Source organism: Miniopterus natalensis, chromosome 9, assembly GCF_054644295.1.
Source record: "Miniopterus natalensis isolate mMinNat1 chromosome 9, mMinNat1.hap1, whole genome shotgun sequence".
NCBI classification, from domain to species: domain Eukaryota; kingdom Metazoa; phylum Chordata; class Mammalia; order Chiroptera; family Miniopteridae; genus Miniopterus; species Miniopterus natalensis.
This window is the reverse complement of record NC_142089.1, coordinates 60,006,282-60,150,460: the sequence shown is the minus strand read 5'-3', so window position 1 is coordinate 60,150,460 and position 144,179 is coordinate 60,006,282. Positions and strand designations below refer to the sequence as shown.

Genomic DNA, 144,179 nt, shown 5'->3' with positions numbered 1-144,179 from the left:
GCCATGGACTTGGGTTCAAAGGGGTCCAAAGCCTCCTTGTCAGTTGAGGTCATCTTGAGAAGCAAAGCATAGTTAGTATCAGTTGAAAGACTTTAAACTGCAAGTAACAGCATAGTGAGAAGTGATAGAGTAGTGGTTAGGTCTGTGGGTTCTGAGCCAGATCTGGGTTCAAATCCTCACTTTGCCACTTAACTAGCTTTATGACCTGAGCAAGATATTTAAGCTCTCTGTATCATAGTTTCCTTATCTTCCAAATGAAGGGAATAATAAACCTACAGGTTTGTTATAAGCCTTAACTACATGACTCATTTAAGGTACAGAAGAGGGCTCAGAACTTAGCTGGGTATATGGCAACAAGGAATAGAATCCCCTATGCAAACAAACTTAAACATTTAAGAAATGTATTATGTTTCATAACAGGACAGTGGGAGTTACAGTTGGCTGACTGAGCAGCACAACATTGTCATCACCTCTGTTCTGCAATCCTGAATAGTGGCTTCATTTTCAGGCTGGTAGAGAATGGCTGCAGAAGCTCCAGACATCACATCTGGAAATAGGATGTGTTTCGTTCTCTGGCCTTCTTTTAAGAGACAAGGATACCATTCCAGAGAAGTTCCTCCTCAGACTTCTTTTAAAGCATTGTCCAGAATTGATCTATTGGCAAAGGGAATGAATGGGTTACTTTTAAACCAATCAATTTCATCTCTGAAGCTGGGGGTGAGGTCAGCTTCCCCTGGCTGCTTGGAAGTAAGTGAATATCCAAATGGTGTTCGGGTTTCATCAGGAACTCATCCTGAAGCGGTTGAGGGAATAGTAGAGAATGCATACTGGATAGCCACCTGTCAGTGATCACTACAGTAGGGTGAGCAAAAGCAAAAACCGGCTGCAGGGGTGAGACAGGATGGCAGGAGAGAGTGCAAGAGGCAGAGTCTGGAGAGGTTCAGCTGAGGTAATTTTACCTTCTGGGAGATGACTGTTTAAAGAGCGTGGCCAAGCCTGCAAATGGGGAGAAAACTGTGAAGGACACCAAATTTCACCTTAGGCCTTGTTAGTACTTCTTTCATGGGTGAAGAGGCACCAGATTAGCCTAAGCTCACTTGGAAAGCTTTGACCCATTAAAAGCATTATAAATAAGATGTGTTGATACCAAGAACTGTGAAGTTCTGACATTTGCCCTACTTGCAAGCCAAGGCATTAATCTGCCAAAAACTTGTGGAGGTTGGCGGAAGATTTGAGACTCCTCGGTCAAAGGCAAAGAACTTTATTACTCACAGCAATAGCAGTAGCCAAAGTGTGAACATTTGTCCTGGTTTCCCAAGCCCTGGATCCCAAAGTATGATGCAATAAGGGCTAGGTGACACCTTATGGACATATTAATGAGTCCCATCACAGAAGAGAAATCTTGAGCTTAAGGAACCCAAATACTTTATAATGGAAAGTAAGCCTGCCTGCTCTTTGCTGCAAAAGTAAACTCTAACTTTATTTTACTAAACAATAAGCATGTCTAGCTACACTAACCTGGATTCTGAAAATTTTTCCCGTGAATATACCATTCCATTGGCCACTCTGATGAATCTGACCGATAGAGAGACCAAATCTGTTCAGTGGGTCTCACACAGCATTTAATTAAGCTATTATCAATAGAAACCTAATCAACAGGATGAAGTAAACCTGCAGTATTGACCTCAACCGTACCTCCTAGGGTGCTGGACCCAGGCAGCTGAACAAATCCCATATATCATCAGGTGCTACCTTAGAATGTTGGGGGATTTTGCTCAAGTTTCTGTATTGATCTTTCCACTTGGAGACATTCTGTACTGATTTTTCTACTTTAATGGAGACATTAAATCTAGGTACAGCAGGATGTATCAGTGATCGCACAGGCTCTGTGTTGGGCCTCAAAGAGAAAGTCTAGGGCAATTCTCTCAAATATAACAACCCTGACCAGTGAGCTGTGGCAACTAAAGTCAGGGGCTAATTTTAAACCACCTGTTCTAATTGGATGACGTCCAGAATAGAAATAACTGCCCAGAGGTGTACATAAATAACAAGTCAGTTATCTCTCTAGGAATATTCCCCAAGTAACAAAGAGTAGCTTCTTTTTGGAGAGATCTTTGCAGTTCTGAGGCCTACGTTATCTACTTGTGGTACTTCTCTGAACACTTGAAGATTTCTTATGATCACTGCTAAAGTTGAGAGTCATTGTATTTTCAGAAGGCAGGAAAGTTAATGCCTGGGTTCCACAAAAGCAGTATGGTCCCAAGGGTTTGCATTATGCCCATGGAGAAGAACGTGCTGTTTATAACTGTTGGGAGTCCCTAGGTAAGACATATATTATTTAGGGGAGATGCTGACAGTGCCTCTAACATGACCTCCTGGCTAGGTAAGCCTTAAAATTCCCAGCTCAGTTTAAGTAGTTAAGTTTAGTCTTTGTTTTTAGAAGGGCTATGTGAGGGCAGTCAGTCCAACCTGTCTTGTTTGTCCACTTCGGCAGCTGGGTGGCATTTATTCACCCAAGGAAAGTGACTTGCTGATACTTATCAGAATGGGGGTGGGGAAGATTGTGGGATGGGCAGGAGCTGGAGCCATCACCTGCTGTTTCTGATTGACTTTTCAGTAAAGTTAGGGAAACTGGTGGCCAAATTATAGTTAGTGCCAACTGGCAGAAGATCAGCAGCCAGTTAGATCTAGGATGCTTGCAATGGTTTGGGAAAACCTCACCAGGGTTTTTCCTTCATAAGGAAGCGTCCAGGGGTGATTCTGAAAAACAAGGATCATTCAAACCCCCTGAAGTGCTCCCATTCAAGGTGTTGTTGTCTGCCCTCCATTGCTTGAAAATTGGTGCATCCAATTTCAGTATCTATAATTTCACCTTTTGCAGTCATCCCCTAAGCACACTCAGACATTTTATTCAGAAAAAGGGTACAAGAGGGACTTGGACATTTTTGCAAAAGTCATAGAGACACATCATGACGCCCACATTGGCCTGCGTGGGCTAATTGCAGGGGGATTTTGTAACCATGTGCTCAACCAAGTGTCAATTATTCTTATTATCTAGGACCATGCCAATCCAACTAAAGAATCCAGACAGCAGAACCAGAATTAAGTTTGAATCTCCCAGGCCTCGTTTTGGCTGGGCTGCCATCTGGAAGGTGTACCAACCAGGCTGGCTTGGGGTTGCTATTAGGGGAGAGAGAAACACCACCCACCCTTTTGTCCTGATCATTACCCAGAAAGAAACCAAAGAAAAACGATCATTTTTCTGGACACAGCTGCATTCAGTGACTAAATGACCTTACTAAAGAGCTTGGATGAGGAGAAGCTGAGGGAAGTAGAGTTAGAAACTTGCTGAGTCAATTTTTAAGGAGGCCATTCCAATGCCAGGTGCCTGTAGACAGTAGGGAGCATGGAAGGTCTAATCAATGTCTGTACTATTCAGCTGAGGTAAGGGTACAGAGGGGAGGAAGGATTCAGGGGGCACAGAGGGCAAGAACCCTTCCAGGCCAGTCTCCCCTAGAATAAGAGCTTGTCTTTTGCGAGGAAACATAGTGGTCTGGCGCTGAAGTCTGAGCTAATTGCAGTCTCGCCATTCTTTGCTATGTTCTCTGTGAATATATTTCCTGCCTGGTATCTTAAGAGAAAAGATTGGCATCTAAAACAGAATTAAGATAATCTTGTACTCCAGCAGGTCCTAGCTAAATCCCTGTCTCACCATGTCACCCCCTTCAAATATGTGAGACGTCTGTCTTGAAGACATCTATCATGGCCCTCCCTTCTAAGTCTTCTCTCCTTGAGGCTAAACACTCCCTATTTCTTATTATTTTTCTTCAAATGAGGTAGGTTTTATATTATTTATCATTTAGCTCACTCTCTAAAGTAGTCGTGTGATGTTCCATAAATACTTGATGAGTGAATGAATTCATTAAATAATAAATATGCTCATTTATCGATGTCCCTCTTAAAACATCACCAGAACATGGTAGCATTTTAAGGTCAGTGTATCAGTTAGGATGCGTTAGGCTGCACAAAAAAAGAAAAACTGACCTCAAGCTAAGTTATAGCTTATGGTCAGACCTCAAGCTGACTTAATCATGGAATTCATCAGTTCACAAAACAAAGACTTCAGAAGTTGTAAAGATCCAGCAGGCTTAGAAGGAGAGGTTCACAGTGTGGTAGGGGCTCTGGCTCTCTGCTTGTCCATGGTGCTCTCTGCTCAGCTTCAGACTTGGTCCTCAGGCTAGGGTTTCTCTCGCTAGCAAAGTACCTGCAGCCCTTCCACTCTTACCAGGACCAGTCCCACCCACCAGAGAACAGAGAGCATCCCTTTGCCTAACCACCGATCCAAGGGGCTTAGCTGGGTCACACCAACCTGGGCCACCTTTCCAGCTCTGAACCAACCACTGCCTGGACTGTTTGACTTGGGCTCGGGGAGGTACCCACCTCTGAACCAAGAGGATGAGGCTTCCAGGGCAGTCAAACCCTCCCTTTCCCACTCCACCCCAGCACCGACTGGTGGGAAACTCTTACCCAAATCCCACAGCGGGAAAATATAGATCCTGCTAGGCCAGTGAGGTAAGAGAACTTGACTCTTGTATTATGTATTCAGCTGGTGTTTACTAAGTACCATGTGCGGGACACTCTTCTAGACCTGGGGAGTACAGCAGAAGACAAACCGTGCGAAGTCCTTACTGTCATGGAGGAGAGACAGAAAGTAAATAAGCAGAAACAAATAAACAAAATTAAAATAAATAGGCATAAATAAGCCAAAGAGGGTAAGAACTCCCAGGAGCACTGAGAGTTGGGGGCTGCTATTCTATAGAGGGTTGCTAGGGAAGCTCTCAGGGAAGGTGGCACTTGAGAAGCGACTTAGAGGAAAGAAGGGAGGGGTCCATGAAGTAGAGAGAGTGAAGAATGCACTATGTAAGCACAGAGGGCCTGAAGTGGGAGGATGTTTGTTGAGCATGAGAGACAACAAGGACTGAGGGCTGAGAACGTGGGGCCTGCTAGGCGGTGGCAAGGACTGTGAGAATGGGAGCCAGGGAAGAATCAGCCAGATCTTCTAGGGGCAGGGGCCTGATTTTTAGGCTGTGATGGAAATATGGTCAGTTGTTATTTCACTGCCCTTTCCACTCATTCCTTACCTCAGGACTCATCTCCCATAAAAGGCCATGAATACCTGACGTTTACTTTCCCTGCCTGTCCTGCGGCTGGGGCATGAGCAAGTAATCCAAAGTCCCAACTATGTTTCCCTAAGTTGTAGCTTATGGTCAGACAGATTGGAGAGGGGAGAGACTTCAAGTCACAAACCAGTCAGGAGACCTTTGCCAAATTCTAGAACAGAGGTAAGTTGGTCATAGGACAACAGATGAGGGGTGGATAAGGCTGAGGTGACAGGTTCTGGCAACTGGATGTGAGCAGAAAGGGAGAGAGGTCAGATGAGAAAGTGGTAAGTGAGAGAGTGGCAGAGCCTAGAGCAAGAGCAGTAGTGTAGTTAGAGAAAATGACCCCAGTGACTTGGTGGCTGTCCATTTGACATGGAGCAAGCACATCCACATGCAGGGGAAGGAAACAGACTCCCATCTTTGGGGAAGAGTATCTAGAAGGCAAGAATAGAAACTAGTCAGACTCATTCACAGATCTAGTCTTTGCAACATGCGATTCATTCTGCCTGGGGTGCTCTTTGTCTGGCCAACTCCTATCCATCCTTCTATTAATTGTCACCTCCTCTGGGAAGCCCTCTTGGACTACCTTGAGGCAGAATTCGTTTTTTCATTGACACCTGCATTCCATCACTTGCTACAGGCAATGCGTTGTAATTTCTCTGTTCTAGGCTCCAAGTGGGCTCCTCAGGGGTTAGCTTAATGCTTTTTGTCTCTGGCATTTAATACTGTGTATGGAATATAATAGGTAATTATCAAATGAGTGATGAATGAATGAATGAAATATCGATAACGAGGGGAAAAGCAAAGTTTAAAAGCGGTAGCAGAAAAGGGTGACGTTTTGAAGTACTTAAGTTAGGATATTAAGACATTCGTAGAGAATGGTGGAAGAAATGAAGTTATCTTTGGAAACTCTTAGGAGATTCTATATGTGGCAGGAGGAGGCTGAATCTCTAAGCTAATCCCAAATCCGAAGGGAAATTACAAAAGGTATCTGAGAATTAGCTCAAGAAGGGGGCAGAGGCAACATGAAATGTCAAGCGAGGTTGAAAGCCAGAGCCTGTGGAGAGCCTGCAGGTCAGGAAGTCATGAGAGTCAGGCTTGTCCAGAGTTTTGGGGAAACGTAACAACATTTTATGATGCACTTATATGCTGCAATCATGAAAATCTTACATATTTGAGATTCATGTTTCTATAAGACTTGGTGTAAGAGGGTGGTGGCTTCTCAGGCAGCGGGTATAAACATGTCAGCTTTGTGGCATTTTTCTGGCAGCTGACCTTGCAGCCAGGCCAATGACATTTCCCTATTGTTTCTGCTCTTCTCCACCTGCCTCAGAACGAGTGGGAAAATTAAAGTTATGCTGGCTATAATGCTGCTTTTAGTTTCTCTTAACGGTTTCTACTGTGAGCTCTGTTTCTGTGGTCCTCAACCCAGGGGATTTTGAGCATCCCCACTGTCCACTTCCTTTGTCAAAGTGATGGTTGCAATTTCCATTTCTGAGGTTAAAATGAGAACTTATTGGTATTTTTTACTTTGCACTTCAAATTTACACAAATAGATTAATAAGTTGCTACCCTGTGATTCTTCAGGGAATCCCTAAGAATGATGACAGCAGGAGAACGAATGTCTGTGGAATTCCTGAGACCGAGGGCTTTCTCCCATAGCTGTTTGCCCCAGTTCCATGATGTGCCACAAGAGGGTGCCAGGAGACTCCTTCAGAAAACTTAAGTGGGATGCTTTTGGTTTTGCTGAAATTGTACCAAAAAGAGTCACAAGATGGTGCCAAAAGATCCCTTTTGAAAACCCAAGTGCCCAATTCTTCTTTTGGTGTTTCAGTTGTAATAAAAATAACATATGGTTGTCATATTTAATTGGAACAATACAACACATGAGGTCAAGTGCAAACATTTCAATGAAACATAGTCCAAATCTTTTTCTCTGTTCTAGATCCTAGTCATAAGGAAACTCCTAGAGAAAGATTTTCTTTTTCTATTAATCTATCAGTTTCAGTAAAAAAAAAAAAAAAAAGGAAAGAAAGAAATTAAATCACATTTCACTGGTGGTAATTTAGCAGCCCGGTCACATAGGAAGGATGGGGTTCTGGGACCTGCTATAAATAGCCCCGGTTTTCTGTTTTGATGGATTCCTGTGATCAATGATTCCTGCTTTGGTGACTCCTGGTTTCTTTTCCATGACAAGTTTCCACCTGAGCAAATGTGAGATGACTCTGGCAGCACAGCAGCAGGGCTTTCTGGAGTCCTGGGCTTTGTTCAAAGATAAAGCTCAAAGTGTGATGTTAGACAGACATACAGGGCGGTGGGCTACCAAAGCCTCATGTCCCTGTCCCTGTCTCCTTCCGGGGTCTAATCCCCGGCAGCCTGGGCAGAGCCTGCAGAGCCGCATGTACCAGCAAGCAGCACATGTTCCCACGGACGGGTCAGCCCCCACCCCTGACCCCCCAGGCAACCCCCACCAGGTGGGGAGGAACCCAGCTGAGGGACACGGGTTCAAAATAGCACGTGTGTATCATTTTTGAGAGTATGATTTAACAACCACGGAAAAGGGACTTGGGGCCTTTCAGATGTCCCAACAGAGATCATTCCTTGGAAATTGTTTTCTCAACTTATTTCGCTTTCTGTCTTTCATATTTATGTAAAGGATGGTTGAAGCATAATAATGAAGAGAGAGCCCTGAAGTCTGGAACCAAAGAATCCCAATTTTGTCACGTCAAAATTGCTGGGAAGAGCAGAGTAGAGAGGGAGGAGTGTGAGCAAAGAAGGCAAGAGCAAGGAGGAGGTGATGGGCTCCTTGCTGGCAGTCTCAACGCCCACCCAACGCTAACTCATTTAATTCTCCAAAGCACTCAGCCGCTTCGGTGTTTTCACCTTCGTTTGACAGATGGGCAAACCGAGAATCTGAGAAGTTATTTTCTTCAGGGGCACGCAGCTGGCAAGGGGTGGAACCAGGAGTCAAACCAGATCCCTTAGAAATGCCGAGTGTGTGGAATTTTAATAAAGGCTGACAGCTAACCATGCGTAACCTTTATTATTTACTCTGTGGCTGTTGTCCGAGGGACATATGGAAAGCAGGTTATTTGCTCTTTTGCTTTGACTGAAGGGACAGTGACCGCAGAAGATGAGGGTGTTATTTAGGCTCTGCCCAGGGAAGGGGACTTACAGCCTCTTTAAGGAGGTCCCAGGATGCTGGGTGGTCTCCAGTTTAGAGCAGAAACTACCTCCATGCTCATGGCCATGGCCTACCCGGTCACAGCTCCCTGGCTTGCTCCAAGGTGGTAGCTTCCCTCTACTGTTTATTGATATGTTATGAAAAGAAAGCGCTTGTAAACAGCTAGAGTGCATGAACAATCTAATTAAAATAATTAAAGTAATAGCTTGTGAAAAAAGCAGTAAAACTAATTATTATAGAGTAGCCATGTGGGAAGATGAAACCTGCAGACATTCTTTAGGTCTAAGCTGCTCCATCTGGCACGGAAAAACACAGACAGTTCTCCCAGCCTCTTCTGAGGAGGTGGTGCCTCCCTCCCAGCCCAGATTCAAACTCTCCTGCTTTTCATCTCAATGTTTAGCTTCGTTTTGGCAGGAGCCATATGTGAGAGACCCTCCAATGCTTCTCACTCCACATTGTTCCGTGTAGTCAAGCCCCTGAGCTTTTTCTTTTTAACTCAAAGAATAATGAAAGTTCTGAACCTGAGAACCTCAGCATGGATAGGGCCTGTCGACCCCCAGTAAAATGACCCATAGGGTGTAAGTCGCCATTGGCAAACAGCCCCACTTGCTGGCTAGCCAGCCTTCGCTTGAGCACCTTCTAGGGATAAGAAAGTGATAGCTGTGGCTGTGCTGACTGCTGTCAAATACCTTTTTGTTTTTGTTTTAAGCTGCACTCTGTCCCTTTAATGTCCCACTATTGCTCATGTTATCTTTTGGGGCCATAGAGAATAGGAAAAACTCCTCTTCTAAATATTTGAGGGCATATGTTTGTCAGCTCATGCCTTCCCAGTTGCAGCACCAAACCTACAAGGTGTCCCACCCCCAGGAGTGAAGCCCCAATAGAAAGGCCCCAGGGGAGGTGCTCACCTGAAATGGCTAAATGCAGCCCTGCAGAGGGGAAGGTGAGAGTCTGCGGGTGAGAGTCTGCGGGAAGGAGCAAAAGTCGTATCAGAAGGGAAATGGGTTGAACATCAAGTTCAAAGATAGAACAGGGAACAGAAGAAGGATATCAAAGAGTAAATTTGTTAGCTCAGAAGGTCAGGAGTAGATGAGAAGCAGTAAGAGGAATAGGTCCAGGAAGGCAATTCAGGACTAAGACCATAAACAGTAAATTTTTATAGGAGCTCCCCTTTTGCATAGTGATTCTTACATATCCTGTGGCCATGCAGGGCCAGATACCCTCAGTGAAACAACGGTACTTCTTCAATTCTTCATCATATGGCAGGCTATTGAAACTGCCGTTACGATCCATTCCAGAATCTTGTTGAACATTTCATTAAATAACTGTCATTAGTTGGTAGAATCTGCCTGGCCCTTGAGCATGGCTGGAGACCAAGGGGAAGGAGCAGTGGAGGGGTTACTGCTGCTGGGAGAGAGGGATGAGCTCATTGATGAAACATCATCCGCAAAAGCCTTGAGGAAACTGCTGAATCCATAGTGCAAGAGAGAGGTTATCTTTGGAAAGAGGGGGGACTCTGTCTTTGGAAACAGGAGGGGAGGAGGGAAGGTTATGTGGAGGAGAAATGGAATAAGTGTTCAGTGGAAAAAAGGGAAATTGAGGGTGAAGTAGGCCTTCCCACCAACTCTTAGAGAGAGCCAGCCTAGCCGGGCTGTGGTCTTCAGAGTATAGCCCTTTGGAGGCAATCGAGTGTCAGCCAGAGATGATGCTGAGGAAGTAAGGAAAGTGCATGTTCTCATCCGCAGACTGACTACAAGTTATTTGTCGCCATAGCTACTGTTAGTTTTCACATATTATCTCACTTAACTTTTAGAACAATCCTTAAGGTAGGTTCTCTGAGAATCCCACTTTTGAAATGAGACAATCAAAGCACAGAGAGGTTTCCAACTATGGAGCTGCACTTCAAACCCAGATTGCCTTACTCTAGGGTCCCCTTCTAGAACACCTAACCTTTCCCATCACTCCTTACCAAACTTATGCTCTTACCAAGCCCCGCTCTGGGTTCCTCAGTCTGTTTCCCACTCCTGGCTCTGGGCCTTCTTCCTATGTCCAAAATACTCTGCCTTGCCTTCCCTGTCTGCCAAGAAAAGCATTGTTCCATCACCTCTCTGCAAGGATTTCTTCATGTGCACCTTTTCTGTGAGGTCTCTCTCTCTCTCTCTCTCAAAAAATATTTTTATTGATTTTAGAGAGAAAGAAAAGGAGAGGGAGAGAGAGAGAGAAACAACGATCAGCTGCCTCTTGCTTGCAACCTGGCCATGTGCCCTGGCCAGGAATGGAACCGGCGAGAGTCTTTGGTGCATGGGACAGCGCTCAACCAACTGAACCACACTGGCCAGGGTGAGGTTTTCTCCTTTTAGATGAATCTGAGACTGAGCTTCTCTTGCTCATGTATACACTGTACAATGTATGTGCTTTTCTATCATTGGATGCCCAAACTTATGGGAACCTTTGTGTCTACAGCCAAGTCAGCTCCTTAAGACTGTTAGTCTGGAAGCAGGGAGGGGTTGTTTAATCTGCTCTTAATCCTTCCTGACTGGTCTCTATTCTATGATGTTAGTTAACAAGCAATATTTGAAGAATATGTTGATGATGCCAATAAATGTTCACTTACAGGACTTCTCTATAAATATAAATGACCAAAATCCACTGCAAGAATTTTAATGGAGATAAGTAACTTTTCTTAAAATTAGATTGTTTTACTTCTGAACTCATACATATCTAGGCATTTGGTAATTTCACCCTGATGCTTCTAGCAATTTTGTTTCTTCCCTGATCCATTTCTAGAAATGTGCTAGATTTACTTGGCTCTGATTTCCCCTAGTATCTCTGTCTTTCCAAGGAGCCATCCAAATACTGCATTAAGGCAGCGTTAATCTCTGCAATATTTTCTTCCCACTCAGGAGTGTCTCTTCTTGATTCATCTTAATTTATTGGAGGGAAATTCCTAATTGCTCTTCATTTATCACTCTTCTGACACCGTTTCCATTTCTGATACATTTTATTGGCTGCAGGAATGCAAGATAAAAAAAAAAAATTAAAACAAAGTGAAGTAAAATAAAACCTAGTTCAATTTTTCAAGCTCCTGAATGTTCCCTCTCCCCCACGGTCACTTTAAGGTATTTAAAGAATTTTATTGTTGTGGCTTTTCCTAAGGCCAGCCTTCCATCACTGGCTACTTTAGATTTTCTCAGTTCACTTTACACCCTCCTCATATTGTTTCAAAGTCCCCCTCCCCCTTTAAAGAAATCTTTTAAGCATGCTGTCTGTATAACTCAAGAGTCTTGTTTCTTCCCCTGGTAACTTTTGGTCAGCCTTGTTCGTTTATTAGTTTGTCTGAGCACTTAATTCATTTCCTGGACACAGAGGATCTCTAAGAATCCTTAATTTGCCTTATCCACTTAGCCCCCTCAGTCAGTCCTTTGTAACAGTATCTGGTTCTTCTAATCCTGTTTAGCATCTTCATCTCCTTTGTAATCATCTCTCCTCCTTTTCAATAACACTAGCGGCCCTGGTTCACCCCTCTGCTTGCTTTCTCCCACGATTTTAACATCTTGGCTGGTTCAAGTTGAGCTTCCTCTTAGCCTTCTTGCCCATCGATTTTTATGAATGAGTCAACAGCAATTTTATTTGGGGCTCACGGTAAATCTTTTTCTCATCCCGATAATCATGTGTGATAAACACACTGATTGGAAATTCTTATTTTCATAAAACAACTGTCCTTCTTTCTATTACCTCCTACTACTTACAGAACTTACTTATTCCCCCCTTATACATCATTTTGATAGTCATAGACATTTCTTTTAAGCACCATTATTGGTTTTCTTTAAAGTATATATATTTCAGTCCTTGCCCCGTAGTTCAGTTGGTTAGAGCATCGTCCGGATATGCCAAGGTTGCGGGTTCGATCCCTGGTCGGGGCACATACAAGAATCAACCAACGAACGCATAAATAAGTGGAACAACAAATTGATGTTTCTCTCTTTCCTTCCCTCTCTCCCTCTAAAATGAATTTAAAAATAAATAAATAAAAAGGATTTTATTTTCATGAATACTTTTTTCTTAAACTATCTGCACTTGCTAGTTAATACTTGTGCTGTAGATGTTTCTTGTGATTTTTGATGGAACTGTTTTGCTTACGGATCCAAGTTTAAACTTTAGCCCCTTTGGGAGGTGGGGGCCAGGTTTTTCTAATGGAATCACGAAGTCGTCCTTATCTGGAATTCATACTATTTGTGTAGCAATCTCAAAGAGCTGCATGAATAAAGAGAGCTGCCTTGGAGTTTGACATTCTGAGGTATGAAAGAGTTAAATTATGAGCCGCAGCATACAAACAATGCGGCCCCGACAGAACCAAAAGAAAGCCAGCATTCCTAAGTCACTTCTCTGGACTCTTCTCAGGCCCCACCCGCCAGTCCTCTTCTGTCGCTGGCTCGTTTCCTCTGATTGTAATTCATTCTGTATTCCTTCCTGCTCCTCTGTCTTGGCTAATTGTTCTTTTCCCACACTGCTGGGTTTTCATTTCCTCTAGTTAGGGCCTTATCACCAAGTCTACACTTCCTCCACTCTTTCTGACCCGTCCCCAGCTCACTGCTGACTTGCAGTGACTCTGGCAGGACTGCTTCGTTTCCACTGAGACTTAGTTTGCCGATCGCTGAAATGGGAGCGTGATCTCTCCCCTTCCCTCCCAGGCAGCTGCATCAACACCCAGGCATTCCCGGACAGTCCTACCAACAAGGGGTGGTGGACACGCTGAGTTCTGTCATTATTTTAATGGATATTCCAATTAGTTTCACTAGCAAAGCCGGAAGCTGGAAAGATATGTCATCCTTTTTGGTTGTTTCCCCTGGTTTTTAATTTGGTGAGAGAATCCAGCAACATAAATAAATTCTCATTTTTCCGTGCGGCACATTCACCCACAGGAGCAATTTTCTCTGTGCTCTGAACGTTTGGGTAGCATTTTAAGCAAATATACTCTCTTTAAGGAATACATTTTCTTTCTATTCTGTATCTTCACAACATGGTGTTGCCCAGCATGGTGTAACTCCATCCTAATGCAGACTCACAAACCAAGTTTGTGTAAGGTTAAGAGGGGAATCTTCATTTTTTAAAATGACGATCCATGTTTTCTAAAAACCTATTGCCATTGTTACATTGAAAGAGGGGGAAATCCAATGTTAAATGTAGAGGGATTGATCGCTGGTATGAAGAGGGGGAGACACCGCTCATGCTGCTATTGCTGTTTCGTTTGCTTTTATTTTGCTCCTGCAGACTCGCTCCTTCTCGTTGCTCACAGAGCCTGAGGGTTGGGGGAGTGAACTGTCCTCTGACTGAGGAGGTGGAGTGGAGCCTTTGTTTTAAGACCGAGGTTCTGATTACACCTGACAGGGCTGAAATTTGATTCCCACAGAGCTTACTCGCACCTTATCTCCTTCCACCAGTGATGATTACGCCAGGAATGCAGCAAAGTCGACGCTGTGATTCAGTTTGTATACTGCTGGGTATGATAACAAAAATCAAAGTTCATTTTTCCTCTTGAAATCAGCTCCAGGGGGAGTTCTCCCTTCCATCTTTTTTTTTTTTTTTTTTTTTATTGCTCAACACAGCAAGTTTTCTTTTCAAGGCTAAATCTTCAAGTTCCTGGCTGAGATTCTCATAGTTCAAGAATAATCACATTTAATAAAAAAGTCTGCCTGAGAAAAAGACCCACATAACCTGAGCTGGAGCAATGATTTTGTGGTATTTGGATTCATGTCTGTAAAAATATTTGGACACCAGATGGTGGATTGTTAGGAGCATTTATCCCAAACTAAAAGTTAAAAAAAAAAAAATTCACACACACGAAACATGGCCAGGGGGAAAAATCATCATTAGGTTTTTTTCCAGTCATGTTGCGTGAGTAATGGTAAAAGCAACAGCTAAAACAATAAGATTACTGTGTTGAATTCTTAATGTGTTGTCAGGAATAAAGACTTCAAGTAGTGCTGAAAATATTTTCTCCCTCTGAATAATGCATACCTTAGGTACAACTCACTCCGAGCTTACCAAATGTACATATTTTCTAATAAACAAAATCATCCTGCTGGCAGAGGAAGCTATATGGGGTGACCTATACCCTGCCTACATCGACTGGTTTGGGAAGGAGCCAAATTAAACACCGAGCCAACAGCCTAGGGCCCAGTCTTTAATCCAAAATAACTTTTACTCTGCAGGTTGGTTTTGTTTTTAACAGTCAATTCTCAACTATCTGCTCTAATGGGTGGGGAGGCACAGGGTGAACAAACCAAAGCAGGATAATAGAAAACTAAATTTATATTTAACTGTGGAATGTATGAGATGTTTGTGGGAGGGTTGTTATTTATGTCACACGGTGGTCACGCTCCATGGGGCCCTGGCTGTCCATTTGTTGTTTGTGCTAGAGCCAAAGGGAACTGTGTTCTGAAGGAAACCTGGCTCTTGCCCATGGGTACGCCTTAGTCTGCCTCTCTGCAGACGTAGGTCTGTGCAGGCACCTGACCTGGTTAGGAACCTTAGTCTTCACAGGCAGATGCCAAGCTCTTAGGTGTAGATCTGCATCTAATCAGAAATATGGAGTTTCAACAATTTATCCTCGATATCTCTGCTGCTTGAAACTTATCAGAGGTTGATTGGAGAAAATACGATTTATGGACGAATGCAGTCCATTGTTTCTTTTAGATATCTTCAACTTAATTCCTGAATCAAATCATATCATTTGAACTACATTATTTGTTCCCTTGGAGAACTGAGTTTTTGAGGCTGTCAGTTTGCTGTCAGGCCCTAAATTAAGGCTCAGCGAGTGACACTATAAGAAACAGCTATTGGAAACTCACTTGCTTTAAATGTTATTCATGACATCAGTGCCTCTTTTGAGGATGCATGGGAGAAATGTCTTTCAGGTCTTGTATCTCCTGAGCCCCTGGAATGTATCTTACAAAACATCATGAATACTATGACTGGCCGGTTCCCTCACTGCTTAGAGCTGTGTCTGTGGTCCTTCTTTAGTAATTGCTTGAATCCCAGGGGTGGAATTGCTGTGCAGTGGCTTTATTTCTTGCATTACTTTGTTATGGGTGGGGAGTTCTCCTTGTTCCCACCAGTTGCTGGTGGGAGTGGGCTTTTTGCTATATTTCGAGAAAAAGAATTTTCTGAGACTCACACGGGAGGATGAGGTATTATAGAAAGCTTTATTTCTGTGGAATTACACCCCAGAGTTTCCAAGATTCCATTTCCCTTTGTCCTGTCATAGAAGTGTAGCTGTGGCTTCAGCGGAGCTGGGATTAAGGCCGTTGCCCAGAGTTTCCATTCCAAGTCTGCAAATTCTAATCCAGTATCAGGCTAGCTTAGCTTGTGTTCCCCACTGCAGTCCATCAGTTTCATTGTGTGTGGGGTCAGTAGGGCCACATGGCTATGGAGGGAACATGGGCAAATGCAAGGAAGCAGAGGAACCAGAGAGCCAAAGCCAAGGGTGCCAAGTGAGCGAGCTCCTTAGTCTAGGGGATCATGAATTCCCAAATTCTAGTGGGTTTGCATTGCCCGGCTCCTTCTGGCCAATGATATCTGTTCCCAGTTTGACTGACAGGCATCTTCCCTACGTCACCCTGATTTTACTGTGCATGTGTCTCCCTCCTCTTTGTTGGATCTCTTCCTGCAGTGATCTTTGGAGAATGGGCCGGTGGTTCCCTGGGGAGTGTAAAACTGCAGCTTCCTGGTGAAGCTGCCCAAATGGCCATGCTAATTACAACGGTATCAACTTTACTACCACTTCCTCTTTTCTGTGATTTATCTCTTTCGTTTCAATTAGATTGCATAAGTTCTGTAAGTCACTGAAAATACATTTGGAAATGAGGCAGGGATTAAATTGATACACGTATCATTCTTGTGGTATTTCTGAAGAAACGTTAACAAGAAAATACTCCTGGAAATATCCCCCAAAGTGTGAATGTTTATGGAGGAAAATTCAAGAATGTTTTAATCAGCCCAAGTAATTGAAAATTTGATATACAATGACAACTATTGTAAATTAATCGGAGGCACAGAGGAAACTGAAGGATATGTTGATCTTAGACTTGAAGAAGAGGAAGCAACACTCTCTGCTGGGTAGGAGTCTCCTTCTGAGAAAACCAGAACTCACAAGAAGTTAGGAAGGTACCATCCAACCCCTTTGGTGGGAGAGGTCATCCTAAAAGGGCGCATCCAGGCCAAGGGCTGAACTCAAGGCCTGCTTCATCTGGAGGGCAGGGTTACTCTGCTGAACCGGTGAAGCAGGGAGGGAGTTTATTCCTTATAACACAATTTAATGCTTCACTCTTCTCTCTTTATCTTGTTTATTTATTTATTATTATTAAACATAAGTGGACCATAACTTGATCCTTATTTCTACTGAAATAGTGATACATGATACTCAAATCTACATGAGAATGAAGCTTATTTTTGAAGAGAAAGTCCATCAGATACATTCAACAGTGCACCTTGCACTGAGGATAAGTGAACAAGCTAGAACCCCTGTTCTCAAAAAGCTCACCCCTTCCCAGCCAGTGTCGTTTGTTTACTTATTCACACAGTACCTACTGAGTATGGGAAGGGGGGGGGATTATAAGAATTATTGTGGGAGGGCCCTTGAGTTACAAGGGTTTGGTGGACAATGCAAGCCCACCAAGGAGGTAGCATTTAGATTGAGACCTGAAGATGAGGAGTTGGTCCGGGGATCAGGGGTGGGAAAGTAGAATGCTGAGCTGAAGGAACAGTGTATGCAAAGCTCTGAGGTGGGAAAGGGATGGCCAGGGTGGCTAGAAAGCAGTGAGGGAGGATCAGTGTGCATGGGATACAGGGACAAGATGCGGGGTGAGGTCATCCTGTAGAAGGCATTTCCTCCTCTCCCAGAAGACACCCCAGGAAGACACACATGGCCCTTAACCTCCTCCAAGTCGTTGCTCCAGCCACCTTCTCAAATGGACCTACCCTGACATTTCTGTCTAAATTGTAACAGCCCTCTTGCTGCAAATAATTTCCTTTGCGTCTATCACCTCCTAACATAGTATAATACATTATTTACTTATTATGGTTCTTGTTTGTCCCACACACACCCTCCTATGAGCTTCAGGAAGTCAAGAATTTGTGTCTGTTTTGTTTGGTGATATATCCCCAACATCTAGAGCAGGGCCTGGCAGGTGGCAGATAAGCAATCACTGTTGAATAGAATGAAATTGAAAGGCAATAAATATTTTAAGCATAAGGTGAACTTATTTTTATTTTGAAAGATAATGCTGAATGCTGAGTGAAAAGAATCTGAAAGACACTTTTCTGAGTTGTTCTCAGCTCTTGAATCTAAAACCAAGACTTGGTCAGGAAGATGTTAAGCTTCTTTCCTTTCTTTTTTAAATCACTCATGTAGAGAAAGAAATAACATGGAGGCTTTAGACATATGGGCATATGGGCAAAAGCCACAGAAGGAAAGCCACCTGCCCTATCAAGTCAGGTCAAGCCAGAAGCATACACCGCCAGCATGCCTACCAACAAAGCCCAAAATAACTGGGATCAATTAAATGACAGGTTACAAAAGGTGTGTTTGTGTGGTGATTCTCTTTGCTGAGGCTTGCTACTGCCTTGAGGAAGAAACTGTTTACTTTTCATATCGGATTTTTTCCCTCCAGGTTTCACTCAAAAGCAAAGCAATTTGTACAGGTTAACTCTTTTCAAAGAAGTCTATTGAAAGAAATTGCCTCAGGATGGGGTGTTCATACCCCACTAAGAGGAGATTTATTGGTTACACAAGTTTAGAAAGGCTACTCTAGGCTGATTCATTCATTCAACAAATATTTATTGAACATTTTCTAGGCTTTGCCAGGGCCTTGCCATGGCCTTCCCAGGGAGTTAAAGGTGCAGTTCTTCTACAGGTTCCTTATAAAGCTTGCCTGCTAGTTGAGGAACTGACATGTGTGCACAGGAAGATAAATACAGTCAACACAAAACATGGCCCAAGGCAGTTTGTAAGAGTTACGCAAGTGGTGGAGGAGGCCAGAGGTGCTACAGAATCTCTCCCCCAAGCCAGTCTGAGTAGTTTTCATTACCTCCGTCACACAGTGAAGGAAAGTGTAGTGAGATTTTCCAAAGCTGAGCGTACTGTATTGAAAAAGAGCTGACCATTATTCTGAGGTTATGCCTTTTATGTTTTTTGAGTTATAACAGTTCTCCTTTAAAAAGATAATTTTTATGATACTTTTAAAAAGTCTTTATTTTGGCAGAATTAAAATGGCAATCCTATATTGGACTTTATTAATATTTTGAAAAGTCTTTCTGGCCCATTAAAACTAGAAACTGCTATCAGGGCAAGCAGGATTGCAGCAAGCAGGATGGACAGGAGGGGTTCACTGGCCCAGCAGCATAAACTGGGTAGGAAGAAACCAGATGGGATACAGATGGGTCAGATGGGATACAGATGGACATCCTGTATTAATTCTCAGTGCATCTTTGCTCAGTTTGAGTAAGCCATTCTTTCTGTGGAGATGATATAAACAAAGCTTCCAGGTGACAATGGGGACAACCTACTTGGAGTCTCCTTCTGTGTGTATCGGTGGTTACTGGGGAATAAACTTGAAGAGTAAAATTGAGGCAGATGATGGAGAGCCTCAAATGTCCAAGTAAGGAGATAAGCTTTAGAAAAGTGGGCAGCATTTTAATGGTCAGGTTTGTGTGTGTGTGTGTGCTTGTGTTTTTTATATGTTTTTATTGATTTCAGAGAGAGGAAGGGAGAGGGAGAGAGAGATAGAAACATCAATAATGAGAGAGTCATTGATCGGCTGCCTCCTGCATGCCCCTTGCTAGGGATGGAGCCTGCAACCCAGGCATGTGCTCTGACCAGGAATCGAACCCCGATCAACTGCAGCCTAGGTCGACGCTCAACCACTGAGCCACACCTGGCCGGGCTGGACATTTTTAAAGTGGAAAAGTAATATGAAGGAATATCATTTTAAAAAGATTAATCTTAATGTAAACTCTGGACATCAGATGGTAATGTTGGGTCACTGTAGGTTCATGAATTGCAACAAATGCACAACTCTAGTATGGGGTCTCTGTAGTGGAGAAGGTTGTGCCTATGTAGGGGAAAGGGATATATGGGAACTCTCTGAAATTTCCACTCAACTTTTCTGTAAACCTAAAATACTCTTAGAAGTAAAGTCTATGAAAAAATCATAAAGATTAATCTGGCAGCTGAATGTAAACTGGACAGAGTGGGGGAAGCTCCTGTTTAGAGAGTTCTGAAGCTTACGTGGTTTGTGGAGTCCTCTTTAAGGGAAGGAATATAAAGTCACAAATACGAAATTAGGTGCAAGCAGTTGAAAGGGGTCTGTCTATGCAAGCAAGGTGTCTTGGAGTTTAGGATTGATCACAAAATGGTAAACCCACCTCTGGAAGAGAATGACTCCAAAGGCAGAGAACTCAGTCAGGAAGCAATTCTAATATCCCAGACCCAAGAAGGGCTGTGAAAATGGAAAACATTGGCAAAGAAAATAGAAACAGGGAATGAGTTTAGGTATTAACAGGAAAGAAAGTGTATGGTGTTTGATGGTTACAGTTGCCCCTTGAACAATGTCGGGGGTTGGGGTGCCGACTCCCTATGTGGTTGAAAATCTGTGTATAACTTTTGAATCCCCCGAAACTTAACTACTGATAGCCTACTGTTGACTGTAAGCCTTACCAATAACATAAATAGTTGGTTAGCAAATATTTTGTATATATATATATTACATACTGTCTCCTTACAATAAAGTAAGCTAGAAAAAAGAAAATATTATTAAGAAAATCGTAAGGAAGGGAAAATGCATTTACAGTATTTATTGAAAGAAATCCATGTGTAAGTGGATCCACGCAGTTGAAACCCAAGTTGTTCAAGGGTCAACTGTATTTGGGATCAGAGGGGAGGGATCAGCAGAGGTGACTATATTTGGCTGGCTGGGTAATAAGTGCACTGTAGTCAGAAATAGGAGAAGCAGGATAGAAAATTTTGGGGGGGCACAGAAAAACGGGGGTTGTTTCCTCTGGGTTGGTGGCAGCATGTCTCTGAGGAGTCATTTGGCAACATTTCCTAAGCGCCAGGCTCAGTATCTCACCGGAAGCCAGGGACATGAATGAGATTTCTAAGGCAGAGAATCTGAGTCTGGCAGAGCAGGGCCCTCAATAGAAGGTGAATTTCAATCCTGTGACATTTCCAATTCTGTTCTGGGCCCCAAGAAATCTTAGAGGAATAGAAAATTGTATTATTTGCTCCAAGAATCTGAATAAAGACAGGAAGCAGGGGTTGCTGGTTACCTTTTCCGGGAGTGGCCCAGAGGATGTTTACAGGAAAGATTCCTTTCTGCCCTCTGACTCCTAGAGCTTTTGGACTAGAAATAGAGCCCCCAGAGCAGAAGTCTTGGGGTCAGAGCAGATACAAATAGTAGAGAACCAAAACAGAACTTCCTCAGATACCAAGCACCCATGCACATCTCTCAGAAAGAAAGGAAAAAGGCTGGGGAGGGGTGCGGGGAATCTCTGTTACATGGGGTTACATCTCTCTCTCCCTTTCGCACCCCTCTTCAGCCTCACCCTCTTCTTTTCCCCCTCTTTCCTAAATTTCCTTCCATCAACTAAAAAAGAATATTTGATGGAGGTAGGGATAGGAAAATCCTGTATAATAAATATTTTTCCCCCTATCATGAGTTATTTTGAAAGACCAGCCATCATCATTGTCATTATTATAGTTACTTCAGGTGAGATTAGTTTTACCAAACACTCACCTAAATTAATAAGAAATAGAGCCATATCTGGCTTCCCCTTAGTGCTCAGTAGAGTTGGCCTCAAATGCCAGGGAATGAGTCCTTGCATCTCAGGGTAACTGTGATGAAGTTCTCTAGTATCTTCATCTGAGCAGTGGCCGTAACAATAGCACCTACCTCATAGGGTTGTTGTGAGGATTACAAGAGGTAGCCTTGAAAGGATATCAGCAGAGTCCTTAGAAGGGCAGTAAGTGCAGCAGTGGATCCAAATCTGGGCGGGGGGGGGAAGGGTGGGTGAAGATTATATAATTTTGGGGCCCTCTTTAATAAAAAAAAAGACAATCTTACCTTTGCAAGTTTTATATGAACATATGACTGTGAATACATTGCTCAGATCTCTTTCGGGGTCTGCAGAGGGTGTGTTAAAGTGAGAGGTATTGAAGCCTAAGCTTTTATCAGCTTCAAGGTAAACCCATGTCTGAATAAATAGATGTTTGCCTTTGCTATTATTTATTTATTTGAAAAATGTTTATGGAGCACTTACTATGTGCCAGGCCGTGAGCTCCCACTAGTATTGGGTGTGTTGTACATCTGGAAATTCTATGCCATGGCTAAAGAGAAGGTCATTAAGTATCAAAGCAAACCGAACTTCTTATCTAAAGAATGTGCTTTGATTTGACAAAACATCTCAAAGCTAATAAATGACTGCAAAACACTTTGCAGACCTCCCTAACAGAAATGCTTCATCAATGGAATAGACTATTTGTGGTCATTATATTTACTTATTTTTTTTATTTAAAAATATTGTGGTAAAATACGTATAACTTAAAATTTACTATCTTGGCCACTTTACGTGTACAGTTCATATTGTTTTACAACCATCACCACCAGAATCCCTGGAAATCACCATTCTATTTTCTCTCTCTATGATTTTGACTACTTAGAGTCATCAAATACCTTAAGAGTATTTGTATCTTAGATCTATAAGTATCCCCTTTAGAGTACCTCATATAAGTGGAATCATACAGTATTTGTCTTTTTGTGAATGGCTTTACTTAGCATAATGCCCTCAAGGTTCATCCATGTTGTAGCACATGTTAGAATTTCTTTCCTATTTAAGGCTGAATAATATTTCATTGTATGTATATGCCACATTTTGCTCATCCGTTCACCTGTCAATGGACATTTGGGTCACTTCTATGTTTTAACAATTGTGAATAATGTTGCTATAAACATGGATATAGAAATGGGGTTATTATTTTAATGTTGCTGTAGAACATTTGCATCCCTGTGATCACTTATTAGAATGTACTTGGATTATTACTCTCTTTTGCTCACATGTGAATTAAATAAAGCAGTCAAATGCCCATGAGCCAGTAATCAAAATTAAATTCTTCAACATGGTTGATCCCATCTCTCACTGCATGGGCAAGTACAGTGGGTCAGTGGAGCACTGATCTAGGACTTAGAAGTCCTGGGTCCTGGGTCCAGCAAGACAATGAGTGTTGGCTACTTTGTGATATCAAGGCAAATCCTTTCATCTTGCTGGGCCGCAGTTTCTGCACCTGTCTTGTGAGTGATTTGGGCTAGGATTTCCTCTCCTGGATGATCAGCTCATCCTGTATCTTGGGAAATTCCTTATTCCCAGGCAAACTGGGAGGGTGGGTCATCCTCCCTTCAGCTAATTTAAAAAATTTCCCAGATTTTAAAAATGTTCTAGATTAAATAACATAAGGTTATTTAATCTCTTCCCCATCCCCCCAGGAAATAAAAAAAGGGAGGTCAGCAGCTGAGTAAGGCTGGGACAAAATTCCAAATGTGTAATTTTTAACAGGCCTTTTGGGAAAGGGTTGATTTCAGATTCTGTTAAGAAGTCATCCTTCACCAATGTTCTGGTGAGGAAGGTTTGTATGTTAACAATTAGACAAGAGCTATTAAAATCTCAGCTGAGCAGCTTAAAATATTTCCTACTTTATTTTGTTTAATTTCAATTGAAGTTAATTTATGCTCAGATATTTTTCTACCTTAGTCCTTAAAATATTGGCCACAATCCTAAACTCCAAAAGAAAAACAAATAAACCCCAAACAGACAAGACATATTAGTATCCAGAAAATTTTATTAACACTATTTTTTCTTTGGAGGTAAATCAGAATAGATGTAGAAACTCTATTTATATATGGTCACCAAATATTTCTCATTTTTAATAAATAGCTTGGCTTCTGATGAGCCAACTGTAAAGCAGGTAGGATTTTATTCATCTCAAAGTGCACCCTTCTACATCATGGGGCAAAACAAAAACAAAAAATCAACAAACAAACAAAATCAAACTAAGGTGTGCTCTTTGTCTGATCTGCAACTGAAAGGAAAGCTCAGCCTGGACTATGCTGAAACTCCCCCTCTCGCATATAGGAATGTGCTGACGTGCCTGCCTGAAACCCCAAAGGAGCCCACTTTACTCTGGGGATGATTCAACCAGATTCCAAGGACCATCAGTAAACAGGCAGGGCTGGTGTGAATGAAATCAGTGAAGAGTAGAGGATTGTTAACTTCTACCAGTGAAATGGAGTCCTTGTTGATTTGGGCAAAAGAATCATTTCAGCTCAATTCTGTCAGTTTTATATTTTTAGATTATTTGAAAATTTACTCTTAGGTCCATGGGCAATTACAGTTCATTATTGATTTGATTGGGTCTTGGTATAGGGCCCAAAAGGCAATCTTGGACCTGCCAATACAGCCTTCTCCCTACAAGAACACAGAAGTGAAAAGACAATTCCCCATACCAATTATTACTTCTTATAAACAATGATTTAGTGACCCCCTTTTATGGTCTGTCATGATAGAATCTATGTTTGTAGATCAAGTTATATTTTACAAAGCCTTTCCATTCAAACCTCTTACATAAAGATAATATACGTAAGATATTATTATCTCTATTTTATTGATATAGAACCAGAAACCCAGAGAAGTTAGGAGTCTTGCCCACAGGCATTAAACTGGTAAGTGGCAGAGCTGAGCTCGAAGCTGAATCATCTGAATCAAAATCAGGACTCTTCATTAAAATGCAAAGCAAAATGAGTTTTGCTGTTTAAAATATTCCTTCTAGCATTGTTGCCAATCTTTGTCACACTACTGATATCATCTAAAGATAATGATTAACAGGAGTTTAGAGAGAGTGCTAAAAAAGTAGGTCAAAAACAGAGTTGGGTAACATCTACATTTCAGGGACCAGCAGGAGGGAGAGGAGTCAGCAGAGGGGTTCACATGGTGGTCAGAGAAGGGGTGGAGGACCCAGCCAGCGCAGAGCTGTCTCCAAAGAGAGGGAGGAGAGGGGAAACTTCATCCATAAAAATAATAATTGACAACAACCCCTGGTTTTGGTGTTTAGGGAGCTACTGATGACCCCAGGGAGCACAGCTCCATAGAATCATTGTCTTGGGTTCAGTTAAGCTAAATATCCACCCTTACCCATGACGAACTCCACGCATGCTTGCTGCTTGCTCGTCCCAGTGACAATTGGTGAGTGGCTCTCTGAGGCAGCCATTCACTCTGCTTTTGAATAACTCTGATTCCCTTAAATAGACTGCCTACTACATACAAAACACTATTTTAAGTGCTAAGGGATGAGAGTAGTAAACAAAACTCTCTGTCCCCATAAACTTACCCTCTAGTGAGGAGACGTACTTTAAACAAGAAGCAGGTGGTAAGGAGGGTTATGAAGAAAAATGAATCATGGGGTGATTGTGGGAGGAGGGGGAGGGCCTTATATCTCATATTAGATAGTTAGGGGAGTTATCTCTGATGTGATGCTGTTTAGAAAGAGGCAAGCCATGTGGATGGATAACCAGGGGGAAGAGCACTTCAGGCAGAGCACAAAGGCCCTAGGGAAAGAATACAGGAGGAGAAGAGTAGGAGAGGAGATCAGGGAGGGGTGAGAGGATGGGGGAATATGGGTGCATGGCGTGAGGCCTCAGAAACCAAGGTAAGCTTGCCCGGTCAGTGTGGCTCAGTGGTTGAGTGTCGAGCCATGAACCAGGAGGTCATGGTTCAATTCCCAGTCAGGGCACATGCCCAGGTTATGGGGTTGGTCCCTAGTAGGGGGCATGCAGGAGGCAGCCAATCAATGACTCTCATCATTCATGTTTCTATCTCTCTCTCCCTCCTTCTGAAATCAGTAAAAAAATATTAAAAACAAACAAACACAACAAAACAAGGTAAGCTCTTTGTCACCAAAGTTTTTGTCTAGAGCTACTAGAAAAAAAAATGTTAACACTTCCTGTGATGAGAAAGTCTGGGGAGGTGCAGGTTTAGGGACAAAAACCCAGAACCCAGGTTTTGACATGTTAGGTTTTACGTGCTCCTTAGACATCCGAGAGGATATCTTGAGAGGCAGCCGAAGCCTTCAGGAGGAGGCCCAGGCTATCAGCACATAGACGGTGTAAGGCCACAGGCCAAATGGGGAAGGGTGGGTAGGTGGGTGAAGTCTGAGGACTGAGCCCAGGTATTCTCCCTTTTAAAATTCAGGAAGCTGGCATCGGGCAAGGCTGAAAAGGAGGAATAGCCAGCGGGGCTGAAACACCTAGAGAGAATGATGCCTTAGAAAATAATGAACCTGTGTAAAGGAGGGGGGAAGGTTCAGACCTGTATGGTGCATTAATACGTCCAGCAAAATATGGGCCAAGAACTGGACATTGGGTTCAGCAATGTGGAGTTTATTGTTTATCCTGAGCGGGAAGTGGCATAATGGCACTTGAATGACTGGAGTACATTCAAGAGAAAATGAGAGAAGAGAAGGTGGAGACAGCAAGTGTGACAACTTTTTCAAGTAATTTTGTCATAATGAGAATCAGAGAAATGAGGTAGTAGCTGGGAAATGAAATGGAGTAAGAGATAGGTGTTTGTTTGTTAAAGATGAGAGATATTACAACGTGTTTGCATATTTTATCTGAATAAACCGGAAGCAAAAAAAGAAATTAATGATGCCAGAGAAGGGCAATTACAAGAGCAAGGTCCTTGCGTGGGGAAGGGGAAGATGGGGGCTGGCCTTGGAGAGGGACAGAGACAGGAGAAGGAGCCTTGCAGCAGGAGAGTAGGAGGACACGACCCAGACGTTTCAGAGGCTTAGTGATACTTTGGTGGAAGCTCTCTTGTTGTACTCTTATTTTTCACAGTAAAATAAGATGTAGGCCCAGCAGCTGAAAGTGAGGAGGCTTTAGGAGAGAGGAGGGTCAGAGGCATCCTCTCTCTAGGAGAAGGGGAGAGTGAGCTGACTGGGGAGACCGGCAGGATTGCCAGGCAGCACCAGGGGTTTGAAGTCACTTAAGATTCGATGTTATTTTGGGGTTGCTAAGATTAAACCATGAAACTCCTGGCCTCCTTTTGACCCCTCCCCTCATGTGGTCTCCTTTAAAACATATGACACCTATTATTTTATTTGATCTACAAACAGTGATGTCACATTTAACTAAGTCCCAGGAGCATCGGTGCAGCCAAGGGCACATTCTCTTCAGGGTCAGGCTTAGAGGTGGTCAGGGGGGAGAGAGAGAGAGAAGGAAAGGCTGACTCCACTAGGGCCCTTAGCTCCCCCTCCCCCCCATAAACAAATGGAAATCAATATTTTTTTGAAGGCAGCAAGCTCCCTTCAAGAAGGAGGAAGCAAGCAACTGGAGGACAGGGCTTTGATTTGAGAAAATGAGCTTTAATACACTGAAATCCAGAATTAGACAGGCCTACCTACTTAAGCCCAAGCTTCAGTGGGCCATCACAGACCTCCCCATGGGGCCCTGTCTGAAACATACTGCGTGGCAGAGAAAGGACAGAAATGAGTGACACTTGTAGGTAGCTCACCACCGAGAAGAGAGAGGCAAGGAAGGTGTCCCCAGCTGGTGCAAGTCCAGTTTCTCCTTCCAGTCACCGATCAGGTACATCACTCCATCTGGTAGGAGGAGTGAGGGAGGGGGAACAGCCGAGTATCTGCTCATATCCCTCACGCAGAAGAAGGCAGGGGCATGGGGAAGGAAGGTTCCCTCCTAACAGCCATGAATTGAAAGGTCTTGGATCTCAAGAGGCGGCCTTGCCCAGTGCTGGGCCTTGGGCTCCCCTTCAGCCCTGAAGCAAGCACTGGATAGGTGACAGGAAATGAGAAATTTGAGGGTATAAACAAAAATTTGATTACTCTGTTGGCCTATGAAATTGGAGCTAACCAACAAGGGAAGCGAGGTAATGAAAAGGAGATAGGTTCAATCAACTAATGGCCCAAGTGAGTCAAGAAATGGCTTGCTCTGAGGTTTTAGAGCAGCGATTTTCAACCTTTTTCATCTCATGGCACACATAAGCTAATTACCAAAATTCTGCAGTACACCAAAAAATATATTTTTGGCCCATCTGACAAAAAAAGAAAAAAAAGGTATAATTTTGATTCATTCTTACCTGACGGCTATTGTGTTGGCTGCTGTCATTTTTTTATTTGACCATCTAAGAGAAAAGCATTGAGTGCGCCTGACCAAATAGTCAGGTGTTGAATTTAAAATATATATATATATATATATGTTTTGATTGATTTTTTTTTTAGAGAGAGAGGAAGGGAGAGGGATAGAGAGACAGAAACATCAATGAGAGAGAAACACCATCAATTGACTGCCTCCTGCGTGCCTCCTACTGGAAATCAAGCCCGAAATCCAGGCATGTGCCCTGACTGGGAATCAAACCATGACCTCTTGGTTCCTAGATCGATGCTCAGTCACTGAGCAACAATGGCGGGGCAGGTATTGCATGGTTTAAAAATTCTTGCAGAACACTGGGTGAAAATTGCTATTTCATTGGGAATGTGCTGGAAAGATCATAGCCTTTCCCTTATCTGAAAATTGCTATTATATTCTCCTATTTTTTTGCTAGGCTTAAACATACCCAATTCTTTCACTGGTCCTCACTTGAGAATGTTTCAAGTATAGTTATAAACAGCCTGGTTGCTTTCTACTGAGCACTCTCAGCTTGTTTCTTTGAAAGCGTGGCACTTGAAAATCCTTACAAGATTCCAACTAGCAGGAGTAGGAAGGGACCATCCTCCCTGGTCAGGGACACCCTCCCTCAGCTGGAACAGGAAGCTGTGGGCCTGTTTCTCTCTCCCTGCTCAGTTACTTTGAGCTCTCTGGCTATTACAAACCCCCATCTTTTTTGCAAGTACTGTTGCCAGGGGATGGCTCCACCACCCCATACCTTGGCAATTGGGTTTTTTAATCTCATTTATATATTTACCCCCATTAAATAGCAAGTGTTGGAGGAGTGATTTGTTGGTCATTTCAGTTCTTATTAAATTATTATTTAATGACATTTTTATCCATGTCTTGATCATTTAGTACTAGTCCCAGAAGTTTTTGGTAGGGAAGGAAAGTAAGTGTATAATTTATTTATATGTATTTATTCAGTTACCACAGATATTTATTGAGAAACTTCTAAAAGGTCAGTGCTGGGATATTGCAGTAGACAAAGGGGACCTGGCCCTGTCTCCATGGAGTAGGCAGTGTAGGATCAGAAAAAGATTCTTTTGATTTATACTTTTGGGTAAGGAAGAGCTCAGCTTACCTAGAGACCTGAACTGATCTATCGGAGTTTCGTTTTCTTCCCTTTAGCTGTAGCACAGAAACTAACTTTTATCCCTTTTAAAAATCAGTCTCTACTTCCACTTTGGGACTCATCCCCTCTTGCCTGCTCTCTCTCTCTCCTGCATCATCCACCTCTCTCTCTAGGTAGTTCCCTTGAGCACATGCATCTGCTCAAATATCTCCCACCTTCAAAAATATCTCCCTTTCCTCGACCCAGGTCCTCCTCTCCAGCTACTGCTCTATTCCTTTGTATCCCTTCACAACAAAACTTGGTAAAAAGCTCTCTAGGCCTGGTACATCTGAGGTTGGAAAGAGTGTGGACGTGTTTGGAACAGCTGTGAGTGACACGGTAGAGAGATGACAAGTGAGAAAGAGCACTTCCCAGAGTGGTAGGCACTGAGATCAAAGCCTCTGCAAATATTTTGATAGGAGGCAGCTGTGTTATAGGAAAGCAGGCACTGATCTCCCCCTCAGAAGTCCTTTTCTGAGTCCTGGTTCTACCATTCTCTAGATGATGTGACCTTGATCAACTTAATTTCCTTGATCCTCAGTTTCCTCATCTACCAAAAGGAAGTAGTGATGTCTCTTTCATAAATTTGTTATGACAATGAAATAAGATTCCTGGAAGTGAAACAAATGTTAGGAAGTATTATTGTACAGTAATATTTTTTAAAATGGGGCTTACCCCGGTCTGAGTCTGGGTTCCTCCAAAGTCAGAGCCTGAGCCAAAGGCTGGCTTGCCTGATCCCCGTGTTGGCCACTGCGAATGTGATCCTGGGGAGCAGGACTGGGGAAGAGGAGGAATGAAAGAGGAAGGGAGGGAGGAAGGGAAGGAGGAAAGGCCAGCATAGGTTGCTCAAGGCCAGTACTTAGTACATGTGTTACTAAGTTGCTCAAAACTGCTGGTGACTGGTCCTCGATCCCACGTGACCTTCCGAGGAGACATGAAATGCATCTCAGAACCTTCCCTCAGGGGACTAAATGGGGACGCATTTATCCCCAAATTCCCATCTCTATTGATCAAAAGTAACCCGCTGGGAGTTTACCGCCCCTCTCTTTAGAGTTGCACACACCTGAGTGACAAGTAGACCCCAGGGAGTGAATGAAAGGGAGACGGTGCTGACTGCAGACAGGCCCTGTGAGGTTCTATCTCTGAAACTTACTCAGGATGGGCTCCTGTAGCACAGGCTGCAGTGAGGCAGGATCAGGAGGATTTTAAATGGTGCAGTGTGAACGTGCTTAACACTACTGAGCTGTACACTTAAAAATGGGCATAATGGGCCTGGCCGGCATGGCTCAGCGGTTGAGCATCAACCTAGGATCCAGGAGATCATGGTTCGATTCCCGGTCAGGGCACATGCCCAGGTTGCAGGCTCCATCCCCAGTGGGGAGGCAATAGATCAATGACTCTGTCATCACTGATGTTTCTATCTCTCTCTCCTTCTCCCTTCCTCTCTCTGAAATCTATAAAGATATATATTTTTTAATGGGTATAATGGTAAATTTTATATTTTGTATATGTTACCGCAATAAAGCACTGGTGTAAGGATTAAATGAGACAACAGGAATAAACATGAACATTATTATTCTCATAATAACCCTTAGAATGGGGTGTTATTTCTATTATTATTGTTGATTGAATGGAGACTTGGAGGTTGAGTAACTGTCCCAAAGCCAACCATCTAGAAAGTGGCAGAGCCAGGCTCAAACTCAATACTTGACCCTTGATCCCCTGCTGTTCTCCATTATTCTAGGTTCTTTCCAGCACAGTGCCAGCTAGCTACTATTGCCTCATTCGTATTTTTCAATGAGTTATGTCAAGCTCCTTCTTAACAAAACTTTAAGACTCCTGGTCTAAAGTCCAAATACCTTCTCTAAGCGCAATTCTGTTTGCGGCCTGATTTGCTTGGGCCCTGACCGGTGTGGCTCAGTGGTTGGGCGTCTTCCCAGGCTGTCAGTTTGATTCCCCATCAGGGCACATGCACAGGTTGCAGGCTTGATCTCCAGTAGGGGGTACACAGGAGGCAGCTGATCCTGTCCTTTTTTTCCCCTTCCTCTCTCTCTAAAAAAATCAGTTTAAAAATTCTTTAAAAAAAATGAAAGAATGATTTGGTTGGGGTCACTCTGGGATTGGGTGTGGCTAAGACAAGTATAACAGAGAGACAGAGGGGAAAAGAAATGAAGACATTTTTATATCTTTGCCTTCCTTTAAGTAAAGGTAGATTAGAAAATTGTGTTTCCTATTCACCAAATAAGAATATTTGTGAATAGAAGTTCAACTTTTCTGGTTTGTTGCTGTTTTAAACATCTTAATAAAATAAAAATGTTAAGTTGTAGGCAAGAAAGCTAAATTATGACTGATATTTGTATTACATAAATAATTATATTGTGTGTGTATATATATATATATATATATATATATATATATATACATATATAAAATTGTTATACTAGAAATACTTTACTTGCAACAGAGGAACACTTCTAGTGTAAACTCCTATTTTTTGAATGTGTATATATTTCCCTAACATTTTCTTTGGTACTAAGCATTCTCAAATGTGTCCCCAGGGGGATCTGGAAATGTTGGTACATATCCATTTGGCAGTTTAGGGATTTGTTGGAGTGTGGGAAAATTCTGAGGTTATTTTCAGGTTACGACATCTGAATGCTTCTTTGCAGGTCCAAAGAACAGTTTATTCTTAAAAACAGTAAGGATGCCATAGCTTTGGTCCTCATTGCGAAGAGAAATTGCTGCTATCTTTGAAGAAATAACATTCAAAATAAAATCCTTAGTTAGAAAATTGAAGGACCTAAATCAGGATGAATGTAAAGGTTTCAAATTGCTTATTGGTTTATTACATTTTTCTTTACTTAGACAAGCAAAGTTAAAGCACTATTAAAGAAAGTGGTCCTAAGGGATATCACTATGGATGTGACCATGGGTACAATGAACATAACATGGATATCACAGACCAAACTTTTCTCCATTTTCCTCTCTGTGAACTCAGGCTTCAGCAGGGTGAGTCTCTGTTCCATCCAGGGGAAATAACTCAGAGTCTCTCTTCTGAGGCTTCCTAGACTCTTGGGGTGCTCTCCATTCCCATCACAGCTCTCCCAGCCTGACTGCCTTGTAGATGGGAAAAGGCTGGAAGAAGCTATAGTGATCCCAGTGATACCGAGGGCTCACCTACTGCAAAAAAGGACATGATGCCCTGTGGGTTAGTAAACGGCCTTGTTCCAAGGCATCTGGCTGCTGTTCTGATAGATCCCATCCACCCTTGGAGCATTCTCCATATTTCCTTCAGTCATGGCAAGCTGGACTCATGCAATTTTAAATCACTTGTTGTTCCAGTCTAGACTCTTGCTGAACCAACATGTGGTCAAATGGGGTGACCACATTTTTCAAGAATTGCCAGCAACTTCACATTCAGCTGCTCTGCTCATGCATCTTATGTGTGATCAACCACAATTTATTCCCTAAACTTTGAAGGGAGACAGTGAAAATAAACATGAAACATCAATGTGTTCTTGGCACTTACCACCTATTAGAAAATTCACATTTCAGAACCTGACTTCTCTTGACACCCACTAGCTCCATCCAATCATAAATCCAGTCAGTTTTGCCTTAAAATATATTTCTTACATCCATCTCTTCCTATCCATTGACACTGCCAAGTTTTTGGTTCAAGTCTCCCTTATTGCTTACCTGGTCCATTATAAAAGCCAGTTAACTAGTTTCTCTCATCTTTTGAAAACATACATCTACTCATAATACTTCTTTCTTTAAGTTTTCTATGGCTTATTTGCCCAAATGGCTGACAAGAATTCCATCAAATTCTGGTCATTATCCATGTTTCCTGCCTCATCTTCTGTCATTCTCTTTGGAGCTCTGTGCTCTTACCACATAGAACTGCCTGCACTTCCAGTGCTGTTCTCTTTGCCCGGTGGTGAAATTAAAAATATTTAAAGAACACCAATCAGAATGAACCCCATGACCACTCAGAACTATTGCATCAGGACATTTTGCTGAATATCAGCTCTTGCTACAGTTTCCAGCACCTTGGCCTTGATTATATTCTTGGGTAACTTCTGCAGATCCTTTACAAGGTCCACAAAAGACCAGCCTTTAAGCAGGGGCTGGAGGTAAGGGACAGTGTCCTTTAAAAAGGTTTATAGACCTTGATTACACCATGATTAACATTTCCAGGACCTAGGTAGAGACTGAAGTATTTGCACAGTAGTCACTATTTGTAGAACCTCAAGTGACCTTTTATATTTTTGAGATGTGCTCAAAAAAACCACTGCCTCGTCTCTGGTTGCTTCATAAATAGTTTTGCCTACTTCTGTTTCTCAGAATTTAATCAGCAAGAGACATCTACCTCTCACACATGCCCATCTGCAGATGAATTTTTTAACCAGGCTCAATCTTTTTATTTCTATGCTGACTAGGAAACATTATGTCCTGAACTGACCTAAAATTACAAGGAAAAGTTCCAATATCTTCTCTAACAAGAAAAAAAATAATACATGCTTTTCCTCAGTCCAAGTAAGGGTTGTGTAAACTAGTCAGTATTAATTCTATTTCCTGCATCAACATCATTAAGACATTGTTATCAAGTTGCTGCTCTATGCAAAACATTAAACTGGCACTAAGAGGAATTTAAGGAAGTAACTGACACAATCCCTGCTCTCTTTGAGTTAATAGTCTGCTGTTAAGATAAGATTTAAACAACTGAAGTAATAACTTTTACCAAAGTGGTTCATTATGCATTACTATCAAATAATAAACACCGTGGCCTTAAGGGGAAGAAGGGACTGTGTGCCGTTCTTTCAGTTAGGTGAGGCTTTCTGGAGGAGTTGGCTCTTAAGCTGAATGAAAGGTGAGTAGAGTTTCAACATTGTCCCAGCTGGAGAACCAGTATATGATATGGACATAGAAAACACAGGGCAGGATAAAGCAGGGCCTTGACCTTGAGATGAGGCCAGGAAAGTAACTGGGCTCAGACCACAAACAGAATCGTGCTGAGAGAAGGCATTTGGGCTTTAGACCAGGAGTCTTAAAGTTTTGTTAAGCAGGAACTTGACATAACTCATTGGAAAATATGAATGAGGCAATAGTAGCTAGCTGGCAGTGTGCTGGAAAGAACCTAGAATAATGGAGAACAGCAGGGGATCAAGGGTCAAGTATTGAGTTTGAGCCTGGCTCTGCCACTTTCTAGATGGTTGGCTTTGGGCCAGTTACTCAACCTCCAAGTCTTCATTTAATCAACAATAAAAATAGAAATAACTCCCCATTCTAAGGGTTATTATGAGAATAATAATGTTCATGTTTATTCCTGTTGTCTCATTTAATCCTTACACCAGTGCTTTATTGCGGTAAAATATACAAAATATAAAATTTACCATTATACCCATTTAAAAAATATATATCTTTACAGATTTCAGAGAGAGGAAGGCAGAAGGAGAGAGAGATAGAAACATCAGTGATGACAGAGTCATTGATCTACTGCCTCCCCACTGGGGATGGAGCCTGCAACCTGGGCATGTGCCCTGACCGAGAATTGAACCATGATCTCCTGGATCCTAGGTTGAGGCTCAACCACTGATCTATGCCGGCCAGGCCCATTATACCCATTTTTAAGTGTACAGTTCAGTAGTGTTACGTACATTCACATTGCTGTGCAACCATCACCACCACCCATCTTCAGAACGATTTTCCATCTTTCCAAAGTTAAACTCCATATCCATTAAAAAATAACTCTCCATTCCTACTCCCCAGTCCTTGGCAACTACCCTTCTATTTTTGTCTCTATGAATTTGACTAGTCTAGGTACTTCATACAAGTGGAATCATACAATATAGGTCATTTTGTGTCTAGTTTATTTCACGTAGCACTATGTGTTCAAGGTTCATCCATGTTGCAGCATGTTCCAAAGTTTCCTACCCTTTTAAATCTGAATAATATTTCATTAAATGTCTTATGTCACTGTTTCATCACAAGAAAATTAGACTTGGAGAAGTTAACTTGTTTAAAATAACAGCTAGGAAAATGAAGAGTTGGGATTTGTGGAACCAAAGCAATCTGATTCCATAGAGCATTCTTATTTGCCCCATATATCCTGCCTCATGTAGGTAGAGGGCCTACCACTGCACCTGGTGCAGCTGGCTATTTTAGCAAGACCTTCTATTATTACTGATTATCTAGCACCACTCCCTAAACTCATCTTGGTAACACAATTTCTCTCTTCCTTGAGAACTTTTACTGTGATTGTACACCCCCCCCCCATATAAGGGCCACAAGGGTAAGCATGTCACCCAAGCCAGGCCAGGCCAGGCCAGGCCATTCAGAGCCTTGTACTCTTCCTCCCAACAGGGACTGATTCAGGAGGTCACATGGGTGCAATGAGAGTCTTCTCTGGGGCTATGAGGAGCTGTGAGTCTGGGGTCATAGCTGTTGTCCATTTGAAGATTAGCAGGAAGATGGCGAGAGAGGTGGTTTCCTGAGCAATCATGAGACCCCTGGATTTAGACATGTCTAAAGCTAACTGCCTCCATCAACTTCCCAGATACATGATCCAACACATTCCTGGCTTTTGCTTTTAAGCTAATTAAAGTTGTATTTCTGTGACTTGCAAGAGAAAGAAACTTGACTAATACACTGGATCAGATGGCCCTCCCGGGAATGGAACGGAAGAAGCTAACACGAAGCATTGTGAAGCTCTGTGGTTTGAGGAAAAGGAAAAGTCAAGAGTTCTTCCGAGTTTTGCATACCTGATGACCAAGAATAATTCTTACTGAAAAAGTGGAAGAAGTTGCTATTTGGGGTATAGAAGAGAGAATTACTGGGATTCCCAGGGGCCTCAAGTGCTATTTAGCCTCCAAAGTAAAATGCACATGACTTATGATTGTTAACCACTTCCTCCTTTTACAGGATCTCAAACTCACGAAGCGTCCAAGGGATTTTTAAACTCTGACGTTTATTTCCATCCCCACCCAGTAGACTTGTATGAAATCTCTTCCCAAATATAATTTATCCACTAATTTGCTCATTCATTCATGTAACACTTACTTGCAGAGTGCTTACTATATGTCAGGCACTATGCTGGGTCCTGAAGCTACAGCGATGAGCAAATAAACACTGTCCCTTCTCTTTACGGAGCATGCGATCCAGTGGAGGGAACAGACGTAGGATGGACTATCACCCACATGAACACAATTAGAAATTGTATTAAGTGCTATGAAGAAAATGGAGTTCCATAAGAGATACAATGGGGGGATCTAATTTAGATGGAGGACAGTGAGTGCATTAAAGGATAGCTTTCTGGAGAAATAAATAAGCTAAGGCCAGGTCAGAGTGAGACATCAACACTGAAATGGAAAGGAAAGGTGGAAAGCAGAGGAGTTTGTCTCACCCACCCAAAAGAAACTAGTGATTCACTCCTCAGGAATGTGAGGCAGGGAGGGTCGAAACGGGTTTATTTGAAGTGGAGCTAAGCAGGGCCCTTAGAGCAGGGACTGGCAAATAAATGGGGTTTATAGGTCCCCTACCACCTGTTGCCTAGTCACCTCTTAGTGACTCTGCTCATTCATTTATTTATTGACTCATTCAAGAAATACTTATGGAATACCCAGAGGTAGGGGCATTATGCTAAATGATAAGGATTCTGGAAGAGAAAGACAATCCGAAGTGCAGCTCTCAGCAGGAGAGAAGAGGCACAGGTGAGCCCTTCTTCCAGGCTCCAAGAGATACCTAGACCCTTCCCTTGGGGAGTCCATTAGACGCAGACATAGGGGTGAGTGCCTAGCAGACATGTACATTTTTTCTTTCTTTTGCCATCGGAGATTTAAATCTAATCCTTCTAGCAGCAGCAAAGCTCCTTTATCCACATAAAGCTAAGAAAGAGATCACATGGTGAAACATGGCAGACTGACACCAAACACAGAGTGGCTGCCCAGTCCCTCCAGATAAACACAAGGAAAGGTCATCCAAACACAGGAAGACAGCCGTCCCCTTCCCTTTTCCTTTACCCCCTCCCCTTCCTCCCTCTGGCTCCCTTATCCCCAGAGGGTGGACCCAACCTTTCCCAAAGTTTATTCTGAGAGCCCCAGGCTCCCACAGTGGAACGTGCTGTGGACATGGGAATACAACAGCCTAGCCAACAGGGAAAACCAAAAATATAAACGGAGAGAGTTAACAGATTCCTCTCTCTCTCTTCTCTCTCTCTCTCTCTCCCCCAAAGTGGTGGCAGAAATGTCTGCTATAACTGCGCTTACTGCTTTTTATATGTCAGCCCCTTCTTGGGAGGAGGCCTTCTGAAGTTTGTTGCATTTGTCAATAAACACTTGGCACAGAAAAATGTTAAGCCGTTTCTTAGAATCCCGTGCCCCCGACTTGATCCACTACAGAAATGCAATAATATGTTAGGAAACAAAGCCCAGGAAGCCGTACATCTCAAACACTGGCAATGAGTTTAACAAGAGTAAAAATAACACTAAAACTGCAGGAAAAATTTCAAACGCTAAATTTCCTTTAAATTCACTATTGGAATTTTATTTTAAAAAAAACACCAGAAACCCCAAGCCCATAAATAGGAAGTCATTTTATCTTTTACTGACATATTTTGATGAAAACAGTGGTGAGAACATAAGCTTTGGTTTTTATTCTACACTTAGGAGAGAAAAGGTTAATATTATGGCATTGTGTGAGTCAATGATTATAAACCAGCATTTGTAATGAAATGCTGAGCACTAGCTTCAAAACAGACAGTGTTTGAAAGCAAAGCATAATGGTGACCTTTCTCATTAGCTGTTGCTCAAACAAAGATATGTTCCAGCAATATCCGATGCTTCCTTCCTGCCAGGGCCTCCGCCCAATGCGATTTAAAACACTTGTGTTGCATCCAAACCAGAGCACAGGCTGTGGTGGTGCTGCATTTCAGTCACACTGTGTTTACGATTTATTATTACTTTCTAAGTTTTTTAATGTTTTGTTTTGCTTTCATAAATTTATTGTCATCAATTATCACGTAAATGAACCCATTATATACTTATTTACTCTTCTACTCCTCCATCTCTCTATTTTCATGGCAAATGGAATCATAGGTTCTTGATTATAAGGACAGAGACTTATCCCACTTGGTAAATGCTTTTATGAATATCTTATAGGGGAAAAAAAGTGATTTTTAAGGATTATGCTTAACTTGTTTTGTGTAAAATGCTATAAACACAAATCTAAAGAGAAAATGTGAGAAAGAAACAAGAAGAGAGAGAAACTGAGAGACTGCTTTCATACAAGTAATCCTTGTTTTCATAGTGACTGATGCTCCTAAATTAGGTAATTAATATAAGTTGAAAATCTCAGAGTCAAGGTGATTTTATTCATGGAACAATAAATAATGAATAAGGTCTTGTGATCAAAGACCCAAATGCTCAATATTAATAGAAATGACCATAAACACTTAGTCCAACTATAAATTATAGAAACCATTTGGACATAATTTTATAATAGAAAAATTGAGTATGTGTAATGTTAAACTAATTTTACTTATCTTTATGTAGTAAAAGCTTTCTAAAGTATATGTACATGAGTTTAAAAAACTACACTCTAATAAATCACATGAAAGACCAGGAAGTGGGTCGCTCTGATTAACTTAAGCCAGTTAGGGTCTATGCTTGCATTTGAGAGTGGAATCTGTCACTCTTTACAATTTTGCTAAGAATGGGGAGCCCCTGTTTTCCCAGAGAAAATCTGGGCACCGCTAAGAAAGGGGGAAGGGAATGGACAGTAGAGAGACAATCACTGACCATCCACTTTGGTACTTCACAGGAGTTGTCATGAAGATTAAACAATATTGTGGATATAAGACAGCTGGCATACTTCCTGGTGCACCTAAGTGCCTAAAGGAAGAGCTGAGACTCAATGGAAAGGTCAGTCTTAGTCCTTCCAGAAAATTTGGTCTATGGACACTGGACTCTCTTCCTAAAGGACCATGAGATATGCCAGTAAGTGAGCTCAGAAATGCCAGTAGCCATTTTTCCATATGAAGCCATGTGGAGAAAGTCTGTCTGTTGCAAGAGACAATAAGGAATAGAAACCCCTAAGAAACCTCTAGAAAATGAAGAAAGACAGCCCTGATCATGTCTTTCAAACCACAAATCCAGTTATACCTGAAGTCATCTCTTCCCTTGGACCTCCCAGTTATATGAGCCAATAAATGCCTTTTATTTTAAGCTAGCTTGAGTTTAGTTTCTATTACTTATATGTGAAAAGGTGCAGACTAATACAACCTTTAAAACACAAGTTCAAGTGTTCTGCTCTTTCCCATAACTTGTCATCTTTCTAGCTGGTTTGTTCAAGTATACCTTATCAGGGCACCCAGTCCTCTATCAACTCCTCCACTTTTCCCATATGCGTTAGTTCCCTCCTGCCTTCACTTTCCTCCCTTTGCAATTTAGATTTATGGTTTGTCATTTCAAAAACTCCCTTGCCTCCATGTGGCAAAAATTCAATCCATGGAGCTTAAGTTCCTGCTTTTGCCATACCGGAACATGAGTAATTAAACAACACTAGAGCCCTGCCGGGCGTGGCTCAGCGGTTGAACATCGACCTAGGATCCAGGCGATCGGGGTTCAATTCCTGGTCAGGGCACATGCCCGGGTTGTGGGCTTGATCAATGACTCTCTCATCATTGATGTTTCTATCTCTCTCTCTCCCTCTCCTTTCCTCTCTCTGAAATCAATATATATATATAAAAATTAAACAACACTAGAGAAAAATCACACAAGGGCAGATTGATTTCACCCTAAGTTCATGATCATGCCTCAGATGGGTCCACAGTGTGGTCTACCACTCCTGCTACAATTCTCTTGTTAGCTTTCTCTTACCTTCGCTAATGACAACACCAAACCTTCATTACTCTCATCGTTCCTTGTACTCCCCCTCAACTGATGATCTGCTTCCTAGACAAAATGGAAACCATGAAACACTTTGCTAATATAACCCATCCTCTATTGTCCTCTTTTCTCATAATAAAGGGGTTATGTTTCCTATTTAAGTACCATTCATCTATGTGAGACTTGGATCTCATCCCCTCCCATCTTGTCAGAAATCTGTACGATCAATTTGCGCTCGTCTAGCCTGGGTCTCTAATTTCTACTGGATAGCTCCGTTTGCCTCGCAGAGCAGCTTTTTACCCTCTGCCTTGCTTGTGCTGGGGAGGCTGGAGCCTGTATGAACTGTTTGGCCAATGGGGAGCTCCAGCAGGAGATCTGGGAAAGGGGGGAGTATGAGACAGGATTATTTATTTCTCTGACTTCTTCCCTTCAAAGTCTTCTTGGGATGGCTGTTTCTTTTGACCAAAGTCATTGTCCTCTCAAAACAGTCCTCTCCTTCCTGGTTCTGCTAATTGCTTCTGGTAATTGCTTCCTTCCCTCATTCCTTTAAATCTGAAGTGATTGTTCCACTGTTTCTTGCCCCAGGATACTCTACAATCTCTTGTCAATTCCCTATATTATAACTACACCATGGTAAATAGTCCCTCCTTCAAATTATCTTAATCTGAGTATTTCATCTGTTTCCTACTGACTAACACTTTTTGCCTCTCTAATGGGTTCTTCTTAACGTATAAACATGCTTAAGTATCCTAGCCTCACAGATCCTTAATCGTTACCTGTCATCTACTTTTTCTATCCCATACTCTTGATCGCATCCCAGATCTTGTCATTAATTTTTCCATCTCTGAAATCTTAAATTCCAAACTCTGAGCACAATCTTATAATCTTATCAATGCCCATTTTTTAATCGCATCAAAAGTACTAAGCCCCTTGATTCCTCCATCCCATCTCCAATTTCTCAGTCTCATCTTGTTCTCATTTCCTTCTCTAGGAAGTTGAAAATCAAAGATACATCTTTTCAATTGCTCCCTTGCTTAATACCCTCAACTCCATTTCTCTTCATTCTTTTACATGTCTGCCTGGAAAAATCCCAATCCTGGATCAGTCCAACTATCCATCTTCTTGATCCTATCCCTAACAATGATGGAGAGAAACATATATTTGTACATATTGGTGTCACTCTTTTTTTAAGATTTCCAACCTCATCTCCAGACCTTCTAGGTGTCTCTAATAAACATCTCTCTTTCCCCTCAACAATATAATTTCAAACTGAAAGGAGAAATCTGCATTTGCCATTTTACCTTGCTCACCTTACTCTGTTGTCAATTTTCTTCTTAAAATTCTCTCCTCTCTTGCATTCTAGGATATTATCTTCAGCCTTCATTTTATCTCTGTAATGTTGATATTTCCTCAGGATTCCATTCTTCCCCCTTTTCCCATGTAAAGCTTTTTTCACCTCTCTAAATATTCTTATACACTGCCAATGGTCACTGGCATGAACAACCTATACACTGATGGTTTCTAAGTCTAAAGGTCAAATTGTACTCCTGTATTCTAAATCAGCATATCTAATTGCTGAGACTTTTGACTGTATGTCTAATCAGTACTCAGAACTCATCTGTTACAAATTAAATTATTAATATTTCTCTTCGCATTACAATCTGCCCAAGTTCTCTTCTGTTATTGAATGACATCGTTTTCCATCTTCCCAATCCCTGGAACTCAGCTTTTTGCAGACAGCTCTGACCACTGACACACCAATTCTTATTCATTTGATCACCGAGCCCTTGTTGATTCTATTTCTTTCTCAATAGTTCTGAAATTGATTCATTTTATTTCTTCTGACTTCATTATTTTTTTGCTTAGAATATGACAAGAACCTTCTAGCCAATCTCTATAATTCTAATCTACCCATATCTCATACCATTAAAAGAATGATCATTCCAAAACAAGTCTTATCATATTACCTTCCTTCTTGGAACTCTTTAGTGACTCTCTACTGTCTGGATGGCAAAACCCAGACACACTAGCCTGATATAATAAGCTCTAATAGTGGAAATCCCTTTGATTGCAAGAAACAAAAAACCAGATCTAACTCAAGAAAAAAAGGGAGGGATTGTTTATTGGAAAATATTGGAGAAGCTTATGGAATGGAGGAACTAAACAACCAAATGCCAGGAAGAACCTGAACCAGAGCAGCTCTGAGGATGCCAGAAGCAGAAATTAAAAAACCTTAACCAGGGCTACCACTCATAATTGTGCTGATTGTTCACTGTTGGTGGTGGCCCTTCTCTCTATGAGGTTTCATTAATGTGACTCAACTTAAAGATTCTCAGGCTCTGTGTCCCTCTCTTCTAGTTTCAAAACTCCCAGAAATAATATTCTGAGTGGCCAAACTTGGATAAATCAGTTAATCTCTAGACTCCTGGGAGTAGCACATGACATGGGTGTAACCACTGGGGACTCCTACCTGTGTATAGGGCATTCTTGGAGAACTGGAAATCACTGTGAGGTGAGAGTATATCTAAGGGATGCATGCTGAAACTTGTACTTCTTACTTCTCAATCTTTCTCCACTATTCCTCAAATTGTATATTATTTTCTTGCCATGGGGTATGTTATGGACTGAATATTTGTGTCCCCTCAAAATTAATATGTTAAAGCCCTGTCCCCCAATGTGACTGTGAGAAAATAAAATTACCGTTGTTTAAGTCACCTAGCCTATGCTATTTGTTATGGCAGCTTGAACTGACGAAGACAGTGTGCTACTTGCTGTCTCCTGAAACAGATTGCACTCTTTCAGACTACCTTACATTTGTGACTGGCCTGTTTTTTTGACCCACTGTTCATTGGGGCTTCAATTAACTTCTCCTCTTCACTTGTACATCCTGTTCCCTTCTTTATCTTGCAAACGCTCACTCATCAGTTAGGAATCAACTTAAAGATCACTTCCTCCAGATACCCTTCCTTCATTCTTCCAGGCTGAGTTCATATTTCTCCTCCATACTTCCGTAGCTTCCTGAGTTTAACTTTATCACAGCTCTTATTATAATTCCATATTAATAAAGCTGTCTCTCCTACTAGCTTGTAATATCTTTGAGATCAGGGACAGGTATTTTTTTTTAATCTGTATCAGCAGAAGGAAACATAGCATCAAATTCATTGCTGATACACAACAAATATTTGTAGTATGAATGACTAAAACTCATGGCCGCCCATTTCCATACTCAGTCTGCATACAGTAACACACTATCTCTAACCCTCTGTGCATTGCTTTGTGACACAGCTGGTTGTGAATGTGTGACTCTCACTCATACAATTATGAAGAGCTAAAAGAAGAATTTTTTACCTTTTATTTTTGTGTCACCCATGACCACATCTCACTTTGTATTTCGTACATGTTAGGTAGACAATACATTTTTGTTGAAGAAATAAGTATGGTTGACAAAAAAGAAAAAAGCTAATGAACTGTAAACTTCATTAACAGATATTCAGTGTAAAAAGAGTGTTTCTACGCCTAATGATTCTTATGTGGATCAGATCCCATCTGAAGTATTGTGTTCTGTTCTGGAAAACAACTATGCATTCCTTCCTTCAACAAATATTTATGGAGTGCTTACTTTGTGCCAAGCATATTTCTTTTATGCCCATGGCTTGGATATTAAATAGACTTAGGTTTGAATCCTAGTTTTGGCACTTACTATGAAATTGGTCAGGAGAGGCTAGTTTTTGCTGCAGAAACAAGTAATCCCAAAATATCAGAGGCTCACCACATCCCATTTTGTTTGTTATTCATGTTACATGTGCATCATGGACTGACTGTGGCTCTACTCCACATGGTCTTCACTCCAGGACCCAGGCTGCCTCCATCTGTAACATTGCTAGTTTCATGGCAGAGAGAGAAAACATAGTGAACCAAGCACTGACTCTTAAAGCTTCTACCAGAAGTAACACACATGATTTCTGCTCATATTTTATCGGCTGAAGCAAGTCATATGACTACATCTGGATTGACACAGAGAGGGGTAAATAGGGTGAACAGTAATATAGGCTACCATACTATGGGTCCTGACCTGTTCAAGTCCCTGTTTTGTCATTTGTAAAATATAATAATAATCTCTGCATTGAAGACAGAGGTGAGGATGCAAAATAATGTATGTAAAATGTTTATACATTGAGTTTGTCAGGAAATGGTAGTTATTTCTGTTTAAAAGTTTAAAATCCTGATATTCAGTTTAAAAAATTATTGTAAGTAAGGCCCTCTAAACATTTCAGAATAAAATAGATTAGTTCTCTCTTACTTTGAATTTTTTCTTTGAAGTCCCCACTTAAACTGTCTGAACTGTGTTTCTAACACTGGCTTGATGTTTTATCCATCAAGATGATTTTTGCCAGAATCAGGGTGATCTGTGAAGAAATAGGTTGGATAAAAATTCTATGATTTATTATTTATGTTTCATGTCCAAGGTCTGTTTTCTAAGCAGGATTATCAGCAACTGAGACAAGGCCATATCTCATACCTTTTGCACTAAAAACTAGCATAATTCCCTACCCAAGGGAATTCCCAAGGGGATTTCTTGGTGCTGATAAAGCTGTTTGGAAATGGAATTGGGACTTTATGTTGTTATTTCTCAGTATCCACAGATTTTCTAAGTTTATAGTTACATTTTGGAGATATTTATTTTTAAAAGCATCCTAATTTATCAAATTGACACATCATTTTCTACCAAATAATGTCAGAGCAAAGAGCAAGGTTGTATGACTTGGCATATAGGTAGGGTTATATGAATGTAGGTTAGATTTCTTCTGGGTTCACCCATTGAATAATAATTAGTAGAATAATAATTTACCACTATTAAGTTACTTTTCCACTAAGTAGAATAATAATTTACCACTATTAAGTTACTTTTCCTAGAATGACTAAAAGAAGTTCTATATATGTAGAGAGTTAAAAACTCTTTCTATGAAATCATTAATTCTAGTACTTTTAAATATTTGGTAGCCATGTGATCTATCAAATGTGATTTTAAAATAATTAGGCATTTGGGAGCATTCCAAAGTAAGATTTTGAGATACGCTACGTATCTTCCAATTTAACCTCTCAAGAGGTATGGGCTCCAGCCCAAATCTTCTGAATCAGACCCTCTCAGTACTAAGGCCCAGAAATCTGTGTTTTTTAAGAGTAAGAGTTCCTTGCTGATTTTGATGATCTGCCAGCTTTGGGAATTATTGAGAGGATTGCTAGACTGTGCTTGCTCCTTTGGTCCCTTGGGAAAGAGCTAATCCTGGGGTTTGGGTAATATTGGCAATTAGAGAGATCTGGTCTGAACCATAGCCCTCCCCACCACCCCTCTGCACTGCCCCCTCCCACACATACACCATGTTGTCATATATGTCGAAGAGCACAAACCTATGGACCAGAGAATATTCCATGCAGGAGCCTCTGTGACTGCATCTCCATCAACATGGGAATCCTAAGTCATCACATCCTCAGGGGAAATGAATTGCCCAGCAGTACTGCCAAGCTGCACTTATTGCTCATAATTGATTTTTACCCACTTTAGCTGTGTCCAGTCTCACTGCTTATACTGTATAGCATTCGTCCAACTGGTCCCCAGTTGATTTTATCCAGAACCCCCTTTCCCTTGAGTGCCTGTAAGCAGTACCTGACAGAGGAACTCTTTTAAAAGGAGAAGCTTGTGTGCACATAGTTCAAATTCTAGTTTTCAGTGATAACGTTATTATGTATGATTGCAATTCTCTAAATTCTTCCAGCTTATTTCCCCCCACCAGAGTGACGAATGCTTTAATACGTTCCTGAATCTCTGTGATGCGCTGCCATGAAGTCCTGTAACATGTCTCACTGATGGTGTTGATCTCAGGGTTAGCTCTAACTGCTGGGCTGCTTCCAGAAAGAGCTGCCTCTATCACACCTCCTGCCTGGTGCTTGCCCAGTGAGATATGATAGCATGAGGGCCCCAATTCCTTCCCTATCATGTGTTTGGCAAACATAAGGATTTAGTGAAACTTTAGAAAATTACAGATCCTTGTTTTAGAAAGTGAGTTTAAATGTGTATGCATATATATCTATATGAATATTTTATAAGTGCACATGTGCACCAATATACTATAAGACACTAATTTTCTACTATTTTTTGTATCTCAAAGTGCACGATCAGGACCGTTTCTATTTCTAGTAATCCTAAGTGAGCACAGTTATCATCTGTGGAGATATCATTAACCCTTGATATAATTTAAGTGTTTCTGTCATTGAAAGTCATTACTCAAGGTTAGGAATTGATGCCTAAAATTTCAGGATTGATGGACAATGTGGCACATGAGAATAGAATGGAGGATATCAGTTTTCTCTCTTTATCCTACCATGATTCTGTCTGTAAGGTAATGTGACATATCCATCCTAGCCTCTCGGGTATGGAAGAGAAATGGGCTGTGAAATAGAGAATTGGATTAGTGTGCACAGAAAAGAATCCGGATAAATGCTAGACATTCTTTCTCTCCTTCCTGCTGGTGCCTCCAAATTATATGTTGTCTTTTTCTTCCCCTCTGTAACTAGAGGGCAAAATGTTTCTTTAAAAAAAAAAAAATTTAAACATATTTCATATTAAAATATAAATAACATAATATTTATCATTGTAACCATTTGTAAGTATAGTTGATCCTTGAGCAACATGAGGATTAGAGGCGCTGACTCCCTGCCCAGTTGCAAGTCCTCGTATAGCTTTTCACTCCTCAAAACTTGACTAATAGCCTGCCATAGATAGGAAGCCTTACTGACAGCATAAACAGTCGATTAACACATAATCTGTATGTTATATGTACTATACACATATACATTGTTATGTATACACATGTTATATTGTATCCTTACAATAAAGTAAGTTAGAGAAAACAAAATGTTATTTAAAGAATCATAAAGAAGAGAAAATACATTTACAGCATTTATTGAAAAAAATCTGCATGTAAGTGGATCTGGGCAGTTTAACATGTTGTTCAAGGGTTAACTGTAAACAATTCAGTGGCGTTAAATTTTTGTACCTAACGGTGAATTCCAGGAGTTCACCCTGCTCTTCATGCCTAGCTTATGTGGCCTGTAGGAGAGATTGACAAGAGTATACAAGTGAGGGCCCTGGAAGCCTCCGACATTTCCACCTCCCTCCGCAGGGTCCTTAGTGGGTTGCTCCCTTTTCAAATCAAGGGACTTGACTGAGGGAAGGTTGCCTCTAAGGCTATACCAGGTTGGGTGGGAGACACAACACTGCAGACCATCTCCAGTTCTCTAAGAACTCATCTGCTAGAGAAGAAAGCCAGCCCCAAAACCTAATCATCATAAAAAGTGCAACTGAAAAATAAAGTACTAAAAGGTAGAAGGAGACGGAAGAATGAAGTCTAACTAAAGGAGACCAGGAGATGAATAGAATGTCTAAAGAAGGAACAAAGGGGTCCTGGTAGAACAGAGGAAAGAACAGTGCTTGATACGTAGCAAGTGTTCAATAATTATTTATTGAATGAATAAATGAATGAGAGCCAAATCTGAGCAAAGGCCACGAACTGTGAAAGTGGAATTTTGATGAGTGGTGTGTAATGGCTGAATGTGGTCAAGATATGTGGTGGAAAGTAAGATCAAGATGATAGAGACAATGTTAGAATCAGATTAGGGAAACCTTGGACCAAAAGAACAAGTCTCACCAAATTCACATTAGAAGGAAAGGAAAGAAAGACCTTGAGGGAAAGGCTCTAGATAGAATGAAAGTCCGAGTCAATCACACCTGAAGCGGGCCCTCAGGACACTGAGGTTGGAATGAATGGGGGTGGAGATGAAGCCCAAGAATTAAGACAGAAAGTTAGACGAGAGAAGAGATTCTATCAACGCACTTATTTAGTGAGTCATAAAACAATGAAGCAACGCCATGCATTTGACAAGCGTGGGCTAAAGGCCTGCTCAGGCTGTCCCTGTGGCCACAGAGTTGCATAAGACAGTCACTATCTTGGTGGCCTCCATTCTACTTTGAAAGATAGAGAGGTAAAGGTGATTTTGATATGCTCTGAAAAGTGCTGTAATAGAGGTTACGTGCTAAATGAAATGGCATATTGTGGAAGGAGGGATTAGTTAGTGCCATCGTCCTGGGGTCAGGAAAAACCTCCTAGACAGATGACATTTGAACCTAGTCTTTGAAGTATGATGTAGAAGCTGGTCAATCAGAGAAGAGGGGGGGCCTTTCCAGGCAGAGGGTGCAGCACAGACAGAAAGGAGCATGAAATCTCATGGCAAGTGAAGCATTGCTTCATACCCTAAGCAGCTGCCCACTAATCTACGAAGAAATACTAAGACTCCTGGAGATTAACCATCTGGAGGACCCTCGCAGCTGCTCTTTGAGAGCCACTGTGCTAACGGACAAAAGGAAACCATGAGAAAGAGCAAACCTGGCCGAAACGATCAAAGGAGCTAGAAAGTAGGACGCTGTTGTCCAACACTCACGTAAACGTTAGCTGGATCAATAACAGGTTGTTAGCCAACTCTATTCCTTACAGGTGTACACTGCAATTAGTCTGCTTCGATTCCCTACAAATGTCAATGGACCAATAGTATTACCACTTATTCTTCTACGCATCAGAAGTTAGCATTTTTCCTGATGGTCACATTTGTTCATTCGCCCAATAAGCTTGGATAGAGTCCCCATCAGCCCACGTCCTCTGAGGCCTGAGATAAACCCAAGAGCGGCAGGCATTCTGCCAGGAGGGCGGCCTGATGCTGCGGAGCTGTTAAGCATTTGCTCCCATTTACTGACAGTCAGGTTGGTCCCAAGCCCATCTTTCCAGGCCGGCATGCCTACTCAGTAATTAAACCGAGTCTTTAATACGGCTTAAAATATTTTAATGTGATGATGCCCTGAGGGTCCTCAGCAAAGAGTTTGGTTTAATAAATTTAATTACTAATTAAGATACCCTCAATTTCGATCTCCATTAGGTTAATTTTTTAATGAGTTTCAGGATGTCTCTCCGGACGTTTTTTCCCTGGATGTGGTGAGAAACCCACACATGCACACACATGCACCGGGTGTGGATTTTAATCTTTGATTTGCCGGGTACGAGTTGTGTACTTGGGAGACATCGCCTAACCTCTCCGGGCTGCTTTTTCCCTTTTATCTATAAAGGAAAACATTTGGACAAAGTTTTCAGAGTTCCCTCCAGTTCTTAGCTTTTATTAAGGCAATGGTTGAATGGCTGTTCTCAGCACTTCCCCTTTAGGGATGGAGAGGGTATAAAACTATACAAAATACATTGTGTGTGTATGTGTGTGTGTGTGTGTGTCTGTGCTTAAATGCATCTCAAACAACCTGGTGGCTGTGTGTAGTCAAATTAGAATTGAGTGTGTTATCAATGTGCAGAAAGAGTCCTTAAAATATTTTATTAACTGGTTGATGTACAAATAAAATTGGGAGCTAGTCTGGAATTGCCAAGATGTATTTGTTTTCCCCAAACTACTTACCCCCTCTGCTCCTAAGGGCTAAACTTCCCATCTAGGAGCTACACCTTGGATGACTTACTAGCAATTGGTGGCTAAGATGAGCTCTAACCAACCTGCTTCCCTCCAGTAGAGATTTAGGGAAAAGCAAGTCACCAGCTTGGCCTTTCCCCTGCCTTTGTCCTATAGCCATGTCAGGCAGAGCACACTGTGGGAAATTTACCAAGAAGGGGGAAGGATGAGAGAATTTCAGAGACAGGGAAAGAGAAAAATTAAGATGCTAGCTATTTCATTGCTACAAGTGAATGCTGCTCCTTCCCAGATAGACTTGGGGACTAGAATCCCTTATTTTTTCCTATTCCATATTAAGACAGCACACACACACACACAAGATAGAATAAAATGTTAAATCTGACCCACTTAGTGCCTGCAAAAACAATGGTACTTAAAAGAAAATGGTACTTAAAAAAATAACTATAATTTGTTTAAAATCCTAATCAAAATGAGCATTTGCTTTTACCTTGAGCAGTAATTTGAGGCTGTGTGATCTGAGGAAAACATGGTCTGAATTGTCTCACTGAGGATAGGCAAACGTTAATTATCTGAACCCATGACAAATCTGCCTTTCACTGTCTTTGTGATACTACTCCCTCCCCCTGCATACTTAACTCATCTTTCAGAATGAGAAGTTGGCCTGCTCTCCAATTTCTTCAGAGCTGGACCTTCCCCGGATGGCAACATTATTTTATTGAAAGTCCATTGAATTCCCGGAATTCTAGAAACAACCATATTTAAATGTTAGAATAAAAACACATTCCAAAGTAAGATGAAGGAGTGCACTCTGCTCCGAAGCAGGGGAAATCAGGACTTGGCTGTTTGGGAAAGTGCCTGCTGTGTCAGAATCTGTTGAAAACATGCCTGTGTTCATTTTTACTATTCATAAAGGCCTCAGTTATAATTTGGGGCCATAACTATGGTACTTAAACCCATTGGCCAGTTAATGCTAAGACTCAAGTCATAATCATTCACTGACGTTAGCTGGCCCTTTACAGTGCTCAGAACAGAGTGACAGTTATTACAAAAAATAAATTAAGAAATGTAGGGGATGATTATTTTTTCCTACATGTCAATAATTAAGGAATTACAGCTACAATGGAAAACTGGAACTCAATTAGGAATTTCTAATACCTGTATTACATCTTTAAAAAAATCACTAAAAATAAACTGTACATATGAACAATTATGGCTTAATGTGATCATCAGATACCTTTATAGGATTGTCTCTATGTATGATATGATTCCTACTTCAATTTCTGCAATCTAACAAGATGCTCCCCTACCCTATACCCTCTGAAGAGACAAATGCAATAACTTAATATTCCAGGATGGCTTCCAAAACTTTTTTTAGATTGAAAGCTCTCCTGCTGGACTTGTGGCTTTGTTTCTACCCAAATGCCCTAATTTGAAACTGAGAATCCAGGTTTGAGGAGTACCAGAGAACCCCAAACCCAATAATTGTACTAATTTTTAAAGCAGACTGAGGAAATAGAAGACTCTCTGATGCTCCAACATTTCTTTTCTTTCTCGTTGCCTTCTAACAGTCTCTCTCTCATATGTTTCTTCTTTACCCTTTTCTTTCTCCTGTTTATAACTTTTGCCAACTGGCACTCGATGACCCTACTGGGCATCAGTTTAAACCAACACAGGGTTTAAGAAGCCTGCCAACACCTGCCTGTCCAGAACCTGGAGGCAGAAAGAATCTTGCCTGTGCTTTGCTAGACTTGATTTGTACACAGGTGCTGCTCTTTTGCTATGTAAAGCACGCCTGAAGTAAGCATGCAGGCAAGATCCATCCAAGATTCACATTTTTGTTATTACCTACCAAGGAGGAGGTCCTGACCAGTCATCAGCATATTAGGGCAACAAAGTGGACTCCTGAACAACAGTCGATCACACAAATCATTCACCCTATTTGGTAGCGATGGGAAGGTAGAAAGCGTGGTAAACATCCCTAAAACCAGTTAGATTTTCCCTTCCTTCTTGGTAGGGTGTTTGTCAATGTAGTCATGGCAATAAACACAGAATAGCTGGCTGGAAAGGTTAAAAGCAACTTTAGAAATCCTCCACAGCAGCAGTTTCCAAACATAGTTCATGTACATCAGAATCACTTGTGGTGCTTGGTAAAAAGTAGGATTCTCAGACCCTAAACCAAGGCCTTCCAAACCACAGCCTCTAGACTCAGGACCCTAGAGCACTATTTCATGTGAGTATCTCACCAACAGTAGGGTTTCAGAGCTTCTGTTAGGCCAACCCACATTTACCCACTTGCTCTACATGCTGTTCTTTGGGGGAGCAGATGGCCATGGAGATTGAGCACAGTGGCTTCTAGAAAGGGTCAGAATGGAAGGCAAAGTTAGGGAAACTAAGAACCTCCAAAACAAACTGGTGATGTCTTTGAACAGACTTCCAGGTGACATTGCCAGGCCCTGGCACATGAGACATTTACACTGTAAAGAGCCTGAGTTTGACATGACAGAGACTGCACAGCAAGCTAAAGCCATGCTCCAGCTGTTGTCATTCAAATAACCTTTGTTTCCGGAGAATGGAGCTCAGTGGCAGGAGCACAGTGTTGTCACTGGATCATTGGCCTAGTCTGCCAGAATCTCCCTGACTCTCCAGGCCAGGTTAGTTTTCCTTCCACTATGTTCCCTTGGGACCCTAAACAATGTCCCTATCATATGACACATGTCACAGTGCATTAAATCAATAATTATCTATTTACATGTCTTTTTTTTCCACTGTAAACTCCATCTAAGGTATCTGTTTTTACTGTATATCACTTTCCCTATAAGGTATCTATATATTACCAACACCCAGCAGGAAGTGCTCAGCATTTGCTGAATGAATGAGTGTGTATTTTAGATCATTCCAACTTGGTTAGGATTTTTTCTGCAGGATTCCAAATACATTTATTTAGAAAAGCAACCTATGTGTTTCACAATTTAAAACACTGTCCCCCCTGAGGATGGGAAACAACAATCACAAAGGTGAGGCCGCCCCTGCCAAATTCAGTTGACCTATTCTTGTAAATAAAGTCTTTCAAACACAGTCCCTCCTCTTCATTTGTGTTATTATTTACAGCTGCTTTCATGATAAAATGGCAGAGCTGAGTAGCTGTCACAGAGAGACAGACTGTATGGCCCACAAAGCCGAAAATATTAACAATCTGGCCCTTTCCAGAAGTGTTTGCCAACTCCCGCCCTAAAATCAGATAGACCTGACTGTGTGACATTGGACACGTTGCTTAACCTCTCTAAACCTCGGTTTTCTCATCTGGGTAGTGGGGGTAATAATGGCATTCTACCTTACAGGGTTCTTGTTTGGAATAAATGGGATAACCCTATAGACCTGCGTGAAGTAGGTGTTCAGAAAATTATAGCTGTTAGCTTTAGAAGTTTAAAAAATGTGCCTATATTCCTTCTTGTCCTTTTTCTGTTATTCCTCATCTGTTTGTTTTTTAAAAAATTGATAAAACTAGAACATTCCCTAACTTTAATGGAGGATTTGCCATTTGAAAGAACTTTGGGCTCAGCCCCTTTTTTATGATAAACTGCTCAGCTTCTCAGAACAAAGACTCTAAAAAAAAAAATTCTTTAATTCTATAAAAAGCCCAAGGCAAGATCTTTGGGTGTTTAATAAACATGCTTTGATATGAGATGTTTATTTTGCACAAGCTTCAATCATAATAGACAGAGCTGGGGTTTGACGTCACATCCATTTGTCCCCTAATGTGGGACCTGTCTTACATGGTATCCACTGCCTCTAAAACCAAACACCCACAGCGCTTCTATTAAATTTCTTTAAAAAATGTGGAGGCGGGGGTGGAGCACTAAATACTTCATTTTTTTTCTTTTCTTTTCTTTTTCTTTTTAGCAAGAAAGGTCTGAATGGTAAATAAGAGACCAAGCCAAGAATCTCCAAAGGCATCTTTTACTTAACTTGTAACCCTCATTTCTGGAAAGCCTGCTGACCACTCTTGTTAAAATAAATAGCTTAAGTCCTTTAATCAGACAGATGTCCCACAGAGAGGATTGTAGCTCAAGCTAAGGAGGATAGCCCTCTGACTCACCTAACATCTTACTTATTAGTTTCTCTTTCTGATCATGGAGCTTAAATGAAATTTCAGTCTTTCCTTTAGTATTCACAATTTCCAAAGTTTTGGCATTGACCAAGACTGCCCTACGGCAAATTCCAGCAGCAGGCAACTCCTACCTTGACTGCTTTCAGGACTCATCTACTCATCTGAGGAGTTACCTGCTGGGACATTGGGTCTAGTCTGCCATAGGAATGAAAATTTAGAGCATTTGCTAGTGTACAAGCCTGTGCTCTAAAAGTCCGGCTGCGGTGTGGATTTGTAGAGTTGGGATATTCACGCATTGGATTTGAATCTGTCTAGATTCAAGAAATTTCTTTTGGAATTTTACCCTGAACTTCAAGGAATAAGCTTAGTCTGCTCTTGTGTCAGTTTGGGTTCTTCAAGAAGAAGCCACTAAGAAATAATTAGACATGCCTGAGAGTAACTGGGAGCAAAGCCCATAAAGGGGGCACAAAACTGGGGAGTAGGCAGGGGAGCCTTCAGAATGTGATGCAGGCCTAACCTAAGTGAAAGGAGAGAAGGAGAACTGGGTAGAAGGAACCTCAGACTGCAGCACAACTCTGTGGAACTCTCGGCCAGGCCGGTGGGGAGACCCAGAGCTAAGACTGCCTGTCGCAGACACCTTATGTTGGGCAGAAATGGCCCAGCTCTAGTCTCCCCCATCTCAGTCATTGGCTGAAACCAGACTAGGGAGACTGCGGGCTTGCAGGGAAAGCTGGGGTGCACCCGAAGGTGCAGTGGTTGGATGATGAACTATACGTCTTGCATTTGAAAGGGGATCCGAGGAGCACACTTCCATGATTACCACTGCCCACCCCTTATGTCTCACAGATCCACTTTTCCACACAAGTTCAAAGAGCAATTCCTTCATGGTTCCCATAGTTCATTCTTCTTGGGGAGACACTTAGAAAAAGGAGGTTAGTGGAACAAACTCAGTCCCATCTCTGCAGTTAGCCTTAGAACCAAAACTGGCACTCGCCCTCTCTCCTCTACTATCCAGCCTAAATTTCTCTTATTTTTAGCCTTTACTTCGACAGGTGTCGGTGGCTGTCATGCTGCTCGAACCCAAACCCCATCCCTGAGGGGTGTTCCCATCCTCCCAGCACCAGGGTTGCTACCTGTGCCTGTTCAGTTCCAGCCAGGTCACAGGCTACCAAGAGGCGCCCAAGGAGGTAATCTGAATTATACATGTGCTCATCCCTGCCCCCATTTTATAAAAATCCCTTGCTGATTGGGGTCAATTATTTCTGATTTTACTTCTTGTCTGCTAGTCTCTGGACACATGGGTTTCAAAGTGTCCAGGCTGGGGGTGTACCTTGTAATTCAATGGGACTCTTTGCTCTGTCCCCAGGCAAGAGAGTACTTCCTTCGAGGAGCAGGACTTCGGACCCTGCAAGGCCCAGAATTACCAGGATGAGTCAGTCGTGCGGAGTAACTGTCAGTGAGATAGACCCCTGTTTCTGACTTTGTATTTTTCCTAGAGGCGATACGTTTTCATAAAGCGGTCTTTAAAAGGTCCTGTGTCCTGAAGGATGGCACTCCATCCTGTCGGGTGTTGCCACCATATTAGCACTTCAACTGTACCTGCAGGAGGCCATTCTAATGCTCTAGGGGGCCGCTGCTTCTGGCCATTGGCAAGGAATGTGTTGTGGAGGGAGTTTCCAAGCTGGCTCCTAATGGTCTCTGTCTACTAGGATTCATGCCCTATGTAATTCCCTCCCCTTGAGTGTGAGCTGGACCTGGTGACTTACTGCTAACAGACAGAACGCAAGTAAAGTAACGGGATATCATCTTTGAGATTAGCCACAAAAAGACTAGCTTCTATCTGGCTTGCCCTCTTATTTTCTTACTTACACACTCACATGGCCAGATGCCATGTTTGAGTTCTCATAAGGAACCTGTGAGGCAAGGAACTGAGGCCCTCAGGCCAACATCCTGCGAGAAACAGAAACCCAAGAACAACCATTTGTGAGTTTGGTCCCGGGTGCTCCCTCAATTGAGCCTGGAGATGACTCCAGCTTAGCTCACATCTTGGTTGCAGCCTTGTGAGACACCCTTAGCCAGAAGATCTAGCCAAACTACACCAGATTTCTGACCCACAGAAACTGTGAGATATGTGCTGTTTTATTCTGTTAACTTTTAAGGTGATTTGTAACACCTCAATAGATAACAAACACACATTTTTATCTTGGGCCATTTCTTCACAAAGTAGACATTCAGGTATGCTACTCTCAGCTCTGCCGGTTAGGAGCATTTCCTTTCTTCACGCCCTTTGAAGTTCATTTCTGAGGGTGGCTGTAATGTAGCTGCTGTCCACTTTTGGCTTGCTCCCATATGCAAAGCCAACCAATTCCCAATTCAAGCTCAAGCATTTTTCTTCTGTTTAAGCTGGTCACATAGCTCCCCCCCTGCCCCCCCCCCCCCCTTAAATGGCATAGGTAGGTGCAAGTTGAGGAAGAGATGCTGGTGAAACTGTGGTGGGTGACATGGGAATCTGAACTATCTGCTCCTAAAATTTACTTGTGCCTTCTGGTACTGCTTGGGCTCAATCCTGAATGCACCAGTTCTGTCTTTTAAGGGGCTACTGCTGGATGTGTCTTATTTTATGACTTGGTGGGCCTAAAATAATCCAATTCATAAATCGGGTAGTTCTGGGTATTTGGTGCCCCTTGCTCAAGCATTTGATGTCTGCCAGGGCTCAGTACCACATCAAGAGCTATTTCTTGAAAGGTACATAATGTTTAGCTGCAGATGGCGTGACCAAGCTCGGAACCCCAGGCGCCTACACTGTGATTCTCCCCCTGGGACATACCATAAATCCACTTTCCCACCACTGACAACTTGACCAGCATAGTCTGGGGGAAGTTACGGCCCAAGCAGCCCAGCGGCTTGTATTAGACCTGCTGCAGAGCCCTTTTCTGCTCTGGGCCCCATTTGAAGCTGGAAGTCTTTCATGACCCTGGTAATATGGACTGGCACAATATTCCTAGGTATAGTTTCTTGCTCCTAGAACCTCGAAGGCTTCTCAGTCACAGTGCTTCCTTCTTTGTAGCAGAGGAATTAATGTAAAATGCAGTAATGATGGGTCTCTTGACTTTCTCCATCTCCAACTTCAATATTTGTCCATCTCAATTTTACATTTGAGGACAAGGGAAATGACCCCCATTTGGATCCATGGGCCCAGTGGAACCACTGTAAGTTGGGCTTCAGCCAGGACTTTAATTGTACTCTCATGCACCTACTGTTATTTATTCATTTGTTTATTTTACGTCTCTCCAGAATATAAGCTTTTAGAGAGTCATAACTTTGTAGATTTTAGTCTCTGCTGTATCTCCAGCACCTTCAACAGTGATTGGCACATAGTAGGTGCACAATGATTGAGTGACTCAATTGCATCATCATTTTAATTTGAATTGCTTTGAGTAAGACTGTATTTCTTGTCCTGTAAACTGCCTTTTCCTCACTGTCATTATCATTAAAAGTATAATAATAGTATAGTAATAATAAATTTTGCTCCTTCCGTTGCTGGACATTAGCTGTTGCCATCTCAGAGCAGACAAAGGGGCTGCTCCAATCTTGAAAATCTAATTGTCTAAGGGTGAACTTGGCAATGGTCTGGATTATTTAGAGACCATGAATATATCCTAACCTCTTGTGTTCTGTTAGCATCCTGTTGTCAGCTGTAAAGGGACACTTACACTGTATTAAAATTGCCATTTTACTTGTCTATTACTTCCCCTAGATTAGATCCCTTATAAGAAGGAACTTCTTTTCATCATATACAACTGGGACCTAGCACAATGCCTGGCAAAGAGTGGGAAATTAAATGAATGCTCATGAATAAATGAATCAAGTCAGCCTGTCAGGGCTAAGCAGCACATAAATTTAATTTAGATAAAAACAGATTCCTTCTGAGCTTCACTCTAAAGCAGCCACTTTCAACCTTTTTTCACCTCATGGCACACATAAACTATTACTACAATTCTGTGGCACACCAAAAAAAATATTATATTTCTTGCCAATCTGACAAAAAAATATAGGTATAATTTTGATTCACTGGATGACTATTGTGTTGACTGCTGTCATTTTTTTAGTTGACAATCTAAGGGAAAAGGGGTCAGTGCCCCTGGCTAAATAGTCAGGTACTGCATGTTTTAGAAATTATTGTGGCACACCAGTGTGCCACGGCACACCTGCTGAGAATCGCTGCTCTAAAGTGATGCTCCATATTCAAGCACCAACATGAGAATGAGTCAGCTGTCTCACTGGATCTGGGCCAGAACTGGACTGAACTCTGGGAGTTTTGAAAAGGAACTTTTTCTGGACTTTCACCCCAGGGTATTCATTGCTCTGTGGGATATGTGATGAAATTTCTATCTTTAGAAATAAACATTGCCTCAAGATAGAAAAAGGAGGAAAAAGATTATACTCTATTGACAGACTTAAAAGTTGTTGCACTATGAAAAAATCTAATCTTCTTACATATGTGTGTGTACCTGCATTTATATTCACATTATATAAGTAAATATGTGTGCACATGTATATACATGCATACATATAGAAAGAGTTATTAAAGTCTAGTTTGCCTTAGCAGGAAAATACAAAATGATGAATAGATGTTAATGGTATAGGGATTTTTCTATATTTCTCCTATGGAAGATAATCATTTGGTAGTTTAAGTAGACTTACTCTAATTAAATATGCCAGGGTATTCATTTAACAAACATTCAGCTAATACATACACTATTTACTGCACAACTACTATGTCTCCAGTGTTATTCTAGGGATATATTAAGGAGGGTAGGGGAGGGGGGGAGAAAGAGAGAGAAAGAGAGCCCCTGTCCATGGGAAACATAAAATAAACATAATAAAATGATATAGTTTGTTAGATGGTGATAAGTGCTATGGGGGGAAAAACTGAGCAATGTAGTTCAAAAGTGTGCAAGTATGTATGTCTGGGAGAGAGGGAGTGGCAGGAGTTATGGAAGGTGAGAGTTTACAGAGTTAAATGGGATGATCAGAGTAAGCCCATTAAGAAGATGAAGTTTGCCCGGCCAGGCGTGGCTCAGCAGTTGAGCATCAACCTAGGATCCAGGCGATCAGGGTTCGATTCCAGGGCAGGGCACATGCCCGGGTTGCGGGCTTGATCAATGACTCTCTCATCATTGATGTTTCTATCTCTCTCTCTCCCTCTCCTTTCCTCTCTCTGAAATCAATAAAGATAAAAAAAAAAAAAAGGTGAGATTTGAACAAAAAGTTAAAGAATGGGAGGGAATTAGTAAAGTGATTATCTTTGAAATTAACATATAAAATATTATCTAAGTTCTTATCATATAGTAAAAATATTTTAATTAAACTAAGAGTTTCAATAGTTATATTCAAATGAATATCTGAATAAAGACAGACATAATTAATTGTAAAAATCAAAATATTGAATACCTATAATTAATAAAATTCACTATTTTAACTGAAGCTTATACAGTGTAAAAATAATTGAGAGCTAAAGGAAGAGGGAAACTGTCACAGAACATATATTACAGCTGCCAAAGAAATGCAATTATTTCATCTAGTAACTTGAGTACTTAAGGTCTCCTATTATGTAGTGAAGACCGAAGTAGTCCAAAGCAATGCAATAATAACAAATGATCTGGAGGGCATTTGCTATTGGCCACACCCAGGGTTAAGCCTTTTTCATGGATTATTTTGTATAATCATTTCAAATACTACTCATGTTATAAATGATAAAACTGAGTCTTGGAGAGCTTACATTATTTACCTGAGGCCACACAGTTAGCAAGTGGCCAGTTCTGGATATGATCCCAGGTTTGTTTGACATCAGAACCCACTATCTCACTCTTTCAATTCTGTTGCCCCTCTACTCCATTTTACTATTACACTTGTGGCTGTGATGGGAGATAGAATGTGAGATAAATCTTCACTGGAGCAGAGGAGAAATGTAAATAAGATCTGACAATCATATTGCACTATTACCTGGTCCCAGAACTTAAGAAGAGTTACTCAAAGACATTAAGGCTGTAATCCACATGTAAGCCTTGTGACTCGATAGCCTTTGGAAACCAAGGTTGTACAGCTACATCTTAAGTGAGAACACACCAACAAGCACTTTCCAGGATCTGAGATTACTAAACACACCTGTTGAAGATCTAAGATAGTCCCAGTTCTATTTAGCAGCCCATATTATTTTCAGGCTCCACTGCAGAAAGTCAGAAAGAAAATGCTGAACAGGCAATTGGCCTATTTGTAAACTACGGAAGTAATTGTGACTCAAGATACAGCGCTGCATAAACCAAACATGAACAAAGCCCTGAGAAAAGCATGATAAGGTAGTGAGAAGATTCCTGAACTGAGAGCAGATCTGAGTTCTTGCCCTGGCTTCATTAATTCACGTGACCTTAGTCAAGTCACTCACCTCTGTGAGCTTTGGTTTCCTCATACATATAATACCCAATGCTGTAAAGCTTAAATGGCATTGAGTGTACTTCCTCCAGTGACTAAGGATTGGCTGTCACAAATAATTCATTTGTATATGTATCTCCAGAGCCAGAAAATTTGGCTCAGGAAGCTCAGAATGGGAAACTCCAGTGCTGGGGAGGCAATAAATACTAAGAGGTAAGTAATCATGAACTTAGTAAGGATTGGCTATCAGGTACTCCACCGAACCCAAAGAGCCCTCAAGGCCAGAGTTACAGGAATGAGTCGTTTCTCCCAGCCTCTGTGTGTTCTGCCCCCTGAGCCCCACTACAATGCAGACGCAGAGAAGCAAAGACCACAACACAAGAGGGCCCAGTGCATGAAATTAGGGAGGAGAGAAGAGTGGAGGGGAAAAAAAGACGTGAGGCAAGGAGGTGTTGTTAGCTCTTAGGCTGGTGCAGTAAACACAATATTCAGGAAAAGTTAGCACCTCTCTATCAGGAAGGAAGGGAGACTCAGGCACCCATTCAAAGCTCCGAAAATTCCTCAACATATTTTGGAAGTGAGAGCATATTGACTTTGTTGAGAGTAGTTTCTGGAGTAGCATGGGCTTCAGGAGTTCCTGGACTATGTGACCCAGGAATGAGCATGCCACAGAAGAAGTCTAACAACAGTTAGCAATGTCCATTTAGTGCCTGGCTTTTGAGCCTGGCTGACCCATTGCCCTGGACATGTCATCCAATTTGACTGTCATTCCCTGCTTCCCTGTTAGCTCTACCTTAGGGGGCCAGCCCTTTCTCTCATTCCAACTGCCTGAACTCTGAGTAGGTTTCAGTTTCTTTTAATCAAAAGCAGCTTGACCAGAAAGAATACCACCATGTGCCTTCCTGCTGGCTCATAAAATAGGCCAGAAACAAGAGCAGTGTTTCTCCCCAATCTCCCCACATCCACATTCCTGGTTCTGTGCCAAGTCTGTAACAGCTGCTAGAGTGGATGGGTACCAGGCTTTCCTCCTGGGTTTTTAGGCTTTAGCTTCACAAACCAAGAGATACCTCCTCACCCTCTTGATTTTGGTGTCCCCCGTTATCTCTGGTGAAATAGCCCCTGTCCCTGTAGAACTCATTAAGGCAACCAGCCACCCCACCCTTGAGGCAGGGGACTCACACAGTCAGCATCAAAGATAAGGAAAAGTCACTGGGGCTTGGGAAGCAGGTGGCAATGAGAAGGAGGGAAGATCCCAACCGTGTAAAGAAAGCAGCATGGTGGCTCCCAATAAATTGATGGAATTGGATAATAACACCCTATAGAAAGGTGATCAGGGCATTCTAAGCAATAATTGGTTATCTATTCCTTAGAGTTTCTTCAGATCTGAGTGGCTGCCTCTATTTTCCACATTCCTTCCCAAGGCATGTTCATGGAAGGCATTTGCTGGGTAGGGATGATCTGAGCCTGAGCTGCCAACATTCGAGTGTTTGGTCTTACCTTCTCAGGAGAAAAGTGAAATTGGAGGGGTTAAAAATATTCTATCCACACAGCTTCTGGAGCACTGCCAGAGCCAGGGAGGAGGGAGGGCCCTCAGGAATGCCAGGTCACTCCCTGCCGGGCCAGCTTATGGCTTCAGCTCACAGGGAAGCCAGACCAGGCCAGTAATGCCAAGGCAGGAAGGGAGAGCCAGGTGAGGAATGGGCATAGCATGTGGTGGGTCAGAGATCAGAGGGAAGGTCAACCAAGGGGCTGATACCAGAGATGGAGCTTAAAATGTAGGAAAGACCAAATGAGAGTTGGGCAAGGATGGGATAAATCTGGGGAGTGCAATAGAGTTTATTAAGATGAAACTGGCAAACTGCCACAGCCCTTCAGTGCACATTTAGTACACTCCCTTAATGTCCTGAAGCAAGGCCTTGAAGTGTCAGTTTCTCACTGGACTTGCAGTGCACAGGCCAGGGCATGCTGGGAACAGAGAAGAAGCCCTGAGCCAACATGAGAGGGACTTGCCAGAGACAGGGGCAACCCAGAGGAGAGCCTAGCGATAAGAGACCAAGAGCAAGACCAAGACCAAGAGAGGGTTTAGAAAATACTGCCCCATTTAGAAATACTGCCAAGGTCAAAAGGACAACTAACACAGGAGAACAGCTTAAGGAAATGGCCTCAGTGGCCTCTGGCAGACACCAGGAGTGGGATAGGATGGAAGACGGTTGGGATGGGGGATTGTGAGATGTAAAGCTAAGTCTTCTAGGAAAGTCTATCCAATAGGAAATGGAGAAGAGCAAGAGATGGTCCAATCCCAGGTAATGGGCAGGCAAGTGTGTGCAGGGGATGCAGATACTTGATGGTGGGGTACAGGGTGGAATTCCCCTGAGTGAACTCAAAAGCCCAAAAGAAATAAATAGAAGGGAGCATAGAGGGGCACTTAGGGGCATCCAGAGAGAACCATTGCCCAAAGACACTGAAGCACCTGGGGCTTATTTCAGCCTGAGAACCAGAAACCATTTCCAGACCTACATTGACTGGTAGGGCAAGGGTTATTGATACTCCTCCCAACCAGAAACCCCTCAGGCTTGGGATGGAAGGGGTAGGCTTTGGATGCCTGGGTACCAATTATGAACAGTGAGATGAGATGAGGATCGGTATAGAACCTAACAAAGAAAGATTCAGATGGGAGCCAGCAAGAGTACCTGAGACTCAATGGGACTTATGCCAACTCATGAGAGAAAGAAATCAAGGGCTGTTGTGGTGAGATGGCCATTCAAACATGCCACTGTCAAGACTGTGAATAGGTGTATTCTCTCTGGAGTCCAAGTGGGCAATATGTAGAAATATCCATGAAAATATGCCCTGGCTTTGATCAAGAAATTCTGCTTTTGGGGATATAATCTAAGGAAATGAGGATTGGTGTGAACTCGGCTTTCTGTACAAGGAAGCTCACCATCATGTTACTCATATCTAAGGAAAATTGGAAGCAATACAAACATTCAATGATAGAGAAATGAGCTGGCGAAAGTAAGGAACTTCTGGAAAATGAACTGTTATATGGTCACACTAAATATACCGTTGAGGAATCCTACATGGTATGGAAAATCCTTATGCTGTAAATGCTAAGTGGGAAAAGAAAAATCAAATCAAAACAAAATAAACAGAAGTAGAAAGTGGCATATATAGAGTAACTTTGTGAAAAATTTAAATATATCTACACATCAAAAAAGATTGAAAGGAGGAAACACTAAGACATTAATAATTACTATCTTGGATAGTGATATCATAGGTTATTTAGAAATTCTACTAATTTGTAAATATGAGCCTATATTATTATAAAGAGAAAACATAAACATATTGTGTACACCCAAAGGGAATTAGGGGGTGGGGTGAAATTTATTACGTTGAGGTGTTCTGCCTCCTTATGAGACACTTCATAATTGGCCTCAGAATTACACATATGCACATGGTTTGCAAGGCTTCTACCATATTTAGAGCACTGCTGTTTCTCATTACAAACACACAACATTACAGACACAAAATACCCTAAATTTTTTTACTTCTAAATTACTGAAATCTTTCTTTAGCTATACTTGACCCATACGTGTAACACAGTAAAGCCAAATGAGACCTAACCTAGTTGAAACAAATACAAATGTTTACTACTGTATTATTCAATGGGATCAGTGTTATCATAGCCCAAGCGCCTTGATTTATAAGGCCTGCCAGAGCTTCTGCAGCAAGTGAACTGGGAAAGGGGAAGCAGCAGAGCTGGGGGTAAGAAGGACTAGCGAAGCTATAGTAATGAGCAGCCCAGAGTCAATAGTGGGCTGGGTATCAGGATCACTGGGATGGTATCCAGGAATTCTAATCTGATGGAATTCAGCAGTAGCAGATGGTTTCGTGGATTGTTTTTTTAAATGTTTCAAGAATAGAGACTCATTTAGCTCAGTTAATGGTGGAGATGGGGAGAGTAAGAAGATGGTGGTGTAGGGATGCAGAATGTAAGGAAGTCAGGGAACACTCTTAACAGCTGTACAGTTGCATCTCACAGAGACCAGAACATCATTTAAAAGCTAGAAGCTGCTTTGGAATGCAATGCATCTTGCATTATCCTGGGGGCCCCTAGGCACCCGTCAGCCTGACTCTAAGGCCATCTTTGGAATGATACAGCTATTCTTGGTCATTGTTCTATTGTTCCTGCCACTTACTGCCAACTTTCTGTATTCTTCTTTTTGTCTTATGGCTTCTGCCCACTGATGGCATCAGTCACCTCATGGTTTGTGCTTTCTGTGTGTGTTTTTCCCTCTATGTGTTTTTCTAACATCTGTTCCTGCCACCAATAGCAGGGGCTCTCCAATGCCTCCTATTAAACTCTTCAACACAGAAGGTCTTATTGGTGCTGTCGCTTATCTTTTTCCTCATGAGGTAGAGCTTACTTGTCAGAGTACTTCACCGAACACTGATAAACCTACAGATGGGCCACCCTTGGATGAGACATCCAAATTTGGCAGAATCAGCTAAGGGCAGGATGTGGAAGCTGTGGCCAGCTTTCCTCAGAAGGGGCAATGGGCATTCCAGGACTATAAGAGATTCCTCCTCAATGCAGAGGTTCATCCAATTTAAGGTAGACCCCAGCCAGAGGTTAAAGTAAGATAGATTTCTGCCCTTAGAAAAATAAAAGCTGGTGAGGTTGTCAGAATGATAGTCTCGGGAGGGAAAATGAGTCAGGACTAATTAAATAGACGGGGCACACATGGGAAAAGACTACCACATAATGCACATTTGAATGCCTACACTCAGCCATATCAGATTTCAGGCTTGGGATCATGTAACATAGATGGTGGTAGGTTGGTAGACGGACTGCCTATCACAATAAGTTTTTCTTGGTCAGTATTAGCTCAGGACTGAGCCATATTGAACCAACACACTGGATGCCTCTGGACCCCTGTAGAAATTCCACAGATGCTTTCACATTATATAGGGAGGCAACTTTTCCTCTCTGATGAGTATATTCTTTAGCTAACAGTGGTTCAGGAAATACTTCCTGAAGTTTTGGCTCAGGAACTCTGGACTAAAACATTCAACATAGATTTTCCAGTCCATCCTAAAAGAGCATTACAGTATTAAATATTTTTTCTATAACATATGTATCAGTTTCCTGTGGCTGCTGCAACAAATTACCATAAATTTGGGTGGTTTAAAAAAATTTTATTCTTTCACAGTTCTGGAGGCTAAAAGCCCCAAATTAAGGCATTGGCAGGCCCATGCTCCCTCTGAAGGCTCTAGATACGAATCCTTCCTGGCTTCTTCCTGGCTGTTGATGGTTGCCAGTGATCCTTGGTGTTCCTTGGCTTACAGCTGTACTGCTCTAATTTCTACTTATCTTTACCTGGCCATCTTTCCCCTGTGTATGTAGGTCTTTGTCTCTTTCTCTTCTTATAAGGATTTCAGTCATCAAATTAAGGCCCACCCTAATCCTGTATGACTTTATTTTAACTAGTTACATCTCCAAAGACCCTATTTCCAAACAAGGTCATATTCTGAAGTTCCAGGCAGACATGAATTTGGGGGTGCATTAGTCAACCCAGTACAACATGTTAAACATTTCGCAATCTTTGGTCAAACTAATAATGGAAAGAAAATCCTATGTTTTTCTTAGACTCCATTAGATGAGGTATATTTGTTATTTGTATCTCTAAAATGGACTGAAACTATGAAACCTTAGGTCTTTGACTAGCTACCTAGCATTATTATCGATTCTCAAAGGATCTGGGCAGAAGGGACATTGGGTAAATGAACACTGCTTATGACTAAGTGGGACTTTGGCTCTTAATCCCATGGAGCACCCCATTTTTAAAGATTTGGGCTGAACCATGGGGCCTCTGGTCTAATGCCCTGAACAAAGGCAAGAAAATGACCCAGAGTCAGGACTATAATTTACCATAGTGACAAGAGGTCAAAAAGGATTCACTCAAATAAAAAATGTCCCAATGGAAAGAGAAAGTTGATCTCTCTACCCTGGGAAGCAGCAGACACAGAGGATAAAAACATGGGCTTTGAGTCAAGTTTGACATGAATTCAGATCCTGGTTTCACCACTTACTTGCTGGGTGACTTTATTCAAACTAATCATTCTCTTTAAGGCTCAGTTTCCTCATTATAACAATGGAGATAGTAATATCTTCCTCACAGAGCTACTGTGAAGAGTAAATGAGATAATCTACATCATTCATTTAGTACATGGGAAGTGCTAGCTACAATCATTACCAAGGCCTGGAACAACCTGCCTAAACTGTTCCTATCAGGCCTTTCATCTTCTGGACCCCACACTGATTTCTATTGGAACTTCCTAGATCAAGAAGGCCCTCCCTTGGGGGAGGCATTCTAAGACCCTCTGTTGCTAGCTATGTGAGAGACAAGTTCTCCAAAAAGCCAAACCAAAGAGCACACTCATCACTCACCTAAGCTAGAAGTTGTAACCTGGAGGTTGCAGACTGGCAGCTCCCAGGCCAGATTCTGCTCCTTATGAGATTTTCTTGACCTGAACAAAATTTTTAAAAATTTGGAATTTGTTGGCCACATTTAAAAATCCAATGATGTTTTTTAAAATCCAAATTTCTGGTTTAAAAAAATCAGAAATCAGGTAATACTACGCCTAAGTTTTCCTATGACTAAAGTGTCCTTACACTGTATTGTACAAATTGGCACACTTCTGAAAGTGAGAGAAGGCTCTGTTAATAATTATGCCTAGCAGGTATTAACTGAAACTGCCTGAGGCAAGTCGGGATACGTGGTCAGTCACCCTCCCTCAGTGGTCTGGAGCTAAGTAAGAATAAATTTCTCCTGCTGGGGGTCTGTCTGCTTGTCCTTACCTCTAGGGTTTTGAGTTTTCAACTTCTTTTTTAACACCTTTGTATATCACACCTAATAATTAGTTTTCCATCACCAGAAGCCAGCATCTCTGACCTGGGCCTCTATCACCTTCCTTCTCTAAGAAGGAAGAGTGTAGGGCAAGCCACCAGTCAGTACATAAGCTGGACTTCATTTAGGTGCTATCAGGGATTCTGATAGAATTTCCAATAGAGTAACAAGAACTATGTAATGTCATTAACACTTTGTCATCATCTGATCTCTTATTAAAGAATTCTTGTCTGCATCTATAAGGCATATATCATTGAGTTATGTCACATGTATCACAATAACCATTTAGAGACATTGCAAAATTCTTGAAGTGTCTTCTGAATCATAAAATGATTGGTTTGAGAGGAACATCAACAAATTCTTTGAAAATTCTTAATTTTCAAGGAGTCCCCATCTAATGAATATATTGTATTCCAAAAGTTTGCTTGTAAGTCTAGCATAAAGAAGCAATGTGTTGTCATCCAACACACATACACAGACCAAAAATAAAATGTATTACATATATTACAAAATAAACACGCTATAAAATATCTAAAGATTAGTACTGAGTACTGATCTATCCCTAGGTATTAGTAGTCGGAACTCTATTTAGTAAGAGAAAGTGTCTTCTAGGTGTTCTTTTTTTCTAAAAAAAAATTACTCTTTAGAAATTCTGAACCAAGGCCATTGGTGGGAGAAGTAGCTTACTGAGGGGGTTAGGGAGACATTCTCCTCTTCTGCCCATTTGTATGTGCAAATGTTTATTCATGGAGTGTTTGTAGGACAGGTACAATCTGTATAATAAATATCACAACTCTTTATTACATAGAATATTTAATGAATAGAGAAAATGTCGTTCCTTGATCAGAATGGATTATTTGAAACTTTCAGTGTGGGATATTTAGAGCTGGTGGGTGTATAGGAGAGCCCTGTTTGAAGAGACAGGTGATTGCTTTAAGTTCAATCTCTGCTATTAACTTGTTGGGCAACTTTGGGTAAGTAGCTTACCCTCCTTGAGATACAGCTTTCTTATCAGAAATCTGAATGAGAATGATAACAATAATTCATATTTCACAGACTTGTTCTGAAGATAAATTGAAATAATACATGTATGTGATAGAGCTTATACACTGTGAAATGTTATAGAACCAAAAATAATAGAAAAGTAAATTGATGCTTATTGAGCTCTTATTATGAATGAAGAACTGAGTAATGAAATTATTATTAACTAGCCATCAATACTAATTGCAGTGGCAGCAATAATATCCTTAAAATTGCCAATCTAACTCTTCCTCTGTTGGATACAAATGAGGAGACCAGAGCATCCCTTCTACTCTAAGCAGAAACCAATTAGCCTCCTCCCACTGAAAACACTTACAGGACACCAGTCTTGTAAACACCCTGCCTTCTAATTTTGATGACAATATTACAAATGGATATGATGCTGCATCCTGGCCCACACCCCAGAGTAGGAGTGATATTGACTCATTGAGACTTGTGAATATCATGAAGAAGAAATGCTCCACTTAAAGAGTTGGATAATGGCAACTTTCAGCCAGACTTGTATTTAATATTTCTATGGGCTGGGCGAAGACAATGGTCTTGGGTCGAACTAGAACTCATTAATGATATTATTATTTTGTGCCTAGAACTTAGACTGTTATTGTGTGTTAGTTTGCTGCCATAACAAAGTACTACAGATTGAGTGGCTTAACAGAAACTTATTTTCTCAAAATAATTTAGTCCGGAAGCTAAGAGTCTAAGATCAAGGTGTTGGCGTGGTTGGTTCCTTCTGAGCATTCTCTTGGCTTGTAGATAAACAGCTGTCTTCTCCCTGTGCCTTCACATGGTCTGTGTCCTAATCTCTTCTTATAAAGACACCAGTCACTTTGGATTAGGGCCCACACTAATGGCCTCATTTTAACTTAAGTACCTCTTTAAAGACCCTATCTCCAAATACAGTTACATTCTGAGGTAGTAGGGGTTAGAACTTTGATATATTAATTTTGAGGGGACACAATTCAGCTCATAACACCTTCCCTGTCTACTTCCCTATCAGTGATCTACTCCTCAAGAAAATTTCTCTGTGATCTCTATCTCCTTTATCTTTCCTTTCTCCCCATAGTCCTTCCCTGTCCCCACTACCAAAACAACGTAGCCCCTTCAGTTTTCAGAGCATTTCAAACAATGATTCACAAATACAACATTGCTGTTGGCAGCAGCAGCTCCATTTCTAAGACTTGGTGTTCAGAAAAGCTCGTGTAGATAGATGGAGTAGAAGTAGTATCACAGAGATACCACTTCTCCGTGAAACACTCAAAAAGTTCTTCTAGAATCCACTGTTCCCTGACCCATATTCTAAGCTTCTACTTTTTTTGAGTCTCTAAGTAACTCCAAGATCTATATCACAACCTCTTATCTACCGGTCTACTTATTTCCTTAAATCCTGGTTTCTTGGTAAGCCTGTTTTATCTTTCAGTCATTTTTCTGGCATGAAACCCTTTCCTCGTCCCCCGCTTGGTTCTTAGTCATTAGCCAGAGGGAAATCATTAGAATCTGACTTGATCTTGTTCATGCCAATTAAGGGTATTGTCTTCATCTATTCACAGAAGAGATCTGAAACAGTTTCATTTTGCAGCCCAGCTCAGGCTAACTTTTAAACAAGGCAACTTGTTGTCTTGATGCCTTGCTTGCCAGTCCATCTGTTCTCCACCCTGCATATACTAAGCTGATGGTTTCAGTGATGTTACACAAGAGGTATTTCATCAGTCTTTTGGCTAGTAAGACATATAGGCATGCTTGTGACCTCATATATTCTGGTTCCATGTAGCTCCGAGACGAAATTAATTGTACTGATGAATATCCTAAACTGAATATGTCATCAAGCATAATATGGATATCAAATCCATCCATGGACAAGGGTGTTAATCCATCAGTGAAAATCAATTCATTTTTTAAGGTCTTTGAAGCAAAAGTTTATAGAGATTTTGAGGCACCAATCTTATAGGATTATTAACTCATAATACTATTTTCCCCCTGTATTTTATTCTTCTAGTTTAAGCCCCACATTGTCAGGTATTGGAATAATTTCAGAATAAAATCATTTAAATCTAGATATCTCAAGTGACTGGATAATAATAGCTCTTCTGATGCCATGGAATGTAACGTCCTCTTGAATGAACTTAAGAGGAAACTTTGCTGAAACAGGTTTGTAAAACTAAATATTTTTCAACTTTTACAAGCAGTCACTTCCCAATCCTCTGGCAAGCATGCTACAGGCAGCCACCCCTATATAAATATGCAGTTAGAAAGATAAACACTCATTAAAGTCCCTAGTGGTAGCATTGTTTCTCAGGGTTCAGCAATATTTGTTCAGTGGGTAGATAAAGAAAGAGATTAGCAATGTTTCCTTTGGGCTCTATTTCTTCCTAATGCCAGCCAGACTTTTCCCTAAGAGAAAGGCTGTACTCTGGGCAAGTGTTCCAGAATGGTTCAGGACAACTTTCTACTTCAAGAACAGACCAGCTTGTCATTGGTTCCATGTTAAGCCACCCAGTTTTTAAGGGCCATTATTTTTTACTAACTTAATAAGGCAGACCTCCAAAATAATAAAAGTAAATTTGCAGTATAGATTTCATATTTAAAGATGTTAGTATAGCTTAAATATTTACACATTAAACTAAGAATGATTCAGATACATGCCTGATCTAATTTCATAGACTCACAGACATTTGAAGACCTTAATCTATCAGTTACTATGGAAAGATCCCTGGTCTTGGTTCCAGTCTAATTAGGCCAATGACTAACTGTGATTTCTGGGAAAGCTAGGCTGGCCTTTCCTTATAAAATAAAGCCGTGGAGTAGGTGAGTTTTAACATCCCTCTGACTCTGAAAATTATGATATTTTCTTGGGGGAAAAAACACCAGATCTCATCTTCCCATCTCATAGGTTTTTGTGAGGACCAAATGAAAAGATGTACCCCAACCCATAGTCATCCATTGAATAAAATACACAGGTGAAGGGTGGCTCTATTTGCTTTCTTATCTAGTTAGCATTTGGTAGAATAAATAAAAGAAAAACAATAGCAGAAAATGTTTACCTCTCCACTTTAGAGGAGGAAGGAACTAATTTAAGAACCTAGAGTTATTTATGGTTCTTTCAGATAAAGACTAGGTGAAGTAATTAAACTTGGCACGTATTATTATGTTGGTTACAAGCAGTTGATGCAAAATCTTTGTCAAACAAAGCAATATGGTCTTTTTATCTGATTAAAACTTTCAAAATATTAATAAGCTAATCTTTTTAAGAGATAAATTTAGTATTTAGTTATATGTACAGTTATTTTCTTTAAGCCTTTTTGTTTATTGATTAATTCCAAGTACTTTTCCAGGGGCTGGGGGATACAGTGGTGAACAAAACAGGCAGAGTCCCTTCTATCACATAGCTAACATTTTCACACTGGTGTGGTAAAATAAAAAATATACCAATAAACTAATAACTATAATAAGCCAGTAGAGGGGTAAGTGCGATGGCAATGTTTAAAGCAGGGTAAGGAAGATAGGGCTGGGGAACATGTCAGTGGTCTGGAGCATTGAGGAGAGATTGGAAGGAAGCAAAGAACAAGTCACATAGCTATAGGAAGGGAGCCCATTCCAGGCAGAGGGGACTGTAAAGGCAAAATCCCCAAGGCAAGAGAGCCCCTGGGATACGTGGGGAAGAGCAAGACAGCCAGGGAGGCAGAGGAAGAATAACAGGAGTGATTCTCCAGGATGTTTTTCTAAGAAAAGTGCGGTTAAACTCATTTTCGTCTTAACATTAATTTGCATTAAGTCTAACAGAAATTATTCAACTTTTGGTCTCTGCCTCAGTTTTTCATTTGTAAAATGTTGTGAGGGCTAAATGACTCACTAAATATAAAGAATAATTAAGACAGTGTCCAGCCCAGAGTTAACCATGGAAGGCTAGTTTTGTTTTGTTTTTAATAAAAAATTGTATTTACTTAGAAGCATCAGAATGTCAACAGCTGCAACTGTTTTTTCAATTACAGAGTGGTACTTAGTTGACAGAATAATAATTATTCCCTATAAGCTGCGTCAGAGACAACCGAAGATGAACAAACTACCATCCCCATATCTAACTAATTTGGGCGCTGCACCAACAAGAACCTGCTTTAAATTTCCATGCCAGTTTCCAACCCCCACGCTGCACCAGGGAAGGGTAGTGGCTGCTGAAAATGCCACCAGGACAGGGTTACCTAAGGACACATTTGGTAGTGTGTTAAGTATACAAAAAAAAGACTGTAAGGTTTCAAAACAAATCTTGCACAGCCTTACATTTCAATTTTTTTTCTTAAAAAGAGTGAGTTGTGTACGGGGAGAGTTAAATACTTTATAGACAAGAAAAAAAAAAACCTGCAGTAAAGCCAGCTTACTCACCATCATCACCTTCTTCACCTTCCTCCTTTCCCTCCTCTTCCTTCTTTTTCTTGCCTTTTCCGGCCTTGACGGCCCCCCTTTGTGCCGCATCAGGCTCTCCTTCGCTCGGTGTGCAGCACCCCCTTTCCATATTCCTCCTTCAGCTCAGCAGCCTTCTCTCCCCAGGCTGCTTGTCTCCTGCGGCAGCGCCGCTCCACATCTCTCCCACCTTCTTTGCGGCATCACCGACGGACAGGCCAAGGTGCTCTCCTTTAAGTTTTGGGCTCCTTGAATTCCTTTTTTCGCTTTCCCTTTAGAAGGGATATAGTTTTCATTTCTCTTTCATAACGGGTCTTGTCCGCCTTTGCCATGTGTTCAGATTTTCCTTTCTCTTTAGCAGACATGGTCTTCCACTCTCTGAGCACTTCTTAGAAAACTCTGAGAAGCTGACCGAAGCATCTGGATGCTACTTCTTGTGCTCTTCCCGGCAAGTTTGCAAAGAAAGCATACGATGGCATTTTGCCCCTCGGATTCTTAGGATCTCCTTTGCCAGTGTTTAGTTCCTTTTCCTCAGTGGGTACACAGTTGCCCAGTGCCTGTCTAGCTCACGCTTGGCCCAGCACCGTCTCCATGGAGCTCAATGTATTGCAATGGAGGTCTGTGGAAGGCCAGTCTTTATTACTGTCATCACCATCATTATCATCTTTTTATTCACAACAATATCAATAGTTCAATTTTTAGGCCAATAGTATTATTTTGTACCAACCATTTATTGGGAGAGTTTCCTTACACATGTTGTTAAAATAGGGTCATGGTACATAGTGACTCAAGCACAGAGGTTGATGTTATCCAATGTCTTGCAGAGAGCTTAAAGCAACAAAAAAACTGGGGTTTGAAACTTAATATGTTAATCTAGACATACAATTAATATGATATCACATCCATACACTCACTTGAATTTTTCTTTACTTTTTTCCAGCCTTACTCTGTTTCCTCTCTCCTCATGACAACACAGAATTCTTGAATGTTTGCAATGTCTTTCACATTCATTTCCAGCATGTGGTCTGAATTGATTCCTTGTTTCTCAATTACAACCATCATGGAATCAAGATTAATAACCTGCTTGGTGAGTTTTGTCCAGTTTGGAATCTGGCACCTTTGTACTCAGTGTGGCCTGTCGGGCTCTCCGCGATTCTTTCTAAAAGTCCCAGCAGTGGGGGTCAAAGACAGCTACAGTGACTGGGAACCAAACTGCCTTACCTGCTTTCATTATTTCAGCTCTTCTACAAGGCATTTAATCACGGTCGAGGAGAGTCTGAAAATGGATTTAAAGTTCACCAGTATAGTCCCAGTGCTTAGAACAATGCCTGGCACATTGGAGGTACTCAGTAAATATTTGTGCAATGAATAAAATGGGATAGGTCTGGCTGACGATGGATGCTGCACTCTCCTAAACAGACTGTCACTTAAGTATGACTGAGAGGAAGAGGATCTGTCCACTGTACCCTTCTGTGGGGTTGGGCTCCCATCTCCACTGTCCACATGGAGCATTTGCCTTCATTACCAGTCCCTTCATCTCAGGGCACTAGGTACCTGGACAGACTTTGCTTTAGGCAAGTGATTTTGTAGCTGTTGCACTTGGTTTCACTAGTTAAACAAGTTGAGCAGAGTTTATGGTAAAGACAAAACAAAACAAAAACAATATCTTGGATTTTTATTTCTGGGCTCACTGGTCAATCTCTCAATATTTCTCCAGAAAATACTTAGTCCCTTCTATACCAGACACAAACCTACGTAACATAATACTGTAGGCCTTCACAATCTAGTTAGTATAAATAAACACTACCAAATAAAATACTGCATGAGAACCACAAATGCCACAAAAATAGGGTTCTAAGTATCACATCATGTCAAATGGGATGATTGTTTTCAGTGAGGAGAAGAGGAAGGCTTCATCAGAGGAGGTATTCTCTCTAGCATGGAAAGAATGAAGAACATTTCAATAGGCAGAGTGGTTATATGGCATTAATAAGTACTGTAATTACAAGATAGCAACACTATACCATCTGTCATATATGTTTAACTATCAGTCCAGCATCCATTATGCCTCCTATTTTTGTTTGTTTGTCTGTGATTCTTTGTCTTTCAAAGCCATGATCCTGAGTCATTTTAACCAAGAAACATTTATATATAAAAAACAAGTGTGTGTTGGTGTGTAAGGGCAGGTGCTGGGACACTGTTAATAGAATGTGGTGCTGGTATTGCCCTTCATTCCTTCTTTTCTTTACCAAGCACATGAGCCACCTGTCCCAGATAACAGATTTTTGATATTCATTCTTTCTCAGTTAATAATTGTATTTATTTTGCAAAAATGAGTTGCCATCTTTCTCTGTTTACAAATATCATATTGTTCCTGACTAAAAAAAGAAGAGTGGATGCCCTGGCCAGTGTGGCTCAGTTGGTGGAACATTATCCCGTGCACCCAGAGGTCGCCAGTTTGATTCCTGGTCAGGGCACGTGCTCTGGTTTCAGGCTTGATCCCCAGTAGAGGGTGGGCAGGAGGCAGCCAATTGATGCTACTCTTTCATTGATGTTTCTCCCTCTCTCTTCCTTTTTCTCTATAAATTCAATAAAAATATATTTTTTAAAAAAAGAAGAGTGAAGAATATGGCAGATGTTTAACATATTTTTTAAAAAAGTTAAGGGGAGGTTGAGGTTGAGGAACTTTTCCCAATTCTCTTCCCATAGTTTTACCTATTTACTCAGTTAACACTTATGGAATGTCTGCTATGTCTCAGCACAGATGATGGGAAGGTGTTCTCGGTAGAGTGGTTATATTACAATATATCCTCTAACTCTTCAAGAGAAATGCTGTACTTTTTTCCTATATGCTGTGTCATCTAGCTCTAGATAAATGCTTTAATTTTGGTTGTTCGTTTCCCCTACCGTGTTGATGAATCTCACTACATAAGGAGCATTTCATGGTAAGGAGCAAGTAGCACAGTTAGGGGGTCATGCATTCAACTAGTATTTATTGAGCAATTTTTACGAGCTAAGTACTGTACATAAGAATTGAGTAATTTAGTTTCTGAGAACGACAATCAGTTTAAGCCAGAAAAGAGTGGAGCAGTTTTACAGTTACGCACAAAATTTATTTTTGTTCGGTAGGGGTGTGGGAAGAAGGCAGACAAAAGTCGAAGATCAGATTCCTGACTGGAAGGAATTCAAAGTGTCCACCTGAGAAATCTCCATTTAAGCATCAAGGGCAGAGGAACTGCTCTCTATCGGAGGGTGCAAAAGGTGACTTGTTTCTAAGCCCCCTTCGCCCGTCCTGGGGCGAGCCGCACGGACTGGCCCACTCGGCCGGACAGTCTGCGGGCTCTGGTGCAGCTGACAGGAGGCGCCCTGCGCGCGGGAGCCCGGGACCACCCCACCTGCCGCAGGGCGCCGGCCCCGCCCCCGGGCGCCGAGCCCCGCCCCCAGGCGCGCGGGCCAATGGGCTGGGCCCGAGGGGCGGGGCGAGGCCGGGCGGGCGGAGCGAGGCCGGGGGCGGGGCGGGGCGGCGGCGGCCAGCGCGGTCGTGGCGGTGGCAGCCGGGGCGGCGGCGGCTTGGCCGAGCGTCCGCGGGTCGTGGGGGGATGGGGTCTGCGAGCTCCAGCCCTCGGCCGCCGGGGCGACGGCCGTGAGTGTCGGGCGGGCGTCCGCGTCCAGGACGCAGGATGGAGCGTTGCGGTGAGTGTGGGTCGGCGGCGCTCGCTCCGGCCGCGGCGGCTGCGACTCGGGGCTGGGGTCACCCGGGGCGGCCGCCGGCGAGGTGCGGTACAAGGTCCGGGCGGCCCACGCGGTGGCCCTGAGCGAAGGCGGTGCGGCTGCGGTGTGCGCCAGGGGCCGGGCCGGCCTCCTCAGGGCTTCTGGCCCTTCGGGGAGGGTAAACCGAGGGACCGGAGCAATGGGTGAGCCGGAGCGGCAGGAGCGGAGAAGCCGGGCGGGCGCGAGCCGCCGCTTCGCTGACACTGCGGGTCCCGGGTGGGTATCTCGAGTTCGCCGCCGCCGCCGGGGGGAGACTCGCCGGGCGGACTTTCACCCACTCCAGGTTCCCGCGAGCTCCCGGCCGCCCCTCTCTCCGTGCTGGCCCCGCGCCCTCCCCCGCCTCCTGTCGGAATGCAGGGGCTCCTCTCCTTTCCCCCACTGGGTCTTCACGCTCGCCTTCTTCACTTGAGATCTTTTCGAAGTTTGGTGACGTTTTCCGAAATTTCAGTCCGACAAATGCAAAGGCTTAGATAAAATAACAGACATCTCTTGTGCCATATCTACTTTTAACTTTAATTTAATTTTATTTATCACTCTTCACCTCACCTAGGCCCAGGCTGTTTATCATTTGGGGGTGGGAAGCTCTGAATGTGGAAAACCCCTCTCCTTCCCTTTCTGCCCGAGTGCCCCCCTCTGGTGCGTCACTGTCACTCTCTCCATACCTCTCCCCTTCTACCCCCACTTCTCTCTCTTCCTTCTGTAGCTGCCCCTTCCGTCCCCCCACCCTCACCCCTACCTCCACCCCCACATCTATCATTTCCCAGCCTTGGCCCAAGAGCAAATCCTGTGCTTTGCAAAATGCAGCTACCACTAGAAGGAGAGAGTATCCCTGGGAGTTTGTTTCCCTAAACATCCCAGGACTTCATGATCCAGACCTCATTCTCAGGTCAGCTTTCCTTTGGCAGGAAGAGTAACCAGGGACTCTTCTTGTCTGTGAGCCCCTCTGACTAGTCCAGACTCTATCTTGCTTTTTCAACACTACTCCTCATTAGAGACAAAAGTGACTTTATCTTCACGCTCCCCCCCACCCCCATTGAATTTTTTGGATCTTTGATATCCTGTCTTCTGACCTTGGCGCTTTTGGAGAAGTTGGGAGGTGCTTTGTGAAAATTCCAAGACCGCGATGGAACTGAAATAGCCAAGGCTCTTTTGGTTCCACATTTACCCTTTTCTTTCTAATTCTTTTTTGGGAATTAGCTTCACCTCCTATTCAGTTGGGGGGAGGCCTTTCCTCGTCACGAAAAATAATTTTAAATTAGATGTGATTTAATATTTAGAATGAGTAAAGAAATCACAACAAATACTGCGAAGGTCTTGGAGATTTAGATCTCTTTCTTCAGAGATTTCTTTAGGCAGTTTGCCAGAAATGCATACTTAGAAATGCTTCTTGATTGTAGGAACTGCGCAAGTGAGGAATCCTGATGCTTATGCTTCATTAGCTTTTATGGTACAAATAGCTCTAGTGTTCTGATTCCGAGAAGAGTTTGAGTGAACTTGAAGGAAAGTGATAGGACTGGGTAGAAAATGTTTCAGTCCCCACATTGGCAGGAAATAAACTTTGGCTGAGATGAAAAAGCACTGTTCAGGGAATCTGTGGTGGCTGGTCATTCTCGCTCTGCCCACCTCTCTAAAATAGAACACCCACCTAAATTATCAGTGCCATCACCTCTGACTGTAAAGGCCCTTTAGCTAGGAATTTGGACTTCTGCAACCATTGCTGTTGGTCCCTAGGATTAGTAGTATGTTGAACAAAACTCATGCCCAGAAGGCACCCTGGAAGAATTTGTATTGGTGGTTCATTTCAGCATTCACTCAGGCAATTGAGTGTGATCCCATTCTTTGTTAAGGTCCTATGGAACCTTTTAGTCTATTGGGTAGAAGTAGACAATTATGAATAAATAGAGCCTAAGACAATCTTGGGTTACCCAAGAAATGTATGTTGAATGTCCTTTGGGGAAAGTAGAGGGATGATTTATTTTCAGTGGAGAGAATGAAAAGGTTTCTTAGAAAAGGCTATGTTTTGTATGAATTGAAGTTAAGAAAATGATTTTAATAAGCACAGAAGGCAGAAGGGTCCTTCTGGCCAGAATTGCTGGTTATGTCTAATGCGTGCCAGGATGCCACTGATTGGCGCGCGTGATTCTTCTTTGAAGACTATTTTGTGTGCTTGTTTGTAATTTCCTACCTCACCTCCAGCATGATGATGAGCTACAATACATAAAGGCACCTTCACTTGTAATGAAACGAGGTTTGAAAGGAAGGTTAGGAATACATTTTGGTACGATGAGGATTTTTCTGTTTCTGTTTTGTCTTTATTATTGCTCCAATAAGCACAAGAGCCATTTGGTGATACTGCTTCCCTGGAAAATAATTTTTCTTTTTTTAAAAAAATGTTTTAGAATTTGTCACCAAGAAAGTTTTCCAATACCATAATCTTCCTTTCTAAGGAAGAGGGCGGAAAATATTTTTTAAAGTATTATGGAAGGATGTTGAGTTTGAGGGACTATTCAAAAGGAGCTTCGTATAGTTTTACTTATTTATGTAGTATTCATTGAGCACCAGCGTGATAATAGGTGTTTATATACTTAGAGTTTTGACAGATGTATACACCCATGTAATCACCACAATAATCAAGATATAGAACATTTCCATCACACCAAAAACTTCCCTCAGGCTTATTTAGAACTCCCCCACCCGACCACCACAATCCCTGTCCCCAGGCAACTATTGATGTCTTTGTTACTAGTGGTTATTTTCCTTTTTTTTTTAGAATTTCATGTATATGAAATACAGTATATATTTTGTGCCTGGCTTCTTTCGTTTAGCACCTCAAACACATTGAGATTTCATCTATGGTTCATCTATGGTTTTTGCTATAGTGTGGATATTTATTAAGTAGTATTCCATTGTAAGGCTGTATCGCAATTTGTTTATCCATTTATGTGTTGATGGACATTTGTGTTGTTTCCAGTTTTTTACTATGATGAAAAAAGTTGCTGTGTACATTTGTGTACAAGTTTTTGGATGAATTTATGTTTTCATTTCAAGAGTAGAATTGCTGGGTTGTATGGTAAATGTATGTTTAACTGGATAAGAAACTGCCAGGCTGTTCTCCAAAGTGGTTGTGTACCTTGTGTAGCAGCAATGAGTGAGAATTTTAGTTTTTCTGCATCCTGCCCCAAATTTGGTATTTCCATCTAGCTAAAATTAAGAATTTTAGTAGATATTCAGTAGTACTTCATTGTGGTTTAAATTTGCATTTCCCTGATACTAATGGTGTTGAGCACTGTTTCATATGCTTATTGCCCAGTTGTGTATCTTCCTTTGCAAAATGTCTGTTTATATCTTTGACTCATTGAATTTTTGTTTTCCTCTTATCGAGTTGTAAGAGTTCTTGAAACAATTTGTATGCAAGTCCTTTGTCAGATACTTTCTCCCAATTTGTGGCTTATATTTCATTCCTTAACAGTTGTCTTTCTAAGGGAAGTTTTAAATTTTGATGAAGTCCAGTTTACCAATGTTTTCTTACGGTTCTTGCTTTTTGTGTCCATCTAAGAAATTGCTCCCTAGATTTTCTCCCATTTTTTTTTTTTTTAGAAAAGGTATCCTCAAGCCTTTTTTAATGGACAAGATTATAAATATTTTAGGCTTACAGGCTATAGCAATACAATTACTCAGTTCTGCTTTGTAGCTCAAAAGCAGTTATTGACAATACATAAATGATTGGGCAGTGCTGTGTTCCCCCAAAGCTTTTATTTATAAAAATAACCAAAGAATATATATGCATAATCCAATGTAGTGAACCCAATGTGGTGCAGGGGCTGGGTGGAGGGGGGAAAAGGGTGGGAAAATGGGGGACATCTGTCATACTGTCAACAATAAAAAAAATGGGCAGCTACCCCCTCTGACTCCTGAATTTAAAGAATTTATTGTTTTTTAAAAAATATGTCTTTATTGATTTCAGAGAGAGGAATGGAGAGGAGAGAGAGAGACAGAAACATCAATGATGAGAGAGTCATTGGCTGCTTCCTACAAGCCCCCCACTGGGGATCGGGCCTACAACCTGGGCATGTTCTTTGATGGGGAATCAAACCTCGATCTCCTGGATCATAGGTCAATGCTCAACTGCTGAGCCATGTTGGCCTGGCAAGAACTGGTAGTTTTAAGTTATATATTTAGGTCCATGATACATGTTGAGTTAATTTTTGGGTACTCTGTGAAGTAATTCGAGGATCATTTTTCTCTCAAATGTATATCAAGTTATTTAGCACCATTTGACTGCCTTTCTCCCATTGAATTACTTTGGTACCTCTTGAAAATCAATTCACTGTATATATGTGGGTCTATTTCTGGACTCTTCTATTCTGTTGATTCATGTCTCTCTTTATACCAACATCATTCTATCTTGACTACTGTAGCTCTGTATTAAATCTTGAAATCAGGCAGTGCAAGTCCTACAACTTCGCTCTTTTTCAAAACTATTTTGGCTGTTCCATATCTTTTACATATGTACATTTTAGACTTGGCCTATCAATTTCTACAAAAAATTCAAGGGGGGATTTATTTGGAATTGCTTGAAACTATACATGAATTTGAGGGAAATTAAAGTCTTAACAGTATTGAATCTTCTAATCCATGAACATGGTATACTTGTTGATTTTTTCAGTTCTTTAATTTGCACTAGTGTTTTGTTTTAAATTTAGGATCTTATACATATTTGGTTAAATTTATTTCTAAAAATATTTTGTTTTTTTGATGTTACTGTAAATAGTATTAGTTTCTAAAATTGTATTTTCCAGTTGTTTGTTGCTAGTATAGAAATAAAATTGATTGTGGTATATTGGCCTTGTATTCTGTGACCTTGCTATGTTTATTTATATGCCATTCGGATGTCAGTATAACCCCATCTGCAGTTTTGACAAGCTTATTTATAGGTCCCTAAGGATTTTCTAGGTATACAAACATGTCATATTAGAATAAAGCATTTTACTTCTTCCCTTTAAACTTGTATGTGTTTTTTTTTCTTGTTTTATTATACTGTCTAAAACCTTCAGTAACATTTTTGATCCTGATCTTAAGGGGAAAACATTGACTTTCATCATTAACTGTGATGTTGGCTGTAGATTTTTGGTAAATGCCTTTTGTGAGGTTGAAGGAATTCTTTTCTGTTCCTACTCTGCTGACTGTTTTGATCAAGAATGGATGTGGGATTTTGTCATATGCTTTTTCTGCATCTATTGCGACAATACTCTTTTTCTGTTGAATATTAAACAAAGCTTGCATTCCTGGGGCAAACTCTTTTTGGTGATAATGTATTATCTTTTTAATATATTGTTGGGTTTCACTTGCTAATACTGTGTTAAGAAATCAGATATGTTTTTCTGGAAATGTCATTGTCTGGTTTCAGTATAAGGGTAACATTGACCTCAGAAAATGAGTGGGAAAGTGTTCCTGTCTTCTCTATTTTCTGAGAGTTTTTGTCAGATTATTTTATCTGACTCAATAGATTTCATCAGTGAGGCTATCTGGGTCTGCAGTCTTTGTTCTGAGACATTTTCAATTTATTCAATACCTATAAGGTTATTCGAATTTTCTATTTCTTGTGTTAGGTTTGGTCATTTGTGTCATTCAAGAAATTTTTCCACTTTATCTGAGTTGTTGAATTTATTGGCAAAGTTGTTTGTAACATTGCCTTGTTACTGTCTTAATATCTGTAGGGTCTATACTGATGTCTCTTTTCTTCATTAATGGTATTAGTAATTTGTTTTCTCTCCTTACTTTTTTTTCAGTCTAGCTAGATAAGTATTTTTATAAATGATTTTTTTCAAAGAACAAGCTTTTAGTTACATTGATTTTTCTCTGTTGTCTGTTTTCTATATCATCGATTTCTACTCTTACCATTGTTTCCTTCCTTTTACTTTGTTTAAATTGTTCTTTGTTCTCTAGCTTCTTAAAGTAGAGGAAGCTTAGATCATTGACTTTAGGCCCTTCTTTTTAACACATCAGCTAAAGCTGTGTATTTCTCTAACCACTGCTTTCACTGTGTAACTTACACCTTTTGAAATGAGTTTTCATTTTCATTCGGTTCAAAATAATTTCATATTTCCCTTGTGGAAATGATGCATGGATTATTTAAGAGTATAGCTTATAATTTACAAATATTTAGGGATTTCCCAATTATTTTATTGTTATTTATTCCAAATTTAATTTTGTTTGGGTCAGAGAACATATACTGTATGATTTCAGTCCTCTTAAATTTATTGAGACTCATTGTATGCATGGTCCCATATATGGTCTTAGTGAATATTTTATGTGCGTTTGAAAAGAATGCATTTGAAAATTCTGCTGTTTTTAAGTAGAATTTTTTGTAAATGTCTATGAGGACAAGTTGGCTGATAATATTGTTCAAATCGTCTATATCCTTACAGATTTTCTGTTATCTGTTCTATCAGTTAATGAGACAAGATTGTTGAAATCTTAACTGTCATGGGGTATATCTATTTTTCCTGACACTTCTGTCAGTTTTTGCCTCATATATTCTGGTGCTCTATTTTTAGGTGCATATACTTTTAGATTAAGTCTTTATAATGAATTGACTTAGTTATCATTATGAAATGTTACTCTTTAATCTTTGGTAAAACTTATCTGATATAATAGAACTATTTCTACTTTTTTATGATTAATATTTGCATGCATATCTTTTTCTGTTGTTTTACTTTCAATATATCTGTATGTTTACATTTCAAATCTGTTACTTCTAGTCAGTATGTAGTTGAGTCTTTTTTATCAAGTTGGACAATTTCTGCCTTTTCATAGGTGTGTTTAGAGTATTTCTGTTTAACGTAATTATTGATATGATTGGGTTTAAGTCTTTCACCTAGCTGTTTATTTTTAATTTGTCTCATCTTTTTTTTTCTTTTCTTTTTCTTCTTTTGGATTAATTTTTTGAAATTCCCTTTATGTCCATTATTGGCTTACCAACTGTACCTCTGAAGATTTTATTATATATTTCTACTTATTATAGGAAACCTTCAAATAATATGCTGTTTCACATATAATGTAAGAACCTTATTGTGTACTTTCATTTTCCTCCTCCCTTACTTTTTGCTATTGTCAAACATTTTACTTCAGTATGTGTTGTAAATGCCACAGCACACTGTCACTTTTGTTTGAAATTTTAAAATAAATTTACAAAATGAGCCTTGTTTTGAAGCTTCATTGGGTGAGTCTAGAATGCCATTTTTGTTAGGATTGGTTTGAATGTACTACGAACACATGCCTTTCTGGGATCTCCTTGAGTGTTTAACAGGTCTCTACTCTGGCCGATGAAAACTCAAGAGGTCTCCCAGTCCTGTGGGAGCAGTGGGGAAAGTCCTGCTACAGCTCCCAGGAAATTCTTTGCCCATCCTTGTGGAATTTCACACTACACATGTGCAGCTTTATATTCAGCAAGAGAATTAAGGAATTGCCTGTGCAAATTTCTGGAGTCTTCTTCCTTCCTCTCTGTTACTCTGTCCTATAGATTCCAGCTGCTGCCCCAGTCTCCCTGGACTACGATCCCTGTAAACCTCAACTTAACGGGAGTACCAAGCTTTGCTTGGCTTCTCTCTTCCTGTGCCATGGGTTAGAATGTGCCTCTAGGCAGAAAGTTGGGGCAGTTGTAAGGTTCAACCTCATTAGTTTGTGATCCCTTCTCTCAAGAATCACAGTTTTGTGCTGTCTGTAGTACAATGTCTGAAAACAGTATACTAGAAGGGCAAGTCTGGTCTCATTTATTCTTGTACTTGATATATATAAATTTTAAGGCTTTTTTAAAAACTACAGATTTTCTTTCCATCTTTTCCTTGCAGTTTATATGTTTAATAAAGTGTGTTGTTTGCTCTATAGAACAGCTGAGTCTAGATTTTGCTGAGGGCAGTCTGTGCTGTAATTTAACATGTTCCTCTGTCTTCTGCATTGCTTATAGAGTGGTAATTGGATCTAGAGCAAGGTTTCTTAGCCTTGACACTATTGACCATTTGGGCCAGGTAATTCTTTGGTAGGGGTTGGAGTGGGAGGGTTGTGCGTTTCTCTCCTGTGCAAGTAGGATATTTAGCAGCATCCCTGGCATCTATCCACTAGATGTCAGTACAACCTCTTCCTGAGTTGTGACAACCAAAAATGTCTCCAGGCATTGTCAGATGTTTTTAGACCCATGTTCTGTTATGAAAAGTAGGCTACTTAAACTACAGAATCAACTTAAGGAAGATGAAGACACCTCCCTAGCAAAAATAACAATACTGTATTAACACTGCAGAGAACTCATGAAAAAGATTTTAACAGTATGGAAGTTGAGGCTTCACAGATGGCTGACTTACGAGCAACATTACAGAGGATATGAATTTCTGTTTGAGAAGGAAAGAATACTAGAGACAATAATAATGTAAAATGGTAAAAATTTAAGTAGTTTTTCAGTTATATGTTTCTTTAGTAAATGTTTTTTCTGCAACTTGTTGAACAACATTTTAAGATGTTGAACTTCTACAATAGATGTACAGATAATTTTACTTTTTTTAAAAAAATATTTTACTGTTTAATTATAAACCAAGAATTTGGGACTTGCAGAAAGGTATTATTGCAATAACATACTTTTCATACTTGTAACTTATATATGTGTGTTATTACTATAAACAAAATATAAGTGAGGGGATTAATAAAATAACACTTTTAATTTAAAAGTGAACTACCATTTTTTCAAATGTTTCCAAATGTTATTATCCTCCTTATCAAGGAAGAAGGATTGAGAAGATAACAGAAAATGACGTATTTTTAAAAAGATTTAAGAGGAAGATTGGGATTGAGAAACTTGTCAAGAGTTTCCTCAGATAACCTTACTTAAAATTTAACCACCTAGTGTTCATTGAGGACCCACTCTCTGACAATAGTTGTGTGTTTTGAGATAGTTTAGAGAGAGATCTGGTGGGAACGTTCTGAAAGTAACCCAAAGCAGATTTTCCTCCATTGAGTTCTTGAGAGTTGCCCTGCCACTGCCCTCCTCCTTGGCCTTCAGAGTCCTTTCCTCTCTCCCCATTGGTGTCCTCCAGTTTAGTCACCAGTGGTTTCCATGGTGAGTGTCCATGGTGCATCATTGTAGTTATCTCTAGTATCTCTCGTGCTTTAGATCTTAGTAGTGTTAGGTTTAAGGCTTAATTGGGTAAGTTTTTAAAAATTAAGTCTATGAAATAAATGTAGAGGCCAGGTAATCAAGGAGCCTGGGGCTCTCATATTAAACAACCTAGGGGCCTAATTGGCTTTCCTTCCCTAGTACTGTGTGCGTGAGAAGTGTCCCTCTTCCCTTTCTGTCAGTGGGCAGTCTCTGTCTCTATCATTTCTCTTTGTGTCTCTTCCTTGTTCTGTCTCCATCTTATTTTCCCCTCCACTTGTCTCTGCATCTTTCTTGGTCTTTCCCTCTGTCTTCTTCACCTCTCCACAATTGTTTCTTGCCTTCTCACATCTCTCTTTGTCTCTCGTCCACTGATTTTTCTCTCTCTCCCTCCTGTGTGCTCCTTTCTGTCTCTTGTCACACCACTACCTCCACCCCACATACCCTTTCTCCCCATCAAGACCTTGTTCAAGATGTTGTTAATGACATTGCCAGTTCCACTTTAATAAGAAACGCAATCTTCTTTATTAAGAGTAATAGTGGATAAGATAGCACAAAATAATATATTCTAAAATAAATGTAAGGGGGTGTTTCAGGTTGAATGACTTTCTCATATTTTTTCTTGAAAATCTTAATTATGATTTTATCAGGGTTGCACTGCTCCCCCACCCCCACTCCTTTGGCCTGGGATGTCCTGAGTCTCTTCTTGATAGTTTGTTTCAGTTCAGGGCATTATCAGTTTCCATGGTGAAAGTCCATGGCGCGTTTTTCTTTTTAAGCGTAGTTAGAAGGACAGTTTGTTTTTGAGGTTTCCTAAGTATCTGTGGCATGTCCTTGGTACTGTTGTGTTTGGGGTTTAAAGGAGTAAATTTATGTAAGGTGAGTTTAAAAATTCAGTGTGGGGCTAAAGTAACCAAGGAGCTGAGCATTTTCATATTTATCTTTCCCAAGTAACACTCGAAGGACCAAATTTGCTTTATTTCACCAGCATTGTTTTTCTTGTAAGAGTTCAAAGATGTGAGAGACGTTCCTCTTTGTCAATGAGTATGTTCTCCCTCTCTCACTACTTCACTTGTTGGCTTTATCATGCTCACTTCCTTTTTCAAATGTCTCTGTAAGTAGGTAGTTTTTCCTTTCTCTTATTTCTCATTCTTGTTTTCTTTTGGCCTTCACCTGTTTCTGCCTTGCTTGGTTTTGCCTCCCCCTGTGCCTGCACCCCCATCTTTTCTCTCTCTCCTCCTCACAGACTTTGTCTGCTTTCTCCCATGTGTGATAATTTTTCTCTGCCTCCACCGCTATCCAGTCGCCCTCCCCATATGCCCTTTGTTTCTCCAGTTCTTTGTGAATGTTCCAGCACTGTGGTAAATGGCATTGCTTGTTCCAGTGAGTAGTATGACATGGAAGCTTATGTGCTTTCAGCCCCTGCTGCTTTCTTTATTTCGTCTTTCAAAGACATTTTTCTTATTCTGAGCAAGTCTGAGAGTTGAAGAAAGTAACATCGCTTTAAGTTAGCGATTTTCAACTGGTGTGCCATGGCACACTAGTGTGCTGCGAGAATTTTTAAAACATTCAATACCTGACCATTTAGTCAGGGGGACCTCTCTTCCCTGAGATTGCCAAATAAAATAATGACAACAGCCAACACAATAGCCTTCCGGTGTGAATGAATCAAAATTATACCTATTTTTTTTGTCAGATCAGCAAAAAATGTATTTTTTGGTGTGCCACAGAACTTTAGTAATTAGTTTATGTGTGCCATGGGATGAAAAAGGTTGAAAATCGGTGCTCTAAGTGGAAAGTATTCCCCTCCACAGAGAGGAGAGTAGTTGGCTGGTTTTGACGTTGGTTCATTCTTCTAAAACGGAGTTGAGCCCCAGGCCTCGTTACACTTTACCTGCGTGCGTCCTGTTTTTGTTTTCTTAAAGGAGTTGGAGAGGAAGAAACAAGGTGGTCGAACGAAGTTCGTCGTAAGAAATGCAGATTGCTCCCCTTGGGAAACTCCCATTAGCCAGATCTAGTCGTCAGGTGACTCGTCCCGAAGGTTCGCTCCGCCTAGCCCGCTGCGCTGTGTCTACGGTGTTGTGCTGTTGGGACAGCGTGTGGCTCTGGGTGCCGCTGACAGCCAGAGTCCCGCGCGCGAGAACTGGGCGTCGAGCCCCGCCCCCAGGCCTGCTGGCCAATGGGCTGGGCCCAAGGGGGCGGGGCGGGTCCGGGCGGGAGGAGCAAAGCCAGGGGACGGGGCGGGGCGGCGGCTGCGGGCGGCGCGGTCGTGGCGGTAGCTGCAGGGGCGGCGGCGACTTGGCCTGGCGTCCGCGAGTTTTGGGAGATGGGGCCGACGAGCTCCAGCCCTCGACGGCGGCGTCGCCGGCGGCCTTGAGTGTTGGGAGGGCGTCCGCGTTTGGGACGCGGGATGGAGCGCCGCGGTGAGTTTGGGGCGGTGGCTGCGTCCCCGGGCTTGGGGTCACCCGCGGCGGCCGCCCGTGAGCTGCCGTCCAGGGTCCCGGCGGCCCACGTGGTGGCCCCGAGCGGAGGCGGCTGCGGTCTGCGCTGGAGGCTGGTTCTTCGGGGAGGGGTCGGACCCGGGCGAGGGGCGCGCGCCCCGGGGCGTTGGAGCCGGGAGGGCGCGAGCGGATGGTGACGGTAATAAAAGTAAACACAGCACGTCCCACGGTCGGCATCCTGTTCTGGGAGCGCTCCTCGTTTAAGTTCCTTATTTCTCACGACAGGTCCGAGGTTACTTCACTCGTTTTTCACGTGGGAAAACAGGCTAGAAACCTGCCGGAATATATAGACCAGGAACTGGCAGAGCGCGGCTTTAAGCCCAGGCCGCTGGGCTTCAGAACCTGGGCTCCTGACCGTTACTCCCGGTCTCGCTCTTCCTGAGGCGGCCCCGCTCGCGCTCCCTGACAGCAGCCCTCGCCTCAGCTGGGTCCATTCCCGAGACTAAGATTTCCGTGGGGCATTGTTTTCCTCGTCTCTGTGTTTTGGGCTGAGGAGGGGTGTTTCTTCCTGTCTCAATGATTTTTTCCAATTCCGTTGTGGATGTGTTTGGGGCTTGACGGTATTTTTGTTTTTTTTTTCCATTTCTTTTTGATGGATGAGCTCAAGTCTGAGACTCTTCAAACAGGAGCCCTAGTGACTGAGGAGCCTCTTATCTCCATGTTAACCCCCCCCCCCCCCCCAAGAAGAAATTGGCCTCATACCTTTTCGGAGGACAGGACTGTAGCTGCTGAAGGATCAGCTGAACGCCCTTCCCCTTTCTCCAGCGTCTCCGTGATCATCTCCTGCCCCTCACTGTCAGTGTTCGCCGCCCTTTTTGCCCCATTTCCCCCCTCTGTTTTTAAATCCTGGGGTGGAGAACGTGCTCTTTGGCATTGGGTAGTTTGGGCTGGTCAAGGCAGAGCCCTGCCTGCCAGGAATGCTAGACATTCTGGAGGCGGGAGAGGTTGTGCAGCTTCCTCTTTTTAAAACGTGCTGGGTTCTAACTGCACAGGAATGAAGTGTATGTGCACTGCGTGCCTTTCTTTCAAATTACAGTTATTTGCATATTATTGCTAAAACTTTTGACATACTCCTATTCTCTTTTTGTGGAGAGTGTCTTCTAAAAATGTAAAGACCTCCAGAATGAGGTTTTTTTCTGATTTATTTAGAATTTTTAAGTTAGATTCTTACCAAATCAGAAATTGTGCTGAAATAGCAGATTTCTGAAATAACTGGCAGTTTTTTCCTGAGTTAGAAAGAGTAAGATGGGAAACATTAACTACCAATATTTGGGGCAGTTTTATACTTCGATTAGCCTACTGCCTAAAATGAAAATACTTCTATAATGATACATTTAGGGTGGTGGGGGGTACATGGGGCACCCGACATTACCACAGGCTATTGAAGTCTTGGAAAAACCACGTTCCAGGGTACTGGAAGTTAGTGTTCACATTTCTAGAGAAATTAGTTTTGCACAGTAATTTTCTGTTTGCTACAAAGTTCTTTGAAAGAAGTTTTTAATGTTGATGGTTTGGAGTTGAAAGTGATGCATGGGAATTAGGAGAGTTTCACAGATATTTTACTCAACAATGTATTTGCACAGTTCAGACTTCACTTGGAAGTGATTTAGTAGGTTTCCATGAAGTCAGTTAAGTTTCTGGAATTGTTTCTAGTCCTATATTTCTTGCTCACAGTCTCCAGATATATTGTAGTGAAGCCACATCTTGTTCATTACTTGTGTTAAAAAATAATCTCCCACAATAAAGCACTGATAGTAATGACTAACAGCTATTGAGTCTTCATGATGAGACAGGCACTGTGCTAAGCGCTCACCATATTATTACCTCATTTAATTAAATTGCCAGTTGCAATCTGTTACTAACTACATTTTCTGTTAAACCAACTGGAGAATGTTCATTTTGGGACATGGAAAAGTAGTGTGGATGATCTCAGAAAGTGTATATCCTCCAAACTTTCTCGTTATCATTGTTCAACTTTATGAAAACTTGAAAAAACCTAGTTATTTAAAATTTTTTAACTGTAAATTTTTTTCAGTTTGAAATATGAAAAGTAGTAAAGTATGTATAACAAAATTAGTACATTACTCACCATAATGCTGACTAGAGGTAGAGTATAGCCCTTTTTAGTTCCTTCTTTCCCGCTGCTTTTTGTTTTCTTTTTTTTTACTGAATTTCTTAGTCTTGACTAAAAATGTTTAAGCAGTTTTGAAACACTTTACAACTTTGAGTTACTAATATGACACTTGTTAAATAAATTATTTTTTGCTGATATAAGTGAATTGTTTTATTTGGAACTTTTGATACGACTTCAGTTTTTATAACCACCTTTTTACCAATGACAACAACCAATTCTCTAATTTATTAAACTAAAAGCTGTCAAAATTAGTCAGAATGACTTCATTAAGTAAGCTACAAAGGTGATGTTAGGTTAATAGTCTTTTCAATTAGTGATTTGTAAAAGAGCTGCCAAAATAAGACACTTAAGTGTTTGGGGATTTTTGTTGTTGTTGGGGAGACTTACGTATAACAATAGTGCATTAAAAATTGTCCTACGTTCATTTTAGAAATTATTTACACATTTAAGGGTTAATGTTAGGTAGGTTTGAACCTAGTTTAAATGTAGAAATTACATTCTCAGAAATAATTTGAGATTAAAAAGACTATTCAATAAGGGAACTTTGAAAACTATTAAAGAAGTATTGGGACATCTTTAATCATCAGAGGTAGAGAAATAATAATAGAAATCCAACTTTGATTTTTAGTTTTATGTAATCTGGCCTTTACTCAGCTTCGTATGCTTGGGGTTTTGTTGTTTTATTTTTGTGTGTGTTATTTTGAAAGATACTGTTTTAGAGACAAATTTTAAAAAAACATTGATATTTTCCAATTAAAACACTGCAACAATCTGGAGTTAACCATTTTTGTTTATATAAAAATTAATTAAAACTTTATAAGCTCAGGTTCATTCTGCAAATAGTTGTCAGTATCATCCCTCATATGCCACATACTATGCTATGAACAGAAAACAAATGGTTAGCAAACAGATGTGGTCTTGATTTCTTTGAGACTGTCACCTAGATAGTATAAGGTTCATGTCTTCCTATCGAGGTGAAAGCACCTAATAGGAGATTCTGCTGTAGCTTGGTGGTGGTAGTGGTGGTGTTTATGGGGGCAGGGGTGGTCCAGGAAGGTTTCTTGGAGGAAGTGATCTTTGAGCTGAGATTAGAATGGATAAACAAAGGGAAAGGAGTAGTCCTGGCAAATGGAACTGCGTCGAGATAGGACCAGGAGTTGAACAGTCATTGTTTTTAAAGTTGTAGGGTCATGGACCCATTATGAGTGTGAAACCAATTTGGTGGGTTGCAACCAGCATTTTAAAACATGAAATGGAATAGAATAGAGTATATCATCTGAGTATATCACCTGGCTCCTTATCCGGAATCTGTTTTCTGTTATGTATTCCTACACATAACACCACACACAAACATAACATACTTAATGTGTATACTGGCTCATAATATAAAATTATTTTTTACTGTGGGACACGGTAAACATTGTCAGAAGAATGAGAAGCAGTTGTATGTGGCAGGAGTGTTGAGAGTGTTGACTAGGAATCTTGATTCCAGAGGACATTGCAGAGGTAGATAGGAGCCAGATCTCATGCTGAGCCTTGTAATGCACGATAGCTTCTTCTTCACCCTTTGAAAGAGTTTTGAGCAGAGAAATGACGTAAGATTCATGTTTTGAAAGTATACTCAACATTTTGGAGTGGGAAAAGAATGATGTTGATAGATCATTAGGAAATTAATAACTAGCGTAGACAAAAAATGATAGTAATTCACCTAGAGTGGTAGTAGAGATAGAAGTGGATAAATGAAAGAGAAGTAGATTAGGAAGAAAAATAGAGAGTTAGGTGAGGTTAGGATAGTGTAAATGATACAATAATGTATCTTACACATGACGTGGAAATGAATATTACATAAAACTTGTTTAAATCTTACAGAAGTCCTTAGTAATTCTGCCATTTTCAAAGTATCTAAATATTCAAGACAAAATATTTGAAAAATGTTTTAATGATGATGCTTGAGCTAATTTAACTCCACAAGTCATTTCCTTTTTGATTCTAAGAGATACAAACAAAATTAGGACTTCTTCTTGTGGAAAGGTAAAATGTAAACATGAATCAGAAACAATTTTCTTGACTTCCAACTATGTACCAGGATTAGGTGTTTTATCATATGAAGTCTTTTTAAAAAATATATATTTTTATTGATTTTTTAGAGAGAGAGGGAGAGAGAAACATTGATATGAGAGCAGAATATTGATTGGCTTCCTCCTGCTCCCCCATCCCGTATCCAGCCTGCAACCCAGGCATGTAGGCATGTGTTCTGACTGGGAATTGAACCAGAAACCCCTTGGTGCACGGGACAGTGCCCAACCAACTCAGCCACACTGGCCAGGGCATCATACAGAGTCTCTTTTAATTTTGTGTTTCCTTTTAATCCTCATACACAGCCTGTAAGCAAATTGTACAGGTCACATATTTCGAAAGTATTCAGCCAGGATTCAAATCTAATTCCTTCTTGTTCCAAAAGATTGTGTTTTTACTATACCATCCTGAAATTACCAAAAATAATGCCCCGATAATCATACATTTGTTTGTTCAACCAATCCAGATGTGTCAGATTATTGGACACCCTAAGAACTTGTTTTCAACAAAGAAATATTCTTGCTGAAACTTGGTAACCCAGATTATATCTATTCATATGTGTATGTATGTGTACGCATTATTATTGAGAACTAAATGTAATTGAACTTCTTTTATGTATTGTATGGATACTTTTATACCATTGTCTCTTTTATTGCTTACAATAATCTTATGAGGTAGATATTGTCAGGATGTTATTCCCAAAGTAAAGAGATGATTAACGGTTTATCAGATCACACATAGTAAGTGATGGAGAGGGATTTTGAAAACAGGTCTTTTTTTTTCTTCAAAACTCATATTTCATCGTTATTTTTGAAGGTGATGTCATAGAGGGAGAATATGTCTTTCCACTAAGTGACATTTCAGGATAACTTTTGCAAATTACAAAAATTCTGTACCCTAGGAGTTAAGAGCATGGGTTTAGATGACAAGGCAGATCTGAGTTTAAGTACCAGTTCATCATTTATCAGCTAAGAGCTCAGACAAATTATTTAACCTCCAAACCTCAGGTTCTTTAACATAATATGTGAAATGAAGATAATAGTAGTTTGCATATCATAAAGTTGTCAAGATTTCTGACAATAAATGGAAGCTGCCACTGTTAATAGTAGTACAGTACAGTGTTTGTGGTGGTTGGTTTTAATACAATTCTGAGGTGGGCAATGGGCTATTTGTGTAAACCTAATAGAATGTTCCCCCTGGTTGATGTGGTATTTGTGTTTCTCTTTTTTTGTTGTTTTTTTCTCACCCCTTTAAGGATTTCAGTTTTTCTGACTGATATATGAAAGGATGATTGCTCACAAACAGAAAAAGACAAAGAAAAAACGTGTTTTGTCATCAGGCCAGCTCTCTACTGATGTTACAACTTCTGAAATGGGGCTCAAGTCTGTAAGTTCCAACTCCGTTTTTGATCCGGATTACATCAAGGAGTTGGTGAATGATATCAGGAAGTTCTCCCATATGCTTTTGTATTTGAAAGAAGCTATTCTTTCAGGTTTGTCAACTATTTTCTCTTAGCATACTTACTGGATAGGTTGTAAAATTTTAAATGCCAGCCTGGTTACAGATAAGTGTGTACATAGTGGTAGAAAGAGGGTATTCTATAATTATTTTAGCCTTTCCCCCCAAATGTTTGATGTTTACAGTGTAAACTGTTTTATAATCAGATACAGTGCAGTGCATTGTGGGAATGTGAATACAAAAACAAAAAGAGGGCTTCAGTTCTTAGCAGTTGGGCCCATTCTGCAGAGGGAATTTTAGATCATTGGAATTTTAACCTTTTTAATAGTAACAGTACATTGATTGATCTTTAATACGCTGACTTATGTTTATAATTTATATGGTTGATACTTCTGCCTAGATTTGGTTTTCTATAAACCTAATCTAAAAATCACTGCATTTGAGTGAATTTTTTTCCCTTCAAAAATCAAACTTCATCTTGTTTTGCTGTCCTTCAGTTTGCTTCAGTTAAGGGATAATCACAGCAGTTACTCCCCGTTTACTTAGCTGTGGCTAGTGGAGCACGAGACTTGATTCTTCAGAGGTGAAGAATTATACACATCTCTACTCCCTGACTTGGTCTTAGTACCCAAGTCCTGTAACTCTTAGTGCCTCTTTTATATACAAATTTGATGGCATTGATAATAAAGATACAGCCTGTGTTCTTTTGTGATAAGTAGCACTTCATTTCTATGTTTGTAAGTGGTTTGTCTGGGTGTGGAAAATGAAGATACCTAGTGTTACTCATATGAGACCTCCAGGTGTTTCATAGACATTTATAAGAAACCAATAAATATTTTCTGTGTATATAAGTTAAAAATTAATTTTCTGATAAACAGAAACTAAAACCATATCATGTTTTAAATATTGCTTTAGGAGTTTATTCTAGCCTAACTCTAATTTTTCAGGTGGAAATGCCCAAAATAACTGGACTTGAATTGTAGCCTCAAATTTTAGCATTTGAATTTTCTTGAAAGCAACAGTCACATAAGCCATTCTTTTGAGACTATGTGTATGTGTATGTGTGTATGTATATGTATTTTATATTACTTTTAATTTGTGAGTAGACAGTTGAGAGATTAGGAAGAAAGAGGATTGAAAGCTGATCCTAAGTGAAAAAAGAGAAAAATGACATCACATGTAAGATAGCCTAAAGAGACCACCCCTTGAGATAAAAAAAGTATGTGTATAAAAATATCTTTTTTCACAGAAATTTAATATTAAGAAGCTGTAAGCATATTATCCTTCTAGTAAGAAAACCAGTACTTCAGAATTTAAATATTTGATTATATTGCTTATAATCAAATGGCTGGCAAATTAATTAAAAATGTAAAATTAATCTTTTGGATAACCAACTCATTAGTAAGCAGTAGTCAGAATTTTCATTATTTACCTTTGGATTGATTTTAATGCTTGGTTCTTCAATCAGAGTTAAAAGGATATATGTATGCCATCTCAGAATAAATCTTGGATTTGACAGGAATTTGTGTTTTTCTGTCTTTGGATCATTATTATCAAAATCTGGAAATATATTATTTAGTTTATTTGAGTAGTTTTCCTTAAACAAGGCAGTATGTATAACATATAAATAAATTGACCTCATTATAAATGATAAGCTACATAATATTGATCATGATTTTCAGCCTGTTATAGTATCAGACTATTATTTAATAGAATTGTTACAAGAATCACAAAATATAATCTTTAGGAAAACAGATAAAAAATGTAAAATTCTGTAACTCTTTAAGGTGGTATTATTATATGTTTCTATAGACTAGACATAGGCCATTCTTTTGTATTCTGGGTAGTGAGAAATATCCCTAGGCTTCTGCTATTCTTTGGTACCATCATAGTTGTAAATTGTGGCCAGACAGCAAAGAGCTATTTCACCATTTTTCTTTTGCAGTGAAGGAGCCTTGTCAGGGGCCTTGCCAATATTTTGTCTTTGCCTCCTTAAGAGGAAGGAAGCCAAATTTTTGTCATTGTTTATGTATGAACTTTTAATTCATATCAGTTGACTGTTAAAAAGCTAAAAAGTTAGCTTTTAAGAACTTAGAATGTAGGTATACAATTAAATCACCTTTCGGTGTGATTTGAATGCCATTTTCTTTATATACTTTATCTCTCATGAAGCAGTGATTAGCAAATCACTTGACTGTTGCCTCTGGTGTTCAATCATATTGTTGAGGGTAGACTTTACGTTTTACAGAGTACTTTTACATACAAGCAGTATTGAATAGCGGTCTCCACAAAGACAGGTACTTTTAGCCTCATTTCACAGATGAGTTGTATGTATAACAGATTGTGTGATGTCATCAACCCCTTAATGATTTAATAGTGGTTTCATTTGGAACCCAGAGGTGACGAATGCAGAATGGTGTGTTCTTTCCATTCTCTATAACCCGCATCACATGGCAAGTACTCTGTAAAAACACTGCTCAGTGTTCATTATTTCATTAGCTAAATCTGTTTTCACTGGGGATTATCTAGATCTGCACTATCCAGTATGGTAGCCTCTAGACATGTGGCTTCTTAAATTTTTAATTAAAATAAAAAATTCAGCTTCGCAGTTGCAGTAGCCACATTTCAAGTGCTTTTTAGCCACATATGGCTAGTGGCATATTGGACAGTGAAGTTACAAAAATTTCCATCATTGCAGAAATTTTTATTGGACAGTGCTGGTACAGACATTTGGCCTTTATCAGTCTTGAGAAATTGAGTTGAATTCTTAGCTATAAGTATTTTTGATTTCTATAGCATTAAAGGGAAATCTAGAAAATTGTTATGGGAGCAAATTTGAGAAACTTTTACCTGGAAATAGGCACTCTTGGGGTCTATTTGAATTCCCCTTCCTTAAGTTGCCTTTGGAGTGTGTATAGCTTTTATGCCCTTCTTTGATTTGAACAAGCTCATCAATTTCCTGGCAGGTTATAGAGTTTGGTTCAATAGGTAGTAAGGGATGACAGAAAGAGCTCTGGAAAGAAAATCACATGACTTAGGTTCTAGGTCTACATCTTTTACTGACTAGTTTTGGAATATGGCCTAAGTCACTTAATAATTTGTTAAGAATGAGGTGCTTACACCAGATGCTATCAGTTTTATAATCCTGTGATTCAAAATTTGATAGGAGTTGGAGATTCTACATTGTTCTGAATATTGTCAGTTCATAGCTGAAGAAGACAGCTGAGTATTTGTTTTCAAAGTACGTAGTGCATTTTAGAGGACATCCACCTCCCACCATTCTATAGGATTTTTTAAATGTGAGTTTTATTATAATTATCTTAAGTGTGACATTTATGAAAATTTCCCAAGTGAGAATGTAAGGCTCATATTGCAGTAGTTGTTGAACAACTGATTAGAGAAAATAGGTGTTTGCCAAAGAGCCCTGTGTCCCTTAACAAGGGTTAAGATATGTGTGCAGTTTGCCTCTACTGTTTTTATTTACAAATAAAAATGGAGAGCTTAATGCCAGAGTTCAGAGAACTGTGAAAACACTTGCTTTGATAGGGTAAGTGATGGAGTTGTTAATTCTCTCTGTCCCCTACTTATTTCCAGAAGGAGGTTACCCTGCAGTCTCATACAAGTAGCAGATGTGGAATTTGAAGTTTATGTCTCTATCTTGTGTTATTAAGATGCATTATGAATAATTACAGGGGCCAATTTTGCATCTTACATTAAAATGCTGAAGGCACTGAACTAAACATACATCCTCTGTGTTTAAGTATAACACCATAGATTAATATATATATATAGTGTAAGTACCAATTCAGGTTTATGGTTGCCCCTTGAGGAATAATGTGTTCTGAATTCCAAAGAACAGATTCATAAATCTTCCAGTTTATACAGTAATCTTAAACTGTCTTTTTGACAAACCTCATTCACAGGTGGAATACCACTTGAAGCTCAAAATTTGGAAATTTGAAAAGTGCAAGGCTTTTTAATTGGGCTAGAAAGAATAGTGCAGATTATGTAATTTTTCTGGTACTTAATGCTTTGAAGTCTCCTTTGCCATTATAAAATATATTTGAAAGTCAGCAGTTGGTTTAATACTTCTTTTAGTATATTGATTATATGACACTATTTTTTAAATGTACTTTAATAAAAGTTTACTATTGTGAAAATGGTGTCTTGCTTTTCTCTTTCGTTTGTTTTTTAAATAGGCTAGAAAGGGAGATAAAACTGTCATCAGTTTCAGAGAAAGTAGTTGTTTAACTTTTTTTTTTTTTTAAATATATCTTTATTGATTTCAGAGAAAGGAAAGGAGAGGGAGAGAGAGATAGAAACATCAATCATGAGAGAGTCACTGATCAAGCCCGCAACCCGGGCATGTGCCCTGACCGGGAATCGAACCCCGATCGCCTGGATCCTAGGTCGATGCTCAAGCTCAACCGCTGAGCCACTCCCGGCCGGGCTTTTTTTTTTTTTTTTGAAGGAGCTACTTTTTTTTTTTTTTTTTTTAATATCTTTATTGATTTCAGAGAGGGAGAGAGAGAGTTGAAACGTCAATGATGAGAGAGTCATTGATCGGCTGCCTCCTGCACGCCTCTGACTGGAGATTGAGCCCGCAACCGAGGCATGTGCCCTGACCAGGAATTGAACCGCGATCTCCTGGATCCTAGGTCGATGCTCAACCGCTGAGCCATGCCCGGCTGGGCTCTTTAACTTTTAAAAGGACTTTCTAACTTAAAGAGTTTTTGTCACTTTTATTTTGTAAAATAATGAATTCGGGGTCCTAAATTTGATAGAACTATAGTTAGAAGAGGGATGTTAACTTTCTAGAGCAAATTTTATTGAACAAAAGGACTTAAATAACAAGTTTAATGACATTAATATGTTTTGTTATGAGAGGGAAGTTCTGCATAAATTTTCCAAGTCTTAATTGAAATCCTGTCTTACATATTAACCCAATTTTTCCCAGGGTGAATGAATATACAGGAGGATATGTAAATTTCAGATAAATTTCAGTGAGTGTTAATTTGACTACTGATGACTGTTACTTAGTTTATAGCCCCTATAGTGTACCAGAAATTTTGTGAAATATTAGAAACATTAAGTTGCAAGTCTCAGACATGCCCTTTTGCTGTGTTCTTTTAGAAGTAAACCTCTCTAGAGGTGATTTCTAGTGGATATCACTTTAGGATTGGTTAATGTGAATGTTAATAGGTTATCCCTAGTGCCTAGAAAATATGGATTGAATCTTTGAGGAATGAAGTATGACATGCAGGTAACTCATTCATTACACATGTGCCAGCTCTTGGGAGGTTACTTTCCTCTTCTGTACTTGCTTGGAATGGTTTACCTAGTGTAACACCACTTAAAATAGTAACTGGCATATTCAGTATGTCAAAAGCCTATTGGATCACAGATTATAGATTACTGTCATTAACTATGACTTCTTTAACCATGTTGATATATTATATTGATTAAGAGCACAAATTCTAGAGCTGGAATGCCTAATGTGGAACCTTCATTTTGCCCCTGGGTAAGTTACTTGTCTTCTCTGTGCCTCAGTTTCTACATATGTTCAAAGAAGTTAATAGTACCTTCCTCATTGGGTTGTTGTGAAGATTAAATGATTCCATAAAAGTAAAGCTCTCAGAATAAGTGTTTTAAAATGTCAGTTGTTATTTTTACAATCCCCAAGTGGCTGGATAAAGAAAGCTGCTGTTCACGTTTCACTTTTATCCTGTAAATTCACAAGTTATTACAGCAAAAAAACGGAGTTTCCTAGTGATAAGTTCTGAAACTTTTCCTCGTTTTCATTGCTCTCCCAGAGAGGTTAAGCTGAATTAACAAGACTGATTTTAAAAATTGTCAGTTTTTTTAAACCAAGGAAAACACCATGGACTTTTTCATTTATTTACTTAAGTATTTCCATGAAGTGTTTGCAGTATAAACACTGTGGTGTATTGTGTTAATACATGAGAACCAAAAAGTGGAGCTGGCTAATCTGTTTTCACTTGATAAGCTGAATGAAGCAGAAAATAAATGGCACAAATGAGTGAAACAAATTAAAATTTGGATTACCATATTACTGGGATGGTAGATAAACAAACATTGGGATACTGGAGTTTTACTATTCCAGATAACTAGTGTTAAGATTTTGGTTGAACATTATTACATTTGCATAAATAATACCTTTGTGTAGTATAAATTAAATTTCATTACATTTACAATGTGGCTTCTATAAAATTTAAAAATTATCTTGTATTATGTGACTAAGTTAAATACTGTAATTTAACTTTATAGGTATAGAAATATTTTTATAAAGTATATCTTTATTTTCTTTTCAAGTAGTTTACTAATTTATATTTTATGTACAAAATGAAATTGATACTTAACTTTAATGTCTCATTTTTATTAGCCAAATTATTGTGGGATCTTGCTATATAAGTGTGTTTGTTATTGAATGTAATTTTATGTGAGACAAATCTTTTCAAAGGTATTTAGTTTGGCTTACAGATTTAATAGTAATAATAGCTGTTTATATTAAAACTATAAAGCAGTTTTGTTTCTGCTAATTTATTTGATATTCACAGCATATTTTTTTTTACAGTAGCTAGGACAGGCTTTCTTATTAATTCCATTTTAATGATGATTAATCTGAGATCAGAGAATCTAAGAGTTTTGTATAGAGTCATTTCAAGGAAGTGTGGCGGGTCAAACATTGGAACTCAGACTTCTTAATCTAAATCTATTTTCTACCATCCCAATTAGCCACTTAACCTTTCTTCTGTCCTGGGGAAGAAGAGTTACTGCCTCGTGTGCTTTGCTCGTTGCTGGTACTGTCTGTGTGTCGTGAGGGTGGGGGAATATTTAGTGTTGCTGAAGGAGCTACTTAAACTCCTTAAAACTTTTTTAAAAACTTATATTTTGAGCTTGCAGAAAGAATTTGAGGTAGCTTTATTTTTTTATAAGGGAAAAGAACATTTGGTAAAAAAAAGTCCTAGCTGAAGTATTATCAGGATATAGTGATGTGCTAGTAGCTGACACTTCTACCAAAAATTACAGGAAAGTTTATGAATCTTTGTAATCAACATTTTCTTTAGTTGTAATGTTCATTTTTGTTGCTTAATAGACATCAGAAGTGTGTTCAATCACAGGAAATTATTTATAGGGTAATTCTAAATAACTCAGTTACTATTTTTCAGCATTTTGATTTGAAACAACTTCAGTATGTATTTATAAGGACTTCCTTTTAGGAAAGAACTTCAACTTGGTAAAACATTTATGTTGATAGTTATTGGAATGTTTGCAGTGATTTTTTGAGAAAAACCTTGATAGCATGGAATCTTGATGTTAAAAATTATTGAGGCTCCCAAAGAGTTTTTGTTTATGTAGCCTGTATCTATTACTGTTTACTGTGTTAGAAATTAAAACTAAGAAAATTGAAAAACATTTAATAGTTTTGAAATCTGTTCATTTCAACATATTTAATTTCCTTGACTCTGAGAAGACCAGAATTAATTACCTTGGTTTATTTAGGCATTTATGCCATTAGTATTTTGTAGTTCCTGCTTTTAATATCCAACAGTAATTTTGAATATCGATGGTTGTTGTTGACACTCAAAAATCAAGCTCTTTTGGCCTGAGACCTCAAAATAAGACAAAATATTCTTACAGTATTCTCTAAGTATATTAATGTCTCTAGATTTTTATTGTGAAATATCAGAGTAGGAGATAGAAATGACTGTCTTTCTTTTCTCTTTTAAGCTAACATAGGTTTCAAAAAGAGTCCAGTACAACTTTATGATACTAGATATGAAGTAGCTACCATTATCTTCTTTTTACAGGCGAGGAAACTGAGGCACAGAGAGGCTAAGTAACTCAACCAAGGTCTCTCAGCCATGGAGTGGGAATTCACATTCAGGCAATCTGGTTTTAGAGGCTATGCTTTTTTTTTTAACCCTCACCCAAGGATATTTTTTAATTTTTTAAAAATTTTTTTTATTTTAGAGAGAGAGGAAAGGAGAGTAACCTCAATATGAGAGGGAAGCATTGATTGGTTGCCTCCCTTGAACCCGAAATGTAGGTATGTGCCCTGACCAGGAATGGAACCTGCAACTTATGGTGTATAGAACAATGCTCCAACTAACAGAGCCACCTTGCCAGGGCTACAAGCTATGCTTTTAACCAACCGCTGAGCTATATTGCCTCAACTAAGTAAACCAACTGAACTAACACCCACAATTATAAAACACAAAATAGATGTTGATCATTTATTTAATTAAGATAATTAATAACAATTATTATTCAGCTACTTTCATACACACATTTCCTAGGAAATAAAAATACATAAATGAATTTTTAATTATAAAAGTAATACATATTTTTGGAAAACATTTTAATAGTACATAAAGTTTCTGAAATCCTTTGCCTATTTGTATTTCATTTTTTAATAGACTTTATTTTTATAATAGTTTCAGATGTACAGAAAAATTGAGAAGATAGCACAGAGAGTTCTCATATACTCTTAAACCCAGTGTTCCTATTAACATCTTACATTACTATGGCATATTTGTTAATGAACCAGTATTTGATATAATGATACATTATTAATGAAAGTCCATAGTTTATTCAGATTCCATAAGTTGTTCCTAACGTCTCTTCTAGGATCCTATAATTATCATGTCCTTTTACCCTCCTTGGTCATGAGTTTCTCAAATTTTCTCACTTTTGATGACCTTGACAGTTTAAAGAGTATTGACTAGGTATTTTGTAGGATGCACCGTGATTAAAATTTGTCTGCTGTTTTTCTTGTGATTATCCTGGGGTTATGGGATGTTGGGAGGAAGATAGTGCCATGTTTATCACATCATATCAGGAGTACTTATTATGAACATGGTTTACCACTGTTGATGTTGACCAGGATCACTCCTGTTAAGTGGTAATTGTTGTTTCTCTACTGTAAAGTTACGCTTTTTCTTTTCTTTTTTAATATATATCTTTATTGATTTCAGAGAGAGGAAAGGAGAGGGAGAGAGAGAGAGATAGAAACATCAATGATGAGAGAGTCCTCATTGATCATCTGCCTCCTGCACACCCCATGACTGGGAGTTAAGCCTGCAACCCGGGCATGTGTCCTGACCAGGAATCAAACCACGATTGCCTGGATCCTAGGTCGATGCTCAACTGCTGAGCCATGCCCGGCTGGGCTACTGTAAAGTTACTCTTTTTGCCTTCCTTTCCATACTTTTTGGAAAGAAGTCACTATGCACACGCTTCACCTTCTTGAGGACAAAGTATCTCTATCAATTATTAAGAACTCTTCTATACAAGAGATGATTTCTTCTCTTTCACTTACTTATTCAGTCATTTATTTGTATCAGTATGGACTCATGGATATTTACTTTATACTTTGGGTTATAATGTAGTACTACTTTATTTATTTGTAGCTCAAATTGTTCTACCTTTGGACATTGGGAGCTCTTTCAGTTGACTCCTGTGCACTCTTGGCATACCTCTTTAATATGAGGGGTTGTTTCTTTCAAGCTCTTACTTTCCGGTACTACAAGATACTCCTAACTCATCTTCTGTATTTCCTGCCCCAGTCCTGGATTCAGCCATTTCTCTAAAGAGTCCTGGTTCCTTTTATTGGAGAATGGTATTAGAAACTAAGATCAGGGTGTTAGGTGTGTTCCTTGTTACTGGAGTGCCACTTCTTTTAGGCCCTCTAAGCTGACAGAGCAAAGAAATATGTGTATACTAACCTGTATACTAACGTATATCTACAAATATTTCTATATGTAGCCACGTATATCTATATTAAGCTAAACATGAATTCTTACTCAAGTACCCACCTCTAATCCCTCACCACATGCATCATTATAGCCTCCTCCCCCGCTTAATTGTACATTTCCACTCCGACAGTGAGATGCCTGGCTTCTAACTCAGTTGTTTAGTTCCAGTATACATGTATAGCAGTATCATAATTGCTAACCTGAATCTTCATTGAAAATACTTTATCAGATAGAGTACAGATTTTATGTGCATTTTATTTGCCCTTAGTTTTATAGACTATTTCCAAGGCTACTTAGGCCAGCACCTGATCCCTTGTATTTTTTTTCCTATCAGAATTTGTTGGTTGAATTAGTCAGATTTTCTCTTGAAGACACTATTCTCTCTGCTTCCATCACTACCTGAACTATTTTTCTATGCCTCTTCTTAGAATACTCTTCACCCTGATATATGCAGCTCCCAGCCTTGCCTGCTCTTCTTATCCTACATAGTTCTCTTTCCTTTGTTTTTTGGTTAATCCTCACCTGAGGATATTTTTGCCATTGATTTTTAGAAAGAGTGGAGGGGATGGGGGTAGGAAGAGAGAGAGAGAGAGAGAAACATCAATGTGAAAGAGAGACATGTATTGGTTGCCTCCTGCGCGTGCCACAACCAGGGCAGCGGATCGAACCTGCAACTTAGGTATGTGCCCTTGACCAGGAATTGAACCCAAGACCCTTTGGTGCATGATCTTGATAATGCTGTTAGTGACTGGAATATTTGATGGATGATAGTAGAATTTCTTGTTTTTGTTTTTTATCCTATACCCAGTTTTTCTAGTGATTATCTTTTAACATTTCTCTGAAAATTAATTGTATAATTATAATATGATACTATTTTAAATGTTTTTTTCAATTATTTCAGTAGGGAAGCAGTATAACATTGAGAGTATGGCTTCTGGCCCTGGCCCGTGTGGCTAATTTGGTTGAGCATCCTCCCATCCATCTAAAGGTTGCCGATTCAATGCCTGGTCAGGGCACATGGCTGGGTTGTAGGCTGGACCCCCGGTAGGGGGCCCTAGGAGGCACCAACCCATGTTTCTTTCTCTGTCCCTAAAAATCAATAAAAAAATATATTTTTAAAAGTGTGGCTTCTAGAATTACACTCTATGATTTAAATTCTGGTTTCATAGTTTAGTAACTTGGTGAACTTAGGTGTGCCTCAATTTTCTCATCTGTTACAATAAAGATTTTGAAATCATCTGCCTGTTAGTATCAGTGTGAAAGTTAAATGAGATAATATTGTTTAAGTCCTTTTAACAGTGCCTAGCACATAGGAAGCACTTAATGTTAACTATTATAAAACCCTAGTGCTCTGTAAGGTTATGGAAAGGAAAATTACTTCGGAGTATTGTATTTAATGTGATTGTCTTTTGAAACTTCTGAGGATTATTTCAGGGGTTTTAAAGGTTATAGGGTGATTTTACATTTTGGTTTCCCTGGGATAGTGACCCAGGAATATGCCTGTAAGTGCTGTCATGATTATGAGTAGCACCCCAGTTTTCACTGGCTAGAGTATTCTGGTTTGAATGAAAAATTATATGTTCTTGACTATTGGTTAATATATCAGACATTGTAAGGCTTTACTCTGTTATGTATTAAAAAGCATATTAGAATAAAAACACTAAGACAGGAAAAACGTACCTTATAAAGTTTCCTTAAGGGAAATCTGGAGAGCATATTTAGAGAGAGAAAACTAAAAAAGGTAGTGCCAAATTGACCATTACTGTCAGAGCATTGAAATCATTAATGAATTAAGATGATTAAAGTTTTTTTGAAGGCTATACATATATATAAATTGAATATAATTGCAGTGGTGAGAATAGAAGTAAAAATATTAGTAGGCAAAAATTGTGGAGCCAATGCTTCTACTTGACATATGCTTCAGAATGGTGGTTCATACTTTAGATTCCTGAAACTTGGTTTTGGAATAAAATTTAATTTTTTTTTTCTTTTTTAAAGACTGCTTTAAAGAAGTCATTCACATACGTCTGGATGAACTTCTCCGTGTTTTAAAGTCTGTAATGAATAAACATCAGAACCTCAATTCTGTTGATCTTCAAAATGCTGCAGAAATGCTTACTGCAAAAGTGAAAGGTAAGAAAGGTGTATTAAAGTGGGTTGGTGAGGGCAGAAAAGATCCAAATGATACATTTTCATTCATAACCACAATAGAGCAATCTCCTCTCGTGGCATTTGTATGATATATATTAATAGAGGCTATATGTATTTCAATATTTAATATTCCCACTGTCATACCTAAAACTCTTCCTCTTAAAAATTAAGACTTTATTTGGTAGAAAACACACTAAAAATACTAACTGAAGTAAACTAAACAACTGATGTTTAAGATGTTTGAGTTTTTAAAGTGTCCATGCTCTTTTGAAGTAGGCTATTAGTGTACAAAAAGTCTTTGCTGTGTGAGGACAGTTGGTGCTAGAAAAGTTATAGTGACTCAACTTAAACTAGGGAACCAAATGGAGAAAAAGAACACTTAATTGGAACACTACTTAAAGTGTGAAAAATGAAACTAAAATTGTATAGTAAGTTTGTGTGTGTGTGTGTGTGTGTGTGTGTGTGTGTGTGTGTGTGTGTGAAAAACGTGCTAAAAGAATCAAGAATTGGGACATTATCCTCTGATTAAATGACTTGCTGCCCCAAAGTAGTAGAATCTGGGCTGCAGTATATAAGAAGGATTGAGGGCAAACGGAGTATTGGGGAAGAAATGAGACTGGTGGCACATGAGCCAGAGGAGGGTTGGCAGCCTGATCTAAGGCAGAAGCTGGGATGTGGCAAAAGTGGAATATGGTTGTTACAGAAGAGGGGATGGATATTGATTTGATGAAACATACCACAGGTTGAATATTAGGGGTTAAGTTGGAGCTTGGAATTGAAGATGTGGACTTGAGAGTTGTTGATGTGTAAATGGAGATGGGAGAGGAAGACACTGACTCGGTGTGCAGAGTAAATAGAGGACTGAGTTTGAGATCCCAGAGACAGAAGATAGAGAAACCAGAGAAACACCTTAAGATGTAAGGAGATGATCTGGAGAAAGATGTAATGAAATTTAAAAGTGCAAGGGTCTAAGGAATGCTTTTCAATGTTAAATGTCACTGATACGTAATGTGATTTTAAGTAATGTAACTATAAAAAGCAACTCCCCATGGGTTGAATAAAGAAAGGAAAGGCTAGGCTTCATTGTGGAACATAATTACCTGTCCTGCGCCTCAAAGGTCAAGTAGGTTAATACTGGGCTAGAGGGCAGTGTTGGAGCCTGTGATAGAGGGCGCTTGTATAAGAACTCTGGATGTTGAGGAACATGATATATAATTGGTGAACACATATCTAGCGAGGGCAAATGGCAACTGTCAAGAGATGAGGCAGGAAGAGCAAAAAAGTCATTTTTAATAAAACATAGTCTATGTACTTAAGAACTGCCTCCTCTACTTTTTACATAGACTTATCTTGTGTGGTTCTCTTTTTCTGTATTTCAAGCACTGGAAAGAAAGTAAATGAAAACTTCTCTTGTGACTTTTTAAAATTTGCTTAGTAACCAAATTTGTTTTTAAATAGACTGTTTATAAGTGCCATTTAACTTAACTTAGATAGGGAAATTTGTGTCTATAGATAGTAAAATTTCCATGCTTGGAAATAGCAACCACAGTTCATTCAATTGTTGTCAGTAGCTATTGTGTACAGTCAGGATGTCCTGGGGAAGGAGTGTGCCTGTGCGTAGCTGGTGTCCACATTCCAGAAACAGACTTGAAGAAAATGGCCTCTCAGCTGTCTTGAAGATTTTTTTTTTTTTTTTTGAGGAAAAGCAGTCTTTTGAATATTATTTCCCACTATGACTGTCTTTACCCTTGGGATTATTGTTAGGATTTTACTTTTGTGTTGGATGAAATTTAAAAGGTTACTTTGTTGGGAAACTTATTCTGGTTCAGTAGGATTACATGAGACTGGAGACTAGAAAACTTCAAAAAATTACATTTTCTTTGATGTAAGTTTGTTTTTAAATACCCCCAACACCCTCCCCCCCACATACACACACTTTTATTCTTGAGGTCGTCTAAAAATATCGCTGACACCTCAAATGAAAATACTTGCGTATGTGTATGTCAGCACTACAAGATGTTCTCTTTTTATCATCCTTTTTGTACAAGTGATAGCATTCTGCTCCTTGCTTATTGTTCTAAGTTATCTGTACATAAAGGGTGTCCTCCTCCTCTTGTTGTTACTTGTTTTCTTTTTCCAAAGCTGCATGGTATAATCCATTATATTTATATACTGTAATTTATTTTACCAATTCACTACTAATAGATGTTTGAATTGTTTCCAGGTGTTTTTTTTTGTTACAAACAATGCTTCAATGATACCTATGTAAATTCCTAGATGGGTAGTTACTGGATCAGAGAGTGTATGCATTCATATTTTGGGTATTGCCTGATGCCCTCTGTAGAGATTTCCCCTTCTGATAGCAGTGCTGAAAAGGTTGATTTTCTGCACCTTTGCAAGAAGAGCTGGTTATAAAGCTTTGTTATCCAATCTTTGAATACCCAGTTATAGTAAAATTGGTACCTCAGTATAGATTTGATTTGCATTTTTTTCTCATTTTGAGTGCAGTTAAGTATCTTTTTATATGTTTCAGAGCCATTTTTACATCCTTTTATGTGAATTGACCCTTTATCCATTTTTTCTCTGATGGTTGGTCTTTTTTTTTTAGTATTGATCTGTATGAAGTCTCTGTAAGTGAAATTAGTCCTAATCTTTGATATAAGTTGAAGATTTTATTTAGTTTATCTTTCCATTTGCTTTTTTTTTTAATTTTTTACATTTACATTTATCAATCTCTTGTATGTTTTTTGGTTTTAGGAATTAGAAAGGATATCTCTGTTTTGAGATTATAATAGCATTCTCCAGTGTTTTTTCTTCTAATGTTTTTATGGTGTCATTTATTAAATAAGTCTTTGATATGTTCTAGAGTATTTCCTTGTCTAGCTAACTTATCAAATAATTCATCTTTTCCTACTGATTTGTTATGTCATCTTTATCATACATACACTAGGTTTTCACATATTTTTATATCTATTTCTTGTCCTTTTGGTGTCCCATTGATTTGCTTACTCGTGTGCCGATAGCACACTGTCTCTATCGTAGTTTCACAGAATGTTTTAGTATCTAATAAGGGTAGCTCCCCTTTCCAGATTTATTTTTCCATGAAGATATTTGAATTGGCTTGTCTAGTTCCAAAAAATATCTTGGTATTTTGAGAGTTATTTGAGTTAATTTTATGAATTAAGGAGAATTTATGTGCTTAGCATTTCTGTATGAGAATATAGTATGCATTTCATTTCAAGATGTCTTTTATGTTTTAGAAACAACTTTTAAGTTTTCATTTTGTGACTCTTTCAGCTTTTCCCCCCTCTCAAGCATCCCCCCATGCAAGTGGTGAATTTTTTCTTCCATTATATCTTTTAATTCAGTGGTTTTCAAACTTCAAACCTGTTTTATGACATCAAGTTAGTGGACCATGACCAGCATTTTTAAAGTATGAAAGAGAATAGAAAAGGAAAATCAGAATGCAACACTCATTGAATAAAACTTAAGGATGTTTCAAAAACTTTATAGGTGTTATATAACTGATCACTATTATGTGTGTATGGTATGATATACTAGGTCATCATGTTAAACTGTATTTCTTAATGAAGGTGTGGTTAAAAAAGTTTGAAAGCTGCTATTCTTATAGGTTGTATGTATGGAAGATGTTTATGTGATTTCTTAAAGACATAGTCAATGTAAGTCTTAGTGCTTATTGTTGAGACTTAATAGGGAATCCAAGGGAGAAAATTATTTGAATAAATTGGAGCAAAATTTTGATGAGATTTTGAAAAAGGACTATGAGTGGAGCAAGAGTAGAGACAGAGACACCAGTGAACAAGTTGTTAAATAGTTCAGACTAGGGGTACAGTGTGGCCTTTTGAACTAAGTCTTGGCAGTGGGGATGGAAAGGAGAAGAAACTATTTTAGAGGCATTTTGAAAGCTAAGCTAATGAACTAAGGCATGTATGGAAAAGAGTAGGTTTGAGGGGCAGAATAGAAAGGAAGATAAAGTACATGTTGAGATTGTACTGATGGGAAAAGACTGGGAAGTAGGGGGAAGAATATATGAAACAGACCATTGGAAAGGTGGGTCTGAAGCTCAGAGGTTAAAACTAGACAAATAGTTTAAGAATTCATTCCCTTAAAGGTGTGCAAGTGAACGAGGTTCTGTGGGGATAATGTACAGAGAAAGAAGGCGGCCAAGGTGAGAAATTCAGGCTGGGTAGGAACAACTGTATGAAGTGCAAATTATCTAGATAGATATAGAACATGAGTATGCTTATGTTTACTAATTACCAAGCACTGTACTCTAGATGCTTTACATTTATTTTCTCAGTTGTTCCTTTCAATAACAAGTTGGGTAATGTATCCAGAGTGACACAGGAAGTGGTAGAGGCCAGATTTGAACTCAGATCTGAAACTCTGAAGCCTTCTAATTACTATAACACATTGCTTCTAAGAAGGCAGAATACTTCAAGATGGAAGGAAGTGTTTAAAATTTGTAGTAATAATAGCTCACATTATTGAGGATGTACTTACTCTATGCCAGAAACTGTTAAGCTCTTTTCATGGATTATCCCGTTAATCCTCGCAGCAAATTTTTGAGGTCAATACTATTGTTTCATCACCTCCTGTTTTGCAGCTAATGAAGCTGAAGCCTAGAGAAGTTTGCCCAAGGTTGTGTACATATTAAGTGGTAGAGTTTTTGAGCATTGCAGAATGGTCAAGTGGGATGAAAATTTAGAATACAAAAGGCCACTAAGTTTGACTAGTAGGGGATTATTGTTGACTGTGTTGTTCAGTGGTATTGAGTGAAAATATTAACTAACATGTATTGAACATTTTCGGTGTAACAGGCTCTGTTCAAGTTCATTCAATCTTTACAACAGTTCTCAAAGTACATTTTCATTTTATAAATGAGGAAATTGAGGCACAGAGCAATTAAGTTACTTAACCAAGTAAGAGACAGCGTTAGGATTTAATCTAGGCAGACTGGCTTCAGAACCCATCCAGTACCCAAGTAGCCAACTACTACCAGTGGGCTAACTCTGGCCTGCTGCCTGTTGTTGTGAATAGTTTTATTAGAACACAGCCACTCTTATTTGTTTGTGTATCATTGTATCTCATTTGTTTAAGTTTGGCTCCTTGAGGCAGAGCTGAATAGTTGCAACAGACCACATGGTCTGAAAAGTCTAAAATATTTATTATCTAGCTCTTTACAGAAAAGGTTTTCTAACCCATGATAATCATTAAACTGGATGAAAAGCCAAATTGGTGAATTCAATCATGACCTATTTATAGAGGCTTGGCAGTAAAGAAATGTTATGTTAGATTGGGTGGTAGCTTTAAGAAAAAATATGGTAAAATGAAAATTTTTTTTCACATAGGAAAGATTTGTGTATGTCAGTAGCATATGAAAAAACATGTCAAGTGAAGCTATGAGAGAGGAGTGATGGTGGTAAAAGGTTTTGGAGAATGCAAGAGAGTGGGAAGTTTATTATTGGAAAGGAGCCAAAGACTTTTTTTTTTGAAACACTGAGGAGGAGCCAAAAAGAGAAAGGATATTAGAAATACAGGGCTGTTTTGAAATGGAGGCAAGGGCAGTAATAGGAATTTTCATTAGATGGCTGTAACTCATTCAGGTGGGGATGAAGATAAGGGAGGAAAATGGTTCAGATAATTGTCTTTTCACTAAAAATTATTTTTTTAACCCCCCAATCACGTTTAGTATATCTGAAAAAGTATATTTATAGGAAAGTAAAGAGTAATTATAGGATTTTGGATAGTGTTAAAAAGTATTTAACAAGTTAAAGTTTGGAAATATGAGTAGGCTTTACGTTTTTGCTCATGGTATGTTATAAATTACTATTTAAAGCCTATTTTCCAATGAGGTTTTAGAAACAACTTTATTGAGGTACAATTGACATACAGTAAACTGCACTATTTAAAGGGTACCGTTTCATCAGTTTTGACATGCATGCTCTTGTGAAACTATCACAATCCAGATAATGCATGTTCTTTTTCAATCCCTCCCCTCTGTGCCTCCCTGAGTATCCCTGTCACCAATTTTGATAAGTTGTGTTTAATTTTCATTCTGTGCAAAATACTTTCTACTTTCCTTTTTTCTTCTTTGTTCCATGAGTTATTTAGAAGTGTGTTACTTAGTTTTCTAATATTTAGGGATTTTTCCAGAGATCTTTCTGTTTAATTTATTCCATCTAGTCACAGAACATATTTCGCCTGATTTGAATCTTTTTAAACCCATTGAGATGTGTTTTATGGCCAGTAATATGGTAAATATTCACTGTGACCTTGAAAAGAATGTATTTTGTTGTTATTAGAGCGTTCTATAATTATCCATCTGGTCGAGGTGGCAGGTGGTATTGTCAGTCTTCCATATTCATACTGATTTTCTATCTACGTTTTCTGTCAGTTATTGAGAGAGTTATTGAAATCTCTGGCATTACTGTGAATTTGTCTACTTCCCATTATAGTTCTATTAGTTTTTGCTTCATCCATTTTGAAGTTTTTATTGGGTGCATGCATGCATAGGATTATGTCCTTTCCATAAATTGACTTCTTTACTATAAAATGACCTTCTTTATCCTCGGTAGTTTCCTGTTGCTCAGAAGTCTACTTTGTGTGATGTTGGGCAGTAAGCTGGGCAGTTATAAAGCTTACCACATTTGTTTCTTGTCGTTCAGAGTTCTTGTCCTTTGTTGCCTGATAAGCCAGTGTCTTGAAAACCTCTGTCTCATATATTTTGTTATGGGTTTCTTTTAGTTGTTGCAGATAGAAGTATATGCCTGTTTTTCCATCTTGGCCAGAGCAGAAGTCCAAAAATGTTTTAAAAATTAATTATGATGGTTCTTAGGTTTTTCCTTTTGTTTGTATTGGGAATACGTAGAAGAATCTGATGAAAGATAGGTGACCTTAGCCCCACCTATCTACAAAGGCTTATATGTGTAAAATCTTGGTTGTAATTTCATGAGGTTTGCAGGCTTAGGGTTTAATTCATTCCTGCTTAGGGATCCTTCTTTCCCACAAGCATTTTCAACCCTAGTTACACGCTAGAATCACCTGGGGAACTTTAATATATATCTGTGCTTCACCCAGACCTATGAAATCTGAACCTTTGGTGGTGGGACCCAGACTTTGGTTTTAAAACTCCCCAGGTAATTCTAATATGCAGCCAAGTTTCAGAACAACTCTGTTTTAAGGCAAAGAAGTGCCTTCGTCTCCAGCTGGTTTCTCTACCTTCCCTTTGGTGGCAAGGATCCTAGGGAAGGTAGGATACAGGAACCTAGTTGCTTCAGTTGCTTCTTAAGCTCAACCTGAGTAGAATGAGTTACTTTTTAAAAATGGATAATTCCACCTTAAGGTTTTGTTCTGATAAATTGTATCTGGATTTTTAGCAAAGGTGCACACAGAGAAATTATAAGAAGAAACATTTTTCAGTTATGTTTCACAGTTTGCTTTAACAAAATGCAGAGTGTTAGAATATCCCTCTGATAAGCAAAAGACAGCTGTACATGGACCTCAGAGCCCAAACGCCTGTAAGAAAGAAGGCTGTAAATAAGTAGGAATTTACATTTTCTAAAACATTGGGTATTTTTTATATGATATGCTTTGTGTATAGGTTTTATGCTATGTCAAGTGTATATATGATTTGTTATTGGTAATTCACAGTGAAAAATGTACTTCATGTTGACTTAAGTAAGCCACAGTGTGTTTAGCTGTTTTTTAAAAATGCCATAAAGCAATAAGCAAGAGAAAAGAGCACAGAGCACTCTTAATGAGAGAGGTCTGGTGTAACATGGACTCTGGGACTCCAAGACTGATTGATTTCACATTGAGTCACTTCTTAGATGTGTCAAGTTATATATAATGCATGGAGTAGTCAGTTTGGAATGCCAGCTACTTTTATGTAAGCTGATTCTTCTGTGTGATTTTTTAAAAAATGAAGAACTTGAACATCATGTTCATTTTGTGTATTATGCTGTTCATTTTCTGAATTGTCTAATGCTTCTATAAGTAATAGTGAATTTTTAAGGGATTAAATGACTTTATATAAATCTAGTTTAAAATATTTTCTCCCTCATTGACTTTAATCAACCTCTACCTATAGCTGTGAACTTCACAGATGTTAATGAAGAAAACAAAAATGACCTCTTCAGAGAAGTGTTTTCTTCCATTGAAACCTTGGCCTTTACCTTTGGGAATATGTAAGTAGAGGACTGTCATTTAAAGAATTTTGGGCCTAGGTATCTCAGTGAGAATTATGTCATGTAATTCAGTAAATGCATGTTAAGTAAAGTGTTAACCGATATAAAATATCACATTGGAAAAGCTATATACTGTGTTGTTTTATTTCTGTATTTGAAGGATGCCTTTAGAGTTGTTTAGAAGCATCATTCATTTGCAAGTGACTGTGTGGTTTATGTGAATAGAGTTCTAGGAATTTATTTCTTAGGGTCTTATTGAAAAAAATGTATTCTGGATGACATGTTGAATGTAAATTCTGTGACAGAGCAGTGTAATGACTTGTCTTTTTATTTGTTTCTCTCTTTTTTTTTAACCTTTTTCAATAGCCTGACAAACTTCCTTATGGGAGATGTAGGCAATGATTCATTATTTCGACTACCTGTTTCTCAGGAAAGTAAGGTAGGCCAAGTTTGTGTGAAAGCAGACTTTAATATTTTTAACTCAATATTTCAGTAATTTTCTAATCTTAATCTCAGCATCACTCTTTCATAGTTTTTTATCTTTGCAGGAAAAACACATCAGTTTATTTTAAATATAATTTATAGTCAGTTTCTAGAGCAAAAAAGTAATTGTACTTTTTAAGCAGAACTGTCATTTAAAAGAACATACCTGATAATTTTAGTGTCTTATGTAATGAATCTATGTCATATGGTCCAAAATTTTAGTAAGCAATTCTTATCTATTTTTCCCTCTTGACATTGTCTTAGATCTTAAAGACTGGTGGAATCTTAGAAAAATAATGCAAGAAGTAAAGAAGTGTTAATCTCACAAATCCTACAGTTTGTTATCATGAAAGACTTGTTAACAGACCTATAGGTCTTAAGTCTCCCTAGGAGCATCCCTATAAGTATGTCAGAGGATTGGGTTCTGATTCCCAAGTGGGAGAAAAATTGCTGTGAAATAATAGGACATAGAGGAATGTATGTAGAATATTGCTTTAAAGATTTATAGTAGTAGTATTCTTATTTAAATAATTTCCCCACCCACCAAATGCAAAATATTTAAACAAACTGCATTAGGAACATATGTTGATCATTTGCTGTTAAGGACAATCAAATCCAAAAAGGATTTCAACAAATATTTGGAAATGTGTTAAATACTTGTATATCAAAATAATATAAAAGTTTCAGGTCTTTCTTAAAATGATACACAACATATGAATGACTAAGGCATTTGTTGTATGTGCTACAATATTGAGAAAAGAAACTTGACTATTTCTGAAGTCATCCATTGATGAATCAAGGAGGATAGTGTATAAACCACATCAGGATGGTGAACAATTTTAAGATCTTTGAATATTTTGCTATCGTTCATGATCTTTCTTCATTATTATCTTTCAAACGTGCTACTAGTTCAGAAGATGTAATAAAAATTATATCTGTGTGACAAGGCTCTGAACATTTTAACTTTTCAGTGTGAATCATAATTCCTGTTCCTGTGCCTCTGTTACGCATACAAATTATACTAATTTTTAATAGGAAATACTTTTGGCTTTTTTTCCTTTGTACATTGTTTTCCTTTTTGCAGTTTTTAATTCCTTGAAATTGAAATAAAATCCATGATGCTACAATACTAATAATTAAAATAAAATTACTTTGTTTGATGAAGAGTTTGAAAAATATCTTTAAAAATAATAGTTTCCATTTATTTAATAGTGCTTATTATGTGTTATATACTGTGCGAAGCCTATATCATCTCAGTCCTTAAAATAGCCTTATGAAAGTAGTGTTCTTATCCCATTTTACAGATGGGCAAACTAAAATTAAGTGAGCTTAAATTAAATATGTAGCCCAGTGTCATACAGCTAATATGTGATAGACCTGGATTTTAATCCCAGGTCCTTTGGTCCCTTTTGCATCGAATCCCTGCATATTCTATATTGCCCAACTAAACATCAAATTTGTTTGTGATCTCACAATTTTGGTGGATAATGTTTTCCTGCACTGTCCAATAAGGCACCCTCTTGCCACATGTAGCTCTATTCATATAAATTAATTAAATTAGATAAAATTAAAAACTTACTTCTCATTTACATTAGCCACTTTTCAAATGCTGAAATAGCTACATGTAGCTGGTAGCTAGCTACCTTATTGTACATTACAGATGTAGAACATTTCCATCATCATAGAAAGTTCTGCACTACACTTCCCAATAGACATTCAGGGAAAATACTTGTCATATAATAAAATAGTAAAAGATTGCTGGAAGAGATAGGTCTTTGTCTTCTATTTAGATAGCAATCTATTTAGATTTCTTCTATAACTTCTTAATATTTTTGAGATCTACAGAACTTAATGTTTTGAGTGGATTCATTAATGTTAATGCTGTTAGTAAACAGTGAGGTTATTCATTCGTGGACCTTGAGAACTGCTGTTGTAAAAAGCTATATAATTCTTAGAAAATGTTTTGGCATTTGAACAGAATTCTCAGGCCTTTTGAGTTCTAAATATTTGAAATTCTTTAGCAGGAATTATGTTAGTAACAAATTAGAGTGAAAAAATTCTGAAACAAAGATCTGTTACCTTCTGCTCTAATCTTAAATTTGTTTTCTTCCATGTTGTAAGTCTTTTGAAAATGTTTCTATGGAATCAGTGAACTCATCCAATGAAAAAGGTAATTTAAACCTTTTTCCAGCTTTTTGCAGTTATTCAATAAATGTTTTGAATTTTGATAAATGTTTTTGATCTCTTCTTGCTTAGTAACCTAATATATTTATTTTAACATAAACTGATATGTCAAGTTTTACATATAAAACTTAAGGAAAAAAACCTGCTAGGGAAGATATTGTGATGATAGAGACTGATCAAGAATTATATTGTGCTTGTAACTTGATGAATAATAGAAATACTCATTAAGATGAAAATAAATTTTAATTTGAAACATTTTAAGTTTAAACTGTGACCCTGTAATTCTAAATTTGTAACTTGTATTTTTTAAACCAGTCTTCATTGAAGAACATTTTAGAATTTGAATATTTCTTTGTTTAGAGTTTACATGATCATATCTAATGTGTACTTACCTTAATACTTTTATTTTCAGTAAATTTTTCTCCTGTAGAGCTAGACAGCATGCTGTTAAAGAACACTGACCCTGTAGAACTGGCTTTGTCATATGCTAAAACATGGTCAAAGTATACTAAGAACATAGTGTCATGGGTTGAAAAAAAGCTTAACTTGGGTAAGTAGCCCTTTGGGGCATCTGATTAACTTTGGAATGTAAGAACTAAATTGTTTGCAATTCATTTGCTACAGATTGTGAGTAATATGATTCCAAATTAGTGGCCGTTCATTGTAGTGACTAAATCATTGTCCATTGTCTCTTGAAATAAGAAAGACTCTTCTTACAATAAATGTACTTATTGAACATGCTGTAGGGCAACCACTACATCTGGGCACACAGAGACAAACAGTATACCGTGTTTGCCTTTAAGGAAGTCATACTTTAGTAGGTAAAAAGAAATGCAATCAGATAATATGGTAAAAGGAGATAAAATCAACAACAGATGTATGAACAGAAGGCAGTGGAAACATAGAAGGAACATCTTAATAGCTAATATTTTCCCAGTGTTTATGGTTGACAAAATGCTTTTACATTCATTATCTCATTTAATCCTTACCAAAACCCTGGGATGTAGGCAAGACAAGAATTAGTATTCCCATTTTACAGCTGAGACAAACAAGATAGGTGATTTGCTTAAGGTTAGAGCTCATTGCCTAAGATCACATAGCAGTAACTGGAAGAATATAGAATTGACCCAAAGCTGATGAGAATCCCCTCAGGGTCACCTGAATAGTCTTATAGAAGGACAGTGTACAGGCCTAGGTCCTATTCCCCAGAGAGGCAAGGTCTAAGCAAGTGTCTTTTGAAAGTTTCCCAGTTGATTTTGACAAACACCTCTGATAATCACAGCATCATATCATGATGTGGAACAGTATTTGTGACCACTTTTTGATTGGGGAATTACCAAAAAATTTGGAGCATGGGAGAAGATAAATAAGTTTTATAATCTTCTGATACTTTCTTTGACCTTTTCAGAATTGGAGTCCACTAGAAATATTGTCAAGTTGGCAGAGGCAACTAGAACTAACTTTGGACTACAGGTAAGTGTTTAGTGAGATTATTTAGATGAACTCCTGATAGTGCCTTGCAAAATCAGAAAATTTTATAGTTAATATAGGAAAGAACTTAAATGCTAAACTTTTTATTAACAGAATAAAATCCTTTTAAATTGACCTGGATACCCATTATGAAAAAAACCTAGAAAATTCACAATTTTATATGAATGTTATCTTGTTAGCTACTAATTTTGCTAATTTTATAATTAATTTTTTTCAATATTTTTCCCATAGTCATATTTATGACTAGCTATTTTTCTTTTAAAAAAAGGGTTAAGCTTAAAATTTCTCCTTTTGAAGAAGAGTAGTAGGGGGAGGGTTTGGAACTCTAGTGCAATTTCTATTGGAAAATTTACTTTTCAATTTTAAATTCTAGGAGTTTATGCCACTGCAGTCTCTCTTTACCAATGCTCTTCTTAATGATATAGGGAGCAGTCACCTTTTACAACAAACAATTGCAGCTCTCCAAGCCAACAAATTTGTGCAGGTAAAAATTTATATGTATAATACACCTTTTAAAAAAATAACAGCATATCTTTAGAAAACAGCTTTTTTCTTTCTTTTTTAAAATTACCCTTGACAGCCTCTACTTGGGAGGAAAAATGAAATGGAAAAACAAAGGAAAGAAATGAAAGAACTTTGGAAACAGGAACAAAATAAAATGGTTAGTATTTTAATGGAGTTTTATCTACCTATTTGTGAATATCTCAAATCATCTGCAATATTAGGGTATCCCCAAAATTGTATGCACACTTTGAATAAAATTCCAGTGGGTTAATTCTGAAAAGAAAGAAACATCAGTTCAGCTCTCAGCTTTTAGTAGTATATACATTTTGGGGGACACCCTTGTAGCAACTACCCTGGGAAATGCATATCTTACTCCATAGTTTTTCTAAAATGCTGTATTAACTATCTTGCTGAATATGCTAAAGAAACCTATAACTTAAGAGTTTCTTTCTTATTCTGTATTTAATACTCTTTTTTTTCTGTGTAGCTTGAAACAGAGACTGCTCTTAAAAAGGCAAAATTGTTATGCATACAACGTCAAGATGAGTATGAAAAAGCGAAGTCTTCCATGTTTCGTGCAGAAGAGGAGCATCAGTACGCAAGTGGTGGGTCAGGAAAGAACCTCAACAAGCAGCTGGAAAAAAAGCGAAGGCTGGAAGAGGAGGCTCTTCAAAAAGTAATGATTTTTTGTTGCTTTTTGCCGGTTAAATTAGCAGTAATCTAGAGCTTTGGTTCTCTAACGTTAGCGTGCATCAGGATCACCTGGAAGGCTTGTTGAACAAGACCACTGGGCCGCACCCCCAGGGTTTCCGAGTCAGTAGATCTAGGTGGGTGTACCCCAGGCAGCTTGAGTTTGTTGCAGGGCCCCAGGTGCTGCTGCTCCTGGTGGGGATCCACACTTTGAGAATCACTATAAGTAAAGAGACTTCTGCTTATCTTTTGAATTCTTTGGTTTGTTTGTGAAAGAAGTATCTTAGAGAAGGCAGTAGTTTAATATTTTTGACTTGTTTCTTTATGAGTGTATATGTGTAGTAATTCCAACACCTGATAACAAGGCCAGGCTGAAGCTGTGTCTTTATGAAATATCATTTGATAAATTTTGTAAGAAAATTATGTAGAAAGTGGAAAATGTACGTAAAAAGGGCTAAGTAGAATGGACATTTATTTTATAGGCAGACAATATACTAATTGTACATCGCATTTGACTAGTCATTAAAGTTAAGTGCTTTTGAATAACTGGCCAAAACAAATTATTTCTCTTTAAAAGTTTGCTATTTAAGACAAAAATTTCAGAATTTTTATACATAAAGGCTTTCAATTATTTAAACTGAGCTTTACTACAATAGAATTTGTTTTAAAATAGAGATTCTCAGGTCTAGTGTTATTTTTTTTTCTGTGTTACTCCTGAAGGTAGAAGAAGCAAATGAACTCTACAAAGTTTGTGTGACAAATGTTGAAGAAAGACGAAATGATCTAGAAAATACTAAAAGAGAAATTTTAGCACAACTCCGGAAGCTTGTTTTCCAGTGTGATCTTACCCTTAAAGCTGTAAGTACTTTCTTCAGTACTTTGAAGACAAGAAGGGAAAAAAAGTATTTACCTGCAGAAGGGAGAGAGAGATGCTTGATGTGTCATGATTAAATTAAATCCCATGATTCTTATGGAATTTAATTTCTGCAGTTAATGGAACATTTAGAGTTTGAAAATTTACTTTCAGTTCTTAATAGTGGTATATGGTTTAAGTTACTTTTTTTTTTCCTAGTTTCCCCCACTCCCACCCCATGAATAGATGATTTGTTTAATTAAAATTGATGTCTAAGACTTTGAAATTGCCTTTGTGCCACTGTCTATTTTGACTTGGTTGACAAAATGGATTTGACCTCTGAAACATCTGTCAGCACTATGAGATCTGTTTTTCAAAATTTGAATAAACTAAATATTAAAATTGAGCCCAGTGATCGATTTGAAAAAAAAAAAAGTCTTGTCCTCAAGTGTTTTCATTGGCCTCTTTTTAAAAAAATTTATCTTTATTGTTGAAAGTATTACAGATGTCCCCTTTTCAACATGTCTTTTTTATGTTGTGTTACATTTAAACCTATGTAAATATTTGTTTATTTTGGGGTATGTTATGAATGTGATTGATTGATTCATAGAGAGAGATATATACACATACATAATTTATGTGTATGTATCTGTACATACACATACATTTACTTAATTTTAAATTCTGGTCACTTATTGTTAATATTTGGAAATACAGTTAATTTTTGTGTGCTGATCTGGTATCTTGCAACCTTGCTAAACTCATTATTAGTTGTAGGAGCTATTTTGTAGAACCATTAGGGTTTTCTGTGGAGAAAATCATGTTGTCTGCAAACAGGGACTGTTTTATTTCTTCCTTTCCAACCTGTATTCCTTTTCTTTCTTTTTCTGTTTGCACTGACTTAGGACTTCCAGTTTATTATTGAATAGGAGTAGTGAGAGAAGATAGCCTTGCCTTATGCTTGATCTTAGAGGGAAAGCACTTAATCTTTCATTATTAAATATGATGATAACTTTAGTTGTTTTGAAAATGTCCTTTATCAGGTTAAGGAATTTCCCCCTTTTCTGGTTTGCTGGGAATTTTATCACAAAGTTGTTGGATTTTGTCAGACGATTTTTTGGAACCAGTTGATTGATCTGATAATGTAGTTTTTCTTCTTAATATGATGGATTAACTTATACTCGAGCGTTGATTTAGCCTTGTATTCCCAGTGTCAGCCTCTCTTGGTTGTGATGCATTGCTCCTTTTATATATTGGTATCAGGGTAATTCTGGCCTCATACATTGAGTTGGGAAGTGTTTTCTCCTATTTTCTGAAAGGGATGTTGTAGAACTGATGTTCTTTTTAAATGTTTGGTGGCATTCTCTAGTGAAAGAAAGCATTTGGGCTCTGAGTTTTCGTTTTCAGGAGACATTTACTATGTCTAGTTTCTTTGATATAGGCCTACTTCAGTTAATTGTTTGTTTTTGGGTGAAGTTTTGGTAGTTTGTGGCTTTCATGGAATTGGTCCCATTCATCTAAGCTGTCAGATTTATGTGCATGGAGTTGTTTATAGTATATTCTCTACCCTTTTAATGCCTGTAGTGATATTCTCGCTTTCAATCCTGATATTGGTGATTTGTGCCTTCTTTCTCTCTCTCTGGTTAGCCTGGCTAGGGGTTTATAAATGTCATTGCTCTTTTCAAAGAAACAGTTTTTTATTTCATTGGTTTTTCTCTCTCTTTTTTAATGTATTTCTGCTTGATATGGGCTTATTTTGCCTTAATTTTTTTTCAAAGTTTATTTTTTTCCATCACCATTTTTCCCCTATATACCTCCTCCACCTCCACCCACCACCCTGCCCACCCCTGCAGTCACCACACTGATGCTTTTGTTTTTAATTACTTAAAGGTGGAAGCTTAGATTGTTCATTGAAACCTCCCTGCTTTTTAAATACAAATATTTAATGATTTAAATTTTCCTCTAGGTACTGTTTATCTACATCCCTCAAATTTTGAACTATGTATTTTAATTTTTGTACAATTCAGAATGTTTTCTAATTTCCCTCGAAACTTTATTTTTGTCCTGTGGATAACATAGAAGTTTGTTAATTTCTTTTTCTGGCTGTCTTCCTGATACTGATTTCTAGTGTACCTCTGTTATGGTGAGAAAAATACTGAGTATGATTTCAGTTCTCTTAAATTTGTTATGGTTTGTTTTATAATTCTGTCTTGATGAATGTTCCAAGTGTGCCCTTGAAAACAGTGTTTATTCTACTGTTGTTGGCAAGAGTGTTTCAGAAATGTCAATAGTTCCTGTCGGTTTATTGTGTTACTTATTTCTTCTGTGTCCTTGGTTTACTTCTATGAATTACTGAAAAAGGAGTTTTGACATTTTCTACATATTGTAAATTTTTAGTTTTATCAGTTTTTGCCTCCTGTATTTTGAAACTGTTAGATGCTTATTCATTAACAACTGTTATATATTCTTGGTGAATGGATCCTTTTATTCTTATGAAATGCCTTTTTATCCTGGTAATTTTCCTTGCATTTTAGTGTACTTTATTTAATATTGCTATAGCTATTTCAGTTTTCTCTTGCCTTATTTTTAGCGTGGTATATCTTTTTCCATTTTCTACTTTTAACTTTATCATTATATTTGAAGTGAGTTTCTTATATAGCATATATTTGTCTTGACTTTTTATTTTTTTAAAGAATAGTTTATTGACTTTTAGAGAGAGAGGAAGAACAAGGGGGGGAGAGAGAGAGAGAGAGAGAAAAACATCGATGAGAGAACAAAACATGGATCAGCTGCCTCATACATGCCTCCTACTGGGGATTGAGCCCAAAACTGGGGCATGTCCCCTGACCAGGAATCAAACTGGCAACCTTTTGGTACATGGGACAACACCCAACCAACTGAGCCGCACTGACCAGGGCTGTCTTGACTTTAAAAATCTATTTTGACAATCTTTTAAGTGAAGTGTTTAAACCATTTATATTTAATGTTAATGTATTTTCAAGGTTTAGGTCTACTGTTTCATTATTGGTTTTCTGTTTGTACTTTATATTTCCCTTTATCTGTCTTTAGCTGCTTATTTTAATTTACATTTTAATTTATCTATTTAATTTACCTAATACAAGGGTAGGCAAAAAGAGGTTACAGTTGTATGTGAATTTATTCTTGTATTATTATTTATTGATTAATTATTGTATTTTTCATATAAATAACTATAAAGTACTTTGTTCCATCCTGTATATATTCCTTTTGTAATAAGAATCTGTCTTTTGAACAAGATTCCCCACATTATTCATTTGCATATTAACTTTTTTGAAGCACTTGTTTAGAGAGAAGTTATAAATAACTTGATCAAGATTGCCTAGCATATAAATTGTAAAGCTCTAACATAAGAAAAACCTGGTTGAATGATGTTAGAGCCTATGCTCTTAAATACTATACTATCTTGATGAATGATTATTTAGTCTGGATTTCAACAACTCCAGAATTAGTATGATGTTTATATTAGCTAAAAAAGATCTGTTTCCTTGTCGACCTTTGAAGTCGTACTGTACTAATATAATTCCTCTTCCACAAGACAACACTTTAAATATTTAAAGATAATTATTATCTTCCTTCCCTGGATTTCCCCCCCATATTAAACATCCCAAAATCTGATTACTTTTTTTCATATAGCATGGTTTTAAGTTCTCTCATGAGCTGCAATCTTGTTTATCTACATTCCTCTTAAAAAAAGAGATGCTACTTGGTGATCCAACAATTATGATTTCCTTTAATTTGATATTATGGGAACAAGAGGTTGCCTAATGTTGTATATAATATATCTTGTGTCTATTAGTGCCTACTAGTTACATGAAAGAAAAGTAAGACAGCTGCTCTCAAGGAGTTTAGCATCTATTTAGAGAGAGAGAACTAACACATCTGAAAAATTGAAAAGCAATATATATCAGTGTATAAAGTAAACTTAGAGTTCCCCAAACTTGAACAAATTCCCAAACTCATAAAAACCACTACTTTATGTAATGTGTAGGGACAGTTTATATAGAGGTTCTACATACATATTTGGAAGTAAAATTTCTTATTAGCTAGAATTCTTTTGAATGGCATTATTCACATTCAGATCCAAGCAGAGAGCAAATCCTGCATCAGTTCTTGATTGTAGATATTATTTTCTAGTTAAGAATCATGACTGTCTCAGATATATGTTTTTTTCTCCTCCATCAAATAATGTGGTCTTTTTGGTGACTTATTTTTCAATACCACCTCCCAAATTGTTTTTATTTTTTATTTATTTATTTATTTATTTTAAATATATTTTTATTGATTTCAGAGAGAGGAAAGGAGAGGGAGAGAGAGAGATAGAAACATCAATGATGAGAGAGTCATTGATCCGCTGCAGCCTGCAACCCGGGCATGTGTCCTGACCGGGAATCGAACCCTGATCGCCTGGATCCTAGGTGGATGCTTAACCACTGAGCAACGCCCAGCCGGGCCCCAAATTGTTTTTAAAAATATGTTTCCACTCTAGGATATATCATTGCGTATATATTGCAGAGAAGACAAAATCATTTGAAATATAAAGATGATAGACTATCAGATTGATTTACTACCTTAAGGAACATACACAAATCAGATTCACATTTCAGAAAAATAGTTATATCATGGCCATTCTTGAATATTCAGAATTGTCTTGATTTATAGAGTATTGAAATATGTGGGATGTAGAGCATAATTATATTTCTAAATGAGAGGAAGGAGAAATAAATGACCAAGTCAGTTACTAAAGACCTAATCAAATCAATGGGCTTTGAAGAATGGGAAAAATGAGAACAAGTTTTGTTTTATTTTATTTTAAGAACCTTCAAGAAAATTATAATTAAAAAAAATACAGGATATAAAATTATATTGAACAAAAATTAATTTTTAGATTATTGCTCATTTATGTAGGAGAAATTTTTCCCATTGATTTGGAATTATGGAAAATTGTACTTCACGAACTGTCAGAAAAATTTGCACTAGTCCATGTGCCAGTGGAGTAACTAAAAATTAGATGTAGATGACAAAAGCTGGACTTAGAATTGGAAGTCCTGTGTGCTTGAGTGAGCAATATCAGAAAACATACAAAAGTACAGTATGACCCTGACTAATAACACTTTCTATTACTATTTGTTTGGTCATTTCCCCAAATGGGGATACTGACAATCCATTGGGGACCTAGAAGAAAGGGACTAAGCTCCTGACGCAGACAGTACATTGGAGGCCAAAAAGGTTTAGAGGCATGATGACTTTTTAGGTACCTGTGAGCCACCCCAGTTAAGATGCCTAACAAGTCCTGCACGACCTACCCCAGGGGGGCCTCACTCTAGCATTTCTGTTCATTGTGGGAGAAGGCTGAATCATTTAGGGAAAAGAGATTTTAAGATTGGACTACCTGTGTATATTATTGCTTAAGTCTTTTATTATTAATAAACACCCAGAGACATTCAGCGCATGAATGTTACTCCAGTCTATTCATTTGGCTTTTCAAATTATTGGTGTTTTTAACTAGGTTCATAAAATGTATTAAAAGTATTAAAAATATATGGTTACCTTTGGTATCAATAGAGTAAGTTCGGTTTACCATTAAATGGAGAATTTCATGATCATAGCTAGTTGCTGGACCTAAGCTTTATCATCTGCAGTTTGAATTTCCTTGGTTCCTTGAAAAAGGAACAAATAAGCTGTTCTGTTAGGTGCACTTTTCACATACTATTTGGGCTGAGTCTTAGTTATCTTTGAGGAATGCCTGTCTACCTTGGAAAAGACTTAGGGGCTAATCGTAAGTTCAACATATCACTAGGTATATCTAGAGCTGAAGAGGAAATGTGACAGTCTTTGAAATAACATTGAGCCAATGTTGGCATTCATTCACATTCCCCACAAAGGAGACAGAGAGGTATTTAAAAATATGTCAGATCTGTTGTACTTTTTTTTCCCTTCTCTTTTCCTTTTTGAAAAATGTACCTTTATTGTTGAGAGTATTACAGATGTCCCCCCCTCCACCCAGCCCCTCCTCACCCCAGGCCTTCACACTATTGTCGGTGTCCAGGGGTTATGCATATATGCATATAAGCTCTTTGGTTAATCTCTGCCTCCCACCCCTCCCCCCTTCCCTCTGAGACCCATTAGTTTGTGCCATACTTCTAAGCCTCTGGACCGGTTTTGTTCGTCAGTTTATTTTGTTCATTAGATTCCACATATAAGTGAGATCATGTGATACTTGTCTTTCTCTGACTGGCTTATTTCACTTAGTATAATACTCTCCAGTTCCATCCATGCTGTCTCAAGGGTAAGAGATCCTTCTTTTTTATAGCTGCATAGTATTCCATGGTGTAAATGTGCCAAAGCTTTTTTATCCACTCATCTACTCATGGGCACTTGGGCTGTTTCCTTTTTATTGAATTTATTGGGGTGATAATGGTTAACAAAATTATTCAGGTTTCAAGTGTACAATTCCACAACACATCGTCTGTACACAGTATTGTGTGTTCTCTACCAGTCTCCTGCCATCACCATTTACTGCCCCCATACCCTCCTCCACCTCCCTCCACCCACCCCACAGCAGACACTCATGTGTCCATGAGTTTTTTCTTTTTTTTCTATTTTGCTCAATCCCTCCACCCCTCTCCTAGACCCCCGAATAGCTGTCCAGGCTTCTTATTGTGGTTTAGATGACTGCCCCCCTTTCTGGCCCCACTTTTTCAATCTGCTTCAGTCATATTGACCTTTCATCTGTTTCTTGAGTGCAAAAAGCTGTTCCCCACTCATTTTGCCCTAAGGTCTTTTGTCTGGATTGGTTTTTTCACTGAAACTTTTAATTCATTCTTTCTTATATCAGGTCTCAGTTCAAGTGCTATTTCCTCAGAAGGGCCTGCACTAATTTACCATTTAAAAGTACCCTTCCGTAAACATATCTGGTCATATTTCATAGCTTGACAATCTTATATAATATTATTAACAGTTTTCACTACCAGAAATTATCTTATTTACTTAATTTGCTCTCTTTGTTTGACACCAGTGTGAGGAGAACTTAAACTGTATGAGGACTGGGATTGCATCAGTTTGTTTGCCATAATATACTCAGTGCCTAGGTTTTTGTGAGCATTAAATTAGTTAATTCATGTGAAGTTCTCAGAATGGATCTGGTATATTAGAAGCTATCAGCTGTTATATTGTTGTTACTATAAGTAGTAGTAGTGATAGTTTATTTACACATTTGTAGAAACTCACTGGAATCATGTACTTTGAATAGAGTACATTCAAGATAATACCTAATTATAAAAATTGAGCACTCTAGGATACATTTTACAAATAAAGCATTTTATAGGATTGAAAAGTGAAAGTCAAAATAATAGTGCTCTGATTAGAACTTCCCCCCACATTTTTCATGTAAAAGTGGAGACAGTTGTGGTCAGATCATTAGAGTACAGAGCTGGGGATCCTCAGAAGTATATTTATCTCCCCAAATTGTGAACCAGTAGGAAACGGGGTTGTGTCTTTGAACTTTCCGGTTTAAAGCCAGTTCTGCTGGAAATGATTGCACCTAGATTGGATGAAAACTTTTCTTTCTCTTCTAGACCTTGCACAGAGTCAGGCAATGTGGTATGCTCACGATGATACTTAGTGTTGTATGCTTCACTGCATTGTCTTTTTCTTGGTGCTGCCTCTTGAAATAAATGCATATTTACATAGCATTCTGTATATCATAAGTTATTTTGCCTTTTGTCTCTATCTGTGATCATAGGTAACCGTTAACCTCTTCCAGATGCAACAACTACAGGCTGCCTCCCTCGCAAACAATTTACAGTCTCTCTGTGATAGTGCCAAACTCTATGACCCCGGCCAAGAGTATAGTGAGTTTGTCAGGGCCACAAATTCAACCGAAGAAGAAAAAGTTGATGGGTGAGAATTAATGTACAGCTGAAATTTTTTTCAAGAGATAAAATATTTATTGCTAAGTTCCTGTCTGGTATAAAGTGGTCTTTTTTAACATTGGCAGAATTAACTTTAATTTTTTCTGAATTTTTAAATATTATTTAAGATATAACTCACTTAAGAGTAAAAAAACTTTGTTTGACCCAGAGCTCAGTTCTTTGAGATTTAGGAATCTTTTAAGAATGGCAGGTCATGGTTATATGTATTTTGAATGTATAGTACACAGATTTAACCTACATTTGCCACAGAGATTATACTAGAAAAGTTGAACCGTGATATGAATTGACTTTACTTTTGCTACTCTTCTTTATTTCAGCTGTAATAAGTATAAATGATTAGTTTTACTCAAACCCCCTTTAGGAAGTTGAATCATGTAATATGGTTTGTTCTTCATATTTAGTTAAATTACTCTACATTCATTAAATTAACATTTTTCTGAAAATAGAATAAAATAGACTGCTTATTAGTCATCCTTAGTGATGAATTTTATTTGGGTTTTCCTTAGGAATGTAACTAAGCAGTTAACAAATAGTTCCCACACTTCTGGATATGGACCTTCTGACTCTTTAGAGGACGTTGTGCGCATTCCCGACAGTTCTAGTAAGATTGAAGAGGACAGATGCTCCAACAGTGCAGATATCACAGGTAGATTTCCACATTAAAGACAGCACTAATTTTATGAAAGATCAGATTTTTAAATGATTATTAAATGAGTTGCAACCCTAGAATTTAAAAATCAGGCCTCGAATTGTAACTTTATAAAGCCGTATTTACAGTTTTAAGCACGATGCTTGTCTTAAACTCAATTATTGATTACGGTTAAAGCAACTTGATTTATCTCATTTTATGTAAGTCAGTATTTTGCCTTATTCCAAGTTTAACTTCAAATATTCTTGTCTTAAAGGTCCTTCTTTCATAAGGTCATGGACGTTTGGGATGTTCAGTGACTCTGAGAGCACTGGAGGAAGCAGCGAGTCTAGATCTTTGGATTCGGAATCTATAAGTCCAGGTATGTAACTGTTTAAGTCTAGCAGTGAAAATTCAGTGAAAGATTAAAATATTTCTTTTGGGAAATATTTTATAACTACCTTATTTTTATAATGAATTGTCTCAGAGAGAGCTCTGTGTGTGTGTGTGTGTATTTAAAAGGAAAAAAATGAAACAAACCATCTTAAATTCACCACCCAGCCTAAGAAATAGAACATTATCAGTAAATTAGGTACCTGTGTACACCTTCTTGATAACATTGTCCATTCCACCAGAACAAACCATCGTCCTGAATTTTGTGACTCATTCCCTAGCCATTTTAAATGTTTTAGCACCTCTATGTAGTTGAGCTTTGACCTCTTCAGTGTGATTTACAGATAGAAACATGCTGTTCTTTTGTGACTTGTTTCATGTGTCTTTTTTATTTGAGATCCGTATTGGTGTAAGCAGCCATCTTTATTTTATGCTATACTTTGAATAGTATTCTATTTTGTGAACATAACTATCATCTGTCTTTTGGATAGTTCATAGTTAATTGCTATAATGAACACTATAGTTAACACTAATTCTTGTGCCTGTGATTACTTATTCTTATTAATTTTTTACAAATGTACTTTATGGGTACTTTGATAGTCTCATTCTCTTTAGAGAAGCAGAGAAGGTGTTTTAAAAGCTCCTATCGTGGCTTCAAAGAGGATAACGTGCTGTGGGTGATACTACAACTAGCAGGAGAACGTAGCACTTGAACCCAGGAGATTTTTACTTTGACATTTTTCTTCTCTACTCCTCTACCAAAGACCATTCTAGTTCTGTTCTTCCTGGTGTTGTACCTTCCTCTAGGACCTTAGCTCTACAGGAGATAATGTTAAGGATTTAACAAAGTCCAGGCATTATTTTTTTAGTATTCTACATATTATAGATATATATGCATATACATAAATCTCTCGAATTTAAGTTAGAGATAATTTCCATGCAGCACTGGCATTTGCAGGTTTACTTTGTGTCCTCCTATAAAACTAGCTCTGTTCAGGGGACACTCTGGAGACGTGAGCCTAAATATTTAACTAAATTTTTGTAATTAGCTTTATAGAAACAATGTGGCTCCAGCAATCCCCAGAAATTAAGACCTGTTCTGGAGAAGACCCTAAATTATTTGGAATCCTATGAGACTTCATGTAAATTAGACAGAAATGTGCAAACTCGGTCACAAGGTAAATGAGTGAAGACCTGAGAACGCCTAGTTTGGGAAAGAGGAAACTTGAGGACATGACAGCTGTCCTTAAATATTGAAAGTGTAAAGGTAGAATGCTTTTGCTTGCTCCTTTAGGGAGAAGTATGGCCTAAGACTAGGATTTATAGAGAGGCAGATTTCTGCTCAATAATATAAAGAAGCCATTTTACAATTAGAATAGTTATAAAAATAGAATATGTGACCTCATGATTTCTCTTTCATTGCCGACACATTCAAAGCAAAAACTAGGTGACTACCTTTTAAGCATATTGTGCAGAGGAATCTTTGGGGGAGAGAGTGTTGGTTTAAATCTTTTATAAAGCCCTTTCTAACTCTGAACCTTAGACAGTTAAAGCTGTGAGTTAAGTGAATTCTTAACTATAACCCTGTTTCTAATATCAGCAGGGAGCAAATGAAAATAAACATCATTGCCTAGTTGGGCTGCTTCTGAACATGCTCTAATACACATGGCCATGTCCTTTGCTGACATAGCTTGCATCCTAGGCTCTCAGCTCCCTGTCAGGAATCATTGTTCCTGGTTCTCAGTCTCTTGTCTTACTGGTAACATAAATATGATTCTTACTATTATATTTCTGAATTTAAATATTTCTGTGTATTTTACAAAGCTGTAGGTTATATTGTATACATTATTTATAGCTTAATTCAACAAGCATTTAATGACAACTTTGCTATTGTGCCAGCTACTCTGTCAGGTATTAGATACGACATGAGTAGAAAATACTCCCTGTCTTGTAGAGCTTACAGTCTCTAACACTATCAGAAATTGACAATTAATTGCCTCATTGGGATGTATGATCCTCAATTTTAAATTTATGTGGAAAAATCAGTTTGGGTTCAGTTTTGTTTTGTTCCCAGGAATAAGTATCAGAATTTCCTGTATCCAAAGTCTTGAGAATGGAAGCAAATTTTTTACATTGTAGCTACTAAAATAGTATGACTGTGTTATTCAAAAGATGTTGTCATTTTTGCCTTTGCTGGGTAGCTCCTTTGGTTAGAGCATTGTCCTGATACACCAAGGTTGCAGGTTTGATCTCTGGTCAGGACACATATAAGAAGCAACTAATGAATGCATCAATTAAGTGGAACAGCAACAACAAAAAGATGTTGTTATTACCCATTTATAAAATTCTACAGTGCATGGTCAGGTAATTATATTCATAATTTTCTTTTAGGAGACTTTCATCGAAAACTTCCACGTACTCCATCCAGTGGAACCATGTCTTCTGCAGATGATCTAGATGAAAGAGAGCCACCTTCCCCTTCAGAAGCTGGTATTGACACACTCTGAATGTCACCGAATCAAGTTCTCACTGTATCAGTTGAATCAATAGCACTGCATAATATTAGGAAATAGTATAATTTAAAGAATTATTTTGCTGTGTATTAAACAGAAGCCATTATAATGACTTAAATATATCAAATATATCCCAACAAGTTATGTACAAGTATGGGTAGATAATAACCAAATGTTACAAATACAAAAAATGAAACTACTTGATCTAAAATGTATTAGCATGGTGCTAAAATAGGCTAGATATTTTGATCTTTCATAAACCTAATCTAGTGATTTAACTGTTAAAAGGGTTGCCATGCATGAGAAATTCTGAAAAAGCCTCTTCAATAGAAATAGAGCAAGGAGTTAAACAGGAAAAGTAAATAAGAGTATTTCTTGAGGACAAGGAAGGTTGTGGATGTTGAAGGATATGAAAGAGAAGTCTTTTACCTTAATGACCTGAATTAGACTCATATAAGTTGGTATTGTATATTTGAAACCTCCAGATACCTGTTTTGGCATCGTTTCCTAAAACAATACAGAACATTTGACCTCCAGCAGGATATTCATATATTTCTAGCTAGTATTATCTATAATTCTGATGACTTAAGAATAGCTTTATCCTTAATGCAGATATGACATTTACCTCATACAGCTGGTGGTCTTTGAAGCTTTTATAAAAGGGTCATTTTCTGAGAATGTGATGCCCCCTATGTAACACCCTTTCCAGCTCAATAAAGGGCATATTAATAACAGTGTTAACTTTCTGATTCTGAAAACATACTGAGCTATTTTAGAAGTATCTTATTGGTTTGGTGGTGATTTTTACTCATCGTTAAAATGTTTGTTAAATGTATGCCTTGTAAAAGATTTCTAAGTTAGATCTCTATTTTGATGTTGTAGACGCAAAATAATAGCTTTTTGTAATATAATATATAAATGATTGCAAATTTTTCAAAATGTACTGTCCTATGGAAAAAAAGGGTCATCTTACGATTCTTGTATAATGATCTCTTTCTATTGCAAGGACCCAATTCACTTGGAACATATAAGAAAACATTGATGTCAAAGGCAGCTCTCACTCACAAGTTTCGCAAATTGAGATCCCCCACGAAATGTAGGGATTGTGAAAGCATTGTAGTATTCCAAGGTGTTGAATGTGAAGAGGTAAGATTCTGGAATTACAGTAGGCCCTTAATGCTTTTGTTTTATACTTTTTAAATTATTTTTACTGATTAGGATCATTTGCAAATAAATTGAACCAAAATGTACCTTCTACAATTTTATATTTCATTTTGCTGTTAAATGTATTTCAGACACCACAAGTAATACCTTTTAAATTCATTATTGTAGTCTTACCACTCTACTTATAGCTTGTCCAGTTGTGAATAGTTTTAAGACAAGTTAACCAGTTTTAAACTATCATTTTCTTTTTCTTTTCTTTTTTAAATTTTATCTTTATTGTTGAAACTATTACAGACATCCTCTTTTTTTTTTTAGTGTCTCCTTGTTTGTCACCGAAAGTGTTTGGAAAATTTAGTCATCATTTGTGGTCATCAAAAACTTCTGGGAAAAATACACTTATTTGGAGCAGAATTCACACAAGTTGCAAAAAAGGAACCAGATGGCATCCCTTTTATACTCAAAATATGTGCCTCAGAAATTGAAAGTAGAGCCTTGTCTCTACAGGTAAGTTGTAACTCTTGACATTTAAATTTTTAAACATAAATGCCTGTGTGATTTGCTCTAATGATAAGAACACTTTAAAGGAAAACAGTGCTCTCAATTTTTAATAAGTAATTTTATTCAGATTTATTTGGAAAATATTACCTTATTTGACCCAAGTTATTTCTGTAATAATAAAAATTGAAAGAGACACATTAGAGATATTTAGATGTCTGCATTTAGCCATTTGTTCTAAAGCAGAATTTTGCAATATTTTCCCCCTTTCTTCTCAAGGGAATTTATCGTGTATGTGGAAACAAAATAAAAACTGAAAAACTGTGTCAAGCTTTGGAAAATGGAATGCACTTGGTAGACATTTCAGAGTTTAGTTCACATGACATCTGTGACGTCTTGAAATTATACCTTCGACAGGTAAAGTCTTTACCCTTAAAAGCTACCATTAATTAGAAAAGACAAAATATGATTTATATTTTGCTGATAACATTTGTTACACATATATACAGTTTACAGACCGTTGGTACACTCATTTCCCATCACCTAACTTAAAGAAATAGAACGTTACTATACTTTTTAAGAGGGTTCTATTTGCCCCTCCCCATTGTAGCCTATAACCCCACCCTAGTGGTCTTTCCTAACCATGTTAATAACTCCCTCTCTTTTCTTAATAGCTATAATACCTTTTGTGTATTCCTAAATAGTGTATTATTAAGTTTTAGAAAACTAAGCAGAAAGCGTAAATCTAGTTGTATAAAGAAAGGCTATTGTTCACATTGTTGTAAGAAAGGTCGATTCAGTAAGAACAGTGTCTAGATCCTAGTCAGCTTTACCTTCATTGGTACAGTATTTTAAAATTGCTGTGTGGAAGGTCAGTGGGCAAGGTCATGAATGCATCCTGGAAGTTCACACACTTGGGGCATCATGCAGAGCTATCCTATAAGCTGGGTTCTGGAAGTTCAGCAGGAATATGGTTGGGGAGTGGGCTACTGTGTATCTCCTCTTTCTGTGCTCACCGTTACACCTGCAGTTTACAGGATTAGGTCCAAAGAAACACTTACATGGGGTGAAGTAAGTGGCCTTTGTGGCTTCAAGGAGCAGCCCATAGAGGGGTTACTGGGACACTCAGCACATTGTCATGATGAGTCAAGTGTTAAAAATGACCTGGGCCAAGCCCAGCTTCCTTCTGTTTTCCCGTGAAAATGCAGGGACAGCATAGTGACCACAGACCTGAACATGGCGCTCTTCAGAGTTCTGCTCTCCAGCTGTCATCCTGGCACCTTTCTTCTCTGCCCTCTTCTCTTTGCTCTGTCTTACTGATTTATTCTTATGCTTTAGTCATGCCCATCTCCTGAGCAAGACAGAGTAAGAGTAAATATTTAAAACCTTATTTATCTGTCTTTATTCTGTTTTCTTAATGGTAATTGGAGCGTGTGGATGATATGGAAGGATATAGTATTTGATGCTGGAAGTTATTTTTTAGTTCAGAATTTTGAAGGCATTTTTTTTGGTTCTCTTTGAAGCCTCAGATCCTTCCTGTTCCCAAGTCTTTGTATGTGGCCCATACAAAGCTTGTAGACCTCATTTTTCTCTCTGAAAGCTTGTAGACCTCCTTTTTCTCTACTCTGAAAGGTCACAGTGCTATGCCTTGATGTGGATGTATTTCATCTAGTTTAGGCACTCCAAGAGCTCTGTCATTCTGGCTACTTGTCCTTTAGTTCTTGGAACTTTCATTTTATTAGTGGCCACCATTTAGACATAGTTTTTATACATAGTATAGTTTTAGACCTTCAAGTTTATCTTCCAAGTTTTTAGGTTTTTTGTGTTTTTTGTTTGTTTTTTGCCTATTTTGATTTGTCTTCCATTGTTGTTTGCTTAAAATGAAAGAGTTGGGAATTGAGATGTCTTTGGAAGCTCTTGAATACATGAAGGCTTTGAAGATTTGGAGCTTTACTGTAGTGTGATCTAGGTGGGCTGTTTGAGAAACACCTGGTGTCTGCATCTCTAGGTCTCTATTGGGCTGGTCTGATACCTTAGAAGAGGGTCTTTTACTTCCCAGAGATGTGGTGTCAGACTTTGGGAGTCACGTAGGGTAAGAAGGTTCTAGGATCTCTGCATTTAGCATGCATACAGTCACTGAGTTCCTGTTTTTAGATAATTGCTCACCTGCTTCTTGTGCTTGACATTGCCAGTCCAGAGAACCCTCAGTTTTGCACTGCTCAGAGAAGAAATCCCAGACTTCTGGGGAAGAGGTTGCTCAGGAACAAGGATCTGGAGACCTAATGCTTCTTGGCTCGCCCTCCCTCCTTTAGAATCAGAGGACCTCATGCTGGCAGTGCCTGAGTTCCCTTAGGATCCTGTAAACCATGTTGGATCTCAGTTTGGAATTGCAGCTTTCTCAGGCCTTCTAAGTCAGCACTTGTTTATCTGCTCTTCAGCTTGTGGAATGTTGCTTCTGGCTCCGTTCATTCCTGTTCTCTCAGTTCTGTGGGCTTAACTGTATTTCAGTGAGGTTTTGGAGAAAAAGAAATTAGGTACAAATGTTGGACCTGCCAGATTAGCCCAGGAAACTATTGATATCTCTATAATCATATTTTACAGGATTCTCAGCTGAGAAATGGAAACAAATTACCTTGGAATGACTGTGAATCTCAGTTAATCATCCTTTATCTCTTCTAGCCAGTCAGGGAAAGGAAATGAATGGGGTCCAATACTATCAGCTCTTACTCTGTCTCAGGAATAGTGTTGAACCAAGACTTCAGTGTGGGAAGCCATACTGAAATCTACAGTTTTAGAGATTAGCCTTTGTTTTACTCATATACCAAGTGGGAAATCTGAAACTCCAAGAGGTTAAATTACTTTCTGCAGATCCCGCAGTGGTAGAGGTAGAAATTGATCTCAAAGCATCCCCTCTCTGGGACCAGCAGGAGAAACTGGATAAGCAAGTGCCTGCCTCACCACAGATAGTATAGGGCATCAGCTAAGTAGAGATACACTGTATTTTCTGTCACTGAGCAGTGGAATTATTGAAGTGAGTTATGCCAGTAGACAGATCAAGGTGGCATACCCTTTGATAGTTTGAGAGAACTTTTTCTTTTCTCAAGTTGTATTTAAAAGTTAGATAAAATGTTGACAGTTTCTTTCTTGTAAGTCATATTATCTTATGCTAATCTTCACTCTGATTTAAGTAAAACACAAGGACCCTATGGAATTTTGCTCTGTTTCTCCCATACCAGTAAAACTCAGAGTATAAGCTTTTCCTAATTAATTTGACTTATTTTGTATATCATCCTGGGTTTGTTTCAATAAAACAGCTAAAGATCATGCTAACTTTGTGACAGTAATGAGTGTAAGGTTTAGAGTTTTACTGAATATCAGCTCATTTTTAATACAGATAAAATTTATGGTATTATGTCAGATTCACTGTATAGATTGAATCTGTAGCAAATGTATGTACATTTCTAAATGAACATATTGACCTTAAGTCTTGTTGATCTAAAGGGGCATGTTAAACCATTCAGTAGCTATTCAGTAGATTATTAACAGGGGGAGGGGATGGGAAGAGGATTGGACAGGACAGTATGACATTTCTAATATATTTTTATTTCTTTAGCTTCCAGAACCATTTGTTTTATTCCGATTGTACAAGGAATTTATAGACCTTGCAAAAGAGATCCAACATGTAAATGAAGAACAAGAGACAAAAAAGGATAACCTCGAGGACAAAAAATGGCCAAGTACATGTATAGAAATAAACCGAATTCTTCTAAAAAGCAAGGACCTTTTAAGACAATTGCCAGTATCAAATTTTAACAGTCTTCATTACCTCATAGTACATCTTAAGCGGTAAGAACTTTGTATAAGAAGAGCATCCATTAGGGGATGGATAATTGATCAGGTTTTGTTTTTGTTTTTTAAAAAATTGTAGTAAGCCTGGCTGGTATGCTCAGTGGTTGGTCGTTGACCCATGAACCAGGAGGTCGTGGTTCGATTCCCAGTCAGGGCACATGCCCTGGTTCCGGGCTCGATCCCCAGTGACGAGTGTACAGGAGGCAGCCAATCAGTGACACTCATTATTGATGTTTCTGTCTCTGCCTCTTCCTTCCTCTCTCTGAAATCAATAAAAACATACTTTTAAAAAATTTTAAAAAGATTGTGGTAAAATACACGTAACAAATTTATCATCTTACTCATTTTTAAGTGTACTTACAGTTCAGTAATATTAAGTACATTCACATTATTATGCTATTGGTTGTTTTTTCTTTAATTTACTGATTTGGGGGAGAGGGGAGAGAGAAACTTTATTTTTTGTTCCCCTTTTTATGCAATTATTGGTTGATTCTTGTATGTGTCCTGACCTGGTATTGAACCCACAACTTTTGCTTACTGGGATGACACTTTAACCAACTGAGCTACCTGGCCAGGGCTGTGCTATTGTTTTTCAAATGAACATTGCATTTCTAATATGTGTTAGGGAAAGGGAGATAATGAATGTATTCACGAAGCCAACATCTTTCCTTTAGATGCCTTCTATGTGCGAGGCTCTGGTTAGGGAAACAGGAATGAAAGCATAAGGTTTCTGTCACCTATTGTGCTTGTCAACTTGGGGACTAGAACTGGAGACAAATGTGATGCAGCATCAGTTGTGAATCAGAGAAGGTAGCCCTGAGCCAGATTTGAAGAACTAAATAGTGGTTTGGTGGCAGAGAATGTGCAGAAGGCATTCCTGAAAGAGGGTAACAGACACACAGATGTAAGGGATCATTTTGCATTCGGGAAGTGTTAAGTAATTTGGTTAGGCTCGGATGTAACAAGCAGTAGCAGGAGTGAGCTACATAGAGGCCTGGTAAAGAAAATCTTACATACCTAGCAGATGAGTTGAATGTCTTCCTTCTGTACCCACTGAAAAATTTTGAGCCAGGAATTTGACATGCTCAGATTTGCCTGTCAGATCTTTCTGGCAGCAATATGGAGAATGGTTTGGAGGGGAGGCCTTTACTCCAATTACGATTTTCTCGATAGAAAAGATGATGAGAGGTTGAAGTAAAGCCAGAGCAGTGGGAGTGACAGTAGAGCAGAGAGATCTTTAGGATGTAGAAATCACCTAGGCGTAAAGACTAGTTGTGGGCAATGAGAGAGAATTTGACAATGATGTTTAGGTTTCCAGCCTAAGGACCTGCAGCTTTGAAGGTTTTTTTTCCCCTGCTGATAAAACTCTAGTAGTTCCTTCTACTTACTTAAATTTTACCTGATACTATGAAACCCAACTCTGTGTGTTTTCAACATTTAATCAAATAAAATTTTTTTTTTCTTAATCTTCTACAACCTATTTTTTCTCCACGCTTCCTAACCCATAGTTAACTTCTCTCAAGGAAGTCTGACAGGCAGGTCTCATGCAGCTTTCTGTATTCTACTCTGCAGGGTTGTGGATCATGCAGAAGAAAACAAGATGAACTCCAAAAACTTGGGGTTGATATTTGGACCGAGTCTCATTAGGCCAAGGCCAACAGCTGCTCCGATCACCATCTCCTCTCTTGCTGAGTACACAAATCAAGCGCGATTGGTGGAGTTCCTCATTACTTACTCCCAGAAGATCTTTGATGGGTCCCTACAGCCACGCGATATAATTGTGTGTGGTACAGGTGGTGGTGCACCACAGGCAGATCAGGGCTGTGTTCTGAAGCCTCCGTTATCACCGGAAGAAAGAGAACCAGAACATTACATGAAGTCACTGTTTTACTCTTCAAAGGAAGTGAGTTTTGACCTTTGTGGAGTTGTGTTGGAACTTCGTAGTGTTTATGTTAAGTTAAAAATCTTTGAACTATTTATTGTGGGATGTGTTTTGCTTCAAGTTTAAATGTTCTCTCCCATCAACAGGATATCCATACTGCAGACAGTGAAAGCAAAATTCTTGAACCAGCTGCATCATTTGAGGAATCAGAACAAAAGCAGAACGCATTAGAAAAATGTGATGCTTGTCTCATTGGTGAGTGGCCATGTAAAATACTTAAAGCTATGTCAGTAAACCGTGAATAAAAGCCAGGGTGAGTGGGGATGAGGGAAGTCAGAGAAGGAAGCTTCTTCAGTAAATGAATCTTGCTAGCCATGAAGAAAGCTGTCCGCGAATGTATCTCACTTTTAAGTGAATATCATTCTTCAAATAGTCTTTCTAATAAACATAGGTGTTTGTGTGCTCTTTCTGAAACTTTTTCTTGTTTTTATTTTTGCCATCAATTACAGTCATGGCAGAAGTGTGTTGAATAGTATGATAGCTCATTAGCATCTCTGTTACTATGCATCGTTGTGTTGATCTAACTGCCCATAAAGGGTCAACCAGACTTCTAAAATTTTTTAAATTTAGGCTCCTAAAACTCCTAAATATTTTTTCAAATGTTTAACCTGTCACCTGCCTTTCGCACATTAAGCACATATATGTTTATGTCTTTTTTATCTCCTTGACTGCAGTCATTTTATTCATTGTAGGATAATTTTAGTTGCAGTGATTGGTAACTATCAAGCTGGTGGAAAGTCTTCCATTTATTACTGTAATTCTATACATCACTAGAGCTAAATTCCAATTTTTAAAAGTTTAGCCATATGTGTTAAATTTCATGTTTAATCAAGTAGCAGTGACATAGCCTGGCTGGGTCTCAAAAGTAGGGGGCTGACATTCACTTAGTACCGGCCTGCTTTCTGCTGAGCACTGTGCTTATTGTTTGATTCCATTGATCTGAGTAAATCTTCGTAACAGTGCTATAAAGTAGGTGGTATTAGCCCCACTCCCCGTAGTCTAATAGTGCAAGAGAGATGAAATCATTCCAAAGGTCATGCCCCTAATAAATCACTCAGTCTGTATTTGAACCTGTGTTTGTGCTTATTTCACTATCCTATGATCTAGTACTCCCAATTAGAATAGTTATAATAATAAATGTCATTTGTGAGTGTTTATTACATAGCAGATAATTCTAAGATTTTTCATGATTAGATCATGTAGGCCACACATAGCATAGATACAGTTATGATTCTCTTTTGGCAACTGAAGAGACACTGAGGGACAGTGAGATTGCCTTGCCCAGTGCAGAAGTGGTAGAGCTGAGCTAACCCCAGCAACTGGACTTTGGAGTATGCACTCTTAGTCATTAGGCTATGAGTTTTCTCCTCAGAACTTAAGAATATACTTTGATGGGTGCCTACAGCCCGACCACAATGAGTCACGTTCTTTAGAGTGAACTGTAAATGTGGGGATGGAAAACAACAGTGTTGCTTTGGAAACCCTGGGAAGAGAGATGGGCAGTCTCAGATAAGGAGGAAGGTTAGATGAGATGGCAGCTGACAGTGATTCTGATGGGCACCTGTCAGCAGACCGCTGCCCAAAAGAGCATGAGCACAGGGCTGAAATTCTTCAGAAATGGGAACTTTTTAAGGGAAGACGCAGCAAAAAGGTACAGGGTTTAAAGGAAGTGAGGGTTCTAGTTTGCGAAAACATGGACCATGGGTCCAGACTTGATAGGAGAAGAAAGTAAGTCTGGGAGTAAACAGTAAATGGAGTGAATGGCATTTTTTCCTTAAAGTAAAACTATTGAACCTTAATTGGACAGAATGAATGTTATAGTACATTTATTAATTGATCAGATTGAAAGACATCTAAGGCATTTCATATAATAGCTCTCACTGTGGGCTGAGCGTAACTGAAAAGCAGATTTAGGGAGTTGGCAAAAGCATTGGGATTCAAGGGCACATCTATATCTGGCTGGTCTGTAAATTGGTGTAACTTTTCTGAGGTGAATTTACCAATGTCTGCTTGTTAAAATTGTGACAGCCTTTTGACCCAGCAATTACTTATTTGTTCATGCATGGCACATAAAAAAGTTCAGCCCAGCCGATATGGCTCAGTGGTTGAGTGTTGACCCATGAACCAAGAGGTCCCCAGTTCGATTCCCAGTCAGGGCGCATGCCTGGCTTGTGGGCTCAATCCCTGGTGGGGAGTGTGCAGGAGGCAGGCGATCAATGATGTTTCTCTCTCATCGATGTTTCTATCTCTCTGTTCCTCTCCCTTCCTCTTTCTCTAAAATCAATAAAAGCGTATTTTAAAAAAAAGAAGTACTTCAAGTGGTGGGGGTTTTTTGTTGTTTGTGTTTTACCAACCTGCAGTGGATTTTGTAACTTTATTATATTGATTTAGGTAAATATAAAATTCTAACATTTTAATTCAGAGTCCACCTTTAAACTCCTCTGCACAAATAACTGAGAATAACTTGGAAAATATGTGTAAGACCCTTGTTGTTTGGAGAGCATGTCTCTCTGTAACTTATTCAGATTCTTTTGCTAACCAGGTGCCAGGAAGTTTGATTTTTAAATAAATCTGTTTCTTTTTCAGACAACAAAGTGCGTTTGCTGGTTGACCACGAGCTTGAATCAGCATCACAAAAGATGGAAGATTTTTATAAAACTTCTAAGCCATTTCCTTTGAAATCCAATAGGGAAACAAACAGTGTTGTTGAGAGGTATACTCCAAGGACCAAGATTAGACCTGTAAGTTTGCCCGTTGATAGACTGCTGCTTCTTGCAAGCTCTCCTCATGAGAGAAATGGCAGAAATGTGGGAAATGTAAATTCAGACAAGTTTTGCAAGAATCCTACCTTTGAAGGAGTTAGTAGAAAAGACACCCCTACTATTTGTTGCAAATTTGATGGCTTTGACCAGCAAACTCTACAAAAAAACGGAGAGAAACAGTGTGAACAAAATAACCTAAATTCAAAGACTGCAGTGATTGCACCCAGTACACTCCAGGAAGGAGGAGTGATGACGAGCATCAGGGTTGTTGGGGACCATCAAGTCAGTGCCACCCACCCCAGTAAACCATACACAGAACCAGTCAGGTCAACAGTACAGGTGTTGGAGAGGCGGTCCTCTGACTCCTGCTCTCCTGCTCCTGTCAGAGCCCCCAGAACACTGCAGCCCCAGCACTGGACAACGTTTTATAAACCACGTGCTCCTGCTGGTAGCGTGAGAGGGGCTGAGGAGAAGCCTGCAGCATCCTCCCCTGCAGCGCCTCCTGGCGCAGCTCGCGCTGCTCAGGGGCATGTGCTGAAACCGATTCCAGACTCTGAAAGCACACCAGCCTGTCCCGGGCAGCCGACGAGCAAGCCTAAAGAGAACTCTGAGGAGCTTGGCCTGCCCGAGGTGCATCCCACATGTCAGAGGCCAAGGCTTAAACGAATGCAGCAGTTTGAAGACCTTGAAGATGAAACCCCACAGTTTGTGTAGAGTTGTCGAAATTCAGCTTTTCTTTTTCTGTTTTGTTTTGTTTTGTGGTATCGTGTTTGTTTTGTGAAAGATTTTTTGACAGGGCCTTTTATATAGGATTGCCAAATCGTGGATTTTGCGTTTTGTCATTGTATGTGTTACCCTGTGTTGGTTGTATTGAATGGTGGAATGTTTCAGTAGGGCCACATCTGTGTCTCACTGGAATGATCTGTATTTTTGAAGTTGTGAGTAAGTAGGTGGACTCATATTTTTTAAAGTTAAGTTGATTTTCCCCATGAAATGGTCCATTTAAATGCATCCCTAATATATGATATAGTTCTCAACTAATAGCTGCAATTGGGAAAACTCAGCTTTATTTTTTGAAATGAAACTGTGCTTATTTATAAAAGGAATGTTTCTGAATGCAGGTGCCTGAAAGATCTTTGTTTAGTATGATTGTTTTTTTAAACACAATTTTATAGTGCATTTTTGACCCTTGTGCTTTTATGGTATGTATGTAACCTTTTGTCAATTGGCAGTTTACTTTCTAATATTTACGTAATGGCCAAAAGGCTTGCAAATCTGTATTTAATTGCATTTCAATTAATTGCCAGATTTACAAGTAGTAGATGAATTATACCCAAAAAATGCACTTAAACCTATTTCTAAATTGTATAGTGCAGTTATGTCTCATTTGATTTTAGGTGATTTTAATACATTTAAGAGTTTTTTACCTTTTGGCTTTGTTCTGCATACACTTTTGTTGTCCAACAGTTCTGAACCTTTTGGTATTTTATATAATGGTCCAAAAAGTGTTTTAAAATTTAATGCATTTCCTCGTGATACTGTCTTGGTTAAAAAAAAACACCAACACAACATTTCTTTTGTATGAAATGTTTTACTTGTGAATAATTTTATGTACTTTTTCTACCTGTACTTTTAACCATTGACAATGTATGTTTCATCAGAATCGTGCAGAAGATTTATTTAAGTTGATTCTAAGTATAGTTCAGTAAGCCTCGTGTTTGGAACGTGAGAGGAGGTATAGAGGATTGGATATATTTCATGTATAAAATTCCCAGTTTTTAGAACTAGTGCAGTTCTTTTATTTTCTGGGTTTCATCATTTTGCCTAAAAAAGGATATAAAAGGGACAAAAAAAATAAAATAGCCTCTTTTTGTATGTGTGAATTCTGTTTGTAGTAAATGCTTTTGTATGACCATATTATACTTGATAAAATATATATATATTAACCTGTTAAATTATTTCAAGTTCTTGTGGCTTCTCTGAAAGCGTTGCCTCTTAGAGTGTGAACCTTGACGCTTTATTAACCATTGGCTTAGTGATCAACACTTGGGCTCTTATGTCCTTTGACTTACTACAACATGGAATGCATTTTACGGGACGCTGTTACATAGTTTTATATAACAAACCCTTTGTGCTGGGGCTTTGTTTTTAGTTGTCATTGTAGAAAATATAAAAATTGTATTGCTACGAAAACCTAAAAAGAAAATAAGGGTCAAGAGTTATTGAGCCATCTCTGTCTGCTAAGTCCCTACATAAATTATTTCAAGTTCACAGCAGCCTATAGTGAGTAGGAAAGTATTTTATTGTTCCTGTGATACAGACAAGGAAACTGAGGCTTAGTTAGATGACATGCTCTGGGCTCCACAGGTGTAACAGTGGGTCACATCTCAAACACAGGGCTGTCAGATGCCGATGGATAGTGCTCTGAATGGCTGTGTAATTGCTAAGTAATAATATCAGGCAGTGTTTAACAGTATAAAATTCGCCTTTTGGTGGCATTAAGTACATTCACATTGTTCTGTAACCATGACCACTGTCCATCTCCAGAACTTTCTCATCACCCCATACTGAAACTTAAAATATACTTTTAAACTCTGTCGGTTTTCTTTTACGGAATTGAGACAACCCAGTGAAAGGATATGTAGTCAACTTGCCGCTCTGCTTCCCCTCACTGAAACCTCACAAGCGAGAGCTCCACTTCCGGGCTTTTTCTGCCTGCAGGGCTCTCTGGCATCGTGTCCAGCTCAAGCTGTTAGTCTGTAGACGCTCCTTAGTTTCCTAGGGCATTAAGCAACTATCTCCTGAGAGGATGTTGCCGTCTCTGGAGAACCCGGGACATGCACTGTGCCCCGATACCCAGCAATGTAGTGGCAGTCACTGGCCAGGAAGCTGTTTTATGGCACATGGAATGAATGAGCCAGGGAAGGGGCAGTGGCGGGAAGTCCCTCTAGAGCTGCCAGACCAGAAAGCTTTGTGGAAAACATATTGTTCAAGTTCCCAAGAAGTCATTTGTGAAGGGTTGATA

At 39.1% G+C, this 144,179-nt stretch overlaps 1 protein-coding gene and 1 pseudogene across 7 annotated transcripts; one reads left to right on the top strand and one right to left on the bottom strand.

Annotated features, from left to right (window-relative positions):
* Window positions 1-71,985: 71,985 nt before the first annotated feature.
* Window positions 71,986-73,070, bottom strand: LOC148092485 (high mobility group protein B1 pseudogene; annotated as a pseudogene).
* A 2,541-nt stretch (window positions 73,071-75,611) lies between these two features.
* ARHGAP29 (Rho GTPase activating protein 29) lies at window positions 75,612-143,109 on the top strand. 7 transcript variants are annotated; one of them, XM_087820607.1, is made up of 23 exons: window positions 75,612-75,704; window positions 92,891-93,127; window positions 104,871-105,005; window positions 113,137-113,233; window positions 113,600-113,672; window positions 115,838-115,886; window positions 116,331-116,450; window positions 117,309-117,373; window positions 117,765-117,875; window positions 117,972-118,052; window positions 118,383-118,571; window positions 119,306-119,443; window positions 127,219-127,376; window positions 127,915-128,054; window positions 128,314-128,418; window positions 130,821-130,919; window positions 131,949-132,088; window positions 132,422-132,610; window positions 132,881-133,018; window positions 136,215-136,447; window positions 138,023-138,353; window positions 138,479-138,587; window positions 140,979-143,109. In XM_087820607.1, the coding sequence occupies exons 2-23, from the start codon at window positions 92,923-92,925 to the stop codon at window positions 141,866-141,868; spliced, it is 3,795 nt and encodes a 1,264-aa protein (XP_087676733.1). In that variant the 5' UTR covers window positions 75,612-75,704; window positions 92,891-92,922; the 3' UTR covers window positions 141,869-143,109. The 7 variants fall into 7 exon arrangements, with proteins under 7 accessions (XP_087676733.1, XP_087676731.1, XP_087676734.1 ...); XM_087820605.1 differs by having other exon boundaries at window positions 116,313-116,450; XM_087820606.1 differs by lacking the exon at window positions 75,612-75,704 and adding an exon at window positions 87,272-87,347 and having other exon boundaries at window positions 116,313-116,450.
* The last annotated feature ends 1,070 nt before the right edge of the window (window positions 143,110-144,179 follow it).

Coding starts and splice junctions, on each gene's coding strand:
- ARHGAP29 (XM_087820605.1), top strand. CDS start 92,923: ATGATTGCTCACAAACAGAAAAAGACAAAGAAAAAACGTGTTTTGTCA. Junction 113,234..113,599: donor GCCTTTACCTTTGGGAATAT/GTAAGTAGAGGA, acceptor CTTTTTCAATAG/CCTGACAAACTTCCTTATGG. Junction 116,451..117,308: donor TGAAAAAAAGCTTAACTTGG/GTAAGTAGCCCT, acceptor TGACCTTTTCAG/AATTGGAGTCCACTAGAAAT.